Source organism: Rhamphochromis longiceps, linkage group LG22, assembly GCF_057381845.1.
Source record: "Rhamphochromis longiceps isolate RC_006_pf linkage group LG22, R_longiceps_female_GT1.1, whole genome shotgun sequence".
NCBI lineage: Eukaryota > Metazoa > Chordata > Actinopteri > Cichliformes > Cichlidae > Rhamphochromis > Rhamphochromis longiceps.
This window is the reverse complement of record NC_140577.1, coordinates 17,717,622-17,860,566: the sequence shown is the minus strand read 5'-3', so window position 1 is coordinate 17,860,566 and position 142,945 is coordinate 17,717,622. Positions and strand designations below refer to the sequence as shown.

The 142,945-nt window shown below is 40.7% G+C and overlaps 8 protein-coding genes and 1 pseudogene across 20 annotated transcripts in view; 4 read left to right on the top strand and 5 right to left on the bottom strand.

The window, feature by feature from the left end:
- Positions 1-27,529: 27,529 nt before the first annotated feature.
- lratd2a (LRAT domain containing 2a) lies at positions 27,530-29,473 on the bottom strand. The gene has a single exon (XM_085396836.1). It carries the CDS (start codon positions 28,994-28,996, stop codon positions 28,172-28,174), a length of 825 nt encoding a protein of 274 aa, XP_085252962.1. The 5' UTR covers positions 28,997-29,473; the 3' UTR covers positions 27,530-28,171.
- A 2,347-nt stretch (positions 29,474-31,820) lies between these two features.
- Positions 31,821-59,037, bottom strand: fam91a1 (family with sequence similarity 91 member A1). 2 transcript variants are annotated; one of them, XM_085396150.1, is made up of 24 exons: positions 58,617-59,037; positions 57,432-57,516; positions 56,434-56,585; positions 55,018-55,075; positions 52,768-52,835; positions 52,354-52,467; positions 51,703-51,793; positions 51,203-51,265; positions 49,785-49,891; positions 49,606-49,644; positions 47,355-47,467; positions 46,914-47,023; positions 46,344-46,453; positions 45,847-45,933; positions 45,521-45,650; positions 41,854-42,002; positions 41,066-41,200; positions 38,820-38,933; positions 38,528-38,600; positions 36,891-37,037; positions 36,288-36,389; positions 35,957-36,080; positions 35,777-35,846; positions 31,821-34,219 (listed from the first exon to the last, which is right to left on the bottom strand). In XM_085396150.1, exons 1-24 carry the CDS (start codon positions 58,686-58,688, stop codon positions 34,034-34,036), a joined length of 2,499 nt encoding a protein of 832 aa, XP_085252276.1. In that variant the 5' UTR covers positions 58,689-59,037; the 3' UTR covers positions 31,821-34,033. The 2 variants fall into 2 exon arrangements, with proteins under 2 accessions (XP_085252276.1, XP_085252275.1); XM_085396149.1 differs by having other exon boundaries at positions 46,344-46,456; positions 58,617-59,035.
- Positions 59,038-62,584: 3,547 nt separating this feature from the next.
- On the top strand, positions 62,585-68,569 carry klhl38a (kelch-like family member 38a). Its single transcript, XM_085395851.1, has 4 exons — positions 62,585-62,937; positions 65,340-66,696; positions 66,798-66,903; positions 67,099-68,569. Exons 2-4 carry the CDS (start codon positions 65,341-65,343, stop codon positions 67,386-67,388), a joined length of 1,752 nt encoding a protein of 583 aa, XP_085251977.1. The 5' UTR covers positions 62,585-62,937; position 65,340; the 3' UTR covers positions 67,389-68,569.
- Positions 68,570-70,818: 2,249 nt separating this feature from the next.
- Positions 70,819-104,183, bottom strand: spire1a (spire-type actin nucleation factor 1a). Of its 8 annotated transcripts, XM_085396063.1 has the most exons (20): positions 103,675-104,160; positions 98,214-98,245; positions 86,407-86,673; positions 84,586-84,711; positions 81,839-81,913; positions 81,504-81,668; positions 81,284-81,370; positions 79,997-80,126; positions 79,152-79,193; positions 77,764-77,811; positions 77,295-77,449; positions 76,786-76,867; positions 76,556-76,695; positions 75,498-75,521; positions 74,479-74,508; positions 73,695-73,832; positions 73,512-73,582; positions 73,028-73,055; positions 72,766-72,917; positions 70,819-72,676 (listed from the first exon to the last, which is right to left on the bottom strand). In XM_085396063.1, exons 1-20 carry the CDS (start codon positions 104,018-104,020, stop codon positions 72,415-72,417), a joined length of 2,400 nt encoding a protein of 799 aa, XP_085252189.1. In that variant the 5' UTR covers positions 104,021-104,160; the 3' UTR covers positions 70,819-72,414. The 8 variants fall into 8 exon arrangements, with proteins under 8 accessions (XP_085252189.1, XP_085252195.1, XP_085252190.1 ...); XM_085396069.1 differs by lacking the exon at positions 75,498-75,521 and having other exon boundaries at positions 103,675-104,183; XM_085396064.1 differs by lacking the exon at positions 74,479-74,508.
- A 1,376-nt stretch (positions 104,184-105,559) lies between these two features.
- Positions 105,560-109,344, bottom strand: LOC146643867 (uncharacterized). Of its 4 annotated transcripts, none has more exons than XR_014909319.1 (4): positions 109,057-109,344; positions 108,680-108,824; positions 106,949-107,102; positions 105,560-106,856 (listed from the first exon to the last, which is right to left on the bottom strand). XR_014909319.1 is itself a non-coding variant. In XM_085396302.1 (4 exons), the coding sequence occupies exons 1-3, from the start codon at positions 109,193-109,195 to the stop codon at positions 106,977-106,979; spliced, it is 390 nt and encodes a 129-aa protein (XP_085252428.1). In that variant the 5' UTR covers positions 109,196-109,344; the 3' UTR covers positions 105,560-106,856; positions 106,949-106,976. The 4 variants fall into 4 exon arrangements, 3 of the variants coding, with proteins under 3 accessions (XP_085252428.1, XP_085252429.1, XP_085252427.1); XM_085396302.1 differs by having other exon boundaries at positions 108,700-108,824; XM_085396303.1 differs by having other exon boundaries at positions 105,560-107,102.
- A 940-nt stretch (positions 109,345-110,284) lies between these two features.
- On the bottom strand, positions 110,285-120,277 carry atp6v1c1b (ATPase H+ transporting V1 subunit C1b). The gene is made up of 13 exons (XM_085396364.1): positions 120,127-120,277; positions 117,427-117,607; positions 117,236-117,303; positions 116,967-117,052; positions 116,746-116,840; positions 116,461-116,552; positions 115,711-115,809; positions 114,009-114,077; positions 112,852-112,944; positions 112,474-112,567; positions 112,147-112,244; positions 111,926-112,049; positions 110,285-111,190 (listed from the first exon to the last, which is right to left on the bottom strand). The coding sequence occupies exons 2-13, from the start codon at positions 117,556-117,558 to the stop codon at positions 111,092-111,094; spliced, it is 1,149 nt and encodes a 382-aa protein (XP_085252490.1). The 5' UTR covers positions 117,559-117,607; positions 120,127-120,277; the 3' UTR covers positions 110,285-111,091.
- Positions 120,278-121,519: 1,242 nt separating this feature from the next.
- On the top strand, positions 121,520-122,847 carry LOC146643865 (uncharacterized; annotated as a pseudogene).
- Positions 122,848-126,774: 3,927 nt separating this feature from the next.
- azin1b (antizyme inhibitor 1b) lies at positions 126,775-132,015 on the top strand. 2 transcript variants are annotated; one of them, XM_085396099.1, is made up of 11 exons: positions 126,775-126,943; positions 127,732-127,854; positions 128,091-128,288; positions 128,434-128,607; positions 128,862-129,034; positions 129,139-129,352; positions 129,480-129,554; positions 129,738-129,903; positions 130,023-130,132; positions 130,245-130,462; positions 130,544-132,015. In XM_085396099.1, exons 3-11 carry the CDS (start codon positions 128,187-128,189, stop codon positions 130,617-130,619), a joined length of 1,308 nt encoding a protein of 435 aa, XP_085252225.1. In that variant the 5' UTR covers positions 126,775-126,943; positions 127,732-127,854; positions 128,091-128,186; the 3' UTR covers positions 130,620-132,015. The 2 variants fall into 2 exon arrangements, with proteins under 2 accessions (XP_085252225.1, XP_085252224.1); XM_085396098.1 differs by having other exon boundaries at positions 127,711-127,854.
- Positions 132,016-135,842: 3,827 nt separating this feature from the next.
- The window catches only part of adnp2b (ADNP homeobox 2b), a 13,256-nt gene continuing 6,153 nt past the window's right edge, over positions 135,843-142,945 (top strand). The window contains exons 1-2 of the mRNA XM_085395598.1: positions 135,843-136,298; positions 137,107-137,229. Coding sequence (XP_085251724.1) covers positions 137,122-137,229 — 108 coding nt within the window. The 5' untranslated portion in view covers positions 135,843-136,298; positions 137,107-137,121. The remainder of the gene's footprint in view (positions 136,299-137,106; positions 137,230-142,945) is intronic.

The window sequence follows — 142,945 nt, the reverse complement described above, 5'->3', positions numbered from 1 at the left end:
ATTTATTAACCAAAAATAACGAGAGCAATGAAAATTGCCCTAGGAAGCAAAACTAAATACAAGGAAACTTAAACAAAACTTCAGGGAAGCCTAGTCTCACTGCTCTCTCAGTGTCTATATGCATGCCCTAGATGTAAGAATATATATATATGCACTGTGCATCCATATGTTTGCAGAATGTCACATGGTTATGTGCACTTGCTCACTGCTCTGAACCAAATCATGGGGTTTTCCCATGATGCACTGAGTGTTTCTTCCTTTTTCATTCACCTCTTTTCACTCTCTGTGTTTATACACTGTGATTTAGTTATTATTAACCTCTGGCTCTCTTCCAGTGTTTCTTTTGTCTCTCCCACTCCTTTGTGGCAGATGGCTGCCCCTCCCTGAGTGTGGTTCTGCCAGAGGTTTCTTCTTGTGAAAAGGGAGTTTTTCCTTCCCACTGTTGCCAAGTGCTTGCTCATAGAGGGTAATTTGATTGTTGGGGGGGTCAGCATTTTTGTAGGCTCTTTACCTTACACTATAAAACACCTCGTGGTGACTGTTTACCTTGATGCTTTAGAAATAACATTTAATTGAAGTTATTTGAATTAATTAACAGCTGATATTCAGAATCACAGGTGATCCACAAATAACGGACAGAAGTTAAAATATTGAGCACAGTTTAATTAACAGATAAGCTCATACATCAGAATAACTATAAAAAGTCATTAAGTGCCCAGCGATCACTCACTCCACTGATAATATTTGGAAACAACATGTTGTGAGAAGAGGACAGTCAAAATCCTTTTATAATCTTAAAAACCAAATGTGAAACATTATTCACATTAATGCTGTGTCATTACAGTGAAAAGGCAAACATAACGTTAATGTTACATTAAGCATAGTTTACTAGGGATTAGAACCGGTTGGAACATTTCATATGTCAATTACAGTCAAATTCCAGAAGAGGGTGGTGTTTTCATGTATCTGCCACATTGTCCCCTTTGGCTGGAGGAGTGTCAGGTTAGGATTAAGGTAAACAGCAATGTTAATGTTATAAAGAAAAACATTTCATTATGAATGAACATGTAAGTGTGCTGAAATCTACCAAACAGATGCATTTCTAATTTCCCACCACGATCATGAAACATCATGAAACAAGATCCGATCTGTGTTTTAGGGGGTCTTAATGCACAGCAGACCAGAACTGTTTGGTTGCTAAAGTGATCAAGTCTGAATCAGTAACGTTCAATGTGTCATCACATTAGTCATAAGGATGAAAAAACTCTTAAATTATGTACAGTGGCACCTTAAAGGCTTCTTCTCCTGCGCACGCCGCGGTTATTATCTTGAGAGCATCTGCATGTTATTTCGCAGTTTCATTAGCATTTGTTCCTCTTAGCCATAAAGAAGGTTACTAAGTGTCACATGAACCTAATTTATGCTGCAAATACTGGCAGTGTGTGATGAGTTCTTTCCAATAATCTTCTTTGAGTTCACGCCAGAGAAGTGTGCTTGAATTAAAATGGTGGGCAGAGGGTTCAACTTCTAACAGCTGTGGAGTCATTTGGAGTCAGTTTCCATGTTTCATATAAAAGCGCAGCATTCTTTAGGTTCATACAGGCATATATGCTCTCATCCAAGAGGCTGTGAGGCAGTGCCCTTGGAGGTGGTCCTGACTCACATTTATCGTTTGAGTCATCATAAGCCAGGCCACGACAAGGTGTTAAATAGGCATGCCATAGCTGGGGTCAACGAGAGCTATTGAGGTCACCTGAGGCAAGGGCTGTATCCCAATTCAGGGTCTGCAGCCTTAAAGGCCGCATTTCAAGGCCGATTATGTCACAGCGGCGCGCCGAAGGCTGTCCCAATTCAAAGGCTGCTCGAAATGTGGCCCTGAAATGCGTCCTTCATTTCCCTGAATTTTAAGGCTGTGGCAGTGTAGACTTCGTGGCCCAACATATCCCAGAATGCATAGCGCGGCAATGGGTGTGGATAAATTTGCAGAAAAAAACGGCGGATGAGGGGCGGCCGAAGAGTAAACTTTAAGTACTGAATATTATGTCACTTATTTATGAGCAAATGTTTAATAACGAAGAAGATTAAACATTACTGTTGGCCACATGTCGGCAAAGTTATGTGACATTAGTGACGTTTGTACTAACTTGGTTTTAAAGCCTTTACTTTAAAATACACGCCGTTCAATAGCTGAGCTTAATCTTACAGAGAATGATCAAAGCTCATGTGGAAACAAACAAACAAATGAACAAAAGGTTTTCTCCTTCATTTCTGTCAAACAAAGCTGTATGACACGTTTCCAGTGGTTAGTATCATGGTTGCTAGGCAACCTGGGCAGCGCAACGGAGGCTAGACCGTCCCATTTCACAAGCCTCGCACTTCCGGCCTTAGCGGTCTTTGAGTACGCGGCCCTTGAGGATCGTTGAGGCTGCGTACTTTAAGGCTGCAGACCCTGAATTGGTATACAGCCAAGGTGTCAGTAGGGACTGCAACACCTGGGAAGGTCAGACTGCATTATATAGCTGATGTCATAAGCCACCGCCTCTCTTCAGCTGTGGTCATTCACAGTGGATGTTGTTGCCTCATTTACTCCTCTCTCAAACCATCAGTCTTCTTAGGAGAAACCAAACAGTGGCCCCAGTGACAGTAATGACCCACGCCTCATGTAAAGACTGATTAATAATGGGACGAAGACCTTAAAGAACACCTCCAAGGCTCCCACTGTGGGTTTAAATACCTGGAACTCTGAGATTGGTTTTAGAACTACAGAAGAAACTTCTTCACAAACCCAAACAAGTCCAACTGCCTTCTTTCTAAGAACTCAAAAATAGCTGGTGTTGTTTGCCTTAATTAAAGCAACATTCTTCATCTACTGCTATTTTCCTCCAGTTGTGCTGCTCTTTGTCTTTCTTACATCGTGAGACACTGGTGAACCTCCCTTTTCCATTAGACCACATGTGTCTCTTGCAGTGCAGAAAACAGAAAGAAAGAAAGGTTTAATTCAAGCTGGCAAGCATACAGTGCATGTTCTACATCCCACAAACACTCATCATTGTATCCATTTATCTCTAAAAGCTGCAGCACAATAGGAAATAGGCTCTATGTCATTTCAGGCATGGAATCCACTGTATGTTTCCCGTGCAGTTTCCTAGAAATGTGTTATTCCACCGCCAGCTCTGTGCACTCAGGCTGTGGTGTTGACACTAACTCATGCCTGCTGCTAATGGAGACAACAAGATGCACCTGAGCATTCGTGTCATTCATGAAACCCTGCTGACACAAAGCTCTGAATAATTCTTTGTTTTTAATGCTGACATGCTGCACTTACATTTCCAATCCTGATTATTTCTGGTCAAAGTCACGATGGCCTCGGGTTCCCCCAGCGTGTACTGAGTTGAAGACTATTGTTATTTTATGCGCTCTAAAAGACGTTGGAGAAACACAGGTGCAAAACAAAAATCAAAGTGTGGAAAGCAAATTGTCCCTTTATTCTCTGACTCCCTTCGAGATGCATCGCGTTTTTCAAGAGTGACAGGAACTTCAGCAAGAGGCCTCGAAACCTCTACAAATAACAGACAGAAAAGAACAAAACAACAAAGTGAAACAAGATGTTCAGCTACCTCTTTACTCCTCGAGTACAGTGGTGTCTTTGTCTTGTTGGAGATACTGAAATGAAGGGGTGCGCCGCTGTCATCCTGCAGAGTGTTTTTACTCAGAATCGCCCTCTCATGCATGTCACTCATGCTTCAAAGGGCACGTGGTATCTTGTGCTTTCAGGGCTGCCTTGTTCAGAAGCCACAGTGTCGACCACCCAATACATGACTTTTTGTTTTCCCCCTGCAGAGCCGAGAGCTTGAACACGATCACCACCATAGACCCGCATCTGTGAGGAGAATAGAAATTAATCAACTTTGTGTTTTTCATCATTCATGGCATAAAATGTAATCTGGAAGGAGTCGATTATTTCTTATTGAAAGGTACAAAACAGCTTCCAAAATGTGAAAGAATATAAATGAGAAATTAAACACTGAACAGTAAGAAACTTCTCGAGGATTAAAATATGTCCATTAAAATACGTAAGCAGTTCTCCTTGAAGCCCTGATATGTTTTTTTGTGTGTTGCATGACGTTGGGTGTTGGACAAGCTGCTTCATTCCCACCCCCATGTAAAAAGAAAAATCGATAAATCAGCAGTTTCCCAACTAATGTGAGAGGAAAAAACATTTCACCGACCAAAGGAATTAGCTCAAAATGAAACAAAGAGCACAGTGTAGGGGGATTGGCCCGGGCCACACGGCCCCGTGTTAGCTGAATGAGTATACTGTGGCTGTAGCTGCAGCCTTTCAAGTCACTGGGCTTTGTAATAACTCTTGTTCTCTAAAAATGCCCATTAGCCAACTTGCTGCTCATTTCATTTCCAGGATTAGAAGTGGAGCACATAGGTCCCTTTGTACTTTGGAGGAAAAACACAGATCAGCTGTACACAGCAGCGGCATTAACCTCTCCCCTGCTCCTGTACTTACACCCTAAACTGCACGCTTGAGAGGACAGTAGCGAAATAAGAGGTCGGAAGTACATTTAGAGGAACTGGAGTATCTATCAACTTTATACTATTACACTAATAAGCAGCTACATTTCAGAGGATTGCACTGCTGTAATTCCAGAAATATAGAGTTAAATTACCTCTGTGTTGCCATATGGCTAATTTGAATCCAATTTAAATGTAAATGTAAATGTTAATGGGATGATGATCATCAGTTAAAAGAAAAATCCAGTAATAAAATAAATATATTTGTAATTTTTTTAAAAGAGAAAGGGATTCCGAGCATACTACTTTTTTTATAGAAAGTATAAATTACTTATATTTGCACACAATGACAGAATTATTTCAGAAATAAGTTTCAATATTATTAGCCCCATTTTATTGAGCCATAGCACAACCACTGCTGTGCAATGATACATTTTAACTTTGTGATGCCTTGTAAAACAAGTTAAAACGGAGGGTTATCTACCAGTTTACACACAGTATAAAACTTCAGCGAGGGTTTGAGCTGTCACTCAAGAAAGCATCGTGCCGAAAACAAAAGAAGTCAGTTTAGACTTAAGAAAAAGAATTATTGATGCACACAAAGCAGGAGATGGATATACAAAGTTATCGCTGCATTCCCAAGCGTCAACTGGAGTGAGGAGTATCATCAGAGAATACCTCACAATAAACTGGTTAGAGATCCCAGAGACCCCAGAACCACTGCCAAGAATCTACTGGATAACTTGATAGCATCACTGGATCACTGAACAGGATTGGACTGCGAGGTTGCAGACTGAGGAAAACTGCTTCAATCTAGATGGTTGTATGGTAAGGACAACCTGGAGAAAGTTTATGTATACTGTAACTGTTTCTGTTGCCTTTTGCTGTAATCTTGTGTGAAGCACTTTGATGGACACTGTCAAAGAAAACTTCAACCAGCCAGTTGAAAAACTGGGTCTGAGTCATCTCTTTGTCTTCCAGCACGACAGCGATCCAAAACATACGTCACTCCTGGTGAAAAACTACTTCCAGAAAACCAAAGTGAGCGTGAGTTCACATGACATGAGTGGGCTGCATAAGGCCCTGACATGAATACCAATTCAAACCTGTGGGATGAATGAAAACAAAGCTAAATGTCAGATGACCATCAAATCTGGAGAAGCTTGAGAGATCATCAAAGAAGAATAGACGGGGATCAGGAGACGTGTGTAAACGACTTGCATCAATAAATCTACCATGCCTAGAAAAGCTGAGCTAAAAATTCATTTGTCATATCCTTTTTGCGTTATTATGGCAAACAATTGCTTTTTCAATCAGCAGACACATAGCATTTATCATTTACTTGGATATCAATCAAATATTTACTCTCCTTTAGCTTTTTGTGTTTACCAAACCATGCACAACAATGCAGAAAATCTCTCTTCAGATGCTTCGCCAGCTTGTGGCCAGCTGTCTGCCTGTCGTTTGGTGCCAAACAGGTAAGGAACTGCAGGTTTTTAACACTTTTTTTGACTAATTCACTGAAAACACGCTTCTTGCTGCGTATAAAAGCCACAAGAGTCATGAAGGAAGTTGAACTGAGACTTGAGCAACTAAGAATGAAACTTGCAACACTTGAATTTACTGTGCAGAAATGTGGGGCATAAAATCGACCCTTAAAAACAATAATAATAATAAAAAAAACAGTCAGCCATACAAGGATTGTGAAATTAAAAAAGGAGTGATATTTTGTTACACCATGAGTAGCTTTAGGGTTATTAAGCAGGAACTGAAAGCTTGTTGTATAGCAGTTGTAGGCTTTAGTGGTGTGTGAGTGGTGAAGATTACGTTTTTGAGCAGTATGTTAAATGTGAAAAACTGTGGAAAGCTGCATGATAACAGAGTTGTATTAAAAAAAAAGAAGGCATGCACTTTTTACTTCTAATGTTATTATTAATTTAACAAAAATGCAGAAGTGTGTAGCAGTAAGTGCACCTCGTGATTCAGCAGCTTGCAAAACCACCATTAGCAGCAATAACTTTAAGTAATCCTTTTCTGAATAACTTTATCAGTCTTTCAGAACATTGTGAAGAAATTCCTTCAAGCTCAGCTTTCTTAAGGTCCCGCTACAGCATTTCAATCAGGTTGAGGTCTGGACTTTGACTGGCTCGTTGCAATATTTTGAATCTTTTGTTTTTCAGTCATTCTGTAGTACGTTTTCTGCTGCGCTTGGGATTGTTTTTCTGTTTGGGCCAAGCTTTAGCTGTCAAAGAGATGTTATACAGAGGAGTTCTCTCAGTGATTCTAAGACTCTCAGGCCCTGCGTTTACACAGCAAGCCCAAGTATGCTGTGTTTAATTTTCACTAAACGTGGTGCTGTACATTATTACCAGACATATCCACTTTGGTCTTTCTGGCCTAAGGACATTATTCCAGAAGTCATGTGGTTTGTTCTGATGCTGTTCTGCCATTTTCTTCTGAAGACGCTGTCTCTTGGCAACCCTTCAGTCCTTTTTGCAGTTTCTCTGATGCACAGTCTGACTTTAGGGCAAATTTCCTGGGGCATTCAGTCCTGGAAAGAATGGAAACTATTTTCAGTGTTTTCCAATTGCGAATAATCGTTCTCACTGCAGAGTAATGGACTTCTAATTGTTTGGAAAAGGCAATATAACCCTTCCCAAACTTGATAGGCAGCAGCAATTACTTCATTTTACTAAAATCACTGCTGACGTCTTTCCTCCTTGGCATTGTGTTAACACACATTTGAATGCTCCAAACCAGCAAACTGGCAAAACTTCAAGATCCAAGTCTTGCCACTTGGCAGCCATCATGGCAACACTAATGTTTTTTTGGCTGAACCCCCCCCCCCCTTTTTTTTTTTTTTTGTTGACTTTTCTCAGCATCATTAAGTATATTGGTTTGCCAACAGCACAAACAGGCCCAACAATACCGTAGCATGGGCATGCACTGCAGTAATGATTTGGTATGCCTGCCAGCACACAGCTGAAAGTGTTATCAGCCTCAAAGGTTCAATGCGCTTCATCTTTCCAGGTTTCAGTGTTGATGGGTAGAGCGGGGCAGGTGCTATCAAAAGCATTTAGGAATTCTCCTTTATTTTTCTGCTTGGCATTCTTTGAGTGCCACGGCTCTCTCATATAATTTGCCTGATGGGAATTTATTGGAAGGTTAAAATACACACATTTCTTGACCTTTATTCAGGATTGTCCTTTAATCCAGTAGTTGTTCCATAATCAGTGGGTGGATAGCTTGGAGAAAGTGAAAACATTTAATTGAGTAATAATATTATTCACATTCTGTGATTAGTTCCATTGCCGGGGGAGACTGCAGGCCACATACGGTGCCTGAACTGTGCCAAAAAAGGGGGGAGAAGGAGAAGGGATTAACCAATCCACATACTTGCTCGATGGCCTACATCTCCGTTTCTCCATTTATTCTGAGCTCCTCATCGGTGAGCCAGGGGGCTATGAACGGGGGAGCAGTACGCGAGGTAATCTTTCACTCCTTTGCATAGCACAAAGACTTAGCTGGAGATAAGCTGCACGCCACAGCATGAAAATAATATGAAACACTGCGTGCTTGACAAAAAAGTTTGAGAGATTTTAGAAGATGTAGAAGAGCTTATACACATTCAGGTATGCAGGATCGAACATAAAGAGAAAATATGTATGCATACATTACTTTTAAATGTAGCAGCACTACGACTTAGGCTGTAAAATAAAAGCTTAGGGTAAATTCAGCGTTGGAACATGTGGGTGGTACATGGTTGATGGGATCCTGTGGTTCATTTACTCACTTCTTTTTGCACATAACAGGTAGCTGCTACATTCATGAATCAGCAGGTGATGGATGGAGAGGCACTTTAAAGCACTCAAAGGCTGGAGGAATGATGGACACATGAAGAGAAAAGCGAGACAGGAGTCGAGAGGAAGACGGCAGAGCGTTAGGAGGGAGACAAAGGGAAGGAATGGAGCGGCGGGATGTGAGAGAAAATAAAGCAAGACTGAAGATGGAAAAGGAGAGGGAGAATAATAGAACAGCAAGAAGTCAAGAAGGGGTGTTGCAGCAAGCTGGGAGCGCAGTTTGCATGGCTCCACTCTATGGGGGACTTTAATTACTTTTCAGCGTCACTGCTTCTCCTGGTCATGAGCTACATGCTCCGATCACCAGCCTCTGATTATCAAGCCTTTGTGAGGGCCTCCACCCGCTGTCAGGCTGTAATTACGTTTGCGCTGGAGAGCGTCTCAGCATGTCAGAAAGCTTACAAAGCCATTATCCAAGTGCTCTCTTTTTCTGCAGGCGTGAACTCCTCTGTGCCGAGGAACTCAAAGGTGAAGGCCTTTACATACATCGAGTGTGTTAAACGTTATTTGCAGATTTTTCTTTTTTTTTAAGGGGAATTACTTCAGTTTCCATTTGTTAGCACAGTGTTGAGGTTAAAGAAAGTACGTTTTCAAGGCTAACTTTGAAAGAGTAGAGTAAAAATGGGAACTGATTGCGAGAATAAGTGAGATGATTCATAATGAGACTGCATCGTTGTGAAACTCTTAACTATGCTCAGTCACTCTTCTAAAAAAGGGAATTGCTGCCTCACACAACCACCTTTCTTCACTGTGTAGTTTAAAAAATGCCTTAAATATAAGCATAAAGTCATTTCAAACACACCTGTCCCCGTGGTCACGATGTGTGGATCCATTTGCAGAAGGCCTTGATCGGTCCAACACACTACACTGTGATTCACCAACTTTCCTCTCTTATCACCATTTACACATTTTTTAACTTTATTTTTATTTGCGCTCTTAGACTTTTCTCGTTTCTGTCCTCATTCAAGCATGCTGTTTTTCATCCTCCAGCTATACTCAATGAAGTGTAACACCTACTGCACTTAGTAGTGTCTTTAGAGTTTGAAAAAAGCTGTTTTCATTTTGTTGCACCTCTGCAATGCATTTAAAAAAGTCAGCCTTCCTCTACTCCAGGATCATCTGAAACATAAAGTGAGAATTCAGGAAGCGTTTTATGTTTCAATCAGTGAGTTAATGGCATTGTTTTGTTATGTGGCATACCCCAAGTATCAGCAGCAGGTCCTATTTAATTTGCTGTGAAAAGGCATCTAATGCACTGTGATATATTTTAGAACATGCATCTGTAATCTACACTGAAAACGCACAACTATGTTTCTCCTTAAACTGGGGCAGCACATAAACCTCTCTTTTCTTCTCTTTCGTGACCTCATTACTCAAATTGGGGTGTAACCACAGACTGTATATAAAAGATGGATGGGCTTCGGGCCACATCACCTCTTGCTTTGTGGACTCCTCAAACTGAAGTCTCAATGGTAGCGTTAAGGCCACCTAGATGTTGACTTTTTGTAGCCAAATTTTGCCATATTTGAATGTGAAAGTGTTACGTTGAGGTACGGTGAAAAACAAAGCACACGCCTCTTCAGGTCTAAGGTTTTTATATATCAGGACATAATAAAACAATGCATAGCAGGCCTGAAAATTGGGTAAATGCAACCTCAGATAAACAGCAGCATGACATATTATACCATGAAATCATTTTTTAAACAGCAATTAAGGTAAAACGCAGGGGAAGTAACAGCCAGGTGCTGAAACTCAAACCCACTTGGTTAATACATCATCACCAAGTGTGAGCACTTCTATAAAAACAGAAGTTTTGATCATTTGTTGGCCCGGAGCATTCAGGCATGTTAACACAAAGCCAATGAGAAAAGTCATCCACAGTGATCTTAGAGAATCATCTGGGAAAAAGGTCAGTTTAAATTCACTGTGTATCCCTGTCATTTAAACAAACACCATCCAGATGTATGAATATAAAAAACTAAATCCACCCACACACATCCATTTTCTTGACTGATTATCCAATGCAGAGTCATGGGGGTGGCACTGGAGCTGCTCCAGTGGTCACTGGGCTAGTGCTGTGGTAGACCCTGGACAGGTCACCACTCTACAGTAGACATAATATACTCCAATATAAGTTAGAGGTCCTAACTTATTTTGTACCAAGCTGCCTTGAAATGCTATGAAGTTGGGCGAATTCACATGCAAGTCTACTGAGTCTGACTCACTTAAGTAGCGACTGGAGGAACTGCAGGAGGTTTCATTTTTCAACCTAAGAGGTTGATACTTGACTGTAACCCATGGGCCTTCTTCTAATTTCCGACAAAGAGATAAACCTTGCTCGACACCTCACAAGTGTGCTGTTACCTGCACTTGTCTGAAGGGCACACCTCTCAGCCACGTCATAAATCTGCACAGGGTCTCTGAGCCCCGTCCTTACCTTACAGTCCAGGGTCTGCATGCAGAGGAAAATTAAAAGTGCCGGACACTGCGCTCCATCCCACCAGAGTCAAAACGTTTAAGCTTGTTGCTCTTCTCAAGATTAGACAGATATGCATTATTTAAAGTAAAGTTACATCACGTGACTCACTGAACTTACTGTGAAAGGAAAGCACAATGCCACAGTTCACTTTTAATACTTTTATGCCAGTTGTATTCACTTGAGGTCAGATTAAACCAGTTCAGAAACTGATAGACAAATGATGACAGCATCTACATTTAATTCTAAAGGCCGAAAGCCCTTCCTATGTGACAAAGTTGTGACATACCTTTAATTAAACAAGTTATGACACTGGCATGGTTTAGGACAGCGTGTCTTTTAAGGTCAGTCACTGGCACATTATAAATCCCAAATGCCAGTCTCTTTACAGGAGATTTAATGTGGAGAAATGAACTTAAGTCTCACAGCGGACCTTGAGGTAATTTTACCACTGAGCACACACTGCTGTGAGGATTAAAAGGTGCAGGTCTGAGAGCCATACAAGCTAGGCTGTATGCGGAGAACAAAACCTGGCAACCCAGACAAAAACTGTGTCAGTGTTCAAGACGAAACAAAACAATGCAGTAAAACAGCCCACGTCACAAAACTGCAAAACACATTATGACCCTAGAGAATTATTTTAAATAAAATATTTATTTGACGCGTTAGAAATGTCACAGTTGTAGTTACGGCATCCTGCGATGGGGATTACAGCACAGGGTGGGTTCACATTGTTAAGCTGCACATTTTTTATGGATTACATGTGGAAAAAGAAATTAAAGAATTTCTGCAGCAGGTGCAGAGAGGAAATAAGTATCTTAAGGCTCTGTGTCAATACAGCAGGAAGAGGCGCTTTGTTTCCGCAATTGCATATTTGAACAGCGATTCACTAAAACAGACCAGTCTGTAACACATTACATGATGATATTCATCTGAGATTATGTCTACCTAATTTTAATACCTCCTAAGGGCTTGATGATTTTTATTAGGTCCTGACACCTTAGAATTGATAACACGTTGGATACTGACAGAACCTTACTCAGACATTAGACATGGATCTATGCTCTCGCACAGCACACTGACATTAAACTTCTCACATTTGCTTCTTGCCTTATGGTTGGTGAGCTGTATTATCTGCACTTAACAGTTTTTAACCCAGTAACATGTGCGGTGCCTCACCGACAAAGCTTAGTCTGCTTTGCTGACTCACTGTTTTGTTCAAAACGAGCATACAAAATAATACAAATAAGGAAATGACGAAAAACTTCTCTTGTTACCTAGTGTTTCACCATCACTGTCATATTAGACCAAGACCATAATCTAAAAGTTCCTAAAATGCTTAGTAAAAATTAAATAAAGAGGTAGTAGGGGTTACAATTTTCTCTCATTTTGAACCAAGAGATAAAGTAACTGTCTTCGTTAATGCCAGTGTCATCGCCAAGTTTCAGCTCACCACTTATCAAATCTCCTTTGGCCAGTAGTCCAACTTTCAGCTGAGTGTCACTGTCTTCTAAAATATCCTGCTAATCGTGAAGGAAACAGACAAAGGGGGCAGGAACATAGCTTCCTTGGCACAGTTAACACAGGAGATTTAGAAGGAAGACGGTTAACTAGCTCCCTGATTTCCACTACTTGGCTCAGCTGTCTGTTCGTAAAGCCTGACTGGAACTACTGCTTATGTGAAGCTCTGTATCCTGGCAACCATAGAAATGGCCAGGAGATGTGATTGGGACTTATCTCTGGCCTGAAGCTAAAACATCTCCGGGGGTGATTTCTAAGGCACAAATATGTCACATTTCAAACCACCTCTTCGGTCAAACACTTCCATTGTTAAGAGCAGTAAAACTCCAGGCCTGGAGTTCCTTTAAATACGCTTCATTACACCCACAATTTACATAGATAGTAATATCTTCTCTGGGTGGCAGATATACTAAAGACTCCTCGTATGAACTGTTTTCTGGTTTGTTTTTTCTTTTTCCATCAAGAGCGAAGTGTTTCAGCCACCTTTGGTTGCTCTCATGCGTGATAGTGGCCACGTGCCTCTTTGTCGCGTTCAGCTTGTGTGCTTGCGTCTCAGCAAAGGCAACCATCAGAGGAGGCTGCGCTCCCCGATCAAACCTCCCTGACACATGGCAAGATTTTTGTCAAGCTTCTCTTATAAGGCGGCAATGCTACCAATTACCTTCGTCCAGCCAGCCAGCCAGCCAGCCAGCCAGCCATCTCGACAGTCTGACAGATGACTTTGACCTCAGCAAACACAGAAGGCTTCTTGTGGTTGACACATGCAGAGGTTGATGGGTTGCAGCGCGGTTATGGAGGACGTGAAACTTATTCTCACACCGAATCCAGTACAGTACAAGCCTCCAGGCAGGCAGGCAAGGACAGGTGACTTACCTTGATGCCGGTTCCGTTCGACCCCCTAGAACAAATGCACCCCCTATGTAGTCTTTTCACAAACACGCACAAATACACACACAGTGACATATTCCCTCTAATGATAGGGTTCATAACCTTCTTCCTGCTGAGACTTGAGAGCTCAGCCATACTGTTGCAGAGCCGTGAGCCATGAAGTCTCCTGTGGGAACAAGTGTTGAATGTGACGACTGCCTCGAGGTAGAAATGTCAATGTGAGGGCAATATTAACAAAGTTCATTCATAGAGCTACCCTTAGCAAAAACACACTGCAAACCACCTCACATAAAGCTGAAATAAAAACCAAATTGCATCAATAAAATGCTCAACACCAACAAAGAAAACAATAGCAGGACGTTTCCTTCTGACGGACCCAAATCCTGACTCCAAACATTGTTATTAACACTTCCTCCCATGGCACATGCTGTTAAAACACCCTCGTGTTAATCAGAATAAGGCTCTCCAGCGTTACGCTCCCCATGCAAAGACTTTATCCTTTGTTTTTTGTTGCTGATGTTATTATCATAATCAACCCTCTTGCAGCAGTGGAATTTCCTCTCCTTTGGCTGACCCACCACCGGGCAGAGTGATGAAAATGCACCTCATGAGGGTGAGCTCATTATTCTGAGCTTTAACCACATTGTGAATACAAAAACAGAGTGAACTTACCTGGGTAGGAAACATCATGCTCAATAAAAAACAAAAGAGAATTATTTATGAAGAGGAGGGGTGGTTTGGTTTTGTTCTAGCTCTTTCCAGTTAATGACTATGTGTTCACTGCCACACTTCTTAAAATCTGTATCAGACTGGATGCTTAAACATCTAAAATTAGCTAAATATTTTCCTTCAGCAATTAGCAGGATTACTATGTGTTAAATATTTGGCTCTAATTTTCTTTTTTCTTGAGCTGCACAGATTAATAAAGAAAACAATGAAGTCATCGCTCACTAACATTTTACAATGATTGTCTTTAAATACTTCTCACTTGAAGTTGTAGCTCATAAAATATTTTCATAAAATATGTTATATCAGCAGGGACCTGTGGATATCAATTAAAGCCTGATGCTCACTAGTGTTCTCCATCATGCCGGCCTTGGGTTAGTATTGTGTTTCAAGGTTAGAATTTGAAAGTGGCTCTTGCATTTGCCTGGCAACACCTGCAGCACAGGAGGTGGACCACATGGTGAGTACCTGACACACACCTTTTCACTAATATGCTTCAGGAGGCAGAGCAGGTCAGCCATAAATTGGAAGGTCAGCGGTTCAATTCTGCCTCCTCCAGTCAGCATCTCAACGTGTTTTGGGGCAAAATACTGGAGTCCGAAAAGGGATTAAAGTGGTCAAAGAGATACAAAAGCATGCTGTAAATTTTCATTTACCATCTCTTGACTCAGTTTAGATTAGGTTAGGGAAAGTATATACATATTATATTTTGGTGTTTTCCCTGCCGTAGGTTATCGTAAACCTCATGTTTTTAGTTTTTGTGTGCACATTGCTCTCACAGAGCTAGCCGCCATATTTAACGTGATACAACCTCCTCTGAAACTGGATTAAAAGAAAGCACTGCACCAAAAGCAAAAGTCTCCTTCTGCTTTGCCTATAGTTTTTCATGTTTGTCTACAAATACTTGCTAATTACTGGCCAAGCGGTGGCACAACTTGCGACGCAAACAGGAAATGAAGAGAGTTCACTTTCAAAGTTAAAGTTGTGTCTCAGAACTGCAGCCAACGTGTTTCGAAAAGTGAAGCTTTTGTTTTGAAAGCAAATCCCACTTTAACCCTTCAGAGCCAGGCGTATCGTACATGATACATGTTTTTGTGAGTTTTTGAGACGTCTACATCATCGGCGTGACTTTTTTACCCTCAAAAAAATGATATAAATTGCATTTTTAATGACTAAATTGCAAAAATATGGCAAATGTAGAAAATGTGATACAAATTAAAACTCATATATGCAGATTAAAATTTGATATATTTTTTATATATTTTGTCTAAAGGTTCAACAAACACTCCATTGTCAAAAAAATGGCAGTCATGTTAATGACATATGGTTTGTGGTCATGTGTCCGCAAAACGTCAGTAGTGTTTACTTGCATTTCTGTATGCAGCAATAAACAGTTTTCACTTGAGCTCATTCAAGCTCATTCAAGCAAATTCAACATACCAGGATATTTTTGCTTTGCCTGCAATCCAGCTGAGCTGTTACACAAAGGCAGTTATTATCTCAATAAGTGATACAAAGGTTTTCCAACATAACACTAAGTGTGTTCACATGAAAGGGGTCACATTGGTCCATATGGCTAATCACAAAGTTGTACAGACCCACTGGCAACAGAAAAGCTGATTTTGTAATAATAAAACTGTTTTACTAGGAAAACATGAAGAGGGTTAAACAGAAAACCCAGACTGAATGCAACACAGCTGCTGCAGACACATCAGTATAAATATGATCACCCTATAAAAAAAACACTGAATTATTTAAAAATTGCTTGCAGCCTGGAAAAAGCAGGAACAAAGTTGCTTATAATAATTTACATTTGGCACCAAATTATGCTGTTTAGTGGAAGACATAAACTTTAGACCCTCTAAAACTTTAGCTCATCCTATTTCCATGTATTGAGGTCTAGAGATCTTCCAGGAGAGCTGACACTCTGCTCAAGAGTATTGATTAGTTGGTGATTGGTTTCATACATGTTGAGCTCTAAACTTGAATATAGTCTGTTCTAATGAAAGGATTTTACCTTATAATATAAAGTGCCTTCAAGTGATTGTTGTTGTGGCACAATATAAATAAATTGAACTGAACTGAATTGTTAAATGTTTAACATAAGTTACAGTGATGATGTATCTCAGTTAGAATCCAACCACCTTCGTAATACTGTAAAGTGTAGAAGTGAATTCATATGTCATTTGATAAATAGAGATGTGTTATGATGTAATAATATGTACATTTCTATTTATATTTACATCAGGGGTCTCCAACTCCAGGCCTCGACGATCACACCTGATCCAAAGTAAAAAAAAATGGTTCTAGAGACCCAGAATGTAACAACGGACAATAACACAAACTGAACTGTAGTGATTCTTAAAGCCCTTTGATAGACTTATTATCAACAATAATCTTGATTCAGAGAGCTGATGTAGCGCTGTGGTTTTCAAACAAGAACAACAACTAATTTTGAAGCAACTTTTATAACAGCAGAGGTCAGCTGTGGGTTTGACAGCCTGTTGTTAAAAAAAAAAAAATTCAACATTCAAAACATATTAGTAGGTTATGGCCTGGAAATGGAATACGTACAATTATTTAGACTTACATGATTTGCCACCTGCCAGTTATCCAGATTGTTTTTGCTGATGGAGATAAAAAAAAAAAAAAAAAAGGAAACACTGAAGCACCCTTCTTTAGTATTTAGAGAATCTGACCAGCTCTTATTACGGTCGCTTCACTCAGTTAGGAAGCTTTCTAAACAAATCTGACGACACTAACACAGCCTTACTCCAGTCATGTTATTCACCTGTTTGCAGATGAAACTAATTAGTTGTGAGCTGTTCCAACAGGTGTTTATTATTTATTTTTATTCATTTATTTGCCCTTGTTGTGCTTTTCTGAAATCTTTAGTTGGAGTTAAAATCCATATAAACATATTTCAGTTGTTGTCCTTTAATAATTCATTTTTCTTTCCTTTTTTTTCATACCACTGTATCCTGTATTTATTTCCACTTTACATGCTGTCACAAGATTGTAATTTGAAGTATATAAATAAAGTAATAAATATATCCACCTGAAGTAAAATTACTTTCCAAAGTGACATTTCTGAAAAGAGTGACGCAGAATTAGAGCCATGATAAAGGTCAGAGTTCACCCTCACATGTTGGGGAGGTGAGTCAGCCAGCTGTTATCCTTGCATTTGACACTCTTGGCATCTGGAAGCCACAAATTTATGCAAATGAGCAGCAATTAGTTTGTGGATGCTCATTTGGCCTAACGTACTCCCCAGACACGACTAGAGATCAAAGACGAGATAGCCGAGGGGTTTCCAGGATAGGCTAAAATTTCATGAATACTGATATGTCGTGTAACATCCTGGCTGACCTCCCTGCAGTCAGAATTCTGCAGAATTATGTACCATACCAGAGGAGTCAATTTTCTCTTTTGGCAAAGCTGTTAGTGACAGCACCTCAACCGCGTGTGGAATCATTAGCAGAGGAAGCTCACCATACTGACACTATCTGAACAAATAGCCTCTCAGAAGAGACAGGTAAGCCAAAGCCTCAGACCCTGTGGAGAGAAATGTGAGTGGCTACCTCCTGAATACTGATTAAGTCACAGGGGAGGGCATCCAAGTCCCAGCTGAATATCAACGATAAAATTAAAATGTCCCTACTTTCTTCAGTTTTCTCCTCGGTTTCCCTGAACCCCTGCCCTCAGCTGTTGAAGTGAAAAATGAACAACAACCTAAGATCAGATTCTGAGAGTGATCGATTGCTATTCCGCTCCCATTTCACAATGAAAATGATAATGACACGCACTTGGAGCAACACCTTGGTCCCCAGATCTCCAGACAGATGGCATGTGGCAGTTAGAGCATGTCCTCAGCTGCGTGCAGCTGCCCAGCAGAGAGAGGCTGTCGCTCAACCATCTACTCGTCCCCTACACTCCGTCGGCCATCAAAATTATATGACCAATATGCTCCCTTTCAGCGGAGGCTCAGGAGAACATGCCATTATGGCCCGTTTACATGATGTGCTCCATCCAATATAACAAAGTGTGAATGTTTTGAGTTTATTTAGGCCATAAGCCTTAAAAAAAAAAACACCAGATCGAAGTGGAACAGACTCATTAAGAGCGTGTATTTTCCTTCATATTCATAATTTAATCCTTTCATGCAAACTTGCATCTCTGAGAAGGGCCGAAAATCAGCTGATGGAACCGAAAAGATTGAGCAAAGTCGGAAAATTACTTTTTTTTTTCTTTTTGCTTGAAAATAAGTGCAAGCAGATGACAGTCAAGACGCCCATACATTCATAATTAATGTGAAAATTGGCATTTTGGTGCAGTGCAATTTTCTGTGCATTCAAGAGCATCGCACTTTGAACAAGTAATTACTCAGCCAGCTTCGTGAAAGTTGCTGTTAATTTGTTTGTTGAGCGAAAGCTGCAGACACACGAGGAGGAGAGACAGAATTCAAACCAGTTTTGGAGTACCGCTTTACTGCCTTCTTGTGCTTTAAACAGCCTCTCAAGACTTTAAAACAGACTAATTATTTTAGACAGTGGCACTCCTGTGGCCTGGAGGGATCCAGCCCGATGCGGTCTGCATGGAGACTGTCACATAATGAGGGCGCAAATGTCGGGATGCAGGCAGGGGAGCAGACCTGTTAGACACATGCACACCGATGGCAACACAATCTTTTCAGTGTTTGCAGAGCATTTCATGATAACACCTAATCTTTGATTCTATGTAACGTGCTCATCTTTGTTTAGCATTTGTTGAAAATGCATTAGACCCTTACATTAGTTTATCTAATGTTGTGTTTCTCTTGTTTTGCTGGTGCTGGCGGAGCGTCTGTCAACTGCTGAAGTTTCATCATTTCATGGTGTGATGACAGGAAATATTTACTCTGAATTTGAGTTGTTATTTCAGTTTGATTCATTTGATTTGAGTTATTTTGGATGGTGTGACAGCTCAGACAGGCTCCATCCCTCCAACAACCCTGAGCTGGGTGGTTGGATGATGTTAAGTTCAAGCAAGTGTTAAATAAAATGCTTTGTTTCTGCATAGTTAGTTATTTTGTCTGTTTGCTGGTCCCGTGTTCCAGTTCCTCTTTGTGCTCTGTTTGTTTATTCCATTTTCTGGCACTTTAATTTGGTCTTGTTTAAAGATTTGCTGTGTTGCGTTTGTGCGTTACTTTATCATCAGAATCAGAATCAGAATCAGAATCAGAATACTTTATTGATCCCTGGGGGAAATTATTTTTTGTTACAGTGCTCCATTTTAAACCAACATTAAGACAAGACAGACAATACGCTAACTAAGAATAGTACAATATATACATATATATACATACATACATACATAAGTCACTTATAAATAAATATTTGGAAAAGAAACATGTGTAGTTGTAGCAGCAAACAGTGTGTTAAGTGGATGCGTTGTACAGGGAGATGGCCACAGGCAGGAATGATTTCCTGTGTCGTTCAGTGGTGCTTTTCGGTAATCTCAGTCTCTCACTGAACGTGCTCCTGTGACTGACCAACATGTCATGGAGTGGGTGGGAGGTGTTATCCAACATTGTCTTTATCTTGGACAGCATCCAGCCTGATGCAGCTTCTGTTTATTTCACGTCTTATAATCTGCCATTTTTGTACAGTGCCTGTCTTCCTCGCGCCTGATCAGCACACATTCCATGTTCGTATTAGATCTTTGATAAATATAGTCCACTCTCTGGGCTGTTTAAAGCAATGTGGAGTTTGAATCTTCTCTTCATGCTTCCTCCAGTTTCTTTCCACATGCATGCATGTTAGCTGTTTGGTTATCTGCCTTGTTAGCCCTGTGATGGATCAATGATCTGCCCCGTGTCCACTGGGATAGGCTCCAGTACCCACTACTCCCACAGCCCCATTTGGATAGTTGGAAAAAGCAAGACGGAAAATGAATACATGTTTAACTATGAAAAAAAAAAACTGCTAGCTAATGGCAGAATTATTTTTAATGACTTGATTTTTCTAGTTAATGGATACTGAATGGTGACAACAGCAACTGCAAAGCAATTAAACCTTAAATATGGAACTAGTGCCAGATTAAATAAAGTTAGCATCCAGATGTTTAGATATGCCTTCTAATTAAACTTTGTCATCATTCGTAGATGAAATAAAAGCATAAAGTATTCATTTGTGTAATTTGTTGAGGTATGTTTGTTCCTCCCTTTGAAAGCTGCCTGTATATGCAGCTGTTTAAACAGATAAAGGAGCAATAAAGAAGAAATGTTAGGCTACCACGTCCTTTGACTCACAGAGCCCGCCCTTGTGTCCTCCAATTTAGTGGCTTAATGGTGCGTTAACACCACAGAGAAAGGACTGTTTGGTTACAGTGTGCAAATTTGCGTTTGGATTTCCAAACCTCACATCTCACAGTGAAGTGACTTTGAGAACAAAGTATTGTTCTGCAAGGTGAGCTAGTCTTCTGGTGTACAGTAAACTGTAGTGAGACACGACATGCGACACGTCAGGCTGTTAAACACCACGGATCGTTTTACTCAAAGGAGTCAAGCTTTAACGAACCTGTTCGCCGAAAGCTTTCTGTGAACAAGAGTTTAATAATTGTGTTTACTTAGCTGATGCAAATTGTCCTGGCTCCAGTTGGGGGACATTAAAAACAACACAATTAATTTGACTTCAGTACCCCCAGTAAACACAAGGCCCTCTCCTCCCAAAATGACCAGTTCAAAGAGCCACTGCCAGCAAGCGTTGCCATGGGAAAGACCAGTATAACGGCGGCTATAAACAAAGCACACACAGACAATGAAGCCACCTGTCTCTTCTGCATCTTAGCCCGCTCGGCTGAGCCTCTCATGTGTGGATCTCAAGCAAAAGACTTCCGCTTCAGGCAACGCTTTGGGAGAAATGCTCTGGCAGCCTTCCCAGTAAAGGGATGCGTGCAAACTTAGTGAGATAAGCACAAAGTGAGTCCAACAAAGCGTATTCTGTCATGCCATGATTGCAAGACTTTAAATTTTAAACAGAACAATTCTTGGAATGAAATCATGATCCATGAAAAATACAGAACTCTGTGTAGTTTTGCTGCTTCTACGTGACTTTCTTGGTCTCATCCGACCATAAACTGTCTAGATAACAGACGCTGTCATTGTTATGTCATGTGCTGATTAGTTTGCTTAGCCCTCTAGAAGTCTCACGACTCAGCAGTAATCTTGAAAGGCCAGTAGGAAATTATTGTGGCTGGGTGGTTAAGGCTAGAAAAGTTAGCTGACTTTAGCAGTTACACTTGCTGTTGTGAAAATTTCCCATAAATTCCACTTTAAGGTGATGTGAGAGCCAGCCTCTGTTTTATGCCCCCTGTCAGTCATTGCAGACAGGCAGCTGTCTGCTAATTAGTCTGGCCATGCCCTAAATAATGCATAATTTGCAATTAAGTTCTGGAAAAATGGACCTAAATGTTTTTTATACCATTCTATAAGCATATTTCTTTCTTCTTTGCTGTGAAAATTGGTATTTTAACAACTGGAAAGAGCCCCATCCCATGGCAGACTGAGTCTACTCTGCCTCTCGCCACGCGACAGAAACAGTCCAACGGATCTTTTGGGAAAACAAGAAAAACCACATGATAGTGGTTCAAAGACAGCCTAGCAATGGGCAGGCACAAAACAGGAGACTTCAAATCTGATTGGCTAACGGGAACAGGTATAACAGTTTAAACACAGGTGATACTAATAAGTGCAGGGCAGATGTTTAAAAGCAGACAGGTGGACAGGAATAAGGAACAAATTAAAACAGGAAAGTAAGCAAAAAGTATCCTAAAACCCTTTCAAAATAAAATACATCAAATATCGCTGATAAATAGGAACGCATCAGGCTAGACAACACAACAAGTCAAACCACTGATGCTCACCCTGCTTTCTTCTACATTTATGCTACTGTCACTCTCTATGTTAGCTTTTGCTATTATCCACTAATTGCTGCTCCATATTGGCTGCTCTTCAGCAAAGGTCACACAGTCTTGCTTTCAAATGAACGTTGGATCCATCTCAGAATGACCGCCTCATAAAATCCTCATTATTCAACACACCAGTAATCAGTCATTGTGATTTGCTGCATTGCGTTCTAGTTGATTTTACCCTGATTAGTCATTTCTCATTTCGGCCGTCTTTCAACTATGACATCACGGTGTAATCCTTGTCCTGGAGGCACTGGGAAATTTTCCTGGAATGACTCAAAAGACACAGAGAGTGGTGGCTGCGTTGCACCCGTGGCTGTGTTATTCACTATCAAAAAAAGGCAGGCGTAATCAACAAAAGCCTTTCCCAGCATCCCCTCCCGTTTGTCTAGACAGGTCACGCCACAAAAACAACAGGGCTCGAATATTAAAACGTTCACATTCCTTTAGTGCTCACAAACGTTTTAATCAACTTTTTGGGGGGGAAATGAAACCGTGGCGGCCCTCAGTGTGGGGGCAGTTTGTTGATCTTTTTAGTTTATTTTCTCATTTCTAGTAAAAGCTGTGTGTTCGTGCGCCCTTGTAAATCTGTATGTTGCTGTCCTGAAGTGGATTAAACAAGGTTGTTTATTTGAGGGCACTGATCTGCAGATATTTTCACTGCTGTAAAAAGATACATTTTAATGGAATCAAGTGGACTTGTTACTTTTTTGTTGCTTGATAAGAACAAAAAAACACAGAAATTCAAAAAGCTATTATGTGCTGTAGATGATAATTTTGTTATTGTACTCTAGTGTTATCATCATAGAAGTAGTTGAGCGTCACTTTCTTATAAAGACTTGGATGAAAAGATTCTTACTTATGCTACATTAAGCTACATTAAAAAAAGACACGGGGGTGTGGATGGGGGGTTAGATTGGTTCTTCCCAGACCCCAGATGTCAGTCTACTCCTTTAAATGAGATGTTTTGCCTGAAAACAGTGAGCGTAATGAATATTTGCCCTCGGGCCTTTGGTTATAGACTTTAAAGGAGTACATTGCAGTGCCTCATAATCCAAAACCAAGGACAATGATCTTACCAGCCATAACATTAAACAAGTGCTGCGAGTGTCTAACATCGCCATAAAAGTAACGAGCAGCAGTTGCATTGCAAAATGAGATATTTTTTGTGGGAAATGTGAAATATTTTACGATGAGCATTTTACTGATAGATGCTTTTTCAGTATCCAGGTGGTAATTCATGCTTTCCGAAGCATATATGTTGTTGCACAGTGGTCATCCTTGAGTTCAAAGCTTTCTTGGTCTATTTATGAGGAAAATAATCTTGTTAGTAACTCTTTAAGTGTCTTTAAATCAAAGTTAACCATCCCCTGTGACTAATGCAAAGCAACTCTAAAAGAGTTCAAGAATAACATATGGAGCTGGGAATAAGTATAAGATTTGTCTTTTGGGCTGTTAACGTGTTTATGTGAGTTCAACTAATCTCGACAACTCATCAGCATCCTGTGGAAACAAAGCCTACACAGCAGTGGAAGCAGGCAGAGCTGCTAGCGCTGACAGTTCTAATTGGGTTGCCTTGGCAATATCCGAACTTTCACATCCCATCAGGTGAAAGGACGGAGGAGACCGTTAACTCTGGATGACTTCTGCCTCCCAGTAAGAGCAGTCAGACTGTCCTTTCATCTACCATAAGAAGAAGAAGCCAGATGAAAATAACGCACACTTGGTGATAAAAGTAAAGGTTCCACATTGGCTACCAGGAACATCACAGGAACACCGGAGTAACTAGTTTACAATATACTGGCTCACATGTTGCTTAAGAACAGAATTTTTTGAAAATGGAATCTTTATATAACTTTTTGACAATTTTTTTATTAATTAGATATTCATTTGCATATCTGAGTTTGTGTTCTGCTATTTATTTAGGTTTTTCAGGATTTTTCGTGTCCACAGTGAGGCCACAATCTAGGAATTTTCTCCTTTTCAGGGGTCACGAGCTAAAAACCTCAGCCGACTCTAAACGAACCATCTTCAAACCTCAGTGAGGAAACAAGCTAAAAGTACAGATAGATAAAAACAGGGTCTCAACTGTCTCTCAGTCATTTTTGAGTTCATGCCCTGTAATATTGACCTAATCTGTCTGCAGTGCCACTCACATGGAGGCTGTTCCATCATTTTCACATGAGAGGATATTAGCTCTTTGCAGCCACGGCAGTAACATCTGCGCAGATGCACTCCTGTCTTTTTAAACGACTCCTGGCTCACTACAAAAGTGTCTAATATACTCTGGAAAGACTGAGCTCAACAAGACTCCAAGGATGGTTTACCGTGTCATAATTTGATTAGAGTGCTGCAAAGAATGTGAAAGCAACCTCTGGGAAAAGGAAACACAAAGTAGCTTTAAGAGCCCAGATATCTCTCACAGTGGTGAACCACGTGAACCAAACTATTTTAGCATGTTAGTTCCTCTGATAGGTTTGACAGGATGTCACATTTAAGTACAAGTTAAAAACATCAGAAAGCCGTGGTTTCAGTTTTACTGTATACTTGACATGTCAATGCAACCTGCAGTCATTTTGCATTTCAGTTGAAATAAATGAAATGTGAAGGACATGAGGTGTAGGTATTTGTTAGAAGTCCCCCAGTATTCTTAATTTTTGTGGGTGAAGTAAAAATCTATTTATGCGACGCCTTTCTTTTTAGTGCTCAGATTGCAACCTATATATAAGACACTCTGATGAATATTTGCCTTGCAGCAACATCTGAGTTCTTTCACGAATAATAAACTGCACAAATAAATTAATATGTTCAAAATAGTTTGGAGTAATTGTTTGTTATGCACGGGCTTCAAGAGAAAACTGCACAATGCAGACTACTAAAATTCTAACTACTTACGCTTATCACTGCCATCAGTGAGGAACAATGTGCAGTCTTTCTGCCGATGTAAAGCTGTATCATCCCACTGGGGCCTTTAAAAACTCAATAACCATGTTCCATCGTGTTCTTAAGAGCTTCAGTGGAAACGGTTTACTGTCTGGAACACTGCAAAACTGAAAAGTGGGTTTATATGCAAAAACCAATGCAGCTTTTTGTATGATGGTCCTTTTGCCACCTGCTATTTGTTTGGAGTGCTAGTTAAATAGCAAAGTGGACAGATGGTCTAAAAAAACACTGTAAACACTCGTTGTAGTTTGAGGAGGAGGGATTCTTCATTCTGTGAGAAGTTTTTCATCCAAACTTTCCTCCAGTTTGTTCACTGGGCCAAATCTTCACCTTATGACCTGTTGCTTCTGGCTGAATACAGTGCATATCTCACTTCTGCAAGCAGGAACACAGGCATGACGTTAGGGTCCCCAGAACAAATATTGCTTAAGGCGCTTTTTGTTAATTATTAATTCTGATCTACTTCCGGCTCCCTTTCTCTGGCTCCTGGAATCATCTCAGATTGTGGCTCTGTGTTTTTTCAGAGTTCATTAATGCAGGCATTTTACTTTCTGATAGTCTAAACCAGGAGAGAGCAGATTATCCAAGCAGCTTAGGTTACTATGGTGACAGCTCTAATAAAGGTGAGCCCAGATGAAATGCAAAGCTACCTCATAATAACCGGTAAATCATGCACATTTCCACTAAAGAGCACAGATTTCAGCTTGTGCCTTTAAAACCGTGTGGTCAAATCAAAGTTGGAACTTCATGTTGTACTGAATGCCACTTTAAACCAGCAATTTGACCTATAAACCCATCAGGGAACTGTTTCCCAAAATCACAAATCAAGTAGGCAGTACATTTGTTTTCCCCTTCGACTTCTATATAGCTGGGTTTATTTTTACAGTCAGACCATAGACCATCAGTGTAAAAGATGAACATAGCATCCAGGTCTGAAAAATGAAGCCAAAAGTGCCAAAAACCTTCATCAATTTTAGTCAACAGGGATGTTTCATCTGTTTTTTTGTTTGTTTTTTTAAAAAACTTCTGTTCCTGTAGGAAAACGTTGTCCGGCTGAGCCCTCCTGCAATTGAGTCACTCATTTTGAGACATACAAAATAGAACTTTGAGTCCATTAATGGGTTGCAAGATATGTTTTTTACTGGCCAAAACCCAACCTGGTCACTGGTGGTGTGACAGTGATATTGGACAAAAAGGCCTGGCTTACAGTCTCTGGTCTAATTCATCCCAAAGGTGTTCTGTGGGGTTGAGGTCAGGACTCTGTGCAGGCCAGACAGGTTCTTCTATATCAAATTCAATCATCCATGTCTTTATGGACATTGCTTTGTGCACTGGGGTACAGTTATGCTGGAACAGGAACCCCACACCAACAGGATGCCCCCTCCACCAAACTTTACACTTGGCAGAATGCCATCAGACAAATATCGTTCTCATGGCAACTGTCAAACTCAGACTCGTCCATCAGATTGCCAGGAGGAGAAGCATGATTCATCACTCCAGAGAACACGTCTCCACCGCTCTAGAGTCCAGTAGCAATGTGCTTTATACCACTGCACTGGCTTTGCGTCACGCTTGGTAACGTAAGGCTTGGATGCAGCGGCTCGGTCATAGAAACACATTCCATGAAGCTCTCTACACACTGTTGTTGAGCTAATCTGAAAACCACATGGATTTTGGAGGCCTGTAGTAAATGATTCTGCAGAAGGTTGGTGACCTCTGCCCGCTATGCACCTTAGCATCCACTGACCCCAGTCTGTAATTTTACATTAACTACCACTTGTGGCTGAGTTGCTGTCGTTTCCAATCGCTTCGCCTTTGTTGTAATACCACTTATTGTAGTAGCAAGTGTGTAGTTAAAACTGCACTTGTTGCACAGGTGGTATCCTGTTATATTTTTGTCATGCAGCACTAATAAAAGTAATCAACTTCATTTTAAACATATATTTCCACTCTGTGTGCTAGATCACTAGATTGATGTGGCTTTAGTTTCCTGTATTTTTTGCAGCAGTGTTGCATTCCCCTTTTTATGTGATCACAGCGTCACAGCCTGAAACCGAAAGCCTAACTTAAGAGAGAAAGTTAAGAACCACAGATTTTGTCAAACCAGCTAAGGTAAAGAAAGCCTGGCTGTGTACAACTTCCTTTATCTTATACCTCTGGTGATTCTGAGAACAAGAAGAGAGGATTAGCCAGAATATGCTCATTGGTTAATGACTTGTAATTGACAAGTGATTAGCCAGTAAGTGTTCATACTCAGACCTGTCCCTCGCTCTTAACATCAACCTTCAGAACACAAAAGGTGTTGATGACAAAACTCTTCTCCAATGCTTCACAGCAGGACCTCATTAACCAGTGAAGTCCTTCTGGGGTATGTGCATCCATGTTTGTTTTTTAATACTGTCTATGAGCCAGAGTAATCACCCCCTGCTGGCCTTTTTTTTTTTTTTTTTTAAAAACCCACAAGTTTCAGGCACTTCTACGTGGACTTTACTTTTGAGACCCAGCATCTACATCCATCTTTTATGGACAGTCAACAATTAAGAAAATGTATCATATGCAATGATGCACTGAATCCATATTGTGTTTTTCTTACTCTAATAATCAAACATAAGAGCACAGACAACAAGACTCATTTCAAAAAGAGACAAAGATTCATGGTTTACTTAAACTTCAGGTACAGATAACAAAGACAAGCTCCACAACATTTTCTTCAGATGTGCTGGAGTGAGGATTACCCTTAAGGGCAAAACGAACACTGCTTGTATTCAGTGAGCAGCTCTGACACTGCTGTCTGGGTGAAATGAGATGAAGTTGAACCACACAAGGATCGAGTAACAAGACACGCTATAAATAGAGAAAAAAAAAAATCTGCTCTACTTACAGAGTCATGACAGTTTAAGTCAGATGTGTAAAGCTTTTTATAAAACTATACATTCTGTGATTGGAGAGGCTTTTGGGAGGGGATGAAAATCAGGCTATTCAATTTATCTTAGATAGCTGAATTCATGTTTGCTAAGGCCATATGGCAACAGAGGATGTTGAAGATTGTGGCGTTAAGGCAGTAGCGTCGATGTAACTAATAAAAACATGATGGACCAAAAATCCACAGCTGGACTGACAATATTCAGGTAGGAATTATGACATCTGTGCTTAACAGAAAACAAAGATATGGATGTTTGCTACAGGCTGGAGGAGGACAGTGTAACAGATTGTGTTCGGTAAAGGCTACTCTACACTTAAGTTGCAACGCAATTAGCCTATTTTGAAGAGCACGAAAAAGCGGACATCATTCAGCTCCCGGCTCGCTTTTGATCTCCTCCATCCTGCTGTAATGAGCGGCCAGCTCCCGAAGCACGGCTGTCCTGCCCAGGTGATCGTTCCTCCTCTTCTCCATGATCATGTCCTCCAAACTCTGAAACTCCAGCACGTGCGGCTGTTTGCCCGTCATGAATATTTTCAACCTGTAGGGCTGCTTGCCTATGCGTATCTCCCCACCCATTTTGAACTCCCTCTTGCCGAACCTGCACCAGGCTGCAAAACACTCAGAGTTTCTCCAGCTCAGCTCCCGGTCCTTTAATCCCACCTGCTCCATCGCGTTCTGCACCACCATGTCCTGACCCAGAGCTTTGAATTTGTACAGCTCGTTAACAATCCGACACCTCCTCCCTTGACTCGCATCGGTCAGAAAGCGGTTCTTTACCTCGGCTCTGTGCAGGTGCACCACCTGGAAGTCTCCCACATACACCGCCCAGTGCGGGTACTGACCCGTAGCCACAAACTCCACCAGATCACCTGGTTTGCATTTGTTTAGCAGATTCTCTGGGGAGTAAACTTCCAGGTTCACCGACTTTGCGCTCTTCTCGTAAATGCATTCGTCTCTGTTGTAGACGGCGCATTCCACCTCGTCGCGCTGGTCGTACTGTTTCTCTTCCTGATTCGGGTCTTTATCGGAGCCGTCTACCGCGCAGCCGTCCTCCAGCTCGTCGTCGTCGTTGGAAAATATGTAAGAGACGCCGATCCGCGGACCGTCCTCGGCGTCCACGCCGTTGGGGTCCACTGTGGGAACTTCTGCGTAACTTAAATGCGACAGCCTGTCCATCTGGTTCCCCATGCCGCTGCTCACCTGGTAGCAGCTTGTGTAATGTGATCTGATGCCGAAGGCTGTTACCGGTCGCCAAACATCCCAACCATCTGCCACAAAAAGGCTAAAAAAACTTCCTTCGCCCTGCCCTCAGACAGGGTTTTGTCCAAATTACGCATAAGAGTAACTCCGTTTACCGAATGCGCCGATAACCACTCGGTGCCCCATCAACAAGTGGAGTTGGGAGGAAAAGACAAACTGCTTACAGATTCGGCGAGGACAAATATCCCTCAGGTGTAGCCTCACCTCCTGTTTCCCTGCGTAAAGTTACGTCCGCCCTCTGTCGGAAAAGAAACGATGAAAGCAAAATCCTCCACAGACACAACGACAGAGCGACGTGTTTGCCTACATACGCAGATATAAGCAGCTCAGGAACTGAGCAGCGTGCCACACCGGGTGACTCGGCATCAGCAGGGACTCTCTCCAGCCACACGCAGCGCCGCTTTTAAAGCGGAAGTGCGCGTAATTTTCTCCACCGCATCTTTAATATCCGCTCCTGCTCTCTAATGAGCCGTTTCGTTCACTCGGATTCTCAGTTCATGCTCAGACTGACTCATTAAACTGTAAAACAATATACACAAACATTTTATTGTGTTAGTTGTTTGCAGTCATATGGATCTACTTTGAGTCTGTTGGTTATTTTAATTGTAAATATAGTTTTGGAACTGAGGATATATGTATATTTGTGAGAACAAACAGACTAATTTTATGATTACTTTTTAGTGCTCTGGTAATTACTGCAGGCACACTGTCATGGTCTTAACATGTATGTAAGTGTTTGTGATGTTCTTTGATTTGTGGTGTGTACTGGAAAGAAAATCAGTTAGTCAATCAAACTAGATCCTGGAATGATGAATCTATAGATAAGTGACTGATGCCTTGGTACAAATTACCACTGTCCTATAAGGGGACAGTGGAGTGGGGTGTGGGGGCGGGGTTCTAACATCTGGAGATATTTTTACAGTTTTGACCACCTCTCTGTCCTTGAATGAGCTGAAGCTGCCAAGTACTTTGCCTGCTATCTCCTGGAGGGACCATAATATTTCCATTATGTTTGTACTGGCTCGTAGAATGCCTGGAGGTGCTCGGTTATGGACTATTTTCTCACCACTGTATCCCTCCGTCAAAGGGAATATGCTCCCCGAAATGGCACACACTGCTACTGCTGCTGCAGCAACCTCTGTGTGACAGCACCTGTATGTGAAACGGCTTGAGGAACAGGACAGGTGCTGAGGGCTCCGAGCAAACTTGCAGTTTAAAGGAAACAAATGTTACATTATGAAGACGAGAGAGAGAGACAAACTTTGCAGGGTGAATGACCCTGAGTGTGACCTCAGTATAGTTTCAGTGTCATTCTGTCCTTGGTGAAATGCAGAATCACCTATTACAGATTTCTGCAGTTTAAGCAGGTAGAAAGGTCTCATTTAAGAACTCAACAGATTAGGAAGGAGACCTTTTGGCAGCACTCCTCCAGACTATCAGGTTAATTAAGAGACTGACCTGTGGTAGAGCTGCAGAGGATCACATTAAGTTATTTCCCCATAACCCCCGAGTAGTCCAGGATGAATGTTTTTCCAGGTTAGTAAGACTGTGGCAGGGTCACAAAGTGCATCTGTAATGCAGATTTCCAGGTCACAACAGTGCCACTGAGCGTTAGCACTCCAGATATGGATACAGCACTGTATGTAACTGTAATTCCACTTTTAGAGTTACATCAGCACATTTTTTCCTAGTTGAACGAATGTAATTAATCTAATCAGGCACAAGAGTTTGTAGACTTGTGACATTTGTGGCCCCCAGATGCTCTACTGGAGTATGAGGGTGTGCATGTGTGCCATTGTTTGACCCGATACTGATGCAGCTTCATTCAAAGATCATCTACTTCTGATTTCTCTTGAAATGACATAAAAATGACAAAGCAGCAGACTGTGTGTAAGAGGCTGGTGTAATTTCACCATTCACAAGCGTTTCATCCACTTCGGCTCAAGTTTGTGCTCATTGTGTGAATAAGCACAATTTTTTTCTGGGCTTTTGTGTGCGGCTGTGTGCGCGCGTGTTTTACTTTCCTCTTATTTCACTCTGATGCCCTGCAGCAGCCTCAGTCTGACGCTGCATATGATAGGAGTCAAAAATAACATGCAGAATGAATTCAGCAGATGTATTACACCTTTAGAGGATGAGGTTTTATATCAACGCAGGCTGAAGGTGTTGGGAAAGAAATAGACTGTTAGAGTGGTGACATGCAGCCTATTTGACCGCTTCTTGGTGCTTCTTATCCTCCGGTGGCATGACCCAGTTTACGCCCCCGGTGCCCCCTGGTAACACTCTGTAATTTGTGGTGCTGGGAAATTACTGGAGCAGGGAGGCCTGGGAGACACACTCAATTAGACAGGGCTCCACCTGTCCGATGGGGACACAGCCAGCCTCAGACTGACACCTTAATCTCCCCCCACCCCCCATCCCAAAATTGCAGGCTTTTCATAGCTTTTTCAAAGGCTGCACAAGCAGGTATTCAACAATGCGTTTTTCAGCTCAGTGTCCGTTAAAATCTATGAGGATAGTTGAATATGTGTATACTTGAGGCAGATGGACAGAGCATCCGGACCGCTGCGTCTTGCACACCATCTGTTCCACCTGGCTTGGAAAACATCTAATGGCCTACTATGGTGTAATGTGATTGGCCATAAGTCAGAGGCTGTGGGCGGTGGAATCAGTGATTCAAAACCTTCAAAAGTGTACAAGAAATAAAATACACCACTGCAGGATATTATAATGGAGAGGGGGGAGGAGAGAGTTTGATCTTATTACATATTTATTTATATTTTCATATACTTTTTACATATTTATCTGTAATAGTATGTAACCGGAGACGAGGCAAGATGGAGAAAAGGATAAAGGAAGGGCATGGTGAAGGAATGTCACTTTCTTCTTCTTTTTTTGTAACCAATGTAATTACAAGATCATGTTTAAATCTGTCAAATATCCACAGTCCCATTAAACAAGCTACAACAAAGAGTTCCTAAAATACCTGCTGACATATAAAACCAGCATTTTAAACACTGCGGTGGATGTATATCTAGGGGAGGAAGGGGGTAGGGGGGTGTATCTGGGACGACTGAGTAACTGCAAGTAGATAACAAACAGGCAGGACTGGGAGGAGACTCTTACTGTGAAAGGTAGGCGTGTATTAAAACACACCCGTGACGTGTACAATACTCACGCAACATACTCACAATGGTTTCTACAGTCATCATGCTTCAAAAGGTCCTTGTGACAGTTGTTTTTTCCCCTATTTTAGCATCACGTATCAGAAACTACCACAAGTGGGTCAAAAACAGAATGTAGATTCCTTTAAAAAAAAAAAAATGGAGAGAGAGCTCAACAAACTGGGTTTCCATTTAAACGCAATAAAAAAAAAAGTACTCTATATTCTCAGAGCAACACTGAAAAAATTCACGATAGGCTTCAGACACTTTTTGGGCCATCACATCTCTGAGATGCTGGGCAAAGCATTAGCATTTCCATCCCCTGGGTCTGCAACAGCCTTCACAACAAAGTTGCCTTCTCTCTAGACTACAAACCCCCTTATTTTTTTTCAAAACATGGTGTAAACAGAATCCCCTGGAGAGTGAGCAAGGCTGGCCAAGAGTGCACCGCACAAAAGCTGATCCACAGAGAGGCAGAGAGAGATAGCTGGCAAGCGACAGTGGCAACAGCCCTGGGTCAAACACGCAGAGCTAACTGTTCCCATTCTTTTCAGTTTGGTTCAGTTTGATTCATTTTGTCAAATTCTTGATAATGGCTGGCAGGTTTTTTGATCCGACGTTGGTAATTTTTATTAGTTAGACACACTACATCGAATGCATATTAACAATTTAAAAAAAAGAAAGAAACTTGTGAGATTTAAAAAAAACAACCCCCCAAAAAAGGAAATAAAAAAATCAGGAGATATGATCCCAGACCTGGTAGTTTTTGATTGGCTGAAAATAATAAGGCAACACCAAAATAAAAGAACAGAGAAAGGAGTAAAAAGAAAATAAATCATTATAAAGAAATAAGGTCTTTGGTGTTCTCTAATGGATTAAAAAAAAAAAAAAAACGCAGTTTCTCAGATGCCTCGTATGACACTTTCCTTTTGGTGAGCTCTAAAATCACGTGCACACTACAAATGAGCCAACATTTTTTAAAAAAAAAAAATAATTACATGATGTTACTTCATCCACAGGTTTGAAGAAATCCTGCACAGTGCAAATAATAAATGCCCCAAATATTGATTACAAGTAAAGAGGAAAGATTTTTTTGTGCAATAGTATCATGCATTAGATCACTTAACATGAGACAATACAGGGAGGCAGCGGGGTCTTATCAACCTGGTTAAAGTCCAAAGAATTGGTCCTAGAATATGCATATTGTCAAATGATTCCTGAAGAAGTCTGTTCAACACTTTAATGTTTATTTTACAGGTCTTTTTTTCTTTTTTTTTTTAGAACATCTATGCAATATTAACCATTTTACACTCTGCTCTCAAGGGTCACAAAACATCCATCGACTGAAGGGGTGGGGGTGGGGTGGAGTCAGTGGGAAAACAGCGCATTTGTTTCCAGTTAGATGGTCTTCCAGGTTAAATGATGTTTACCTGCATCGCTGTGATATAGTGTGATAATAGCACCACTCCAACAGATAACACTGCCTTGCTACGAATACGAGGAATCACAGAGGGGAGGGAAGGAGGACAGCAAAGAGGGTTGGTACTAGTGTCGATGATTCCTCATACAGTAGGTGAATGACAAAGTTCTGATGGGGCCAATTATCCTATGACTGGATACTGATGGACAAGAAGGCGGGGCTTACGAATAAGGGAGTTTCCTTGTGACTGGATTTAAAGATGCAGGGCTGGAACCACGAACAGGAATTTCCACAGTGAGACGTGACGCTGCGAAAAGACATTAGCCCCCTTTGTTGGGACGCTGCTTCCTCGTTCCTAAATCTGGAAGTTTTGCTGATGCTTTATGTCAGTTGGTCTTTCTGCAGGGCTGAGATGTCTAGAGGAGGAGGGGCGCGCCCGCTCCATTCCTTCAGCTGCCCGTCCTTGAAGAGGAGGTTGAGGGCGGGCAGGGGGACACCGGACTCTGGCGGGGGCTGGCTGAGAGGGTTGGACACGCCGCTGTCCAGGTCAGAGGGCTGGCTGCCATCCTGCCAACACGGGGTCAAAGGTGACAGATCAGAACACCAGGCAGCGATATGAAGGGCAGGGATATATTTTTATAGGAGGAAAAGCCAGCAGAAGGGTTCCTGTGTGATTCATGAAACAGCCCACCATTTCAACCAGTAAATACTGCTGCCACGTCCTTTCGCTTAATCATGTTACCTTCGTGCTGCAACACCCTGATTCAGCTCTGATTACTTCACTTATTTTTTCCTTTGTCTCCAATTTCTGTCTTTTCTTTCTTTCTTGCACTAAATGTTCACCCAGCTCCACTTCCTGTTTTGCATTGTAATGTTCATGTCTTTAATTGATCACTAAAATTAAATAAACACCAACTTAAAGTGGACCCATTATGCAGTTCCTTATTTTCTGTCACATATGTACTATTACGATGTTGGATGCTCCTATTACACTTGGCAAAAGCTTCAACTAATGAGGTCAGCGCATGTGTAAGTAATCGCAGAAGGCTGAAAGCCGAGCTTAGAGACTGCTTAAAACACTCTGATTGAGAGCATTTTTTTCTACTTTTGTCTCTTTATGATTACAAAGAGAACAGATGCCATTAATATAGTCATCCAAGGGCAACCAATCAGAAGAAAGATGCCTTAATGAGACTAAGGGGCCATATCAAGGCCAAATAGAAATAAATAGAGATTGCTATTAAAATGTGAATGAAAATCAGCACAACAGGTCTGTTTGAAGGTTTTTCCCTAAACTAGCTGTGGGTCACAACAGTGTTCATGAAGAGTGTGAACGTGTGTTTAAAGTGGTGAATAAGAATCACTTTAAAGCACTGAGGTTAAAAGTAATAACAGTTGTTAATTATGCATAAAACTGAACCCTTCCTTAGTTGCACTGCAATCAGTCTGCATTCAGTTTCTTCTTCACTCCCTGTGCATTTGGATGCCATTTTTATATGTCATTAACTTTTATCTCCTCTTTTATCGTGTTTGTTTTGTCCTCCTCTCTAAGCTCTGTTCTTTCTCTTTTCTTTCCCCTCTGACCCTCCAACCAATCACAGAAGATGATTGCCACTCCCGGAGCTTGGTTATGCTGGAGGTCTCTTCCTGTTAAAGAGAGTACTTCCTTTCTACTGCTGCCAAGTGCTGCCCATCACCTGATTGTTTGGGGTTTAATGTTGTAGGGTCTTACCACACAATTTAAAGCAACTTGAGGAGGCTGTTCTGAATTGACGATATATAAATAAATTGAAAATGAACAATGCTTAAATAGTAACATTAATTATGCTAAAACAACATATTTATATTTTTACCACATTGTACTTTCCTGTTATTACTATGATATTTCTTTCTGTCTCATAAGGCCCACGTGGCTCGTGTCTTGACTGGACATTTGAATGGATTATCAGTCTGGGACGCTTTTTAGATACAAATTGTGGCGATCTGAATTAGTTTAAACAGTTTATCAAAATAAATGGATAAATTATTGTCAACCTGACATTTGCTCTTTTCACTGGCCAAGACTTTTACTTTTGAGCAGGATTTCTTAAGCGGACACCTGAAGAAACTGCAAAGTGATTTTACCTGGAATGACTGAACGAAGCTCAACACCTTGAGTGACAGTTTTCGGCTCGAGTGGAGTAGCTCTTGAAGGCTGAAACAACAACAAATCTTTAGTCAAGCATCAACACACGTCAAAGCTCCTGTCACAGTTTTTATGTAAAAGTTAAGCTTTAGAGGATGCTGCCTGATTTTGGTTTTTACCTCTCGTTGCTGCAGAGCTTGTGTGAAGCAATCTTTCGACACACTTTGCGGTTGAGCTCAGAGCTGAAGAGGGGCATGCCAAAGCACAGTTCAAGAGGGACCCACTCGTTTTCAGATGAAAGGGCTGAGGGGGGGGAAAGAGATTGGCAAGGGAAAGATGGACACAAATTACAACATAAGACACTGACAAGAGCATTTTGGTGTTGAATTTAGCATGGAGCCTCTGTCACACTTTAGCTTTAGCTCTTAGATTCTTCCCAAACACTTTCAACTAACAAACATCTGATTAAATACTACTGGAGATATCCTAATTAAATTAACACACACTTACTGTCTGTCTTTCCTTTGCCTTCACCGTTGTTCTCCTCTGTCACAAGCTCAAAGGACTCAGTGCTGCCATTAGTGTCCAAGCCTCCACCTAGATGGGTGTCTCCTGGAAGAGAAGTGACAAAATCTAAGTCACAGTTAAGGCTTTTGAGTGTTGTTTGTGGGTAAATGGTGAGAGCTAGAATAAAGCCTATAAGACCTTCAACTGAGAAGCTTTTTTAAAATAATTTCTTGCCATTTGCGGGATTTACATTGGAAATTCATCTGTTAAAAATCAGACCTGCAGTGTTGTATCTTTCACTTGGCGCGTTAAATGAGATTTGTGATCATTTACATCAAGATTCAATCAGCTGATCTGAAGGTAAAGGCTAAAAGTGTTCGATCCGTATGCATTAGCAAAGGCAATCACAATAAAAGAAACTATTCTGCAGACAAACGGCATAATTAAACTGGACTGTGAGCGATATTTATCCAATCTGCACCATTAGTGCTATTATGGCCATCGCAGGTAAATGCACCACTGCTAGTTCAAGCCGGCATGCTTTCCATCCAGCACCCTCACATGCACAGCCGTAAAAAAAAAAGTGCACGTGCGAGCTCTTGTTACCTCTGCACTCAGTGCTGTCGCTGGGCCTGCGGCGGTGCCTGTTGTTGGAGTTGAGCATGGTGATGTAGCCACACTGGTGCTCCAGATCCACATGCTCCTTCAGCTTCTGCAGTGCCTTGTGCACGCACATGTTGGAGTAGGAGAACTCTGCACAGGAGGCACACAACACACACAGTGGGATCATGTTAAACACCAAACGGGGCAAAGCTAACACTCAAAATGACACGATGCAAAGATATGGCCACAATTTATCTGCTGCATGAGGCTGTTATGGACTGTGTTTATTCATTTGGCCTGTTACATTTGTTCAGTAAGCACATTAGGAAGATGAGACTTAAATGGTACTTTTAAGCAAATGCACAAAGAGAGGGATTTTACAGGATTCAAAATCTAACAGTGTTTGATGAGTTAAAACCCTCAAAGCTGAAAACAGTGAATGTTTGAGTCAGCAGAGAAAAGATCACAGTTTGAAGGTATGCTTGTAATTTATGCACACCCTGCCAGTGAAAGTATACCAATGCTGATATATCATTAGTGTATAATACAGTATAACAGTATTATCAGTTAGCAATTTAAGGCTGTAAACCAAGGACACATTGCTACACTTTACCTAATCTCTCTGTAATGTTAGGAAGTACGAACATGCAAATAGAAAGACGTGAATCCGTTTTATTTTTATATAATAATTTAATGTTCATTGACAGCCCTTTTAAGCTACATTCAGAGTCACCTTTAAAGAGGACATCAGTAGTAGAGAGACCATCCTTTACATTTAAGAGTAGCCTTTCAGGGTTGTTCTGATATCTGATTCAGATTCCCTCTATGCATCTTACACCACAGGTTTTCTGGCTATGAGTCACCGAGTCCACCAAAAGCAAACTGAAGACTTTGTACATTTCCTCTTCCTTTGGAACACATGAACCCAAGGTCAGATTAGGAGCACGAAAAATGAGCAGATGGAAAAAGCCATATTTCACAACATCAATAAAAACTTAAAATGGCCTGATATCTGAGGTTTTTATTGTGTTAAAATCTATTTTTGAAATGTTTATATCTTATTGAAATATGCTGAATTGTAGGACGGGGTTCTATTCTGCACCATGAATAGCCATAGGAAATCAAATAAATAGTCTGCGACGCCTCCTAATCTCCAATCTGTGGGTTTGAGTTTTCCGTTTCTGGAGAGAACAGTAGCGTGTCAAGAATACTATTGTGAAGCAAATTCATGGTTTCATATTTTCTTATGAGAAAAACCCCTTTCTCCTGTTATTTCACTATCACCTCTCATTCTTTGACAGCCACAGCTTTCTCTGCATAGGTACACTTATGGTTCGCCGATGTTTAGCAGTGTTTTTAAAACAGTTTGATTTATTCAAAAACTTTAAATCTTTAAATCAAAAATAGAAAAGAAAATGCTTTGATTTCTGTAAAATAAGACAACACAGATTCAGCATGTGAGACAGTCGCGCCTCTGTGCAAAGTCAGTCTCCAAAGGTCCATTTTGAGCCAAGAAAATGTCATTTTTTAACATTTTGTCTGACTCAGTAAAACAGGACTCTTCATTATGGTTAAATGCAGGTTGGCTATTTGAAAGCTGCTATATCAAAACAATAGTTTATGCACAGACAGGTTCTTACCTCCCTTCAGATCCTCCTCATCAAAAGGGAATGGGATGTGCACCGTTTCTCCATGCCCATGCATACCATGACCCTGTGGATTACATGCACATGTAGTTTAAATTACAATCAGTGCACATTTATACACAAACACAGCAAGAGTTGGTAGAAAACGTACAAAAATGTCATCAGACAGCATTAAATTAATATTACGTTAAATAATCTGGTATTAAAGGCAATATTTTATCCTCTCAACTTAAATGAGGTTTAAGACAATGACATAGAAAAATCAGCCTCATCTGAGTGAGTTTACCTGGATGAGAACAGCAGAGTGTGTAAGGGCATCGTTAAGCATTGTCAGCACGTTGGATGTAGGGACCACTCCAGGGTCGTGACCCCAGGAAGTTATCAATAACCTGTCATAGACCTGAAGAGAGAGAATAGGTTCAAGGGATTCAGAAATGAATAACTTCACTCATCATCAGATCTTTCCAAAGCAGCTTTCAACAAACTGGACAAAAAATAATAATATGAAGAAAAACACATTTTATTTAACATAAAGCTTTATAAATCATAACAAATTCTAATAAATGATAGTAGATGTGTAAAAGTGGAGATAGGTTTGCAATTTTACACTTCTTTTTGCCCCAAAATAGCTTTATTGTTTATGTAAATGTAAATACAGGTTTCTACATGTAGGACAGCATCTCAGTTGAACCATCTACCAGTTTTTGTTTAATTTAGAAGATCGAAAAACAAAAAAGAATAAGAGGAAACACGATTTTCTTCTAGTTCAACTGTCATGCCATCTTGTCAACCTCCCACTAGGTCAATATTAGCCGGTTAAATTAATCAAGGTTCCACCCTGCTGCTGATTTCACATGCCAAGGATTTTGTTTGGCTCTCTCAAACTGAGAGAGAGCTTTTAGATGAAATTAAGGTGTTATTCTCATGTCTCTGGTTAATTATTTTCAGTCCATAAGTGACTTATGGACAGGAAGTTACACATTTAAAATTGTTTAAATGTGTAACTTCCTGCACTGCCATGAGAAGGCAGAGCAAACAAACAACCAACTCAGTTCCTCCACCCTTCGCTCTTCAGTGACAATCTCAAGCTGGCCCAGTCTCTCCTTTGATCAACAGACTCACACACAGGGCTCAACACCAAACGGCACTTCAGACTTTGCAGTCTGTGTCACTTCATCAGCTTCTCTTTTCATTACGGAGGAATTTTGCCCGACTCTTCTTTACAACGTTGTTTCAGTTCATTGAGATTTATGGATATTTATTTATGCACAGCTCTTTTAAGGTCCTAAATTTCAATCAGCTTGAGGTCTGGACTTTGACTGGGTCATTGCAGCACATTGGTTATTTTCTTTTTCAGTCATTTTGTTGTAGATTTCCTGCTGCGCTTTGGAACATTGTCCTGTTACATGACCCAATTTCAGCCAAGCTTTAGCTGTCAGACAGATAGTCTCGCATCTGACTCTGGAATAGTTTGCTACAGAGGAGTTTAAATACTGTACTCTCCCCGAAGGGCTGTGGCACTGGAGGATTCAGGTTAACGCACTCCAGAATGCTTCAGACCAGCAAGCTGCCAAAACTTCAGCTTTTATGAATACACTCACACTTGCTGATGATCAGTTAATCAAGTGCATTTGATTAGAAGCACCTGGCTACAACTTACACTCTTATCACCTGTGAAAGCAGTAAGAGTGTACTCAGTTTTTCACAGGACTGTGAGATCGTTTTAAGGCAAAAATCCCTTAAAAAGTTTTCTTATTTACCCCCGCAAGCCTCTACTCCATATGTTATCCCAGCGTAAGATAACCTGGTTCTCCTATGGAAACTCTCTGTCCTTCCACAGTCAATTTGAAATTCCCAAAAAATCAAAAATTGCTTTCACATGATTCTTACTACATGTTAAGTGTTAGCCCTGCAACAGACTGTCAACCTGCTGGCTGGCTGGCTGGCTGGCTGGATGGATGAAGCTGCAGCATTTCTACTTTCTTACCTTTCCTAGTTAGCATTTGCCTTAAAACTAGGTCATTAGTGTTACAATGACCCATTAAAAATATTTTGCATGTTTTCTGAACCTATTGAAACACCAACAAAGTAAGAGACATGTAGATAAAAGGTGCAAAAATACATGCATGCAAGCTATGGTCTAATAGGTCCATTTGCATGACATTACACATCTTCCCCTGAGAATCTACTGTATCAAGTCATCATTAGGTCCTTGTCTCACAATCCCAGAGCTATTAAAACAAATCCCACAACCAGTAGGAAGCCTTTGAAGAGAAAAATGCAGGTTTACAGTGAGATATGACCAAGGTCCACGAGAGCCTTTGTTTAGAAAAGAGCTAGCCAGCGCTCTGATTACCCGTCCTTCCGACTCACTGAAGGTCAAAGATTTGAGAGGGTAGGTTTTAAAAGATGAGTGAAAATGTGACTCAGCCAACTGCTGGTCCAACACAGTACTGCTGTTTTTTAATCTGACTAGACCGTGTCTCTACGCCTCTGACTTACACAGCTGATTAATCATTAGTTTGGACAAACCTGGAAAATGTCCGGCAGCTTGCGGAGCCTGGAGCCTTTGGAGAGCAGCAAAGACGGCGGGCCTTGGCCAGTCACATGATACAGGTACAGCTTGAACCAGATGGAGCTCACCTCAGGGATGGCTGGGCCAATGTGCTACAAGGAGAAACAAAAACACACACGCACTCATACATAAGTTTACAGAAGCAGAACTAACGCATGCACACTGGGCAGTTTTCCCATCTCATTCCTTGTATAAACTCACACTTCACATCAACCTAAAAAAATAACACAGGCGCATGACAATAATTGCGTCCGTGTTGTTCTTCTGTCTGAGGGGAAACTGAAGCTGCTATTAGAGACGTGAGAAGAAAACAAAGACAAGAATTTGGTAAATTCCACTTCACTGAGTCGCAGCAGTGTTAGAATAAGCAGCAGCGTGAACGGCACAACAAGAGTTTAACTTCTTTCCCTCTGTCTCTCTGAGCTCAGCTAGAAAGCTGGAGTGTGGCCAGGCAGAGGAATTACTGGTGAGCCTCGCCTCCTTTCCTTCCCTTTTCTCTATGTGTAGCCTTGTTGTTGGGGCAACTGCAGGCTGAGCACTCGGAGCACACACACAATCACAAATCAATCCCGAGCGCATGAGTGTGTACACTACAAGAGAAGGCAAACACAACCAAACGGACAAACTCATTAACTGTCAGCTAGAACACAAACACACACACACATAAACGCACTCGACATGTACCCAAACATCCCAGCATGCCAAATAGCAGCCCTTCTGCTCTCCTTCCTTCCAGGCATCATACCTGAGGGGTGCAGCTGCTGATGGGTCTGATCTCGTTGCTGAGCGGTGCCATCGAGACCAGCAGCTTGTAGTTCTTGTTGAGGACGCGGCTGCAGGTGGCCTGGTCTAGACCCAGCAGGCTCTCACAGCGCAACATGTCCAAGGGGAAACCTAGTGAGAGGAAAAACATGAGAAAATCCTGACTTACTTCCTAAACAGGCTAATGCAAATGTTTATGCGCATTAAATTTGTAGTGTTGTCTCAGGATAGAGAGACTTAACGCCACAGCAAAAAATTTGCACTCCACCGGACTGTTATGATGAACTGGGAGCTTTGTTCCAACCATGCTCTGTCATCATGCACTGTGGGTAGTGACTAAAATAATGGGATTACAGATATAAATGAGCAAAATAAGAGTTGGCCTTGTAGGGTAGCTGGGCTCAGCTGTATAGATAGGGTGATGAGCTTGGAAAGCATGGAGCAGAGGCCATCTGATTAGGATGCCTCCTGACTGTTCTTCTTTGGAGATTTTCCAGGTGCATCCAGCTGGGCTGAGATCTGGAGTTTTTCAGAACTTCCTCGAGGGATTATATCTCTCATCTGGCCCAGGAATACCTTAGAAACCATAGGCTGAAGGATCTTTTTAGCTAATCTTCAGTGAAAAAACTGGTAATCATGTGTCCTAAAATGTTAACTATTCCTTTGAAAAAAAAAAAAAAAAAAGGGCTTGAATAGTTATTTCTAAGTGTGGATGCTTTAGGCAATAATGTGATGATTGAACAGAGCAAAGTTTTTTTTCTTGCTTAAGTTTTCAAAGGATATTTTTGGCGTCCTTGGATTTAAAATCCTTGTATCTTGCAGTGGAACCTATTGAATCTAAGAGATGTCTATGATATTAAAGGGTGAAAGACAGGAGGGCTGGTTTAGCTGACTAGGTGAGCAGACGATCCATGTGCCATAAGACCAATGCACAAGCCCAGGTTTGCATCCGTCCAAACACCATTTACTGCCGTGCCTTCCCCCTGGTCTTTATCCAAGCTTTACTGCATTCTCTCTACTGTCTGATCAAAAAAAAAAGGCTAGAAATCCCCCAAAATAGATTTTAAAAAGGGGTGAAAGATAAATAATTTCAAAGATACATAAAGTGACTTATATTTAATTAACAAAACGGGGATTAATAATCTACAAGATTTGCAAATGTTCGTTCTGACAGTATCAATTGTTTCTGAGTGTTTTGTTGTAAAAAGTGATTTACCGCCATAATAACTCATCATTAACTACACCTGTAACATGGAAAATGGCACGCACACTTCAACTTTCTATTCTCTTCATTCTAATACAGTTATGAATGGCTGGTCCAATAATTAAAAAAAAAAAAAAAATCTCCTCTGACTTTACCAAATGTGTTTTTTTTCTTTGCTTGACAAATTTCCTTCACTTCCCAAATTAACAATGATCATTAGACTCTTTGGGGGATTAGTTTAGCTTCAGCCAGCAGGCTCTTACTGCTCTCACTCCTCAGCTGAGCAGCAGCAGCATGAGGAGCACACAAAGATAAGACAATCAGAAAGGAGGCACACAGCCAAACCAAACAAACAGCATCTGCTGGCGCAATGGAAGCTACGCAGAAACTCAGAGGCTTGCTTTGTCGATGCTGGAGGACATACTCTCTTCTGCTCCCTCTAGAGACACAAGCTGAACAATAAAGGTTTACTCTGTGTACATAGTATGCCGTTGTCTTCAGTATTTTCTGTGAGCATATTTAAGAGACAGCAGTGAGGGCCAAAAGAGACAATAGTGAGAGATGCCAGCCAAAAGCAGCACAACCAGCACAACCAGCAAAAAAGTAATCATGTATTGATTTCCTGAGATCACAGAACAAGTTGCTGAATGGAAGACATTTACCATTTTCTATAACTGCAGTCAGAGCAGCTCAGAGTACTTTCTTAGGTAACAGAGTCAGGATAAAAACATGAACTCCTGATCAGCTGAAAACAGACCACCAGAACCACTGATGCACTTCAAAGTTACACTGTGTCACATTAAAAGGGAGCTTATTACTTCAAGCTCAGTGCTTTTGTTTTTAGACCCTATTATGACAGCGTAACTTTAATATTTGATATTAAAAATAATCATTGTTTATTTTATAACCGACTTCGGTGCAGCTCAGCTCATTTTATCTGAAAAAAGCTGCTTAGCTCTTCTTCCTGTAAACCATCTTTGTGGCTGACACTTGTAAACAGAAGGTTTGAGAGGATTAGCCAATTACAGCCAGAGCTGTGAGACCTGATCCCTGAGATGACCACATTAGGGCCATCTCGCCCTTCTATCCCATTATTATGATTTAAGAGTAAAGAAAAAAACAAAAGCTGTGTGAAACCAAATATTTAAAGCAGGCTGAATCCTGAGATTCTGGCTCACAATGATAATGAGCATCCACCACTATAATTATAACAGTAATTATATGGATGTAACTGTAGCTGTAGATAAGGTCATCTAATAATCAGAGTTTTGGTGTTTCAGTTCATGCATGCCAAAAGCAAAGATACTGAACAGGTTTCTCTCCATGATACTGAAACAACAAAATCAATATATTACAGTAGGGCTGGGCCATATCATACCGCTCACGGTAATACCGGTGTAATGTTGGGCAATGAGGAGAGCGAAAGTGGATCGTTGAATGAAACGGATGGACCAGAACTGGTTTGTAAAAATGCTGCAACTTCAGTGGTGTGGAACTGGTTTGGCTTTCGTCCGTCAGATACACAACAAAGCACTATTTTTGGTAGAGCATGCTAGCGGGCTGTCGTTACTACCGTGTTTTTTGGAAAATACGGCACACTTAAAATCAATCCTTTGATTTTTCTGAAAATCGGCAGTGCCCCTTATAATCCCGTGTGCCTTATGTATGAATTGTGGTTGTGTTTACTGACCTCGAAACGACTTTATGTGGTACACGGCGCTCGAAAATCTGTCAAATGTATCAGTACGACTTTGCTAAGCTACGAAGCCGCACCGCTTGATGGATTGTTGGAGCTTTACAGCTATCGTAGGCAGGAGTCTCGCGGAGTGATACGTACTGTGCTTCAACATAATATTACCGTATTGTGTGTGTATAACCTCTTTTTAAGTTTTGTGGATATTATACATGGTTATGCTGAGGATATGTCGGCCAATTTCCACTGGAAATGCCTTTTGGTTAAACTGTCAGCGAGGAGTCAGTTAATTTTTTATATAACTTTAATGCACTTAAAAAACAGCGGCTTGTTTAAGTGAAAATACATTGATGGGGTTTTTTGCACTAATAAAGTTGAGGAGTTGTAAAGTAAAGCGTCAATTATATCGTCAGTTATATCGTTATCGCAAATTTTCAAATGTATATCGTGATAAATATTTTTGGTCATATCGCCCTGCTCTATATTATAGATAGTAACTCATTTAGCTCACAATCGACCACAGTTCATAGGTAATTGTCCTTAAAATAACAAAAGTGACCTTGCCTTTGAGCACACTTCTGGATGAAGACCCATTGGATGATCACTGTATACAATTTTTACTAAAATCTGACCAACACTGTAAGAAGGGTAGCCAGTCTTGTAAACTGGGGATGGACGGGTGACTGGTAACAGACCCCGTGTCCTCGTCAAAGTGCTCATTTGAAAATAAAGGCGGTGTAACTGCATAATTACCTATGTTTGGAATATCAGGTCCCTGGTCCTGAGTGAGTTCTTTGTTGTAGCGCAAGAAGAGAATGGTGTTTTTCAGGGTCAGAGCGTGGTCAAAGTAACGCTGAGCCTCGCCCTCTGCTGTGCTCTCCACCTGAGAGAAACAGAAACGAGTGGAGAAGTTCCAACTCAGAGTTTGTGTGACTGTATTCAGATGTCTGCATGTAGTGTTTGATGTCTGTACATACATGTGTATTTGTTGCACCTAGTTAGCATCCTCTCAATTTAAGCTAAGCTTTTGATGAGAGATTTTCTGCAAACAAGAAAGAAATTCTGATTTCTGGTCTCACCTTCTCCAGCTCAGCCAGGAAGCTGTCGAGAGTCTCATCCGACAGTTTGCCCACTTCAAACATGGTCACAGCATGACTCTTCAGGTTCTGATAGCATGACAACAGAAAACAATTAGATCAACAGTAAACATCCAATTTTTTACAAGATAAGTTTTGTTTTTTGTGTTTTTATATGATTAACAGCAGTGATAATGATACAAACATAGTTTGAGGTACCTAATTGCTCCAGATTTTGCTACTCAGAAATTTAGACACAGAGATTTTACTTTTCCAAAATAAAAAGAAAGTACACTCATATTATAGTTCAGACTGAGGCAAACATCCCTCTGCACCATTCAGCGAGCAGCAGAACTCACATGCATGAGCAACACTGCATTGATGAATATTTTCCCTCTGAGAGATCACAGCACAGCCACTATCTTTATCTTATGCTTGTTACCCCACCCTACCCCACTTTCACTGACGCGAAGCCTTCACGTCCACACTCTTTCACTTACCGGCGATAAGTTGCCCATCATCAGGAAGGCTGTAAGGGTCGAGTCAAAAAGGAAGGCGATCCTCTTGGTGGGTGCAGCTGGGATGCTCAGGCTGCTAACGCTACCTGTGTCTGCTACAGAGACATAAAAATATGCTGTACCACTCATGCATACTGCAGCAAGTCTAACAGCACAGCTACATGCGAGTTATTCTTTTAAAACTAGTGTTTTTATGATTAACTGCATTTAGAAGACGAAAACTAAAGCCTCTCTCTATCAAACAGGCCTGATTTACATGGAGATGTGATTGATCAACAGTCACTTATATGACAATATCCACTAACGCAAATTTAACAGTGCCACCTTAACATGTAAAACAAAGTTAAACTCAGTTTAAATATGAGAATGTTTTAGAGAAACACCTATTAATGTGAGAATGAGTTTCAGAAACATGACTGAGCTTTCTTAGGGATTAATTAACACTGCTGCTTCAAACTCAAATCATAAAGTGCTCCATGTGCGCACATCAGCATTTGCATACATTGCAGAATATGCCTGTGTGTGTGTGTGTGTGTGTGTGTGTATACAGACCTTGGTCTTCCAGGCTAGTGGTGTCTGTATCTGTGGCTGAGGAGCCTCCTTCCATTACAGGACTGCCCTGCTCCCAGGACAGCAGCATCTTCTGGGGGTCCATAGTGCTCCTACAACAGTACATAACAGTACACAGTACATAAAGGACACTGTCACCACATCACACACTGTCACCACATCACACACTGTCACCACACCCTAGTAGTTCATCATGTCCTAAAGCTGGGGAAATTAAAACTCATTAAACATTGATGGCATGGAATTTTTATAAGAATAACGTTGGTGTGTGGCGGTTTCTGGAGTCTCAAACGCTCGAAGCTTCCATTAAAATGTTGGTTTTTTGTGTGCTCAACTGTGTAAATGTAAAAATGTATTTCAACAAATTGCTCTACACTGAGGTTTCAGATGGTGTTTCGCTGACTGACCGATGACAACACATACTTGAGCCTGTTAACAGATGGGGCGTTCTTCCAGGTGGGGTGGAGCTGGTCTGAGCTGAACACCTGACCTTTCTTCACGGCGAAGCCGAGGCGACAGTACATGGACACTGCGTTCTGATAAAACACAGGAGAAGCACACGCAAATGATGCTTGATCCGACAAATAACATATCTGAAACCATATGTACACTTATCAGCCACTTTATTAGGTACACCTGTTTAACTGCTCCCAGTCACATGGCAGACACGTAACGCATGTATGGAAAAACGTTTCCTGGTTTAATGAGCCTCGATTTCTGCTGTGACATTCAGATGGTAGGGTGAGAATTTGGTGTAAACAACATGAAAGCATGGATCCATCCTGCTTTGTAAGGGTTCAGGCTGGTGGCGATGATGTAATTGTGTAGGGGAGACTTTGTGGCTTACTTTGGATGCTTTAGACCCACTAAGCCTTATTTAAACACCACACATCTGATTATTGCTGCTAACCATGCAAAACCCTTTACTGCCATTAAGGCTGTTCTGAAAGCAAAAGAAGTCCAACCAAGTGCTGGGAAAGTGTATCTAAAGAAGTGGTTGTTGAGTGTGATAGTGATACAACAGAGAGATGCAATAATAAGGTAAGGAAAGAAGAAAAGTGGGTTACAGATTTTGCTCTAAAATGTCTTGAGACCGTCACCAGAAAATTTGGTATTTTTATCTCTCTCTTCTGGGAAACATTTCTTCCCGCATTGTGCGATGGTGCAATCTCTGATGACAACATCGCCCTTAGCTTTACCGCTGACATTTTTCTGACTAAATTTTCTTTTCTAGTACAGAAATCCACCCTGCAGTAGTAAGAGTAACTCAAAACTACGCTGTCTAGGTTCAGGCAGTTATATCCATACAAATTACAAACTTTTAAAGAGTTTATTAGCAAGATATTTTAATTCAGACCTCATTTAACATTTTAATCTAAATATCAACAGTAAATTAAAAATCCTGAAAAAAACAAATGTATTGTCAAAAAAAGTCAACCGTTTCAGTGCAAAGATGGACAAATGTCATACAAACGTGTAGCCCAAGAAAACCAACCCCCTCAGTTTGAATGGCTTTAAGAGGATTTGAAATTACATTGTCAAATTATACTGTAAACAGAGATACCTTGTGAGAGTCTCAAAGTGACTAAAAGCAATCTGAATAGTCTTTTGGATGATGCTCTTAGGGAGAAAAGAAAGCAATTACTGGCTGCTGACTCAACTGGTCTCAAAAACTGGAGAAAAAAGAAAGGTAGTACAGCTGTACTGTACAGCTGTCTGGCCTTTTCATTATTTCCTCCACTTCTACAGTCATCAACTCGCCATGCTGTTAAGTCTTTTACTCAGACATGAGCACAGTGAGCTTGATTGCTTTTCACACCTTTACACCTGAGAGGTGCAGGCTGAGGTCAACTAGTCATCCTCTTATCATATCAAAAGAGGCCCTGGGAGGAAGTTTCTTTCAAATGACTTAGGCCATGAAGTGGTTATTGCACAGGAGGAAAGTTCAAACTCAAGTCAGGATGGGAAAAGTTTCTGCACAATGGAGACCTCTCAGACATCTCAATCATCTCAGAAGCTACAGGCCTTCTGCTGGAGACTCGCTTTAAATCGCTGCCTTCAACCACTTCTCCTAAGTGCTGCTTTTCAGTTGCACCAATGAGATGGGACCAAGTGATGATGGAGTGCATCTGGAGCAGCAATTCAACAAGAATGATGCCGCTCAGCCCCTCTGGTGGAGTCATGGGTCATGATGGATCTAATCGTGGTACTCAAATACACGTCTGCGTGAGGGTGTATCCAAACCGAAACGGCCAAATTGTGCTGAAATGTCTCCTCACTTGGCTACATATTATCAAAAGCTTTTTCCCCCCTCAGAGTTAGTCTCTGAAATTCCAAGACAACAAAGATCCGATGTGATAGCTGCTTATCAGACAAAATGCCACAACGTCACATCCTTGAAAAGCAAATTCCTATTCCTATGCAGCAAAACATATTTTTCAAAACAAGCTGCTCCCTTTCTTTCATTTAATCTAAACGCTGCTCTGCCATGTGTCTTTGCAGACAAAGAGAAGCAAGAAGTACGTTTAACAAATCTCTTCTAAAGCAACAGTGGAAGCGCAGAAAATCACTTCTGCATTTTTCTGTGAACATTTTGAAAGACATATTTCTCAGATCTACCATTTCCCTTCTGAAAAACTGCACTTCAGTTACAGTAGGATGAACAGATGCCTACCTTCACTAAGTCCAAGTCGATCTCCAACACATTTGCCAGCTGGGAAGCACAGAGGGAGGCAGGATCAGGAGACACAAAAAAAGTGTTTGGTTGAAATGTTGATCGATAAACAAACACACACACTCTCTTACTATGATTGCAGCAGCCAGAGGATAATGAAACACATTTCTAAAGCCTACCTCTGCTACGTTTGTTTGCTCATCGATGGACACAAAGATTTTGTACAGAAGTGTTTCAAAGTAATCACCCTGGACCCGGTTCATGACAAACCCTTCCAGTGGGGGCACTGAAAGACACAAACAGTAACCAACAACTGTTCAGCAACTCTTCAAACACAGAACTGTTTCCGTTCCCTTCTTTTTAAATACACTACAGTACTGTGCAAACGTGTGGACTAACCTCTTCATTTCCCACATTGATCCCACACTGCTTCAACAATGTTGAGATCCGAGCTCTGGGGAGGCCAATCCATGCCTGATTGTGTTTCCCAATGTGTGTTTTTCTATGCAGCTATGAATTTACTTGACTGACAGTGTGTTTGGGGTCACTGTCATACTGAAAAATGAAGCTTTTGTCAATCAGATGTTTTCTAGATGGAATTGCGTGGTGGATCAAAATCTGATTTATAATTCCATCAATTTACCACGACAGAGCCTCCACCGTGTTTTAAGCCCTCGCTGATTTGAGCATCACAGACCTGTTGCCACTGATTTTCAGTCCAGTTCTTGTGTAATTTGGCAAACCTCAGCCTTTCCTCCTATTTGACAGCTATCCTTCCACTGAGACCATTTCTGATGAGGCTTCAGTGAGCAGTAGATTTATCAACTGAAATGCCAACTATCAGGTCCTGTGTCAGGTCTTTGCTGGATTTTTGCTATTTCTTAAAGACATGGCTTGAAGATATTGTTTGTCTCATGCTGGGATATGCCAGGTTTTCAGCTAATAGTTGTTTGGGAATCATCTTGTTGGTGCAAAAACACTATTATGTCTGTCAAACTGTGTCATGTTTGACATTTTTCATTTTTCGACTATAGAAATGGGAACAAAAGAAGTGTTTTTGAGACAGGCTGACAGTAGCAAAATAACAAAAGATACAATTTAAAATTAGCTCTTCGCTCAGCAGCCTGGTACGTGTAGACACATATTTCAGTAAGATGCTTTTTTTGTGCTTGAATGATTCACAGATCAGGTGTTAAGTGGCTTAACAAACAAATGCATTCTGCTGAAAATGGTCAGTTACAAGGACTGGAGTAAAAATAAGTGAAAAAGCTGCCAATGTCCAAAAGAAAAACTTTTGCCAGAGAGCCTCGAGAATTGTTTCTTAAAAATCACTTGAAAAATTATAAGAAAATCTGGTTTCTTTAAGAAAAACATAAAGAAACTCAGGTTAGCTTGAAACGTTTGCACACTACTGTGTCTGTAATACTCTTATAACACGTGATTTCAGATCAGTGCAAATTCATTCCCATAATACTTTTTTAGCTTTTAGCATTTCATTTATGTTCAATATTTCAACAGCAAACTTTCTTAGCCAAAAAAAATAGAATAGGGATGTTTAAACACACACACACACACATACACACGCACACACACGTACCTGAGATGCAGCTGTCATCAGATATGGGAACATCTAAGTAGATGAATCCCCGGTTGTACAAGCCTACAGCAGAGAAAAAACAGTATAAAATACTCTCTTTGTATATTTGCTGTTGCTATTTCCATGTGGAAACTAATATTATGACAGAACCTGTGCAGTTACTGCTTCATCAGAGTAGAATAACCTCAACCCAATAAAAATCTCATCAGAATATCTACACATATTCAGATTGCAAAGCATCTCAGTGCATTTTATTCTATTTGTTGCCACTCAGTTACCAGCACTCCTGTGTAGAGGTTCATCACACTCAAACTGATCTCTAATTAACATCTAAGTTGCAAGAACACAACCTTCATCCCTGTGTTTCACCTCCGAAAATCAGTCCAACACACTGAGGTAAGACTGAATCTGTTCTTACTATAAACAACTAACAAGATTTAAATATTTGCCACCTAATTTATGGTTGAGCACGAGCAAATAGAACTGAGTATTTTGCTCACTTAAGACCACGTTGTACTCCATGGATCCTGCCAGCTGAGGACCAGAATCTATCATCTTATCAATGGCTTTCTTCTCAGCGGGAGAACAGATCTGCAAGTTGATCCAGTAAACAGATGACATTAGCACACACCTGTACCACAGAAATATGCTTCAAAAAAGGGTTTTAAAAAAAAGGACCCGTGATAATCCAACTTTATATTATGTGTTGCTTTCTGTTTCTTTATTTTTCTTGTGGAAAAAAAGAATTGTTAGAAGAATTTGCTCATTTATGTTTTAGGTTGAAAACAAAAACATTACACCAGTAATTCTTCACCGTCTTCACTACACTCATTTCATGTTGTTCCTTCTTCTCTTCATGTGTATGTTATCCTTCCTATGGCACATAAACATCTAAACAGACAGAATTACGCTAAACTTCCAACATGAGGATCCAAGCTTTCTCATCCTCCCTACCTATGTTCACCCAGGTTTCTTTGGCCTGTCTGTACCTTAAACCACATCGCTGTATGTATTCTGTACGGCTGTAAAGAGCTTGAGACAAATATGTGATTTTTGACACTGAGCTTTCTATAAAAAAAAATGACAGGGTCTTATTGTACATTATTTAACTGAAACAAATCAAGAAGAAAAGAGTCAAATTTCTGTCGCACCCTTATGTCGTCCTCGGTGATGTAGCCTGTCTGTGCCACCCACCACGGCTCAACGGAGATCTCGACTGGTTTGGCCGGCAGTAGGTCCCGTGCTGTTTTCCTGCGGAAAAATTTCTAAAGGTGGAGACAAAGATTATTAAAGAGGGCTCAGCAATTAGCAGGTGAAGTGAGAAAAGTTAAAGATATTAATATTCTAACTACAAAGATGGACAAACTAATGGACAAGCAATCAAAGTAAATAAAGGAGAATTTACTTTAATTCAAGTTGCTAGTCCGTACTGACTTTACTAACCATCTATGGTACACTGTTGGGCCCCAGATTGCAAAGTATACCTGGCTTCGTTCAGCTTAAACAGACTAAAAAGAGCACAGGTGTAATAAAACAGATTAAAATACATATTAATGACATCTTACTTTGGAGGACCTGCACTGGTTCATCAGGTCGATGTACTGGTTTCTCCCAATGCCAAGTAGCCTTAGACCTGTGGGATGGTTGGAAACATGAGCCAGTCAACTTATCACAGGTGTATAAAATCAAGTCTGCCTTTACCAAAAATTATGAAGGAATGAGTTTCCCAAAAGAGTTCACTAAATTTAAATGTGGTACTTTTATTATTGGATTTGCAACAAGTCACTTTCTGAAATTTATTCCCCCCTAAATGTTCAACAGTCAGTTATAAGTGGTATTATTGCAACGTGGACGTTTTTAGGAACAAGAGTGCAGAGGCACATGGTGCATAAAAGTCACCAACGCTCTCCTGAATCAGTAACTGCAGTTTTAAACCTCCTCTGACATTAAAATCAGCACAATAACCGTGCACCAGGAGCTTCCTGGCATGGATCTCCATGGCTGAGCAGCTCCTGTCAGTGTAATGTGTAGGAGGCTCAGTACTTTTGTCCAGTCTAACCTGGCTGCAATGATCCTGCAATATTCAGTCTGGCTTCTTGTAATTACAGACGTAAGACCTAAGACGTTCGTCAAGAAGGAAAGTTTGAGAATCAGTTCCTTTTTAGTGTTTTTCCAACTTCTTTCAATAAAAGTTGTTTCAGTAAAAAACCCTCATGAGGTTTGTTCAAAGTTTGTGCAAGTCCAAACAAATCCCAAACAAGTCCCACACACCTTCTCCAATACAATTGCCTGACACACACACACACAAACACACACACAGGCACACACACACACACACACACACAAAATCCATCCCCCAACCGGCAGACAGAGATAACAAGAGTAAGCGTGTGCATGCATATTTATTTCTAATCAAACGAACACATTTTTTCTGAATCTGAGGAAATTCTGGGCCATGTAGCAAAAAGTTTCATGTTACACTAAAATATTCAAATTTGTCTAAAACTCCCCCCTCGTCCCCTCCCCTGTGCTGCGCTGGGTTGCAGGGGGGCAGAGTAAAACGTGCTGGGACAGGTGCCAACGCAAACAGGAACGAGTAAGATCGCAGAATCCTACACTTGCACCCTGCTGCTACACTGAGACACAGACACAACACACAAACATCCACCCACGTAAAACTCTCTCTCACACACTCTCACTGCCTCTCCATCCTCCCACTTCTGCATGACACACTTCCAGACTTCCTCCAGAGAGATTAGTGGAGTGAGGCCCCTCCGAGTACGGCTACGATCGCCTGCTGGCGGCCTTCTGCTTCCACGGCATGAAGGTCCTGCACTGCCAGGACTCAGCCACTCACTAGTCAACACCAAAGCCCATTTCAGCTGACAACTAAAAATCAAAGATCACAACCAGTGCCCGTGACTTTTAACTAATTTTAATCAGGCTCCACAGTCATTTCCCAGAAACGCGGGTCCTCAGAAATGAGGCCATTTTTTAGGGGGAAAAGCAATTTTCATTATAATTAAATGGCATTTACACCAGCCAATTAAAACCCATGGCAATGCTCTGGTTTGGTTATGGAAACACAAAGCAATTATTTAGGTTTATTGAATTTAATAAGCGGGTTACAAAAGCATTCCTGTAATAAAATAACAAAACCACAGCAGGGTTTGGGCTTTGAGAGAACTAACAGCAGTTTTACTAAGAAGCCTTAAACCTCCAATATTCAAGAACCAAAAAACACTAAAACCACTTAGAAAAATGACTCGAGAAAACTGTACAGAGACAAACAACATGTGCTACTCATGCCTAAAAGCCAGGGTGCCAATCTTCATCTTTATCATCAGCTTTTCAAAAGCCAGATTTTCTGAGAAACATTTTTGACACGTTGCTTTAATTTATCTTTCAAATCTGATGTGTTACACAAGCTGTCTCCCCTAAATAGAAAAAAAGAAGTAGAAATTAAGTAAAATAAACTGCCAATTATTTCTCTTGATTAACTGCTTGGTGTGAAAAATGACAGAAAATAAAAATGTATTCAGTTTTTAATTAATAAAAATGGGGGGGGGGGGGGGGGGGGGGGGATCAGGACATGCTGAAATGCCGAAACAAATGAATGTTTGCCAGAAGAAATTACTTAGGGCTCCTGACTCTTGTTCTCACACCTAATCTTCCTAAACTCTGGATCCTTTAACCATTCAATAACAAAAATAAACAATCAGCAAGAAAAAAAATTAAACAAGAACTGGGAAAGTTGGGGAGCCAGAGACAGTCAAGCCATTTTATAAGCGTAGAAGAGAAGAAAAATAACTCACAGTCAGCTGCAGTGAAGTTGGGCAAAGAGTCGTAACTCTTCTCACTGTTCATAATATCCTGGAGGTGGAAAGAAAAAAAGAGGAGAAAGGAGAAAAAAGAAGAATTAAACTAATTTTGTTCTCCCCTTTCTATGTCCCCTGTCTCTGATTAATAACAGGATTAGCAGATCTGAGCAGCCGTGCTAATTTCGACTCCAAGTTTTCATTAAGTGCTTAAGACGGATTATCAGAATATGACATAGCCTTTGGCAATTTAGTGGTCACAATTAAAGCTCAGTCAAGTTTGGTTTAGCGTGCAGCAGAAAGTGGGTGAAACCCCTCTCAGTGAGCTGAAAAATAAATGCTGTTCCTTTATGTGTATTTATAGGTTAGGTAAAAGAACATTAGCCACATCTGTCCTATGAAATGGGAAGTACACTAAATGTGGAACAATCGAATGTGACAGTTGGTATCTGCACACAGAGTTGTGGTAATGGAAATACATCTGAGAGCAGGCTGTATAAAGGAATTACACCAACTATGTAGTCAGCCACAAAATTGAAGTAATTCAATTACAAATGCATTATTTTCCATCTCCAGTCCCGTGAACACAAGAGCTCAGTCTTTGCAATCTAAATGAAAATGCCAAAAGTCAAGGAGAACCCTTCTCCCTGACAGACCGGTTCTCTCTGCTTTATCAGTGAGTTTGAGCTGTCGTGCAGGCAAAGCTCAGACTGACTGCAGAGCAAACAGCAAAGATTTTTCCCGGGTGTGTTTGCCCTGAGCTGGTAGATGAGGCTTTACTAGACGCTGACTGACACCTAGTGCCTGACTGATGACAGATCTGGGGAACATAGGAAACATAGCATATTCCTCCCTAAAGCTACACAATGTCTTATGACGTCCTTAATCTTACCTTTTAGGTTAAAAATGAACCAACACACAATCATTCTAACCAATGACAATACACCCATTTATCCTTTATGCAGGGTGACCATAATAATCCAGCACATCTACTCAGGTGTACCAAACAATGCCGTATACTCGTACTATTCATGCAACAAAAGCACACTGAACTAAACAGCTGGGAGCTGTGAAAAGCTCAGATCCCTCTACTTGTATTGGTCTTTTGGAGTCCTTGTTTTGTCCCTGCAGTTCCTGCATTCATTCCCAGGGATGCCAAAAACTGAAGACATTGTTCATTTTAAATGAACAGAGACTGCATGTTTCCAGTCAATTAGAAAACCTTTGCCGTTGAACAATAAGTATGTCTGCTCTGTTCCTCTGGGTTTACCTGCCCCATCGTTCTAAAACCAACGGGAACTGACAAAACGACAGATGTTCAGGTATACGAGAGGCTGTTCACAGAGATTATGATAATGGGAGCAAAGTTAATGCTCTGGTATTGCACTCTTCAACGCAGCATGAGTTGCTTACCTCCATGATTCCTATGTAATACGAGAACGGGGTGACTCGTAGCCCTTTGACCATGATGTCAGACAGGTGGTAGGGGTACAGCATCAGGTGGTCCCGGCTGTACTTCAGAAGCTCCTCATAATATTTGCGCTCATCCTTCCTCACGTGGCGCACTGCTCAGAAAACAAACAGCAGTCAGAGTGTACATACAGAAACGATCTCTCTACATCAACATCACATCTAAAGTGATTCGATGTAATACATAATGCACTTTATTATACAGGTACATACACATGTTTAGCCACTGTATGATTATTAACAGTACAAGTATTTTCAGTTGTATATTACCTTTTCGGGTCAAATATGAAGGATAATCCTATGATCAACACCAAAAGCAGAACAAAACATGGACAGAGCTAATAAGACATCACCCACAGGTGAGTGGAGTCCCATTTTTAACCCGTGTGCTTCCTGTTTTTGCTGTAACTTTTTTGAAACCTGACATAATGAGTGAAAGTTAGTTCTAAATGGGAACCAGAGGACACTGCATTCTCACTCGCTAACTGACAAGCAGGATCCAATAGCCGTGTCCTGGTTTATCCTCCTAATTATCACCATAATTTACAAAATAAACTTTGTGTTTTGCTGAATTTGCTTTGAAAGCAGAGAGTGGGATTACAGTTCCATCAGAGAAGTGTTTACTGAGGTCACAGAGCCATGAACCTTAGTGCTGTTTTCCCATAGACTTTTATAAAATCAGAAGTCTTACTGCAATGATAAAATAGCACTGGGGTATGTTTCTCTGCAAGGTGATATGGTGAGAAAGTTTTTGCCCATCATCAAGCACTCTCTGGTGGGGTTATATTTATCCTGCTACAAACCACTGTCTGTCTATTAATCTAACACTCAAACATCATGTAGCTCACCCTGTATGTTTACCCCTGCTGTGTGTGTGTGTGTGTGTGTGTGTGTGTGTGTGTGTGTGGGGGGGGGGGGGGGGGGGGGATAATATTGCTCACCTAGGTTATTGCGGAATCGCAGCTGGTTGCGGATGCTGTACAGGAGCACTTGCTTCTCATACTCGCGCTGAGAGTTCCCCAAACTCTGCAGAGAAAGGAAAATGCCCAGGTCAACCACATTAATGTGTCAGGGGATGAAACCAAACAGGGCCTCTTTTAAACCTCCTGTTCTCCAGCTGTCTGTGAAATATTTTTCCATACTGGAATATTTCCTGCTATTAGATGTGATGTCATATGTGTTGAGAAACGTGTGAAACCATATTAACTGCAAAGATGCAATGAGGGATTTGAATTTGACACAGGCTAAGAGGTAGGTAATAAAGCAAGAAGCATCGTCTTGTGCTTGATTTTGGTAGCACATACCTACAGCATACTTCTAGTTACTTACAAGGCCAATACACCAGTTGGTATTGGACCAATAATGACCTTAAGCAGATCAGATATCAGCAATGACCTGTCTGATCCTCAATGGACAGTTTATGTGTCATGATGTAATCCACAGGTTTTAGAGCCACAGTAGCCCCTGGATTCATGATAACTCACACAAAAAATGAGAAGAGATATTTTAAATTAAAGGAAAATTAACAATGGAATTGGGGCATAAGCTTAATATTGTATCTAAAGCTGTTTTGAGCGAGAGAAAACTTGTTATATTGTGCACATCAGGCCAGATGTGTACACCAGGGGCCTCTGGAGTCTCACTGTTTCTGATGAGTAATCCAACTTTTCAGAGGGTGTATGAGGATGCAGCAGCTCAAACTGCTCATCCACCCACCTCCTCTTCACCGAGACATGTTGGCGTAGTGGCACAAGAAGAGAAGGGGGGATCGTGCATTTGACTGACTAACTGTAACAGCACATTTCAATAGCATTAAATGCACCAGGCACAAATACGTAAAAGCCGTATCTGCAGGTGACATACACGCTCTAAAATCATGTGGTGCCCCCACCCCCACCCAATCAAACAAACTGTCATGTGATGCCAGTGTGGCTTCAGTAGCTGGAGTGTAATGATGGTCAGTTATGGCTCCGGCTGGATGGTGAAGCCCTGCAGAGGACGGGGAGCGAGCAGTGCGACACTGACAGCTGCCAGTATGACAGAGAGCAGCCCCGGTGACATTGACAGGTTCCCCTTGCGGTGTCCCCCCTCTCTCCGTGCCCACAGGAAACGTTAAAAGTCGGTACCTGTTTGACGTTAGCTGGGAGCTTGTTCCACGGGTAATTCTGCCTGATGTGAAATTCCACGTCCGTGTTCATCGCTAGCTAGCTAGCTGGCTACAAGTAGAATTCCTCGAGATGATCGGAAACGGGCTCTCGGGAAAGTCCACGGTGACCTCGCCCCCCCCGGACACCCAGCAACCGAGCGAAGGGACCCCCGGTTTGAGGAGAATTTTTTTCTCCAGCGGTTATTTTCCTTCACAATAAACCGTAACTTCCTTGTTGTATTTTCGAAAGAGCCGTTCGTCACGCTCGTGGCTACTTTCGTCACTTCCTGTTGAGGAGTGACCGTGGACCTGAATGGAGCAGGAGAGAGCGGAGTTTCAAATGAGAGATGATGTTAGCGCCGTCCAAATCAATGGTTTATCTTAAAGTGCGATTATTACTGCATTATTTTTAGTATTTTTTAGCACATGTGGAGCATTTTCCACCCCCACGGCAGCCTGTTTTAATCCTAATGAAGACGTGAAGCCAGAAAGTCAGGGCCGGTCTGACTGACTGGATGGGCCACTTTGACTGGGGGGGGCATCCCAATGACATTTTGGGATGGGCCTCCATCTCCCAAAGCCTGTCCATATCACTGATGATGCAGAAAAGATATTCTTTTGTTTGAGGGAAAAGTCTAAGGAATAGTCTAAACCTGCAGGGCTCTGCATGTTTTTGGAATCCTGCTCAAACTGGAGTAAATATTATATATGTCTGTAGGCTATGAGCATATTTTTCACACTCATACTGTGAGTATTTGCATTTAGTGTGGGTCAAAATATTGATACAGCAGTATCTTATTATTGCTTCCACTTTATTAGCTGGGGGGGGTCAAAGGAGGTTATTATTTAACTGAGACATTACTGAAATATAAAATTTATGATAATACACACAAACTTAGATATTTTGATGTAGCATATAATGATACTATTGGTGTTGATAAGTGGTCCAGTACATGTATGTTTATATTATTTCTAACCAATTTCAGTACTCATAACACTTTTTTCTACAAGTCTCCCCTGTGTATCTAACATTCAGATCCACAAACCGTCGGCAAAATGTTGTCATAGTATCATTGTCCCACTTATGAGCAACTCTAGCTTCACAGAAAGACAATACAATAAAACACAGTGCAATACTTGCAGATAAATTTGGTTAAAAACATAAATTATCGCCTCTAATCTCTTGTTCTACATGATTGTCAGGTTTGCATCTGCACAACTCTGGATTGATGTGGATTTAACTACACAGTCATCTTTAACACAGGGCATTATAATTAGCTTAAGTAGCTGGAAATGCTGCCATCGTTTTCCTGTCAGACATAAAAGTGCAAAGCCAAAATGATCTGTTAAAACACTTCTATCACCTGAGATAATTTTTTGGAAAAGAAATTCATTCATTTTTTAGGTCCCCCAATCTGTCTTTCTCTCATTTTCACACCATAAAAAATCCTTTAGTGTGATAATATATCTTCTGTCCCAGTAGGTCTGTTATCATGTCTTTATTCTGGTCAGAAAATATATACAGTATATTTTAATATTTCAGTGAGTGGTTAATGTGATCATTGTTCAGCAGTGGAAACAAAAGCAAAATTCAAGTTTGAAGCCGGTATGATTAACTAAAAATAGAAAATCATAAATCTGTCCCTGCACCCTGACCTGGAGCTTTTATGAGTTGTTTTTTGTTTGATTTGCAGTTTTGTTCTTACAGGAATCCGACGTGTAAGCATGAAACTATCACTTAGTGACTGGTGACTCAGTGTAAGATTTCACTGCAACACCAAAGTGGCTTCTGCTCTTGGGTCATGATATCTGGCTTGCTGACAGCTCACTTTCTTGCAGCTATGTCATTCAATCTGCCTGCATGTAACTTCAGTTCCCTGTCATATGCCGCTAAGCAAACATGACAGTAATTCATCTGCCTGGCAGACAACCGGCATAACTCCATGGAGTGCAGAAAGGGGCTGCAGATTGAGAATCCTCATGACATTATAGCTCACAGATAATATAAGGAAAAGAAGGTTTAAATGTCTCTGTAAAGTCACACAAGACTGATTTGAAAAAATATCACAAGAGGCTCAATCTGATCTCTGAAGGAAAGGAAATCTTTGCACCCTATTTCTGTAACAGTGTTCCCCAGCCTTCTCTGGCGTGTGATCTCTTAAAATAAAGCGTTGTCTACTTGTGAAATACCTCATCTAAGGCTACAGTATGATATAAAAGCTGTGAAAACACACATTGTTTCTAAACTAGAAGCATAGAGGTGGAAGAATAGTGTTTCTTTTTTTGAATTAAATATAAATTTTTTAAAATATACTGTTAAAGTTCTTCATAGTCTCAAGGCTTTAATGTGCAGGGGCTAAAGTGGGATTTAACAGCAAGGGGAAGCCTAAGTATGATCTGCTGTAGCCATGCAACAGCAAACAATGACTCACCTTAAAATAAATACCAAACCTGATTACTACTGTGAGCTGCAGAGGACATTTTTGCTTTGTGAACAGCGATCAGACCTTCTGTAACCCTAAGCTTTTCTCCTCTGCTTGTGTTTAATGTAAATAATAAAAAGGAAAGGAAACAAACTGTCAACTTTATTTACATTTCAAACCATCTCACATGATGTCTTCTCACAGCAGCAGCAGCTTGTTTTATTAAGTAATGTCTAATAATCAATTTTTTAAAATTTCTTACAACAGCTATTCTTTATGTACTGATCATGTAATTCCTCTAGAGACAGTACTTATTATTGTAAGACTCATTCACACTCTGAGTACACACAGGGGAGTCACAAAAAGTGATTAACTAATAAACTGCTTGTAATTTTATGAGCCTCACAGTTAACTCTCCACCTGCTAATGCACTGAGGTCCAGGCCTCAACTTTCAGAGTCACCGATCGCTATCAACAAAACATTTCTCTGTAATGTATTCTGTGCTTTTAAATTTGCATGTATTTTTGAAACTAGTACATGCTCATGCTAGTAGGTTTTGGTCCGTTTGTGTTGTTTTTAAAGTGATGTACTTAATCACAAAGAGAGAAGTTTTTTTAAAAAATAGACTGGCAGATGTTTATGTACTAAAAATGAGTGACTGTAGCCCGTTGCTAGGTGATTGCCAGGCATGTAGTTTAGCTTTTGTGGATGTAAGTGATGTACTGTCGTGAAATAAAAAAGAAAAAAGAATGGTTTCATAAGGTGCTACAGGTGCACAAATGCTACAAAACAGGTAGCCTGCATTTTGTATGCATCATTTTATACATAATTAAACTTTGGGAATAGAAATTAGATGTTACTGATGCAAAATAAAAAATTATATGACACTTTTATAAGCTCTTAGAGATGCATAACTGCTAATAATAGGTCATTTTGGCCAGTTGCTATGTGGTTGTCAGGCAACATAATGACATCATTACACATAATTCAGCCTTTTTGGATAGAAATTAGATGTTACTGATGCAAAATAAAAATTATATGACACTTTTATAAGGTGTTATAGGTGCATAAATGCCAGTAATGGGTCATTTTAGCCATCATGTTGCCAAGCTAAGTGGTTGCTTGGCAACATGATGACCTCATGATATCTGATATAAATGTGGACCTCCACGTTTGGTTGCTCAACTCTTAAAGGTATGGCAAATACTTCTTGATGATTTGACACACACAGTGCAACGAGTTAACTGTCAAACGGGTGATTAATAGCAACAGTGGTCACGTCCAGTTGTGCACGTTCATGGACACTAACAGAAACACCACCACACCTTGAAAACTGAGCCCAGTTCTTACAGCTGTTTCTCCTGATCAAAGTGGCCCATCAGCACCGTTCTATATTTGACTACATCCTGGGTTACACACATGAGGAAGGGGGAAGAGGAGGAGGAGGGATGAACTTGGACAGCACTAGAAGACAGACAAGGGTTAGCAGCTCGGGGACACTTTGATGAAAGACCAGCCTGGGTGGGAACAATGCCTGAGTCAGGACCCTGTGATGGTTCCCCTTCCTGCGGCTATTGTAAACACTCCCTCCACTGGACCCTGGCTGAGTTGTTAAGCTGGCAGCTGGGTACCAAACAGCGCTGTGTCACATGAGAGGCCCGGCTGGAGTCACAGTGGCCCAGGATACTATTCTTAGCTGTAGGAATGTACACAGTGGCCTCATGGCAATCTCCACAGCGCCTAACTGGAAACCCTTCCCTGAGTCACTACCCATTTTCTCTCTGAGTAATGCTTAAACTGTCTTTCATTTGGAATTAATCCTTTTTTTCTGTCAAGACTGACGACTTTGGATAATATTGGTCCTCCGAGGACAGGAGGTAAGGGCTGAGCTAATCACAGATACTGCTGATGAACTGGAATCATCTTGTTCACACAGATGTTTGTCTCAAACTCCTCAGTTTAACTCCAGTTTTATTATTAAATCTTCAAATGTGAAATTTCTTTTGTATTAGCATAACTCTTAGTTAAGAATCTATATTTTCTGGTTAAAACGTTTCCTCTTGTTTATTGGGCATTTAAAGGAGTGAGTCATTGCATTTTATGACATTTCTTTATTTAGACTGGAAATGTTTCTCAAAAATATGATGCCATGCTATAAACTGTCTGTTAAAAGTGTAATAATTTAAGCTGCGTACATGATCAATTCATCACCATCACCACTGTTGACTAAGTGATTAAGGTGCAGATGGATTATTTTTAAATTCAGATGCAGTTTATCATGAGAGGTTCTGCAGCTCCACCAGCAGCTCTTGTTTGAAGTCTGAGTTAAAACTCCCAGTCGTGAAATGCCACTCACAGCTATTGGCATTTAATAATATACAATAATGATTAGTGGTCTAAATATATCAGACAGGCTGGACCATGTAAGTGGGAGTAAATCGGTAGCTGGCACGGAGATGATTTGAAGACTTAATGTTGCTAATAGCCCAATGAAATTCATGCTCTTTAAACAATAGGATCACCACAAACCCTCCAGCCAGAGAGAGACACACTGGGACTAAGAGAGAAAACATGACATATAGAAAAAAATAACAAGAGAGACTGTGAGGCCAGTCCAGAGAGAGATGGGTTGCAGAGACAAACACAGATGGTCCGCTGATACAGTTCTGTTTATGTTAGTGATGATGGGCAGCTTGATTACTGAAATAAGCCCTAATGGCACACGAATCCTGTGAGATCATTTAGACAGGATTTGGAACAGAAATCTGTGTCAGTCATTCACATTAAAGACAGCTGCTACGTGGGAGGTTTAAGAGTTTGAGAGGAGACGAATAAGTGAAAGGCTTTGTTATGAACCAGATCACACGGTTTTCGAAGCATGCATGATTAAGTTGTTGCAAATACAAATTTATTAAAATCACACTTGTGAATCTAATTGGTGCACTTTGTGGAGCTCATGAATAAAGAATATTAGAGAGGAGGATGGATGGAGAACGGTTAGTAAATCAGGAAGGAGAGGATTAGAAAGGAGGAAATGAGGGCAGCTATCACGGTCCTGGAGAGTGAGAGGATGACTGAGCAATGGAGAAGAAGCGTACTGGTACTGATTTTCAAGAACAAGGGTTACAGAGGGATGAAGCTGATGAGACGGACTATGAAGATCGAGGAAAGACTTGTTGGAGCTAGGATAAGAAGAGATGTGAGGATCAGTGAGCAGCAGTATGGCTTCATGCTGAGAAAGAGCTCTACAGATGTGAAGCAGAGGTGTAGAGGTCGGAAGGAGTTGCACCGCGTCTTTGTGGAGCTAAAGAAAGCATATGAAAGGAGCAGCAGACATGTATGAGGTCACCGGTGACATGTATGGTAGGAGTGAATGATGGTTTCAAGGTGGGGGTGGGATGAGGGATTGGTTTTGTGTCCCTTCTCGCTTGCAGTGGTGTTGGACAGGTTGACAGATGAGGTCAGTTCATGAGCTATGATGTTTCCAGATGACATTGTGATGTGTAGTGAGAGGAGGGAGCAGGTGGAAAAGAGCCTGGAGAGGTGGAGGTATGTACTGGAGAGAAGAGGAATGAAAGTCAGGAGGATCAAAACAGAATAATGTGTGTGGCCTCATGACCTTTTACACAGCTTCACTGTGTAAAAGGTCATGAATGTGGATGAGTTTAAAAACCCGGGGTCAGCCATCCAAAGCAACAGACAGTGCTCAAGAGAGGTGAAGAAGAGTGTGAAGGCGGGGTGGAGTGGGTGGAGACGAGTGTCAGGTGTGATTTGTGACAGAAGAGTGAAGTGAAGGTTTACAAGATGGTAGTGAGACCTGCTGTGATGTTTAGTGTGGAAATGGTGGCACAAACAAAGAGACAGGAGGCTGGGCTGAAGGTGGCAGGGTAAAGATGTCAATATTTTCACTGGGACTGACCAGAAATCAGAGGGACAGCTCAGGTAGAGCAGTTTAGAGACAAAGCTAGAGGTGCAAGGCTGAGATGGTTTGGACACGTGCAGAGGAGGGACATTGGATATATTAGGAATACATGAGGAAAAGAGGAAAAACAAAAATGTTTGATGGATGTAGTGAAGGACATGGTTAGTGTGACAGAGGAGGATGGTACACAGAGAGTAAGATGCAAGCAAATTTTAAAAACTGTGGTCGTCACTAATATTTATGTAGATCATCACATCACACATCATCAGCATAGCCGGTCATCCACTTTCTCCCATTGGAAAACAAAAATACGACATCAGTCACAAAATGATTCCTGCTTTGTCATCCCTTGTGCAGAATGGCCACCAGACCACAAGATGTTTTCTCTTTCAAAGATGCTGAACTTCCCTCTCACCTGCTCGCAAAGCTCAACGTCCTCCGGCAGGAGCGCATCCTGACGGACGTCCTGCTCTGCACTGAACACCAGGAGATCCCCTGCCACAGGAACGTCCTGGTGTCCAGCAGCCCGTACTTCCGCGCCATGTTCTGCAGTAACTTTCTGGAGAGCAGCCAGGCCCGCGTGAATCTGAAGGGAATCTCTTCAAATGTGCTCATTGGCATTGTGGACTATGTTTATACGGGCTGCATCACCATCACCATGGACATTGTGCTCCCACTCATGCAGGCAGCTTCCATGCTTCATTACGGAAGCCTCTTTGAAGCCTGCTCTGTGTTCCTCCAGGAGCAGCTGAGCCCGGAAAACTGCCTGAGCATGATCCGACTGTCTGAGATACTTCACTGTGAGAGCTTGAAGGAGAGGGCCAAGGAGATGGCTGTGAGGTCCTTCTCTGACGTGGCCGCTACAGAAGATTTCTGTGAGTTGTCTCTCCCGGAGCTCATGTGTTACCTAGAAGACGACCGACTTTGTGCTGAGGAGGAACAAGTGTTTGAGACCCTGCTGGCATGGATCCACCATGACCCGTTCTCACGAAGGGGCGCAATCCACGATCTCTTCAAGAAAGTCCGTCTGCGCTACATCCACCCAACTTACCTCTTCCAGTTCATTGCCAATGATCCACTGGTGCAGAGCTCCAGCCTTTGCACTGAGATAATCGAGTCAGTCCGTCGCCTTATGCTTACAGTCAGCGCCAAGTGCAGCCGTGAGCTGAAGCCTCTGTGGACCACACCGAGACGTTATACCTGCAGAGAAACGCTGGTGGTAGTTGGAGGACGCAAAAACAACGAACAGACTTCAAGGGAAGCGTTACTCTATGACGAAAGGACTCAGCGTTGGCAGTGGTTGGCCAAGCTCCCCTTGCGCCTCTACAAAGCTGCTTATGTGTGCATTCACAGTATCCTCTACGTCCTCGGCGGGCTCAGCCTCTGCATGGCATCAGGCGACGGCTCGGTCAGCGCTACAGTTTACACACTCTCCCTCAAAACCAACCAGTGGAGGACTGCCGAGCCCATGCTGGAGCCACGATATGCCCACCAAAGCGTCTCATACCTGCACTTTATTTTTGTGTTAGGAGGCATCGGTGTAGATAAGCGCATCTCTCAGTCAGTAGAGAGGTATAACAGTATGTTTAACCAGTGGGAGGCCATGGCACCCATGCCCACAGCCGTGCTTCATCCAGCTGTTGCAGCCAGTGATCAGAAGATCTATGTTTTTGGAGGGGAGGACGCCATGCAGAACCCAGTCAGGCTGATTCAGGTAAGGAAGGCTTCAGTCAAAGTTAGCATTCAGTGAAGAACAGCCTGCGATGCTCAGGAAATCCAAAAAGGCTGATTGATGGTGTTTGTGCTGTTACACAGGTGTATCACATCGCTCGCAATCTGTGGTCCAAATTAGAGACAAGGACTGTGAAAAATGTTTGTGCTCCCGCCGCCGTCATAGACGACAAGATCTATATCATAGGAGGTAAGGACGCATTTTTACTTTTAAGAAACTGAGAAAAAAATGTTGTTCTCAGCAGCTGTTTTACGCTAAAATATGGACTATATATAATATATTGCCTATAATATAGTTTGACTCATATTTCGACCTGCTTGGTCGACTTTGGGATTTGTTTACTATATGTAATTTACTATGACTTACCAACCATCTAATCTCCAGGGTACACCACGCGAATGATTGCCTACGACACCAAAGCCAACAAATTCTTCAAGTGTGAGAACCTGAAGGAGCGACGAATGCATCACAGTGCTACAGTGATCAACGGCAAGATCTACGTCACAGGTGGACGCATCCTGAATGGCCACGACGTCATCGAGGACTCGGACTGCTTCGAGTGCTACGACCCAAAAACAGACGTTTGGACCTCTAAAGGTTCTCTGCCATACAAGCTCTTCGACCACGGCTCTCTCCCACTAGTCTGCGTTTCCAACAGACCAAACCCACCATGACCCACCATCTAATCACGGCTTGCTCCTTTTTATTGTAATCTCCACCTGCCCTTTGCCATTATTTATTGGCTTCTAACAGAAATGGGAAACCATGTCAGAGTGACACCATTCTTTCACGCAGCTCAGTAAAGCGGCATTTAAGGTCGGGCTGACTTTCATCTGCATCAGAGAAGAAGAGCTCAGCTGGCATGCAGAGGTGTCATTTCTAAGCATCTGGGGCGGAAGTGAACCGAGAACCCCAGAAATGATGAGAGGCAGCTACTCGGACACGTATGTAATCCAAACAGCTCTTTAAAAGCTGTTTCCGCAGATGGATACACTTGTATAAAGCAAACTAAATTGTGTTAATACTGTATTTTCCAAGATATTTGAACACAGCCTGTCACTCTGCAGGGCAGCTGCACTTAACTCTTGACAAAACTGAAACTGGTTAAATAATTTGCACTTTATAGGTCAAAAAATAATACATTCCTTCTTGACCCTGATGTGTATCAGAGGGAACTGATTAATGAGAATAAGGGCTACTGCAAAGTTGTACTTGCTCTGATGTTTGGTGAAGTTTTGCAAAGAAGAACTTTTTTTTCTTTATTCCAGTCTTGGGGGGTTGATTTTCAGTTAAAACCCAACAAAGCTTGTTCTGTTTTTAAGATGTCTGCTTAAAACATGGCAGAACCAGTATGCAAAGATGTGACGTTTTGGATCAGTCCAAGATCTGTGAGCAAATATTTCAATGGTGGTTTACATTCATATTTCACTGTGCATGCAAATGTCGTTAGATAAAGACAACCTGTGGCCTGCTGTGAGCGGCCATGAGTAAAAAATGTTGTTAGAGATACTTTTTGTGTGTTTACAGGCTACATCAGACTGCAGGGGCAACCTAAAGGTGATCTGGCACAATCACACCAACTGATCTGGAATTCATTTTTTTATTCATTTGGGAAATCATAGTCATACAAAGAAATCCTTACCTGTCAAGACTTTGATTGCCATTACATCCCTCTGTGTCCTGCAGCCCTCTTGTCCCTCATGGAGCATGCATTCAGTGTTTTGCTCCAGCCCTTGGTAGCTCCATTATTGGACAATTTGTGGTATACATCTTAATGTTTGAGACTTTCTCACGAATCAACTGAACAATGCATTGCTGCTACTTGCACATTAAGAGACTTCCTCTTTATTTTTGTATGCGGTATTACTTGTACGATGTGCATAAATGTTGTGTTTATGTACTAAAGAGAGAGTCAAACTTCTTATTTGTTGCATTGATTCTTTCTGCGCATAAAAACAGATCAGCTGTGGCAAAATCGCATCTTAGTTCAGCTTCTCGGTCTTCATTTTGAGCAGGCTCGTAATTTGCCTGCAGACTAGCTGAGTCACGACCCCCTCGTGCATGAGGGAACACCATCAATGCAGAAACATGTTCCGGTTGTCAGGTGACACATTTTCTCTCCGTACATCATTAAACACCAGTGCAAAACCCATTAAAATATTGGGATGTTCCTGGAATGTAGTGAATGCATTTCTTTATGTGAGTGTCAACCTCTTGACCCTTCAGGGCACATTCTCCTCATGCAGAGCGTCTGGTATGAAGGCTTCATATCCGGTTACCACTGCCCCCCTGAGAGGCTCACTGTTTGCAAGGTATATGGCCTACTTAAAACTAGCCCTCCAGCAAAGCTGACCTTAGGGGAAGAGATTTGGGATCAGATTTCACTCTTACGCTTTAATGCTTGTCCATTAGTGTTAGTGGAAATGCTGAAACTTGCCTACAAGCACTAACCAAATGGAAATTTCATCACTGTCTCTGAGTTAAATGGCTCCTTGTTAGCCTGGTCCCTCTAAATGCCTCTCTGTAACCCTGTGTGAATGCATTCAACAACTCGTGCTTGCAAAATGAGCTTAATGTCTAAACTCAAAATGCTGAATCCACCAACGCAGTGACTTTTCTGATTATGTCACCGGCAGTCACGTGCTCGGCTCAGTCAAACAGAGCAGAATGTAAGAAAGCCCAGTGAAACCTTCCACTGAGCTGCTGCTCACACAGCCTTCTCAGATTGTTTACAGACTCTGTGTTTGCTCAATACCTTTCCATAGATACCAGTGTGTGAGGGTCACCCTTAAGGGAGGCTGTGGCCTGGGCAGGTTATTTTCAGTATCTGTTACTAACCCATTAAGGGGTAGCATATCATTGCCTATTCTGTGTGTCTCCATAAACACACACAGTGACTGCAGCAAGAAGAATTATATACATTTATATATATGACTGACATGCTTCATAAAATCCATCATTGAAGTCACTGAAGTGCAGACTTTCAGCTTTAGTTTATTGGGTTTAACAAATGTATTGTATTAACATTTTCAGAGTCTCAGAATTAATAGATTAAACTAACATAATTTTAATTATAAGGATTGTTTTAAATATTTAGTATCCGTAAACTCCACCAGATGTGCTGCATTTCTTGCCTTGACATCCTCTGCCTCTTTACTTTAGCATTCAGTCACTAAAAAGCTGCTTTCCTGAGAGGAGCTCCGGTGAGTGATTTGGCCATTGAAGAACATGTTGTGGTTTGCCATTTACTTTGGGTTGCTATTAATTTGTGAAGCTTTGTCCAGTTAGTTTTGCGGCATTTGTCTAAATCTGTACACTTCATAATTCGTCCAGCTGCTTCAATCAGCAGTCATATTATGTATACACAGTGGCGGTCGCAGCGGTAGCCCATGCCATAAAATTACCTCGACCAGGTGTAGTATGCATGAGCGGTTTCTCTCCTTCTCCATACTTTTCTCTTCCCATTATCCAGCTTCATCTTGGTGTCACCGGAACAAAGAATGTTTCTTGGACTGTGCAGGATGTTTTCTAGCAAATCTGGACTTCCTGTTCTTGAGTGTAATCAGTGGTTTGCTCCTCAAGAGTGTTCTTGACTCGGTCAGAGGTTATTTGCGTTTCTTAACCATGAAAATAATTCTGTCATCATCTACTTCAGTGTTCTTACATGGTCTTTTAATATTGAATGCATTCCTTTTTTATTTGGCCAATTCAGAAATTTTGCCATCACTTTGATGCGTCCCAGCATCTCATTAGACTTCATTTTTCAGTTAAATATTCAAAGTGAGTTCAACATTTGTTATCGGTCAATTGTTCAATTAATTTTAAGCTTCTGAAAATGGATGATGATACAAATGGTACAGAAAAACTTGTGGATCTGTCTGCAATACAGATCCTTTACCACCTGATGTCCTGGTGTCTGCAGGCTGATGGAGAGGAAACCAGTTTCATTTTTATTTTGTCTCTATCGCCCTCTGCTGCCCAACACAGGTTTGCACAGTGCTCTGTAAGCCTGCAGGCATATAAGGCTGAATTCTGTAACAGGGCAACAGAGTCAGACTTAAGAATCATGATGATTTTATTAGAATTTCCTTGATAAACAAAAAAAACAACAAAAAAAAAAAGAACAAAAAAAAAAACCACACAGTACAGCATGCACACGTTCCTTTACAGATCTCTAAAATAAAACTTATCAGATGGACTATTTCATTGGAACATGGCATCATCGTCGAACAGCCTGGTTAAGATTTGTGTTCATTTTGTAACAACTTTTTTTACCCCCAAAACACACACTTTGAACACGTGTGAGACTGTGTGATTTGAAAAGGCTAAAATATTGGTAAAGGATGACAGTCCTATACTTAAAGTGCCTACATTCAATTCAGTGGTGTGTTTCTAGTGGATTCAGTAATTAGTCCTTCCTGTGAAGCAGCCAGAAGTCGCTCAAACACATTTTCATTCATGAACTGTGGGGAAAATGGCACTATGAACCCCCAAGAGGTGAAACAAAACATTATAAATCATAATCATTTAAGACAAATGAACAAAAATAAACAATAAATTGATCCAGTAAAAGTGCTATTTGTGATTTAGAAGGGTATAACACTGAGAAGTTTATAAACTATACAAGAACAGAAATAAAACTTTATTATATTGACAGAAACATAATAACATTAATAATAATAGTAATAATAATAATAATAAACAACTTTTTCCAATAAAGAAACTCTTGAGGCAGAAATCCTAAAACGTGGTAAAATTATACTTTGTTACAGATTTATATTAAATCAAATTTTGGAACAGTTAAGATATACAACATGTACACACTCACGAACCCAACACGTCCGTGCTTCTATTGCCAGCCTGAATGGTGAGAAACCAAACCTTATGCACAGTAGGTCCGTAACTACAAAAGGCATTCAGAGAAAGAAATTACATTTTGGCACCAGGCACAGAATTGATTATACATTTAATTAAATACTAAAACCCACCCAGAAAAATAACCAGGCTATTTTTAACCCCTCAACGTGCTGTATCAGCCACATGAGATCATAGCAAATATACATTTAAACTGGCTTTTAAAAAAAAAAAAAGAAAAAAAAAAAAAAGAAGAGATGTAACTTAACTTTTGGCATAAGTGTTGCTGGAAGAATCAGAGGGGCAGGGGGACTGGCAGACATCTACCCCAGCAGACCTGACGGGAAGATCTACAGTGCATTTCTGTCAAAAGACAATCGTTTGTTCTTCCTGAGTGCTAGACGTAAACAGGAACTGGAAAACCTACTATGATTGGGCCTTTGAACTATTTACACGATACCACTGCACCTTTTGGCTTTCTGTGTCATTCGCTCCCACTCATCCTTACCCCGGTTCATGATGGTGACATCAGCAGCTCGATAACATCACCCACATGCAGAAGCTCGGCTGCTCTCTGTGACCCACATTGCATCCCTCCTCTCAGCCAATCTGAGAGGAGGATGAAGTATCAGAAACTTTACTAGCTTTAGCTTGGAATGGACCGGCCACATGGTCACTTCTTACTTCTTTGCGAAACTCCACTTTATGTACACACATCACTGTGGGAGGGGTTTTTTTTGTTTGTTTTGGAGTTTTTTGTTGGTTTTTTTGTTGTTGTTTTATTTGTTTGTTTTTTTTAATTGAATGACAAAGCTTAACTTAAAGTGCACCGACCAGTCCGATGTTCTACAACTCATTGATGGTTCGCTCTGAAGGCCTGAAGTTGACAGAGCTGGACGACGACATGTAGAACGACTGGGTTCTGCGATTGAGGCGGGCCCGCTTGGTGGCCACGCACAGGCTGCGCCTGCTGGAGGTGATGATCTCTGTGATGAACTTCTTGCAGTCCACACAGACCTCCATGGTGACCCAGTCCTCAGTGAGCTCCTTGGGCAGCTCTAGCTCATCCTGCGACCGCCCGTCTTTGCTGATGCTGTGCTTGGACAACCTAAACAGAGACAACTGAGTGAATATCTGTGCACACACAGGAAAGCAGTCGCAGCCACAACACGATGATGCTGCCGATTATTAAGTCACCTTCTGCGCAGACTGTGCCGGGTGTGCGCAGACCCAAACGGCTGCTTGTCTGGCTCAGCTGGGGCAGATGTGCCTGTGTCTTCTTTAACCACAGCACTGGGACCCAGAGAGTAGATAGGCAGTGTGGAATAGGGCTTAGACGGCAGCCGCATCTGAGGCAAAGAGATACAAAACAACTGAACTAAAAAGGCTCATGTAGGTCTTAAAGAATGAGTGTCAAATACTAAACTGATGTTTCAAGTAGCAGTTGACAGTCTCGTACCTTTTTCGAGCACTGGGAACACACAGGTCTGAAAAAAATTAAAAAAAACTGATAAGCTGGAAATTCGTGAAAACCACTTCACTGATTTTGTACTGCACTCCTGTCAAACTGTCACTTAAAGCTTAAAACAGAAACTAATGCAGCAGAGCCAGAGAGACGAGCTCCTACAGTAGATAGTTTGGTTTCTTTAGTCTCGACTCAGACTTCTGCAGTGCAGAAAGCACTTTAAATAACGTACGCGTTTGAAGAAAAACAATGAAAAATGTAGAACTACTCATATGCATCCAGTAGATTTATCGACTAATGAAATACCAGCCAGGATGTGCTGGGCATGTGGCTGTTTGATATGAGGCCAATTGGGTATGTTTGGTACGTAAACAGGAAAACTATAAATTTGGGAATCAGTGTCAAATACAGACTTTGTTTAAATGTTGGAGTCTCCCTCTTTAAGTCGAGCTGTCCTTTTAACAGCGATTCAAATTACCTTTTGCAGAACTGGCAGGTGTAGGACCAGGTGAAGATGGAGAACCTTTTAATCCTGCAAGAAAAGCAAAGCTGGACAGGGGAGGACAAAAATTGAGGTGAGGAAGGTGCACTAGCGTTTCAAAATCAATGTGACAAATTATCAGTTTAAGAGAAAACCATAAGTTTACAGGTGGTTTTGTACCTTTCCTTTCTTGAGAGCGTTGTAGACTTCTTTGTATTGCTGAAACTTCTCCAGCTCGGCCTTGACGAGGACCTGCCTGATGTGCATCACCTCTTCCACCGTCAGAGCCAAACACTCCGCCGGATAACAGAACTCCTCCTGCGGGGGAAACATGCATCACATCATCAAACCATGCTCACAAACACACAGACAGTGATGTGTTTGACAAACCCAAACAAAAATGCCCCACTGCACACCACATCACCTAAACATGCAACGAGATGTGAGAATGGCAGTTTCACACCGCCGCTGTGAAAATAAATGCAGAACCTCCATGTGATGCAACACAACACCTCCCATGCTGGAACCACAACTCTAGGATTTCTTTACTTTAATCCAGATTTGCTTTATTCTCTGTCAAAAACACGTTTTGAGCTCCTGTTATTCACCAGATGTTTCCAAGGAAACAATCTGTAAGAGAATCCCCCATCATGGTGCCAGCTGAGCTCTCATCTGGAGTTTTACAAAAGAAGTCCACAGGGGGGAAAATGTCTCAGGGAGCACATCTACTGATCATCATCATTTACTGGGATTGAGTGCTTGTATAAGATCTGGCCTCATATATAATCTTCCCTGAGTTATTTTCAGTACGCCACAGATGTTGCATTCACTCAAGCAGTTACAACACAAGGTCCCATTCATCTAAAAAAAACAAGCCGATTGAATTAGACGCCATTCAGGATGGTTCCCCCACACAGTGCTTGGAGGTGATACAATTTGATATTTTGCAGTAGTGGCGACATACCGAGCCCTGAGCACCACTGCCGGCATCCACCTGACCAGCAGACAGAGGGAACAGGATATTTAAACAGAAGCAAGACCTTATATTCCAACGAGCTAATCACACAGTACGCTCAGTAAAATTTAATACAAGAACTGCATGAACCCATTAGGTGGTCTGTCATCAGCTTACAGCCAACGTTGTAACCAAGCATAAAATCTAATAAAAAGATATACAAAAAAAACTTCTGGATTACATCATCACATTCAAACATGCATGAGCACATAGGATTACTTAATTTTTAACAAATATATCTGGCTTGACATTTCATTTTTGATCTCAATGTACCCCTCAAAAGGAAGGCTGTTCACTGACATTGCAGCTTTCCTTTCAGTCCATTAAAATCCTTTCACACATCCGCTCCCCACCTGAACTTCACCCAATCAGGTGTCCTCACATAGACCTCGGTCTCTGCCAAATCCTAGTACAAAGCTTGTGTGCTGCCTCTTGCGCACACTATACGGCCAGCTCCCTCAACTAAACCACACAGAGTACATCTAGCAATAAAAAACAGCTTTGAAGAAGCCGGATACAGTGATAGGCTTTAGGCTGCATCTTCCAACCTTGATAAGATAAGATAACCTTTATTAGTCCCACACGTGGGAAATTTGTTTTGTCACAGCAGGAAGTGGACAGTGCAAAAGTTATGAGGCAAAAATTAGAATACAATAAGAATAAATACAGTACACAACTGTACAGAATAGAATAAAATAAAATAAAATACTATATACAGTAGAATAAAATAAATATACAATAAGATAAAAATAGAATACAAATACTATATACAACTGAGTAAAAATACAACGATGACAGAAAGGATTATTGCACTTAGTATTATGGCATTCCTGCCATAATACTTGGCATGGCATTCCTTTAAATCACTTTCTCCCTTGCGTGCATTCCTTAGTACTAATTGTTAGGATTAGTGGACATTGCAAATAAATAAATAAATAAATCGATAAACAGGAAATTGACCTAGTTACCTTGCCACTGGGATCCGTCATTAGCTGTAGCATTTGAAAATAAGAAATAATTTAAAGTGAGTCTTTGGAAGAAGATGGCTAATCAGAGTAAACATGTAAATGAGATATAACAGGAGTACGAGAAAGGGAGGGGATGCAACAAAGACCTGACTGTTCTACATTAACTAAAGAGCTTCAGCTTCTTATATGAATGAAGTTTGAGAGGGTGTTTTAAACCAGGGAAAAGCTGCACAGGCAGAAATCCCTCCCACCAACTTCTGATGCACACTCAATCATTTTGTTCTGGAAACAGGTCTGAAATAAGACAAACTGCTTAACTCAGAAAGAGAAACGAGGGTTACCCGTAGCAGGAATCTGAGGGAGAAAGAGTTAACATCCTAGTATTAATGAACAGTAACTTTTTATTCCAACTTTTAAAAGTGACTCATCAAAGATGTCTTAGATTAATCTCGTCACTGTTTGTTGTTTCTACTGTCAACTGGACAGATTTTAATGGAAACAACAGAATCAGCAACATTTGTCACTAATTATGAAAGATTCTGGAAAGGATTAGGGATCAAAGATTTAAAATATGAAGTTCTCTCTGTGAAAGCCTTCTAATTCTTGACATGCATCACTGCAGACTTTTAAAAGTTGAGTCTGGCTTAATTAGAAGATCTGGGTTTGGCAGTGTTGGGGGGGGGGGGGAAGGAAAAGGAAAAGAAATACATAAATAGTGAGAATAAACCAACTTGACCTAAATCCTTTTCGTACAGCGCTGTCCTGTGCTTTCAATTAGATCCATCAACTTCACTAGAATCATAGGACCACGCTCAGAGTCAGAGAAAACCAGTGACCTCACTGCAAACCAATGGCCGGTCACAGAACAGGAGTAAATTCAACAGACGTATTGTACGTCTGGTGCTGTTAATCGATGTAACTGGTGGGTCATGAACTGCATTCAGAAATGCTTCCGAGTATCTGCTTTTATATTTACTTTTTTTTTTAAAAATCATTTAGATGATAAAGATCTGTCATAAACAGAGTCCAATAGAAATAGCCTCCACAAGGTAACGTACCAAAGACTTTGAGCTCTGTCTGGATGGTGGTAAGAAAGGCCTGACGCTGGTAGGGGACTCCTTCTCGATAGAGTGCCGCCTCTGTGAAGATTGTCGCTTGTCTGGCTGTGGAGTGGCGGAGACAGGCAGGAACTTTGGAGCTGGAGACATGGGACACAAATATGCATGAAAAAGTCTGCCAGAGAGGGAACATTTAATTTGTGTAATACACTATGTTCAAAAGTTAATACCCTTCGTGGCTGCGACGGAGTCAGGAGACGTGTCTTCTATCAAAGACGTGGACATGCTGGAGCTGCTCCGTGTGGTTTCCTCCTGTCATCCAGAAAACGACATATTAGCAATTCATCGAAAATTCATAACTACCACAATCAAGTTTGTGTGCCTATTATTAACGTGTCATTAATAATTGTGAGAGCTTAGCTACTAAATCAGAACGTCACTTTAACCATATTATAGCAATGTTGTGGAATAAGATTCTTTTAGACATAATGATGCTCTGAGCTCAAGAAGCCATCACATACATATCTATTTTTTTAAAATATTTGTTTTATACTGCTTATTAGAAATTCTCCTTTTTAATTTTGTGCATGAAAAAGTTAAGATGGTTTGTTTTCTTTCTTTGCACCAAATAGGACTGTGTATAATTTTGTTGCTCTTTTGGCATAATAACCAAGATTCTGATGAAGTCACATGACACGCATGATCATTTGCAATCAATCATACGAGTCAGACATCTTACATCGGAATCTGAGCCGTCCAGTTCCGCCAGCGTGGGCGCTTTGAGCACCCTCTTTCTCTGGCTAAGCGCCTGCCCGCCGCCCTGATTTGGTCCTGCTGTGCTGCTGGACAGTGAATGGGTGCTGCAGGTCAACTTCCTCCGAGCATCAGGAGTGTCTGTGGGTCAAACACAGTCAATTAAAGCGGGAAGATACAGCGTCCAACATAATAAACAGAGACACTGTTACAGATGTCACATGTACACATGAACCACACATCACGAGTCAACTCCTTCAGTAGCTGGTATTAAAGACTTCTTTACAGTGTTATGACAGGACACCACAGAGGCAGAATTGAGGAAGATAAACCTCAGCCACATGCCAACGGTTCAGATTTTCTCATCAATTTCCCCTCACTCATTTTCACGACACTCCTGCTTTGTCACACAGACTCCAAAGTTGCCACGACACGCCGGTCCGTGTGTGCTTTACCTGAGCTGCGGAACAAGTCCTGAGGAGTGCTGATGCTTTTCCCTGCACCTGCAGATGAATTAAGGGAATATAACCTTCAGTCGAAGCTCACACAGACGTTAACAAACACCAGACTAGAACCACGGGGAGGACTCGACAGCGACAAGCATCTGTCAGAGCAGAGGGCCTGTACAATGAAGCAGCATTTGCGGGCTTAGCGAGGTAACTCGGGGGGGGGGGGGGGGGGTCCGAGAAGATCTGGAAGGCTGCCCTGTAGTTTTAATAAATATGTATTCTTTACTTGAGCCTTTAACACCACCTGGGTTGCAGTTGGAAAAATAAACTTAAGACAGCCTTACCCAAGAGTAAATCTCAGGGACACATTAATCCAGTGGGTCTCAGAGTGTGGGCCATAAAGAATAAGGAGGTTGAGATTCACAATTTATATATATCCACATGTATGTGTCTATCTATCCATCCATCCTTGCGAGAAGTATGCAGCTCTATGTAAATTAAACCACCTCTAGCTGGAATCAGAAAACCTGGGTTGACTTGGAGATGTGAAAACCTGCGACTGACAGCGCTTTGCGCAATCACAATTGTAGCCCGCTTCATAGTACAGACCCCGGGTGTGAATTAACAGGACGCTGTGCGATAGTGGTCTATATTAAAGCTTAAACACATTGTGCGTAAACTAGAAAGCACAGAGGGAGAGGCGTACGAAGGGAAGTGCGGGGGAGGAAGCAGGGAAAGACAATGAGTGCAGCCACAGTGCTAAAAGTTATTCTCGTACATAATTTGGATTGTGGTCACCTCGTGAACTGTAACGCTACATTCGAACAGTCATCTCCCATTCCCAACCATTTATCTAAGGGGTTAGGCTGCTGACAGCAGCGTTACATAATTCTTTCACTTTTCACATTGAGAGGGAGGATTAGGATGACCAGCACGGGAGGCAAGCTGTAGAGAGAGTGATGATTTGTAATCTCACTTTACTGGCTCTGGCCCAATTGCCATCTCATAACAGCTATACCACAGACAGCCTCTGTGACTAGCATCTCCCCTAAAATATATCCCCTCCCTCTCTGGAGTTTGTACGTTTATTGTGTCCACAGGCTGCCCCAAAAATCACCCCAGCAACAGAACATTACCAACACAGTTTCACGCATCCTAAGATTAAGGTGCACTGTGCTGACCCATCTTTCCTCTCACCTTCAGAAAGTGTCTTTATAATAAACAGCCAGTAAGTGACAGTAGTGTGTCATAAATGCACTTGTACAACACAAGCGTGAAGTATGTGGGGTGTGTTTAAATCAGGGAGAAGCAAGAATCTAAATCCTAAAAAATAGCCTAGAATAAAACACGGGCACAACAATAGGATAGAACATAACAGGTGACATGAACTTTACCTGATGAGTCAAAGCTGTGAGACATGCTAAGGGGTCGCATGACTGACAGATATGCCCATATTTGGGAGGAAAAAAAGGAAAGAAAGGAAGCAAAATAGAAAACAAAGAAAATGTTATGTTATAATGGACGATGATGTCAGAATCATCCCAGTTTAACACGTCCATGCGTTCACAACGGCTCCATAATCTCAGATTTTCATAAACAGTTTAACAGAATTGCCCCATATGTACGATTATGCAACAACTGAACATTAGTTTACTGAAGTCACTTACAAAGGGATTGGTCTATGAACTGCACAGAACACTGGATGGTAAAGACTGCTGCTTTTTTAGCTTTAATTGAAACCATGTTCAGTCCATGTATAACCATTATATACTAAAAGAGGATTACGACCTATGTACTGCTCACTTCAAAAGGCACTGCATTACATAATGAGTAATGTCACTTAAGGTCACACGCAGAGACCTGGGCATCTTTGGGCAACTGCAGTAACAGCTATACTAAAGACATGAAGGCTCACAGCTGCAGTCAGCATGATCCTTGTTTAAACACTGACACCTTTAATAAAGCGAGGAGATCGATGCAGGAAGCAGGCTGTTCGAGTACTCGTGATGGCTGCAGTTAAGAATGATTAATTCATGGATAATGTTTTATGTCCTGAGTGGATGGGTTAGGTTCACTGAAAGCTGTCATGCAGAAAGTTAAGAACAACGCTCCCCCAGAGAGATTTCTTCTAAAGATCAATACATTTGCATGTGAGTCAGAGCAGTGCAAGTTCGTGCTTATATGTCAGGCCATAAGTAGAATCATTTCTGAGCGTGGGTTTGTGTAATCGTCATCTCACCCAGGCGGTTTCTGCGGATCATGTCGGGTGAAACCGGCCTCAGCTTCCTTTCTGCTTTTATGTCCTCCAGCAGTCGCTCGTGAAGGCTCCGGGGACGCGGAGGGTGTGGTTTGAGTTTGCGAGCAGAGACCTGTCGTGACAATCAGGAGTGCGTATTTGATTACCAAGATTTTCCTCTCACACCTCTGCTCTGAAAGAGTGCGTGATGACGTCGTTCAGCTATTTTCTCAGTCAAAATTAATCATTTAGCTAAAAGTAATGATAGACTTGCATGTGTCAACATTCACACTCAGCCATCTGGCATCTGCAGCATCGTGTATGGCAGGGTACTGGTATCATAAGTGACAACTAAATATTGATGTCACGGACTTCAGTGTTTTCACAGCTGTGCTGAATATAGACGACAATTGTCACGTCACTGTCCAAGTTCAATTTTACTGTACTGAAAGTGGAGTACATGAGGTATACTTAAATACTATACCAATTACATACATGACACATGCTACAAAGGACCAAGCTTTTTTTTTTTAAAGTAAATTTAGGATTCAATAATTAAACTGATGTCATTAAAATGTCAAATCTAGTGTATAACAGAAGATTTGTTTGCTTTTTTTTTTTTTTTTTATAAATGCAATATTATATGTCTGCTTTATTTTGCTTCTATATCTGTCATTTTATTTATTTACTTGTTTATTTTGCTCACAAAAGTTTTTTTTCCCTAAACAAAGCTATATATCCATTAAAAAAAAAAAAAATTACTTTATCACGGATGCAGCTTAAACGAGCTATAATTTAAAGTGTGTTTTGAGCATACTACAATTGGTACTATTGTACTATTGGTTGACTGGCTAATGGCTAAAGCCCATTAAGGGTTCACTAGAGAACTAAGATCAAATCCAACTTAAGAGACAGGCAGTGGGCGCCCTGGCAACCAGGACCACTAAAATGGGAAAACTGCAGAAAAATGAGCTTTATGGCTTTGCAACCAATTTTCCCTAGCGACCGTGAACAACCACTCACCAACTGCTTTCCTGTTGACCAGTGGTTGCCTGGTTACTGACTGGTTTCAAGTTTTGTGTGACCGAGAGCTAATCAAGCAACAAATAAACAGGACATATTTTTAGATTAATGCCAAAATTTGTTTGAGGTAATACATTTAAAAGTGTGTATATATATATTTATCAAATACAATATTATTGTGTGTAATTGCAAATTAATAAATTCATGTATTTTTATTGATTTTGAGCCTCCATACTAATTACTGACACCGTGTTCTGCACGACTCACAGGGTTGAGAGGAGGTCGTGACCTGATGAACTCCAGAATGACCTCATGTGCGCTCTTCTTTAACCGTGGAGGAATGTCCCCATTCACCTGGGAGAAGACATTAAAAGTAACATGAAGACGTGATAAAAAAAAAAATGGAAGGTCACGCTACAGAACAAAACCATCGCTTGTCTTTGAACTACACAGAGGACGAAAACAAAAAAACTCCAAACACCCTCACCATGACTTTCCGCAGCTTGTAACGTTTTGAACGGATGTCGTCCATCAACATCTCGTAGGGTGTGAGCTGGTACTCTATGGGTAGTGGGTTGTACTGGCGCTCCTGGACCTTCTTCAACTTTACACCGTGTCTTAGATCTCTCATCACCTGTACCCAGAACCGTGCCTGATTGGAATACAAGCGGCACGGTTAGTGATGCACTTATGCATTTGCAATGCCTTTCACTGGTCTGGCCCACTCAAGATCAAAGTAGACTGCATGTGGCTCATGATGTACAATGAGTTTGACATTCCTGCCTTAAAGTGATAATTGATGTACCAAGTAGATCTTCTTACCCAGTCTGCATTTTGCAGCTCATTGAGGTCTTTAACAGGTTCTTCCTGAGTCTCCCCTTCCATCTTCCGAAGGTTCTAGGCAAGATAGCAAAATGGGATAACATGGAATGTTAGCAAGGAAAAAATGAGACAGAAAATGAGCAAAGTGATGGTAGTGAACTTGTGCCCAACTCTCTCCCAGACAAATATTAGGTTAAGGTCCTAGGCATATTGCCCATAATGTCATGGCAGCCTGTTTAATTAAACAAATGTGGATTCACATGACCAGGTGGATCCTTCTCATCTTGAAATCGAATTTATGCCAGAGGGGAAAACAAAAAACAAAACAAAACAAAACAAAAAAAAAAAAAAAAAAAAAACAATGACCCAAAAAAAAAAAAAAAAAAAAAAAAAAAAAAAAAGGGTCAATGAACAACTAATGACTGCCATTAATATGCGACTGCTGAATCTGTTATGCAGAACTGTTCTGGGTGACCTACTTCAGTTGTGATACTGCTCAAGATCAACCTCATTCCTGACATGTCCAATACTTTCAATCTTTTTTCTGTGCTGGTTAATCTCAATTTTAAAATGACAAATTACCATAACACCAGGGTTTTAGATCAAAGAAAGAAGTCCCTAAGGGGGAAAAAATAAAAAAATAAATAAAAAAATAAAAATTGTTATGTAATATTTTAACTTCCGACTCCCACTGTTCCGACCTCTGTCTTTCAGTGAAAGTGATATGAAAGTTGCATATGCATCTCCCACCTTCACTTCCCTGGGGTCATTCCTGTTTTGAACGATGATAACAGAGTCAGTGATGCCGTTTTCAATACATTTACATTGGTTTCTAGTCTGGCTGGCTCCCAAGAGAAGAATGCTGTTCACAATCTTGTTAGAGAAAAGTCCGAAACGGTGAGAGAAACTAAGAAAAACTGATCATTTCCTAATTTGGAAGCATGTGTGATGTGTGAGGTACAGTGTATGGTTGCTTATTAGCAATCATCCAGAGGCCTTTAAGGCTACAGCCAGTCCCCTATACAGCAGTGGTCTGATGCAATCCTGTGAGCTCTTTAAATTGCTGTAATAAAGTTAAACTTGATTCTATAACCACACCGTCTTACATAAGACTGTTTGCATGAATCATGCCTGCTACAGAAGCTAGTGTTTACAGTACATATTGTACAGCAAACCTACCATTTCTGGCTTTGCTACATGGTCTCCTTAAACTTATTTCTCTCTTAAGATCCCACCACGGCCTTTCAATCTGGTCTGTGCCACTGCAGCATCTTGACTCTTTTTCAGCCATTTTATTTTATTTTTTTAGATTTGCTGATTTTCTTGGGATCACTGTCCAGTTTCAGCAAAGCTTTAGCTGCCAGGCAGATGGCCTCACATTTGACTCCAGAATACTTTGGTACACAGAGGAGTTCATGGTCAACTCAATCTCTGCAAAGTGCCCAGGTGGCTGCAAAACAAGCCCAAACTGTCACCCTTCCACTTCAGTGCTTTATCGTTGGTATTAGTCGTTTGCGCTCATATGCTGTTTTATATTTATAAAGCTGCATCTAAACAAAACACAAGACTTTTTGAACAACATACTTTCAGACAGATGAGACAAAGTGGGTAAGTTTGTCTACATTTGGAGAAAAGCTGTGCAGACATGATCTTTTTAGAGCGCAGAGGCTTTCTGTGACAACCCTTCCAAACAGGCCATACTTGTTCAGTCTTTTTCTAATTGCACTGCACTAAGGTTTAAGGTTGAACATACCACCTGAGGCCTGTAAACTGAGACATAGCTCTTGGGTCTTTTGCATTTTTTCTGAGCAATGCACTCTGAACTTGGAGTGAATTTGTTGAGACATCCACTCCTGGGAAGATCATGCCATTGTATTAACACTCATACCAGAAACTGGCAAAACCTCTTTTTTCCCCCCCCTTTTCTTTTTTTTTAATATATAGGGCTGCTAAGACTTGCTGATGATCAGTTAATCAAAAGCATTTGATTAGCAGCACCTGCCTCCTGCTACTTAACCTCTTAATATGGAAGCAGTAAGGGCATATTTAGTTATTCAACTGAGAATCGTTTTTCCCCTCATGACTGTAAAAAATAATTTATATTGCTCTAAATAAAATAAATAAAATTTTTTAAAAAAAAAGGAAAAACAGCACAAGTGGGTATTCCACCCTAATAACTCTCAGCTACTCCAGTAAAAACATCCCGCTTACACAACCGTTCCTGTTAGGTTGAGCACAGCTACTTGAGAGAGGATGCCAGAACATGCCCATTCAGAATTAAGTTATGCCAAGCACTCGAGCTCATGGCTGGCCTAACAAGAGGGTCATCCAGGGACACCCACCGTCTCAGTCAATCTGTACTATAATCACTTCGTGGACTGTTGTTTCTGCTTCTGGGCACCACTCTGGGATTTTCTTTCCCCAGCAATAAGTCCGTTGGCCGAATAGATCCCTATTCCAGCAGTTTAAGCAAACATATGTACCAAACCAGAGTGGTAAAACCGTTAGAAAAGAGTTTGGTCCTTTCTCACAGTCTGTTCTGTCCATCAGTTTTTCTTAGCACTCATGTTTATAATATGAGAAATTTGTGACGTGCCCTCTTAGTTCTTGAGTGACTTACAGAAAAGTTCACCCAACTTTGGAAATGTAGCGATAACATTTAAAATAGGTAAGTGCAGAAGACTGTCGCACTCATCTGCACTTCAATTAGCAATAACGTCATAATGTCACACATCAAAAGTTCATACCTCCTTGGCACTCCTGATCTTCTCCAAGAAAGTGCGCAGTTCTCTGCTCTCGGCGTACAGAGCCCGGCACACAGCCTGGTAATGGTTGGGGGCATCTGATGGACTGGGTAGGTGGGAAGAACATAGCTGTAGAGGCAAAGAATGCAATGTATTACATATACTGGTGCTTATGGAATAAACAATCAATAAAGCTGCTTTATATCTGTGTGTGGATTGAAGCACACATTTGTCAGTACTCCAAATTACACACAAACCTTTATGTACATTTGTAAATCGTCTTTATGCTTGTGGATCATACACTTTGTACACTTTTGTAACCCTATTGAGACTAATTTAACTCCAATCTGGACCAAAGTGGGCATTTTAATTCTCAGTCATGCCTCATGCGTGGCTAAAGGCTCGTGTGATGTTGGGGAACTTGACAAAAATAACACTAAACCTGCTTGTCCAGCTGGAACAACACTGCTTGACAATCACTGGTTGCGCACCATTTAAAGCTCCGACCTGCGTGGTATCCGAGTCCAATTGTTGTGACAATAAGAGTTACCTGAAGGAGTTATGCATGCGCTGTCAAATAAACTCCAAAAAAAACAATACCGAACCAGATGGATGGCATATTTTCATTTTCAGGTAAAGGGCTTGGCAAGCTGAAAAAATGTCTGACTCTGCAAACAGACGCCTTCTTGTCACGATGGGAAAATAACAGGTGATATGACACCTGAGAAGTGAGAGTTAAAACGTTCTTAAAATATCACAGCAGCTGTCATTTCCATTGTTTCTACTGATAACAATTCTCTGTGGAAACATGCAAAAAAAGTGTTTATATGGAAAAACCAAGTGAAACTGCAAAATAACAGCACGACTTCTGGAAATCAAGTGTGCAAACATAAGAATATGGAGTTAAATTTGATGTTAAACTCAGGGCTTCATTTGATGAGCCATAATTGGCATAAATGTGGCTGGATCCAAACCCCTAACTCACTTTCAGTAGAACAATACCAGCTCATGTAGCCTCCGTTCACTCCATTGTACAAGAGCAATGAGCAAACCCATTCGGCACTTTAACATTTAAATATTCCTGTCTAAGTAGGATGCCAGCTAGCAGGTCCTGTCATACTGTACCAGCTTCACGTTTCGCTGGAACTTCAAAGTGACATACCTCTGTTTGTCAGAAGAGAATAAGACTGGATGTAGATGTGCCAGATCTGTCCGCAGCCATGCCATAATGACTTTACACTGAACAGAGTGATTGCTGGAGGAGTAAGAGCTTAGGGAAGATGCACACAGGCAGCAAACAGACCTGAAATTTGTGTTCCACATCAGTTTTATAAGGCTTTATAACACAGGCTGTGAAACCTTCTAACCCCATTCCCTTAATACCAGTGTGTTTACAGGGCTATAATTACCTGTCTTATTCAGAAGCTACTTGGGGAATTTACAGTGTGACAGCTTCTATCAGGGGAAAACGTTTGTGCTGGGGTGATTACATGCGGCTGCACTGCTTTCTTAATAAGCCAGCTGTAAAAATGTGGCAAGCACACAAACTATACGGCAGTTTATTCCACACAAAACAGAAAGCCACACATTTCATATGCCTGCGATAGCTTTGCTTTATTTCAATTTGCTCTGCCATTTCAATCCATTATGGACCAAGTGATCAGACTGATGAAGCTCTACAGCAGGAACACTGTAGTTAATTATTAGAGTTAATAGAAGCAGCATGTGTTGAGAACAGATTTATGTACTCAAGGAATCTGGCAGACAAACTAAGCTCTCATTGCAAACCGATTATATGTGTATCTTAATAAAATTAAACCCTACCATGATGATGTCTCGATAGCTCCGGATGCTACTGATTGTACTGCTGGAGCCATCAGACACGAGGTCCCCTTCCTCCTCTTCTTCGCATTCATCCTCTTCTTCTGTGGCCTCGTAGCCCTCGTCGGGACAGGGGTCACTCTCCGTTTCCTCCGTGTTGGTCATCATGTCGATGAGGCGCTCCAGCGGCGGGCTGAGCTCGCGCTCTTCGTTTTCTTTGAGGCCATAGTCTAGAGCTTTGTAGATCATGACACCCAGTGAGTCAATAACCTAAAAAGAAGAGGTTGTAGGTTATTATTTTGTACAGGCCACCAAGTTGATTTTACATTTTGTAGCTTTAGGCACTCAGGGGCTTGAACAACAGATAAATTCTGAAACAAACAGTTGTACTTGCAAGTGTTGACTTTAATTATTGTGAGGATCACTTCTAAAGGTGCACACACTGACAACTTTCATCATCTCCTAAACTGGAACACCAAAAAGAATATCAGTCTTTAGCACATAGGTTTGCTTACTTTTTCTAGCACGCAATGTGAGTGATTACTCATTGTGTTAAAGGCATGAACAGTACAACGTTTATGCATTCGATAAGTCGAATTGTGTTTTGAATAGTTATGATGAAAAGGATTTCCACACATGAATGCTTCATAATGTCACGCGAGTCTCAGTCGGACATGTTTCCTGACAATAGAAAATGTTCTGCAGAGCATCAAGGAGGCAACAACCATGACTTCTGCTCACTGTGCGAATTCTCTGGATAAACACCTCCTTTATTCTTACATGGCTCAATCGGATGTTACGCCGCCGTGAGTGAATAGCAGCTCATGCGTCTCACAATCATCACAATTCACATGTAATGTGTGAACTACAGAAAGAAAAGGATACGTTTTCTTGTCACTAGTTAGCGGGATTGTGCACACTAATAATTAAAATCCACTGAGACCAACAACAATGACCTTGACTGTGACTATGATCACAATTTGGGTGATCATTGCAAGTTTGGTTAAATTCTGACCAATACTGCAGAAGCGAACTATGGCCAGACAACTTCAGCTTGATGAAATCAGACCACGTTTAATGAGTAATCACGTCGGTCACTCCACAAACTTCCTTTATACTGTATTCAATGTCATATGTCCTCAGTATCGTATTTGCAGAAAGCAAATGCAGTAATACTCTGCTGTAAGTCTTCACTGTATTGGTTCAAATCGGTGGCTCTTCTTAGCTCGAGGGGTAAAAACATTTCTTTCCCATCTGCTGAAATCTGTTTACTCCAAGTTAACTATGCCAACATTATGTTCTTTCCAGCTGACAGACGACATTCAGCTTTTTGTCTCCTCCTGCTCCGCTATAATTAAAAGCACACCAGCACATCCTCATGGAACAAGCCTCATTTCATAGTACCCTTGCCTTACTCAGATAAACAACCGTATCTACAACAAACCTCAGTTCACCTGAACGGAGGACAGTTCACGTCTTCAAAGTGAATGAGTAAAAAGGCCAGTGTATCCGATAGAAACTTAATAATTACCATAATCCAGGAGATGATTTCATTTCATCACTGCCTTCTCTCATTAATTAGTAGGACATGACCTTCATTTTTTTTTTTCTTTCCTGATGTTTCAAACAACTATCAGATCACACAAAACTGCTAGTTTTACATCAGCGCACTTAGTTCACTGATCTAACCCTCGGTCTGAGGTCAACAAGTGTCGGAAGTATTGGCCAGTCAACCTGAAACAACCTTGGAAACGTCAGATATCGTTATGACCGGGCCAAATGATTTCAGAGCGCGGTGGGAGTGAAGACATTTAGCAAAGTACCCACAAAAATTAAAATACTATTCCGCACGTGGACATCCTTTGATACTCAAAGGCTAAGGATACAGAGCACTTCACCTGAAGTTTCAGCAGCAAACACAAAAATTGACTTCAGTAAATTTTGCCATAACTTCTGTGTTTATTTTGTTTGCCACTTGTCACCAGAGCCATTAAATAAATGCTCTGTCATTACTGCACTGCATATTCTATTTCCAGATGTGTATTGTTGAAAGAGGGAGGCGTCCCAAACAAACCAGACCGTTGCTGTGAGTGAAGCTAGTTCTGATGGGCATGGCTGGATATGCGCTGGTTTGGTGCCAAAAACAGCACTGCACTCGTCTTTGGAGTCTGGGAGTGTACTACATGGAAGAGAAGGGTGTGGAGTGCACACGTTTAGGTATGTTAAGGTCAACAAGGCGAAAAGAAACTCATTTAATCAGACTGACTACTAAAATAACTGACACAAACCACGCAGTTCTAGAGTGTGGGATTTTACTTGGATACTGTACGATCCATTTTCACAGTTGTGACAATGTATTTGATGTCCTGGTACATCAAGGTGCAGCACATTGTAGCTTAAATGTTGTTGTTTTTTGTGTTGTTTGTTTTGTTTGTATAGTCCAAAAGCCAAAACGGGTCTGGTAACATATCTGAGGAATCACAGGGTCAGACAAAAAAATTCTGAACCCATGATCATGGTGAAAGAGAGTTCTGAATGGGCATCAGTTTCAGTTAATTCAACGCATTGGGATTTTAGAAACTGTATATAATTAAGTTCCAATTTTATTAAACAAAAACTAACCTCTGCCCAACAATGCCCGGCCCAGCCATCTTATCTTCACAGCCAGCTATGCGTGCCGTTGCAGCACCCAGAGGAGCAGCAGCATGGCTCTGACCTGCTTTTATTAGCGACAGCCAGGTAACGACCGTGTTTGCACTAGCTTCGTCCACGTTTGTCAGCATTATGAAGTTGAGATACGATTACAGCCGGACGAACATAAGCAGTAACAGCCCACTTATAAAAAGCAAGCTATTCTGCTTTAAAATCACCTGAGCTCTGTTGGACCCCATGTGTGACAACAGAAAGAACCATGTGATCATAATGTCATGAGCATTAGTCCTCAACATATCTTTGTGGAGTCACAACACATCACTGTAAATTTTATCGATTTTTCATCATTTTCATTACTTAAGTGTATGATATTTTGGAACATTATGAAATTGAATAAGATCACCGACTCTTTATGAAAATATTTTCATAGATATAAATAAATCGGTAAGTACGCAAGCAAGGAAAGCGTCTGCTACTGTGTGCAACTCAATATTTTCTTATTATTTTATAATGGCTTTTTCTGACGTGAGCACCTGCTCTTCAAAGTCTGTGCACAGATATGCATATTGGATTATAACCAATAATACAATTTGTTTGCCTATTAAACATCAAAAGATTTAAAAAATGCCCCCCAGAAAGAAAAAAAAAAAAAAAAAAAAAAAAAAAAGCAGGAATAGATTCTCTCAATTTCCAAAAATCAACCCACCTATTCTCACTGGGAAAAGATTGCTTTCATAGTGTTACATCGTTATCATTCCTCAATCATCTCTGTGTGCAGTTGATAATCCTGTTCCCAGGCTAAAACAAATATCCTATTCCTTAGTGTCTTATTATGCAACCTTTTAATCCATCTGTAGTACAACATGCACTGTAGTGGGCAGGGAAACTAGGAAATTCAGGAGTGACCGTCTGCACATGGGGATCTCATTCACAGGCAAAAAGGATCATCAGCTTTATACTGCACCACGTATACATAAGAAACTTCGTGTTTTCATGTCCAGGCTAAGCAGTCTCACTATACTACATGTCCAGTTAAGGACATTTTCTGTAGTGGTGGGTCAAGAGTACGTTTAGCCAACAGTTACTGTTTGAATCAAATTTTCTAATCAAACACAAAATTAGTTTCAGTGATTGTCCAGTGGTTCAACAGCAACTAGCACAGTAAGGATCACTGTTTAATACAATAATTAAGCACCAAGTACAATATTCCCGATAATTTGGATGAATTTTGCCACATATGGTCCATAGGGTTAGGTGAACAGGATTTATCTCGCCTCTCACCCTATGACGGCTCACAGACTCCGACTGGAGTTAAGGTTACCAGACCCCAACTGGTAACCTTAACTCAAAGGGAGCTGAAGGATGGAAGAATCAGTGTTTAGTGGGAACGGGCCACAGGTCAACCAACACAGCAGCTAAATAATTCTGTTCAGCGACATATGGAGAAAGTTCCTTTGAGTTCAAGTCAGAAGGAATGGGGAAGAGGCATCTTAAGTATCAAAAGCCAGACTTATTGAAAAGAAAACAGGAGAGGAAATAAGGAAAATATAGATTGTGGTGAGTAACTGAAAACAGTCACATCTGAAGACTTGTGATTCAGAGGATTGAGGCAGTGAGGTGGAGGAAGAGGAAGCATGTGGGTAAACAGCTGTGAAAGGCAGCCAGGAAAACCACTGCTGGGGTTTAAGCTACGGGATAAGTGTGGTAGCAAACTATTAGGTGAATAAGGCTCCAAGTAAATTCCCCAGGCAGCCACAGCAGGTAACACGGGATATGACCAGTGTTTAAAAATGCCTAGTAGGAAATGCAGCAGGATGAGTCATCTGGGTGCCAAAGAAAAAGAAAATCGTAACACAGAATGAATTCAGCTTGAGCTCCGTGACAGGCTTTCTCAGAAAGTTTACAAGCATCCTCAAGATTGTGAATCACCAATCCACTCAAAATAGAGTGCACTTTCCCTCAACCTCCACAAAGAAAGATAATAACCAGCTGCATTACATCACTGCATGGGGAAAGTTTTTAACAATGAGGGATTTTACATAGAGAATCTACTTCCCTGTGCCAGAGGCATTATCTTAAGAATCTGTGACAAAATACAAAAAGAATTCCTCATTCATGAATAACCTTTGTCCACCTCACAGATTTCATGTTCACTCTTGAACCAAAAAGGCAGATCACAATTCACAATAATTGGAACATATATTTTTAGTGTATGAAACTATTTAAAAAAAAAAAAAAAAAAAAAAAAAAAAAGTTAGATTTAGATGCAGCTTTCCTTTTCCCTTCCAAAGAAGCAGATCAGCAAATTTGGGAGTATTTCCACAGTTAATTAGTTAAAACAGGTCTGTACTAGGTGCACACTCAGACAGTAGTTGTCTGACAATAAAATAAAGAACTCATAAGTAAGCACATTTTTTTGTCTCAACAGCTAGGGAGGAGTGTGTGCGTGCATGTATTTGCTTGGAAAAGTCATTAATCTGTCATACAACTAACCTTGGTTGTCTGATGGTTAAATAAACCACAGAGCAAATATAAATATAAGCATTTTTGGTGAGGTTTTGTCATTTTTACTTACTCAAATTCACCAAAATTAGCCTGGAAAATACACAGCCTATTGTTAGGCAAGCAAATACAGACTTTTTGTTTAACTTTATGTGGACCAATAGAGTTTATGCATATAATGAGCCTCCAAAGGACTATTTTAAGCCAGGAAACACCATGACTATGTAACCAGCTTTGCCATATTTTCATTGAACCAGCTAAGCAGACTAGGTTTAGGATGTTAAAGAAGGAGTTTTAAATGTGCTCCAGCAGTCTACAGCGTGAGGAAAAACAGTGTTTTACCAACATTAAAGCACAGAAACCTATTCTGCAAAGTGCAGTTCAATGTGGGTTTTTGAGCGAAACAGAACTCTTCCTACTACAGTATGTTTTATGTGTAGCCAATTCAAATTTTCACTATTTTAAATAGATCGCAAAAAACTCAACTGTTTACATTCTCTTGTATAGTTGTAGTTCTTGTAGTTGTATAAGCTGAAAAGCAGTACAAGGAGCAACCAAGATGGAGGGAAAAACCATCGGTGAGTCAGCGCTTACGCAGATGTGCAAAGAATGAGTCGTTTGTGCTGAAGAGCAGCACATCCTCACACGAGCAAAGCAGAAAGAAGTCAGGCTCCTGTGCTGCTGAGACCTCTACCCAATTTATGCAGAATTTACAACTAGTCTGATCATTAAACATAGTACTAGTCAAATAATCCTCAAGGTATGGTTCAAGGTACAGGTGAGTAAACTCAAAGTTTCACTAGTGATTAAGAGGGTGCTGAGCTTGCTGAGCTTAAAAACATTTCAACTATAGCAAAAGCTCAAGTCTAATATTGTCGTCATCATTTCCACATCACACAAGAGGAAATGTCCAAGTCACAGAGGCCAATTTGAGGTTTTTGGTTCATCTTTAAACTGAAAATGTAGATTTTATCATGGCTAATTTCAGCACCAGGCTCTGATGCACGTGAACTACATGATCTTTTTGACACAGCCATAAGTTCGGATCTATGAAACGTGTTAGGTGATACTTGTAGAAGCATGTGCGAGAACAGCTTTCTGTGGACAGAACTGCCTGTACGAAGCCTCTATGTGACCTCCAACATTTCTTTTTATAAGAAAATTAAATTAAAGCATATCAATAAACTGCATATCTGGCCCTTGATGTGGCCATTAATGAAATGAAATTTGCTTATTGAGGTTTTTGCAGACACGTAACCACATGATGTTAACTTGTCCACCATCTCGGACAAATGACAATCACGATGACAATGTAAGATCGGGCAAATAAAGTCCCATCTGGCAGCCACTGGGCTTGAGGAGAGAAATTAGGATTTCCTGACCAGTTGAAAGCAGTTGCATGATTTTTAATGACCAGTCACGCAGTCCTATGAAGGTCAGTTCATGACCATCTGTCAGCCACCTGTCGTGAGGGAAGAACGTGCATTACTGATTTGGAGAAAAGAAAAATCCCTCCTTGTGATTGCTTAGGTCACTACTATAGTCAGTAATGCAGTTGGAATTTGCATGAAAGTGATGGACGTGTCTACAAACACTGTCCAGCTACTCTCCAAGCTGTAGTGGAACCGGAAATGGAGACAGTTTCCCTTTTGCAGACTACACCAACTACCCGAACAGATTCCTGGAGCAGAGGTAACACAATCGCACAGCCCTGGGTATCACTGCGGCCTGTAGATTTCACAAAGACATCAGATAAGCCGCCTTCAGCATTTGCTGCAGCAGTAGAGTGAAGCCACCGCAACACAGACAGTTACATAACCAAAGTTAAACCGTGAGGTCTTCCACTGCAGGAGCGGATGCTCAGCCTCCTCCGGTCTGAAGCATCACCTTCCCACTTCAGAGTGGGACAGAAGACGGAGCTTCTTTACGTCTTCAGGTCAAACTCAGCTGAGTTTGCATTCATCAGTGAAGTCAACTGGAAAACGCTGAGCCCTGAGAACAGTCAGCTCTGATGTTACATATGATCATTTCCACTTCAATAGGAAACTGGCATAAAAGCAGACACTGAAAATGCAGGATAACATTTTTGAAAGAAAAAAGGCACATACAGATAAAAACTACACATGAGCTGAGACTGAATACATCACACAAAGAATCAGCTTTTAATCAAACAGCTTCAAGCCAATGGCAGTGTGTGGATTTAAAAAAAAAAAAAAAAAAAAAAAAAAAACATGCTCTGAAAAGCACAAACCTACAGAGTTTAAAGGCTGCAGTGAAATACACTAATCACCAGCTGGAAAAGTCCTCCCACTGAGTTTGACCTAAATGCTGTCAGAATCCCTAAAGTAGCTCTAAACACCACAAATCTGACAGACAGCTTCTATGGCACAGCAGAAAAACAGCTCCTCTTGTTCCAAAAACCACAAAGAGCTAAAGATCTGATAACTTTATAGACTTGACAGACCAAGCAGGAGAAAAATATTAATCTCTCAAGCCTGGCTGGACCACATAAAAAAAGAAACAATAAAAATAAATACTGAGCAAGAGCTTCTTCAGTGTTAGATATAAATAGAAAACCTTGACCAGAATAGCACTAAATGCTAAACAGATCCCTGCGGTTTAGTTTCTGTGTGAATTTTCTTGTACAGGCAGAAATGTAACCTCAGGGACTGTAATGCCAGCCGCTTTAAAAGAAAAGCAGTCAGCATCCCCCCAAAAAAATCAATTGATCAATTTGAATAAAAGCAGGGTGCAACATAATGGGCGATCGTGGCTCAAGAGTTGGGAGTTCGCCTTGTAATCGGAAGGTTGCCGGTTCGAGCCCCGGCTCGGACAGTCTCGGTTGTGTCCTTGGGCAAGACACTTCACCCGTTGCCTACTGGTGGTGGTCAGAGGGCCCGGTGGCGCCAGTGTCCGGCAGCCTCGCCTCTGTCAGTGCGCCCCAGGGTGGCTGTGGCTACAATGTAGCTTGCCATCACCAATGTGTGAATGTGTGTGTGAATGGGTGGATGACTGGATATGTAAAGCGCTTTGGGGTCCTTAGGGACTAGTAAAGTGCTATATAAATACAGGCCATAATGAGGTCACTGGTACATGTTGGGCATACAGGGATCCAACTGAGACTCACCCCGGGGGACTGCGACTGAATTCAAAAGCTGCGTCTACAAACAAGCATGCAGAAAACAGATCAGAACAATCCTCGGCCGTGCCTGAGATCTACATAAAGAAAACCCTGTTTCTTCCACAAATGTGCACTCTTTCGTCAAAGCTGACACAACTGAAGGGCAGTCTCTGCAGGGACAAGGCTTATAACCTCCAGTGACATACATAAGGGTGAAGGGAGAAACATCCAGCCCCTGCGCTTACAGAACCCTCATAGCAGCACCTGCTTAACCCGCTACAGAGCGGAAGTCACAACTGCACGATGCTGAAATGCAAATATATGCAATTTCTACCCAATCTGAGAAGCTTAATCTACAAAACACAACATGATGGTCCCCACATGGACTTTAAACTGATCTTTAAGGGTATAATGTTTTAAGCAGTAGAAAAACAGACCTAAAGACAGGTTGCATTAACTCCAATTTTCTGAGAATCCCTAAAGCTAAACCTCAGCCCACTACAATCTATATTAATTCCAAGGGTTTACTTCAAACATTATACTGGAAAACTAATCATTTTGGCCCCAAAGTGCAGATCTGGCAACCTCTGGACCTTGTAATAGGATACTAGCAGTAATCTCACCTTAATCTTCAGATGAGGACAAACTAGGTTAAGCTTGTCCTGTAGGCTACAACAGAAGGTGCACAGTACAACTCAAACATTTTTTCCTAAAAGATGACCGAGCACTAGAAGAGAAAGCCAAATATGCCACCGTTTTTAATGTCAGGAAAAGATTATTTTTTTTCTCTAGCATTACTGATTACCCATTACACCCATTTTTACTGGTTGTAAAGCAGGTGTTAACAAGCTAGTGATTTGCTCCAAAAACTAGAAGCAGAGGTAAGAGAGAGGGGTAGTGGCTGACTCACTTCCACAAGCGACTAAGACACAACAAAAACATGTAAAGTCAAGAATTAGGAGCACAGGAATTGGGCCATAAATACCTTTGCACCTTTTGTGTGCAAGGGATATAAATCAATTTTCCCAAATTATCCGAAGGCAGATTGGTCAGGAGAAAACAATGGGATGAATTTACAGTTCTAATTAATGTCAGAAGACTTTACATTATTAAATTAAGCTGAAACGCAGTTACCAGCTCTTAGAGGCAGGCAGTTACAGCAGTGATCGGATCACTAGTTGAGCATGCCAGCCCGTCCAGACAGACAATGCTAACATGCTTATGCTCAGCAGGTTTAATTTAAAGCATTTTACATGTATTGGCTATACTGAGGTATTGGCTATACTGGCTATACTGAGGTATTGGCTATACTGAGGTATTGGCTATACTGAGGTATTGGCTATACTGAGGTATTGGCTATACTGAAATTAAATGTCTTTATAAAGTTTTCTGACAACACTATTATCATTCCCAGTTAAAATGAAATTCAATTCACTTTAACTCTATTTTACTTTTGTGTTTTCACCCTTTTAGTGTCTGGCATTGGCTATTTCTGCAAGAGCTAGGTTCTCATGCAAATCGCCAATTAAAAAGAAATTACAAAAATACAATTTCTAAACTTAGATTTGAAAATATTTAAACTTCAGAGTGCTTCTAAAGGAAAAGTCAGATGATTGGTCCATATAAAAGCAGTGATTTTAAAAAATAAATTCCAGCTCTAATAAAACACATCAACGCTGTCACCATCACGTGGGAAAACTGCTCTGCCCAGGTGACAGGTAATTCCTCCAAAGCGCAAAACCCAGGGTGGAGACATGTTTTCAGTCTGTCAGCAGGATTACACAAAAACCAACAACTGGAGTTTCATGAAACCTGGTGGGGAAGTGGAGCATATCCACAGACACAACAAACGAAACTTGGGCGTCAATTTCCTTGATGGGTTGGATAGAAGAATTAATTTCCACTTGCAAGATGCAGACGGGAATTTTTTTAAAGAGCAAAACCAATTTGCGTGATACCCGAGCCGAAATCTTTCCCTCCTTTTTCCCCCCTAAAGAGATCGCTATCACTCTTTAAAAAATAAATAAATAAATAAAATTTAAAAAAAAATTAAAAAAAAAAATCAGACAAGAGCCTTTGGGATTTGCAGAAGATTCTCTCTGAGTGCTCTTTTGGTTACATTTGTGCATAAGCTGATAAATACAGTTTTTAAAGCCTTAAACCACACTTCCCTCAGTGGAACTTTCACGCTTTGAAAAACTTGATAACAATAACCATTATGAAAGATATTATCACCACCAAAAAAAAACAAAAGACAAAAAAAAAAAAAAAAAAAAAAAAAAAAAAAAAAAACCACACCCTCTTCCCAGCTTATTTGTAGAAACCAATCATGCAATGGCAGATGCATGAACTTGCAAAGAAAACCAACCCAAGTTAAGCATTTTCACTTCTAACCAAGCTGCCACAGGTCGGCTTCAGCCCTGAGATAATCAGTGTTGACCATCAGCTGACGAAGAGAAATTCTATTTCAAACTTAGCCATGCAGGGACAGCTGCATACTGTGCATGCCTGAGATCACGTGAACAAAGACAAACATAAACTGCTCAGACCTGATGGACCAATTACACAAAGTATCCTCTCTGTACACATAATGAAGACTTCTCCTCCCAACATTATACAGCACATAGTGCTGGACAAACACACACTGGGCACATGTCCTTTTAACGTGGTTTTGGCGATGAGGTTTGACGCGATGAGAGCTAAAAATAAACCGATGAACAACAACAGTCGGTGAACAACAACAGAGCTGCTCTTTTTAAGTGCAGCACAAACAATAACTGCAGAACAAACTGAAGAGCGCTACTTGTATTGCGCTCTTACCCACTTGCTCAGGTTTAAGCGCATCACAGGTCTGGCTGGGATGTGCTCCCCACCCCATATTTCTCCTAGTCTGTAAAGTGAAAATGGGCTAATGCTTAATATCTGCTTGCACTCACAAGACATGAGGGAATGTTTTTTGCAGGGCCAGAGTGAACAACGCTGCACCACAGCTGCCACGCCACCCCATTTGTAGCGTTCCTTCTAGGTAATGGGAGCAGTGACGGTCAGACTAATGGCAACAGATTGTGAAATTGTTTTGTCTGCGTTGAAGCAAATTAGTCTTCCTGTGAAATGAAAAGACTGTAAACATTTAATTCAAACGTTTAAGTAACGTCCACATGTTCTACTGGGATCACTGAAAGGAAAAAAAAAAAAAAAAAAAAAAAAATGTGTTCAAAACTGATTACTGGCTTTCTCTACCACAGTGTGTCTTTTGTCCCATCTTCCCCTCCTCACCCCACCAACTGGTCAAAGCAGATGACTGACCCTCCCTGCCTCCCTGAGCCTGGCTCAGCTGGAGGTTTCGTCCTGCTAAAACGGAGTTTTTCCTTCCCACTGTTGCCAAGTCCTTGCTTACTGGGGGTCGTGTGATTGTTGGGGTTTACCGTAGGGTCTTTACCTTTCAGTATAAAGCGCCTTAAAGTGATTGCTGTTATGAGTCGGTGCTGCTGCTTTACCCATAAATTGAATTAAATTGAATTGAATGTGAACTCACCTCTAATGACGTAGGGGCCGACTGGTATTTATCTGTAATGACAGCAGAAAGGAGAGTTATTCACTCATACAATGAGGATGTCACTTATTGTGCAAGTAGCTGCCTGTAACAATCACCAAGTCAAACACACCCTCTTAATCATTAATGGGAACGCACTGTACAAATCATCCAAAGGCGCCTCGAAGCGAGGAAAACTTCACACGGTGTTACAAACCAAAATGGAGGTTAGAAGACGCGAGCAAAATTACTCAACGGCACTGAAGATGATTGTAAAAAGAGCAAGTTAATAAATTATTATGTTTTCCTCTCAAGTCACGGCACACTGCTCGCACATCGCCTGAGGAAGACAGAGATGTCAAAACCAGCCACTGGGGGCTGCTTGTAGTAGTATTTTCATTCAAACATCGAAACGTTGCTCTCATTCTCTCGCTCTTGTTTCCATGGATACATTGCTTAAAATGGAAAGAAAAATAAAAGAAATCAATACCTAAAGTTTATGACCTTTCAATAAATACCTGCATAAAAGGTGAAATGTTACCAATTATTGTTTTTTGTTTTTTTTAATAAATTTTTAAAAAAATGACTACACATTATCTTTCATGTTTTGGGGGAAAAAAAGAAAAAAAAAAGACTAAGCAAATCAGGGTCTCCACATCTCTTCAGGCAATTATTTTTCCACCCAGCACTGCTGCAAGATGTCCACAAAGCATCCTAAAAATCAATAGAAATAAGCAGTTCCTTTGTATCCAGAAGAAAAATATAACAATAATGCCAACAGCATAAAAATTACTTTAAGTTTAGAAAAAGACTGCAGTTTGTGTTCAAACACGTCTGTTCACAATATCCATCTTACATGATGGAAAAATAATGCTCGAAATATCCAGTGTATTAAAATATATCTCCAAAACATCCTGACCCAACATCTAAATTTTTCCTTTTCAATACAATTTCATATATTTCATATTCCCATAGCTTTGCGATGTGGAAAATAACAGCCAATGTGGGAGAGTTCGGGATTAGGATGTGGTTTGGGTTACAGTTATGGGGTCAGGGTTCGGTGTGTGTCGGGATGGTGTTTCTACATCGCAAAACTATGACATCACGATAATGTGACATTAATTATGATGATCTGGGAACAACACCAACACAGGGATGTTGATACAGGGGTTATTTTCAGCCTGTGCAACAACTCTGTTGAGGGTACTACTGCTCCAAATGACTTCAAATTAGGGCTGCTCAATTAATCGAATTTTAATCACGATTACGATCTGGGCTTTCAACGATCATTAAAAATGACTGAGCCGATTATTAGCCCCTCCCTCATTTATCCGCGACACCTTAAAGGCCGTCTGTGAAAATATTGTCGGGCATAAACCGTCCGTGGCGCAAAAAAGGGTGGAGACCGCTGATTAAGAGGACCCGAGGGAAGCTCGGAAAGCTAAGCAGAAGTTATTTGGAGAGTGACTGCCGTTGGTTGAAAAGAGAGTTTAAAAAAAAAAAAAAAACTTCAGTGGTGTTGCACACTATTTTATTTTTTTTTTTTAAAGTCATTGTTAACCCTTTAAAGCCGGTCAGAGCTGCACGCTCCGTTTTGCGTAACTATTTTTAAATCCCTGTAGAACCTGAACCGTGTAAGCTAGCGCAATAATTTGTTTTGCATATGAAACCGGAGGAGTTGTACTTACATCTGATGCCATCAGCTTGTCCTCGGTCACGGTTTCGTTCCACATATAGCTTTGCAAAAATTGCATAAAAAGCGCTTGCAGGAACAAAAACATAATATTGCAGAAACACGCTTTGCCGTTCCTATCAGCTGTTCGTAACACTTCCCACAGTGAAATGATGCACATGCTGTTTTCTTTGCAAATTTGCATCATAGGATTGTTTTTTGTTTTTCCTGCAGTATATAAAAATTGCTGTATCTCCAAAATAAAACTATGAAGACACTCAAAATAAATTTCCTGTGGTGGGAAACTATTTTTTGCAACTTTATTGTATTTAAAGTTTTGAGGGATAAACCTCTTAAATTTCTCCAAGTAGAAATATATGTAAACAAAACAAAAGCGATTTTCAATTTTTTTGTAGTTTTTGTAGTTTATTACACTTTTTTGCAATTTATGTAATTATGATGCATACATATTATTAAAATATGGGCTATAACAGTTGTATTGATGTATAGCAACTTGAAATGCTCCCACAAATGGCACTACAGCATGTAAAAAAATAATATAAGCTCTGGTGGACTTGGTTCTATGGTAGGTCTTAAAGGGTTAAATAAATATCGTCAAATAATCGTGATCTCAATTTCAGTGAAAATAATCGTGATTATCATTTTTGCCATAATCGAGCAGCCCTACTTCAAATCATTACAAAGTTTTTTCACCCATAAACAACATGAAAGAAAGAAAACGAGGAACTTTTAAAATTCCAGGTGCTGCGAGGACTAGGAATTTTTAACTATTGGTTAAAGTTAAAATTATGAACTTCAGCCCTAATTAAGTTACCTGAGGCAGCGAGTTGAGCTACCTATAACCACCGGTAAGAATGAGGCAACAGTTTAAAGTACAGAATGAAAGAGCAACAATCCAGACTGTAAAATTAGGTCATCGCATATAAATGAGAAACTTTGGCCAGAGATGCAATCATTCTGCGTACTAACACTGGTGCCATTTAGGCTTCAACTCATAAACTATTCAAATAAAATTAGACTTCCTGCTCAAGGACACATCCATGAAAAACATTTGTTTCATAGTGTGCAACAACTCTGTTGCAGGCCACTAAATAACAGCCAAGAATTACTCATGAATACTCATTCGGGAAACACTGGATCCTCTGTTTGTCCCAGCAGAGGAGCGGTGGCTCAGCCAGGACCCTTGCAGGCCAAGTAAATCTCAGCGGACATATTTAGAGGAGTGTAGTGTCAGCCTGACTATTCTGTCCATTCAAATAGCCTCTGTGCTGCTGAAAGGCATTCGCGGCTTTCACAGAGAGACACGATAATTAAGTCTTTAACCATCACTACCCGCAAGTCAAATAAATTTAGAAGGAAAAGAAGCTCCTGCTGGTATGGATCACTGAAATCAGGGTAAACGTCTCGTCTGATGCAGCATTCAGGAGAGGAGGCAAAGGTATTCTTTCCCATGCTCCATGTGAACCGATCTGACTGCAGCATGTTCATCACGCCTCGATTCACCGCAAAATAAGCCAAGACTTGGTGCTGCTTATTAGTCAGATTCTGTTTGCTGTGCGTCACGAAAATAAACACTTCTTCGCTTGCTGAGATTTCTTGATAACCACCCACAGCAGCAGTCAAAATCTTAATATAGGCCAATATCACTAGAGGGGTTGAGGAGCTTATTGTTGGTGGTCTGGGAGCTGGCCAAATCATGCCACCTTGTCACTGACTCATGCAGGCCATATGCAGGTTGCATAAGCCCTGATTTTATGCCGGTGTGGTACACTAGCCACTCAGCTGCTGGATGCTTAATAGGTCTCACATCTCTCTCATCACCAGGCCTAATAGGAATCAGGACAGGGCCAAGCTGTCCCAAAAATACTCCAGCCACCAGCGAGGAGGAGCAGCAGAGGACTCTCCCCATAATCTCGAACTGATGTGCACTCTGAAAATCAGTGCATCTAATCAACACATTTGTTCCATTTTTGGTGGTGCAAAGATGCTAAGCAGCACCAAGTGAATCTGTTTATTCTGAGAGCCGGAGTCACAGGAAGACAATATTACTGGTTAGTCTAGACAAGGCAGAGCTGGACAGAGGGGTCAACTCAAGACAGGGGGACGGAAAAAATAAGAAAGGTTCAAATAGGTTCCCCACATAATGTGGCTGCGCAGAAAGACACACCCAATCTCATCTCTGAAATATTAATGGAATGCAGTTAAAGGCATTACACACCTTTCTCCACACCTGAGCTGTTGTACAAGACTAAGCCTTTCTCCTGTGTATAGAGATACACTACAGTTTCATCTGTAGTTTCAGTACACAGAGACCTGCTGGCTTCTAATACGTTTTTCTGGTGTGGGTCTTATAGAAGTCGAGCGTTTTCATCTTAGACATCTACTCTCACTTTAGATCCAGCTTATCTTAAAGACATCATTGTACCGTATCAACCAAACAGATCGTGTCACTCCCAGACTGCTGGTTTACTTATTATTCCTAGGATATTTAAAAGTACAATTTTGACGATCCTCCCTTAGTTACACTGCAATAGGCCTAGATTGCTGGGGGCTTCCCATGATGCACTGAGTGTTTCTTTTTTACCATGTTTATACACCTCTCTGCATTACTTATTATTAACCTCTGACTCTCTTACAGTGTCTTCCTCCCTTCACCCCAAACCAGTCGTGGCAGATATCTGCCATCCCGCCTGGTTCTCGCAAAGGTTTCTTCCTGTTAAACGTTTGGGTGTTCCCCCCCCCCCACTTTTGCCAAGCACTTGCTCATAGTGGGGGGTCATCTGACTGGTGGGGTTTTCTCTGTATTATTTTAAGGTCTTCACCCTACAATGTGAAGCATCTTGAGGCGATTACTGCTGTGATTTGGTGCCATATAAAAAAATCTGAATTGAATTAAACATAACTTGCTTTCCTATCTGTACAGCCAAGCACAGAACAAAAGTCTATTTACTACCCAAAAATATCTGTATAGAAAATGAGCCTGTATTAAAGAGTTCAAGGATCCTCTAAATCGCATGACGGAAACAAAAACAGAGTGGATATAGAGGATGTATACAGTCAACGTGCGTACACAAACTTCCATCCAGCTAGATTTAAATTGCGTGGAACCTCTCAGCCTACACCTGGCACCTTGCTGTTGAATGGATTCTGCCTCCTGGCCCCAAATTTGTCCCCAATTCACCCCCAAAATGTCACAACAAAGAGCAGCTATGACTCATCTGTCTCCGGCCTCGTGCTTGTAGGGAGTGTTTTGTTTCACCGCAGTCTGGCACCCAAAAAGGTGCTCTGCAATTTGAACAGATCACGTGATTTGTGTTTGCTGACTAACTGACCGCTGTACTCCAGGGGAGAGTGGCTGTGAGGCAGCCCTGTTCACAAACCAGTCTAAACAGAGCTTTAATATGAATCATGTTTGTGATGTAAATATCAGCCGCTGTTATGAGAACAAACCCGCAACGTAAATAATTCATCACATAAGCTTTCGTGGTCTCCCCCCCAGCAGCTATGCGGTGATCTATGATGTATTATTAATAGGCGCCTGTAAACAAAATCGCCACATGGCTAAAAGCAGGCAGCTACAACAACATGGCCTCTTCGTAGGGATGCTCCATTCGTTTGGCCTGTCAGGGATGTGGAGGAAAATGCTTTTTGTTGTCGTTGTTGACGGCTGCCTGTTCAAAGCCAGTCTCCCTCGTTTAACCTGTGCAGTTACTCATAGCACACAAAGCTAAAGCGGACACCTGCCCGGTCTTGGTCGGTTGTTTTAGTTACCTGCGTTGTCTTCAAAGTGCAGTTTGACAGTCCCGTCTCTCCCGAGCCTCACATTCCCGGGTCCCTCAATCCTTCTCGGGTGCTCGGCTGATGAGACAACAGCAGACTTGGAGCTTCTCCTCCGGTGTTTCTGCGCTAAAGTCCGACAACACTGGTAACACACTGCCCATGCCTGCTCCTCGTTTATCGGCTGGCTGTACAAAGCCAGGATTTCTTCTAAAGAGAGCTCCTCGGCTCCGTCGCTGCAGTCCATGTTCACGTCTCCGATGCTCAAATCGGCGGCGAAATTCCGGAGAACGGTGGGCGAAGTCACCATCCCATCCTCAGTCCCCGGTCGTTTGGCCATCCTCAAATCATTTTTGTCCGCATAACGTAAAGGGGAAAACGAACAGGTTTGTCGGGTAACGTCCCAGAGCTGCCCAGCTACATGATAAGATGTAGCCTCGTCCGTCAGCCAGGTGTTATCTGTACCGTGGCCGTGGAGCACCAACGGTTCACACCGAGCCACAGCCAACCGAGAACGTGATCCGCGCGGTCCTAAAGCCTGAACGTTTAATTACCAATCAACATCAGCAACATGCCAAAACTCCTGTCTTTTATAACTCACAGAACTTCCGGTGTGTAATCAAGGGTCATATTTTTTTGATCAAAAATATAAATCAATAAATTATCATTTTAAATTATATAAAATAAAACTATCAAATATATTTTATTAAAAAAATACTAAGCATACAGTATGAGTCGACACACCTGATTTGGGCTTTTGTTTTAAAAAGGTGTGTCACAAAGGTCAACAAATCATGTGGTGGACTGTACCGTACTTACTCCTATAACTATTTTTCAAGGAAATGGGAATTGGGCGCAGATATTTCTTGAAACATTTGCAAACATACTTGGAAGTACAGGATTTCAGTCAAAAACAGAGTTTGTGCAATTCTAACCAGCTTCAAAGTCAATATTCAGTATGGCTGCCTTTAGTCTTCAACACAGCTTGAACTTGACTGATGGTGTGCTATTGTGTGTTTTTCTATCCATGTGTTTGGGGTCATTGTCATGCAGAAAAATGAAGCCACTGTCAATTAGATTCTTTCTAGCTGGTACTGCAAAGTAGATCAAAATCTCAGTGTTTTACCCCTGTCCTGACCTCCTCCATATATACTGACAATCTTAACCAAAATTTCAAATTTGGATTCATCACTCCACAAGACCTTTTGTCACTGATTTTGAGTTCAGTTCTTATGTAGTTTGGCATGCCTCAGCCTTCCGTTCCTGTTTCCCTTCCTTATGAAGAACTTATTTCTTTACCATTACCAATGATGGACCAGCTGACACAGGACCTGACAAGTGGCCTTAGTGGCCTAACAGACTGCTTAACAGGCACAAAAAGGCCACCAAAAAAAAGAAGAAGAAAAAGAAACAACAGCAAAAAAACCCCACATTCCTCTGAAAATGGTCAAGTACAAGGACTGGATTAAAAATAATCGAATAAGCACCCAATGTCAAAAGAAAACATTTGAAAGACCTTCAGATCACCTAGAGAAGAACTATTGCTCATGACCACTTTAAAAATAAAATTAAAATGAAGTCTGTTTTCTTGGAAGCAAAGTACAAAGAAACTCATGACAGAAAACAGTTTTATAAAATGATTTGCTCACTCATCAGAGATTGTCAGAGTTGGCTACATAATGCTTGGGCAAAACTAATGAATTACTCTCTTAAAGGTAAAGAGACCATTACACATAATTACAATTAAGCCAATTTTACATTGGGAAATGTAGTCAGTAACGCTTTTGAAACTTTATCTTATAATTGAAACAGTTTATAGCTCAGTGCAAAACGGATGCTTTTCCAGTCTAATCACAATAGGAAACAGAAAAGGTTGATTTCTTTTAATTCGTGTAATGAGAAATAAATGCTCAGATCACTTGTTTTCCCCCTGGATTTCATACATTACAAAGCCAGCAAATATTTTAATGCAAAGAAGAAAAAAGTAATTTTGAAACATACACGTTGAGGTTTGTTTTGCCATCACAAATATGGCACGGTCTGTACACATTTCATCACATCATCTAAGTAAAGTCATTAAAAACTCTTGACAAGCGATCATTATCACATGCACACCATTTTAATTCAGATTCTTAAATTTATTTATATGACCAACAGATTGTCCTTCATACAATCATGTAAAGCCGACAGCCTCCGGTAAGTCAGAGCTTTTCTTAATGTGGTTGTTACCACTTTCAAACCTCTTTGTGTTTAGATATTAAGACCTCAGCTGGTCAACTACGCCATCTGCTGGTCATATGATCTAATTTGCCAGATGCCCCATCCTGAAAATCCTCCTGAGTATGCTTGTATTTACATATGTTGGATAGGCTTTTTTTAATTGATTTTTTAATGGCTTGCTATTGATCAAGTTTGGGCAGAGACTTTGATTAAATTAACATAGCACCGATCTATACATGCAGACCGGTATTAAGCCAAAAAAATTTACATGTTACAATACTAAATATAAAGTGTGCATTTTACAACGTAACAGAGAGTAAAGTAGAAGTATTGAACACAACAGTATAAAGCAAACTTTAAAAATCAAACTCTGAAAGAGAACACAACAGCACTTTGAATCAAGATTAATTGTAGGCACATGCGGATGTGTTTGTATGTCTTGCGAAAGGCTGGAAAAGGCCGTCTTTAGCCTTCGAGCTTCACGCCTCCAAGTCTCAGCTTCTAAACAGCACTTCTGGTTCTTTTAAATTAAAATTACTTACAGAATTGACTGAGGTTAAACAGCATCGGTATTAGTTCCCATACTACTGATAATCATTCACAACAAAAGGAGTATACTTGCACAAAGAACTGAAGCAAATTCTTAGGAAGGCCTCACACAGAACACACTGCTTGTAATTATCATGTGCATATGGGACAATCTGCTCTTTTTTCTTTTCTTCTTCTTTGTTTTGTTTTTTTTCTTCACACTGGCTGAAAACAGTGACACATTCCCTGACTGGCACCATAAGCATGGGAGAGAAGCATGGTGTAAAGTGTGAACATTGCTCGCTACCCACTCTCTTCTTTGCACATGCATTTGCAATGGCACAACAAAGATGCAGCATCCACAGGTCTTTGGATGGAGACGTTTGCAGGTGCTTGTGTCGTAAATCACTGCAAACAACAGCCAGGATCTTGCAAAAAAATAGAAAATAAAAATAAATAAATAAAATCAGCCACGCACGTCTTCAAATCTCCATCTTGTTCTCTGGAGAGGCACTCGCACCTACAGCCGTCTTCCTCCTCGTGGAGGTTCATCTTTCGTCAGAGGCGTTTTCAGGTTCTGGATCGTCACTGCTGTTGGCGCTTACCGGCTGCCCATCCTTAGACAAAGCGCTGGCCTCCTTTGATGACCTCCTTTTGGAGTCACGAGTAGATTGCTGTGAAAAGATTTGGAATCCCACTTCATTTAAATGTCACCGCACTAGACAAACAGCGAGTGGGCAAAGATGGCCAATTGAGAGGTGAGTCACTGAGGTTCTTCCATGTGTGGAAGGTTAAATTATTAATACATATTTTTAACTGTCATTTAGAAAAACTGAAATATAATTGGTAAGATAAAATAATTTTTCAGATCTTTTTTTTAAAGCTTATTTCAGTTTTGAGAACAACAAAAATATTTTCAATTTAAACCTCACAAAAAAGAGAGTTTCTGTTATTACTTTTCCTTTTTAAAAAGATAAACTCACCAATCACTTTATTAGGTACACTTTGCTAGTGCCCCGTTCAGAACTGTCGTAATTCTTCAAGGCACAGATTCAACAAGGTGCTGAAAACATTCCTCGGAGGATTTTGGTCGATACTGACACGACAGCATCACGCAGCTGCTGCAGATTTGTCTGTTTCACATCCATGATGTGAATATCTAGTTCCACCACATCCCAAAGGTGCTCTATTGGATTAAAATCTGCCGACTCTGGAGGTCATTTGAATACACTGAACTCATTGTCTTCTTCAAGAAACCAGTTTGAGATCATCTGAGCTTTGTGACGTGATATGTTATAAGAAGCCATCAGAAGATGGGTAAACTGTGGTCATAAAAAGATGGGCATGGTCAGCAACAATACTTGGGTGGGCTATGACATTTAAACAATGGTCTGTTGGTACTGTGGGTTCACAGTGTGCCAAGAAAATATCCCCCACACCATGGTGCCTAAACTTTTGATACAAGGCAAGATGGATCCATACCTTCATGTTGACAACAATGACGTCACAATCGATGTCGCCTATATCACCTTGCTTCTCCATTCTGGTGCTCAGTTTGAACTTTAGCAGGCCGCCTTGACTGTCTACATGTCTGAATTCATTAAGTTACTGCCATGTGATTGGCTGATTGCATTAATGAGCAGCTGAACAGGTGTGCTTAATAAAGTGGCCAGTGAGTGTACAAATGATAATGGAGGGATGTTAATTTTATACCTGACGAAGGTCAGATGAACTGACATTTTGTAATATAATGAATGAGCAGTAAGTGAGACAGTATGTGTGAACTATATTTAAGTGTCTTTACAAAATTTCCCACAGCAAAAACAAAACAATTAGCTCAAAGAGTTTCTGGTATGTACGATAAACTAATGCAAAAAATCTCACTAGAATAAGTTAAATCAGAAATATTAGGAATATCTTACATTTTTGTATTACTGTTTAATTATTTTCTTATAGCTGTCTTGTAAATCATCTATGAACATTATTGTTATGTAAAATTGCAAACAAAGCTTTTATGACATTTTAAATGCTGTGAGGCCCTTGCATAAATGGCATGTGGATGGCTCGAGCTGATTAAGCTTCTCTAGCTGCACTCTATGTAAACATGTTAAAAGCTAATGATGAATATAGTTACACTTTAATGACGATGACGGTGATTTTGCAGGTTTGGTGTGTGGCATTACTGGTGGTGCTCAAATCCTGCTCATGACCATGTGTGCAAAGATGTTTTAGGACTCACACATGCCAGTACCTGCTACCAGTGACACCTACATCACTAAAAGAGCGTCTGGGTCTCCTCTGGTGGTTGGAGCTGCTGGTGGTGAGGGCCTGCTTCCCACACTGGGTGCCCGTGTTCACCATCCTCTTCTCCCTTATGTTGGCTTCCAGAGGTTTACCTACAGGACAGTGGTTAGTGTTTGAAATGTGGCACTCTTTCAAACGTGAAAACAAGATAGTAGAGATGGCTGCGATGGCTGTGTCAGCTCGGTCAAGTTGTGGTGTGAGTGGTTTGTTTAGCTTGTGGCTGCACCCTGTCAGCATATATGGCACCTAAAGAGAATGCATTTGGATTTGCATCTTAATGGAAGATCTTTCTCTTCATTATTTTAGAGATGACGAGGCTCTTACTGTTTGCTACTGGAAGAGGGGTCTCTACATCCGTGTTAGTAAGCCATGTCGATTCTGTTTCTCTTGTCCAGCTTTCATGGTACCTCGGCTCGATGATCGCGTCCGCCCGACTCCCTCCACAACCCATCGAGATAATCATCCACGGCAGGTGTAGCTGAGGCTGACGCGGGCTTAAACACGGCTCGCTTTGTCTCACAGCATCCGCAGCATCTCCTCCCTGGCTCTCTACTAAAGCTCCATCCGTGTTTCCATCATCAGTCGGCGGCTCTGAAGCTGCTGCTCTCCTCAAACAGCAGAGCCAGCTGACCAGCACGAGCTACCTGCGTCACCCGGAGAGGGCGGAGCTTAAAGTGGCTGCTGATTGGCCACAAGGGAAATCAACAGCTGCTATTGTCAGCATCATCACTACGGCCAGCATCCTCATCATCAACATGGAAACGTGTGTGCCAAACGAAACTGCTCTTTCTGTGTTTAATGAAATTTATCGAGTTAAATCTTCACAATCAACAACAAAACGTGGATGCCAGTTTTCATATTTAATAAGGCGCCAATAAATAACTTTTTATAGGGGATCTGCATTTGATAATAATGAAGCTTTAAATGGCTTAAAATACTTTATGATCAGAGTAAACATGCCCACAAATGCGTGTGTGGATGGATAGCTGTGTTTGGTAACAGAAAATGAATAATATGCTCCTTCTTATTAAGAAACACTGAATATGTAGAGTAGGTATTTTGTAAAAGACACAAAAAGCCAAATAATGAGAAAAAACAAACATGTGAATCATTATGAGCTTGATGTGCATCTTTGTGTAAAAACACATGCATATACATGGACAAAGAGAAAAATAAGATGAACTTTGGAATAAGATATAAGACAAAACCTCACACCCTCCTGATATCCCTCAGCATTGTCACTGGAATCAATTTGCATTCATTTATCTTTGTTTTGCATCTCTTTGAAGAGTCTGGTCATTTTGCACATGGTTGTTTTTGTCTAACTGATTAGTGTATGTTTTATCTTTAAGATACGCTTTTTGTTAGTGTATCTTGTATCAACAGTAACCTTAAAATGGTCATTGTAGTACCTAAAACCACACCTTTATTTCAGAGAGATGTTATTTCCTCATAAATCGTCACACCCCTTAACAACTTAGCCTTTATCTTTTTTTCCCCCATTACTTTATTGAGCAGGTTTACACAGCATAAAAAGCCAAAGTCAAGGATCTTTCATAGAGTATTTAATTTCACATTTATTTAAATATGTTTTAATTTATAGATATACTGACAATACAGTATTTGCACATATACACATTATTCATTGTTCTCAAACGGCTTGATATACAGAAATCACAGGAGCATAAGATCAGCGAACATATTGCTTCTTTGTACCGTAAAATGACCAGTTTCAGTGTTTCACAGGTTTTAGCTTGAGAAGCAGAAACAACTGTCAACATCTACTTACAAACAGGCATTCCTTACAGGGAGCTATAAACACGTCACTTTTAAAAAACTGAACAAACATATTCACTGATTTTGGAGGCTTGAAATAAATACTGTAGTTAACACGCACACTGATTTATTTATTTATTTTTATTCCCACTTACCCCACATATACCTTTCATGTTAATTTTAACAAGTAGGGTATGGAAGTAGTGACAGTAAAAACACTGTATTTTACATAGCATTTGAAGCAATGAGGGAATACCAACTATTGAGATGGAGGAAGCTGTTTACTTAAGTAGTGTGGCACAAACAGAAAAAGACAACAAAAAAGTTAGCTCTCATTTAAGTATGTTGGAACAGAAGTTGTGATTAGAGACCAGTTTACCTCTAAAACAGATCCTAAGTACAGTCGCTAATCAGCACTCTGATTCCTAACAACTTATAAGGGAGGAGACCCAGGAATGTACTAGGAACATAAAACACAGGAAAAGAAGGAAGAACACAAAAAAAGTCTAGAGTAAAAATAATTTAAGGTTTGTGGATGTGAAAGTGTCACATCAGAACACTCCTGCACGTGATGATAATGTATCTAGACCTTGAAATCCAGCAGGTTGCAGTCGATCTTGTAGTAAACATAGGGGTAGTACTCTTGCTGGCTCAAGTTCAGCCCCGGGATGTCCATGGAGGCCTGAAGGCAGAGAACAGTAATTATACAAGAGAATATGACAATACATTATCGTTCTCTTTGGAAAAATATTTTTTCCTCACTTAAATAAAGACCAATCAGCAACTCTTTTTCCCTTGGCCAGTTGTTGCTGGCATTTACTTTGAAACCAGTTAACTAGTACTAATGAATGCATCATGCAGGCCTAGAAACCGGTCAGTGATCAGTCAGTTATCTCTCCTCCACCACGCAACCGAAGGCCGCTGGGAAAAATGTGCATTCCCCAACCAGTTGGCAAGTGGTTGCTGCAGTCACCTGCAGCTAGCATGGAAGCATGGATGCTCTTTTCTACTCTACGTGAGCACTCAAAAGTGCTTTACGCAACACATCTCATTTACCTACTCACACACACATTCACTCTGGGATGAATGAATTGAGTTTTAGTACCTTACCCAATGTTATTTTGGCATGTAGACTGGAGTAGCCCGGGATCAAACTACCAACCTTAAGATTAGTAGCTGACCTGCTCTACCTCCTGTAGCCACTCCAAAAACAACTGTGACGCAAACTGGAAACCAGCATTCATCCTTTATCCAGTTTGTGTTTTTAGTATAAAGGTCATTTAGACTCGAGGTCATAATCTGTGGTGGATTCTTACTTTACTGTATAACACAGTCCTCAGATTACTTCATTTAACACTGCCAAAAAAAAAAACAAACAAACAGGTAAGTAATGAACAAATGTGCTGCTGAGACTCACGTCAATGATTGCAGCACTGCTGTCCAGGTGCTTGTACAGGTCGTACAGCACCTCTCTGAGTTTCTTCATGTTCTTCTTGTTGGGCTGAAGCAGCATAGCCTGGAAGTTGACTGGCAGCCCATATCTATGAAATACAAGGTAACCATGAATTCGAGAGCCTGATGGTAAAGGATGCACATCTGTACATTAATAAATTCATAATCTCCTGCAAGACAACTCACCTGAGCACCGACTCCACAAACACGCGTAGAGCTTTTATGTGAATCCACGCGATGAAGGCCTCACTGAAATTCACCTTCAGCCATCGTACCAAAGGGCCCTAGATTAAATGCAACAACATATCATCAATTTTTACCATTCTTAAAAGTAAGGGTGATAAATACCACAGCAATATGAAAATGAAACGGCATGCTTACTTTCTGATTACTAGTTAACTATAAACAGCAGCTGCAAAAGGATGTACAGATGTACTACAAAAGCAATTCTTTCTGTACAGCGCGAGCTCCACTAACTACACACATTGTTACTGAAGTAAGCAGCAGGCATACAAACTGTTTCTTCTTGTCGGTGGACAAGCGTGTCATCTCTTCTTTGTCTGCCTTCATCTCCTCCTCATTGTACTGGAAGTCCCGCACTGTAAACCTGAGCCAGGACACACAGCAGAGAGATGGCTATCAGCTTTCACAGAGATGAGTATAATCAAGCACCTACCCCCCACACACACACACACACACACCCTACTTAAATCCTCATGAGCCACTTATCTATTTATGGAGCATTTATAACTAAAGGAAACATTTGTCATTCAGAGAAAACACAAAGCTGGATTGGCTGGAGTGTATCAAGTGCAACACGCAACATAAGCTTTAGACATTACTCAAAAGAATATGAGCTTTTCAGAGTTAAACAGAAGTGGAAGAGTTTACTTGTTTTCTCTAGCCTTGTGTTTGAAGTCATCTACAGCTTTCCTGAAGAGGGTGACACTGAACAGACCGCTGTCGCTGTCTTCAAACAGCAGCCTGGAGATGAGGACAGAATGCACAAGAGGTGTGGGAAAATATATCAATACAGCAGAGTATTTGTATTTGTGGAGCAACAATGCAACCACACAGAGATGCAATACATTTATATTTAAATGTAAATTTAATGTTTAAAATAAACATTATGTAATATAATAAAAATACATTTCAAATGCAAATCAAACTTTTTAGTATAAAAATAATAAATTTCAATAAAACAAAATTTTTACGTTTATTTTATTTAACAGTAATTTACTTTCTTCAGCTGCTGACCTTTGCAACGTTGCAAATTGGACTGTTTAAAATAGTAATAGTACAACAGTCCACACATGTTTCCACACATGTTTGCACTCACTTAAGTTGGACTACACTTTAATAAAAACAGTTCAGTTTGTCAGAAAATAAAAATGACTGAAGTGAGAAAAATACAGAAATTCATGTTAAACCAGACACTGAGAAGGTTGGAAAAACTGATACACTTTGGCTTGTCTTACCACCATGCCAGTTTAGAGGAGTTTTAAAAAAAGGAAAAGAACTGTTGATACCTGTTAAGTTGGATTTACTATAACTATAATTATACTATAAAGTGAAACATCCCTCACTGGTGACCATAGAAATCAACACTGGAGAATATTTTCAGCTAAGAATAAACTCTGTTTAATCAAACTATGCAAACTGTCTTCCTGCTGAGACAGCTCCAGATTTGGATCATCAGGATGTTGAGGTCACATTTGCCCAGAAAGTCTAAACACAATGTCCTAAATCACCTGGCCATGTTGACACAGGGTCAATTGCCTTCTACAGGTCAACCACGTAACGTCTTCTATTCTAATACGGGTCAAATAATTTTTTACAGTTCACACGTGAGATGGTTCCAGTTTTAATCAGAGTCAAGCGCAAAGTTAAACTCAGAAGAAGACACAGGAAGTAAAAATTCTGGTCTACCTCAACTGTTATCATAATAACATGGAACAGCCATGTGCAATTCATGACATGCACAAATATATTTAAAAGCAGACCTTTCTTGTACCTTTTGTATTTAGCAGCGTCTAGGGAGGACTTACTTGGTGGAGCGTGGTACGACCATTTCAGCCAGCGTTTCGTATGTCTTCTGCCAGTCAGCGTAGCTCGTCCTGATGAGGGTGGAAATTAGAAAATAACATCTTTGACTTTTATTTTATTTTGATAAAAACCATTCTCAGACCAAAATTAAAAATTTAACCTTTACCACAGCCAAATTCTGTACAGTTATGAAATTACTTGCTCATAAATTAATGATCACAAAACGTCTTCGCACTGTCTACAACTCAGATTCCAAAAACATTGGAGCCCTGTGTAAAATATTAAAAACCTTATGCAATTATCATGCAAATCTCATAAACCCCACAATTTACAGTAGGACATGCAAAACATCAAATGTTTACAATGACAAAATGGACAATTTAATTAAAATCTGAGCTAATTTTCAGGTTGATGGCATCAAAGCATCTCAAAAAAAAAAAAAAAAAAAAAAAAAAAAAAAAAAAGGCAACAAACGGCTGGAAAATTAAATGTAAGTGGTGGTTAAAAGAAACTGTTTTCTCAACATACAATTGTGAGGACTTTCTTTAAACATATCACCTGCAATACATAATATCAACAATGACTGAAAGAAGATAAATCTCTGTGCGCAAAAAGGTTGAAAATCATTATTGGATGCACGTGATCTTCAGTGTCTCAGGCAGCACTGCATTAAAAACATGCGATTCTGTCATTAAAATCACTGCGTGGGCTCAGGAACACTTCCAGAAATCACCATCTGTGAAAACAGTTTATTGCGCCATCTACAAATGCAAAGACTCCACACGTGAACGTGGTTAGTGTTGTTTCTCGGCACTGCTTTATATATAGGAGAGTGACCTCTCAACCTCTGAGGACCTTTGAGCCTCTCTATGCAGGTTTCCGCCTGATTGGCTGAATCCATGGCTGGGCCAGGTGACATGCCAGCTGCTGATTGGTCCCTATCAACATCTGGTATTTGAAAAAATAAAATAACATAAAAATCCTACTCCCAGCAGCACTTTCCTAACAGAAATGACAGCAGCAGCGTTCTGGTCCTGCCCTCGGCCTCCAAACCTTTGATAGTTTTGTGCATGTTTTTTGTGGAGACACATTAGTTCTGCTAGACCCTGTGACTGTTAGCTGGTGTTTATATTTTTTACATACCTTAACTCACTCACTGTGTGAGTGTATCACTAAAGCAGAAGGGCTGAACTCCCTCTTCGTTTCTGGCTTGTGAGTTTAGCACACTTTTTGTTTGGTTTTGCTTCACGTAAGGATTAGGTAGCAGTGTTCCTTAAAAGTTTTTATTTGTTGTTTTGGCCTCAGTTCACCTTGAACTTTTTTTGCTCTGAGTTATGGGTATATTGGCCTTGCAAAACATGGACGCAATATCCTTTGACATGCCTCCTTGTCAAGGTCATGCGACACAGTAGTTTTTTTAGACATGGCCTTGTTTTTGACACTTGTTAGCATCAAATTCAAAATGACTTATTTTATATTAAAATGGTACATTTTCATAGTTTAAACATTTGATGTTTTCTGTGTTCTACTGTGAATAAAATGTGGGAATTATGAGATTTACAAATCATTGCATTCTGTTTTTATTCACATTTTACACAGCGTCCCAACATTTTCGGAACTGGGATTGCACCATGAATAGAAGCGCTCAAAAAATAAGTATTCACAAGACACACACACTGCATACAATGATGCTGGTGCACTTACTTTGGGACGACCACCAGCATGGTAATCAGGTACTCTGAGTCCAGCACAAAGTCCTCTTTCTTCACTATGTCAGCCAGACTTCTGGTCATCAAGCTCCCCCTAGAAGAAAGACACATGCATATACACAGAGCACAAGAAAACAGACGTTGAATAAAGTTACATACTAACAGTATTGTTAACATTATTAAAGCTAAGATGTTTTCACATTATGCTCAGGCAACAACCTAAAATATTGTTTTACTCTACAGTGATGAGAAAAACATCCTATACATGTGACAAAAATGCACATAACATACAAATTTTCAGTGCAACTCTAAATCCAGCTTTTTTTTAAAAAATTAAAAAATAAATATATAGTGTCCATGTGTGAAAGCTTGTAATGCAGAGCACCCAATTCCACAATATCAATGAAACACAATGAATGGAAAAAAAAAAGCATGGTTTTTGTTTTTGTTGTTAACTTTCACTTAACCAAAAGTAACTCTTGTGAGATGAATAATTTCTTTTGCATGAGCGCTCTGGGCCAACATAGGCCCATATTTATGCAAGGGTGCGCTGTAGTCTGAGGGACACACATTTCATTACGAGGCTCAGCACAGATGACTATGTGCCCTTTAAATTCCTTGTAATCACACACAACTCTTCAACCATGCACAGATGGACTCCAAGCAGACTTGAAACAAGTACAACAACAGCTACTCGTCCACTGTGTCCACAAACGTCTGTGCTAGTGACGGCTGTTTTACTCACGCATTCTTCCTCTCCAGATTCTGCAGGTTTCCCTTTAGATTGTTGTAAGCCGAAGCTCTGGCCTTCAGGTCGTTGTCTATCTGAGTCACTTGCTAGAAAACCAAGCAGGTATGGGTGAATACATCATCGCTGATCAGTGCAGCTGGAAAAATCCGATATAGTCAGTGTACTCTGGGACAATTTATGTCTTAATACAATAGATGAAATCTCAACTCATCAACCAGGACTTCAGCAATATACAACACAATGCATTAATAATTAATTTACAAAGAGAGTTGATTTTACCTTGGAAATGATCTCCGAGATGTTTTTCAGAGACTGTTTGATCGGATATTTCGCCATATCCCACTGAAATCTGGTGACATAGGTGACCAGGTCAACTGTATCAAGTAGAAACAAGATCAAAGACATCAGCATCAATCTCCATTTCCATATACTTTAATAGCTGTAAAGCAAATAGACTTGTTTTTTCTAAGAAGCTGCCTGATTACGTAAGCAGAGGTTACCTCCATTGGCCAACAGGTTCTCCTGGACTTTGTCTCGGCTGTCCTCCAGAACATCGGCCATGTACTGAGCAACCTTCTTTACCACACTGCATCCGATTTCAGGATGAGTAGTGAATAGAAAACGAGCAGAGAGAACAGAAAAACGAAACAGCAATTAGCATGATTCTATCTAAAGGTTTCTTTCACTCTTTATAAAACTGAGCTCACAACTCTTCCGCTGCCTGACAAACACATTACACAAAACTCTGTCATGTTTCAGTAAACTTTACCTTTCCACAAAAGTGTCTAGTTTAGCCAGCTCATCTGACAGGCCAACTAAGACATCCAGAGTCCCAACCTGTTAGAGGTAGACCAGAAAACATAAGCAAAAAGGCAAATAATGGCCACGCTGGTGTCCACCTATGCATTCATCACTGAGGCCTTAGCCACAGAGGACTGCTGTGTTTTGGGGTTTTTTCACCTTGAGGTCAGGGATGTTGAACTTGTTGTTAGTGGAGAGGTTGTTGGTGCGCGTAGTGGCCACCATCAGCTTGTCCCAGGTCTGCTGGCAGGTCTTCTCCCCGGGAGCCGAGATCAACCAGAATTCTGTCATGGCTGCTGGCAGGAATTTTGTCCCCCGTGCCGCTGATGTAAGGAAGTTACTGAAGGTGAAAAAACAAGATTTAATTTTTTCATGTTATGTTTTCGATTTAGTGAATGGGCAGCACTACCTGAAATGCTACAGTAAAATCCTAATCTGATAATATAATAATACTTATCTAATGCTTTGGAGGCAGGTTATTCATTTTGCATCTTTACTTAATTAACATATGAATGCATGGCTTTTACCTTTTACTTTTACCTTTAGACCAGACCTGGGCCCAATGTACGGCCATATCCAAGCCATTGGTTTTTCCTGATTGGCCCATTTTAGGTTGGTGGGAAATTGGAATTAAAATGTAAATAAGTATACATCATGCAGCTTGTCCTGTTTTCAGTCTCAAAACATTCTTTGATAAATTCCTCACCATAAGCTGTAATGAGATAATAGCTTACAATTTTTTCTGATTTTGTGGAGATACGCAATACAAATTTGCTGTCTTTATTTTCTTTTTTAATGTACATAGGTATGCTTATGCAAGCATGACTGTAAATGTTCCTTTGGAACCAACATTTATGAGAAATGTGAGTTTGCTAGTCCTGAAAGCTGAGTGTAGAGTTTTTAATAAGACATGGACTGAAGTCAGAGGTAAAGCTGTGTGTTTGTTTGTGGAGAGCAAATTGTTGTTTAAGGATTACAGTCTAAATCGCAATTATGAGACTAAACACACTGAAAAATACAAGAACTTGACTGATGCATAGCAGGGACGGACGTCTGACATTTAGCCAACAAAGCTGCAAAAGCAACAAGGACTTTCTTAACCAAGCTCATCCAGGAAGTGAAGACCAGCTGTGTGATTTCCCACAAAAATCGCCAAAACACAAGTTATCCAGCTTCTGATGGAGTTTACTAGAGCAGCGGTCCCCAACCTTTTTTGCGCCACGGACCGGTTTATGCCCGACAATATTTTCAAGGACTGGCCTTTAAGGTGTCGCGGATAAATACAACAAAATAAAACTAGTACCGGTAATGAAAAAAAGAAAATTTATTCATAACACACGTGAAGAGACCAAGGAAAACAGAGTAAACGATAAAAACGATAACAAAATAACGCTGAAAACCAATAAAAACCCTGAAAACTATACATTTCACACCTGAGCCTCAACTCTCGTGGCCCGGTACCAAACGACTCACGGACCGGTACCAGTCCGAGGCTCGGGGGTTGGGGACCGCTGTACTAGAGTGTGTGGAAGACAGCTGAACTAATGTGCCTTGAGAAAAAGAAAGATTTGAGAATATAACCCTCTCCAGGTGAACCAGACCAAGATAATTCGAGCATATTGCTGGAAATCTGGAGCCTCAGTTAAAAATACGAAGCGGACAATTTTAACTTTTTGTCCACAACACAGGATAGCCAAAGGGTTTGAGATTACAAAGGAGTTAGCAGCTATGTGCTCAATGAAAAGTAAATGTATTGGCTTTTATATAGTGCTTTCCTACTTTACTTGAGCGCTCTATACATGCCTCATTCACACAAGCCCTTTTTCCAACCTAAATGGTTCCTATCTGACATTCACACTCTGATGGATGCATCAGAGAGAAGCTTGGGGTTCAGTATCTTGCTAAGGCATGCAGACTGGAGCAGTCAGAGCTCAAACATCCAGCTTTCTGATTATTAGAACACCTGGTCTACCTCCTGAGCTACAGCCACCTAGTGTTGTGCAGTCTTTGCTAAAAATGAACCATGTTGTTGATGTTGTAACTAAGATTGTTAAAATGCATTCTCAATAATCCAGGTAAGAAAATCCCAAAAAGTTGATTCTGTTTCTCTGGACGTACAGTTAGCTTCTTGATTCATTACAGGCAGAGAACTTTAAGTCAGTATCACTGCTAGATTTGTATTCTTCTCTAAAAGTTAAGGAGGCACGCTCAGAAGATGTGAGCAAACATTATCGGTACAAAGTTTAAGAAATACAGATCAAATACAAAAGATCAAATTAATATTGAACAGAACTGAGTTCAGTTCAATGGTGTGGCTATCCACAACAGACCCTGCTTTAAACTGTGTTCTCACATCTTTTGATTAAGAAAAATCTCAGTGCTTTCCGATCACTTTGCATTAGACAGACACACACGTCAAACTAACACTGAATGAGTCATGTAAAAATCCTCTTTCTTCCTCTTTTGATTCTTATTTGGTTCTGAATCTTGAACTTCCTCATTATTTCCCACTGGTTTTAAAGAGTCCCACAGACATACAGAAGTGGCTGATTTCATCACAGCTACACAGGAGAGACAGACAAGTCTCCATGTCTGCTGACTGACTGTCATATGATCAACTTCTTGTTGATGCAGACCGCTAAATAGCGACCCTCCTCTTGATTAAACACACAGAATGCCACATGAATAGAAACCGCCGCTCTTTGATTCGGTATCAGGGAAAGGAAAGAAGAAAAAATCAGTGACAGCAGAATAAACCCGTTTCATGCAGTGTTAGCTTACTGCTGCTACCAGCAGCTTGTTTATCAATGTAGCCTCACGGTGTCACGACGTCACTAACCGAAGCACCGCGGTACTCACCGACGCGTTTAACGGCTTCAGCGCGCAGTCCACTCGGTATATTTCAGCCAAACACACGCAGTTTCCTGCACATAGCGCAGACAACAGCGGGTTTTAGACACACGGGGCTCCTTCAACAGAGCAGCTCACTCAAAGTCAGCTGATCAGAGGAGGAAATCTGCGCGTGCGCAAACGGCTGTCACGTGATCAACTCCTCGTGAGATTGAGTGGAACATGTCTTAAGCAGGTTGTACTAGGAACAAGGAGACTTAAGCATAAAGTATAGTTCATTAAAAGTAAAATTTACCTTATATTTAAAAAATACTTATCAAACTAACACTGAGCAAATAGTTGATGGTAATAAATAAATAGTAAAAGAGATCAACCTAATGGGGAAGTGGGAGAAAATTGCTAAAGTAACAGATACATTATACTAAGCTACTTAAAATAATAAGAGGTGAGAGTGCGAGTCATAAATGTTTTTCGTGTGTGTGCGTGTGTGTGTGCGTGTGTGTGTGTGTGTGTGTGTGTGTGTGTGTGTGTGTGTGTGTGTGTGTGTGTGTGTGTAAGATATTAAAAACAAAAACGGAAAGAAAACAGCTGAAGGTCAAAAACTCTACTGGGAACTTTTGGTTGGAAAAGAGGGTAAAGCTTATATTTATTTTTATTCACATATTACACAAACTGTGTACTCACCTAGCAGCCGTGCGCCTGGGCTATTTTCGACTATCATTAAAGTTACAGTATGTAAAATCTCACCATTAGATGTCAGTAAATTGGAGTCAGTTGAATTCACTTTTCTTGTCCCTCCTAATTCAAGTCCATGAACTGAGCTACAGTGGGTAAGTAGCTCTGCTAAATCAGGTAATTCCAAAATGCCTTCAAAATATCTTTGTTTAATCTCTTTAATTGCTTTTTGGAAAAGTTTTTATGTTGGTCAACAGAAAAGAAACCCATTGTACACCGTTTGGGCTAACTTTTCATAATGTGGGACATCAGTACTGAATTTTGAAAACGGAATTTTATGCTTTTAGTTGTTTTTAGCAACCCAAAATATTCTGACAATATAATTATTATGATACTGAGAAGACAAATCGTCAAAGATGTGTTGTCAGATAAAGGTGGAGGTGTTGCTGTCCTTGTTTCCTTTCTGTAGCAGAACTTCAGAAAGCTGACTCAATTCATCTGACCAGCTCTTGTCTGAGGTTTAGACCAGAAAGAATATAATTATGATCATGAACCTGAAGTAAGATCCTCCAAGACACCATGGAACCACTCCCAGCTGTGGGTTCACCTCCTCCTGCTGAACTCAAAGAGCAGCAAACAACCAGTCCGGAGACATTTTACATTACACAATTTTTGGAGTGTATTTGACAGTTTTTATTCCCGACTGTGATATAACAACAACATTTCAATGGAAGCAAGTAGAAGAATCTACAAACCCATCAGGGTATTTGACAGTTTTTGCTTGTTCTGCATTTCAACAAATTGAAGAATTTGATGTGGTTTTTAAGCTGACAAACTGAGAATCGACTTAAGTAGCAATAAGGAACTTCTTATTTCTTTGACAGGTGTTGTTCAATACACCCATTTACAACATGGCTGTGAAGATCTGCTGGCATCTTCCACACTACAGGGCTCAGGTAAGACCCACAGTTGACATAAAATATCAGGTAATATCTGAGGACCTGAGAGTGGTGTTGATGAAATGGCTCCTTTTATTTTTAGATTCCAACGATGATGGAGTTCCTTAGACTTCAGCAGGGGAATCAAATCCCATCACACATCACTATTGAAAATCTGAGAGATCTGTTGGTGGAGAAGAGCAAAGAGAGCAGAGCAGAGAGCAGTGAGTTACACTGATACCTACAGACCATCCCCGTCACACCTGACAGTCTGTTTGTGTTAAAGTGTAAATGCAGAGAGAAAACCTCTGTTTTGTTTTCTTTTTAAGGCTTTGGGAGTTTGAACTTGAGGGGTTTGACTAAAAAGAAGCCAAAACTCTACTGAAACTGGTGAGAGAAAACTCACAAGACTTGTAGTAATTTGGAGATTTGTTTTTTTCATTATGTTCACATAATATCTAAACAAAACTGCACTGTTAATGTGTTTCCTGTTTCAGGGTAGTGAGCATTATTAATAAAATGAGGGACATAGAGTTTCAAGCCTGGATGCTCCTTAAATTTCCAGAGGCCATACCTCCTAAATTTCAGTGAGTTACATCTGACATACGTTTGTTAACGGTCCAGCTACAGTGTTTCAATATTTCTGTGATGCTTTAAATATGTTGAAAAGATCATTCTTTTAACTTTTTAACTTGAACTTATTCTACAGAACACCTAAACTCCTCAACATGGTCAGAAATTACATTGAAATCCTTAAAGGGAAGAAGCAGGAGCATTGCTCCAAACTGCTCACCGCACAGGAAGTGGTAATAGGGGTAGTTCCCTGCATCCTGCACGGCTTCTGGGAGCGTCCTCCTCCCCCTCCTTGATCCCTTTGGATCGAGTCTCCAAAACTATCACATCAATAGAAACCCAGGCCATCTTCTCCCGTGGCATCAGAGATGACATGGTCCAGACAATCCTGACAGAAATCAAAAAGAAAAATCCTTTAAAAGTTCTACTCAACAACATTGCAAACTTTGTACCAGTTCTGCTCACTACAACTGCTAATGTAGCGAAGAACCACATCATCATCATCACCTTTATTTATAAAGTACTTTTAAAAAAACACAGCTGACACAAAGTGCTGTACATAGGAACTATATAATAAAATGCATAAGATATAAATAAAAGCCAAATAAAAGAAAAAGTAAAATAATTAATTAAATAACTAATTTCATTACAAGAGAAACTAAGTCTCGCTGAGGTTAAAAGGCAAAGAATAAAAGTGGGTTTTAAGACGCGATTTAAAAGTGGACAGTGAAGGGGCCTCGCTAACGTGCACTTGCAAATTATTCCAGCACAGATCTAGAGCGAGAGAGTGGGCTGGAAAGCCTGCAGTGAAATGCTGTATAAAGTGCTTGTACAAATAAACGTTGTGCAGGAAACTGTCTGCTAGAACAAAGCTGTTGCACGGGGATATACTAACAAAACAACAGCTTTGTTCTAGTCTCTCTAAATCAAGCATAACTATGTCTTATTTATTCTTTACACCTGACACTTGATCTTTAGTCTGTACAGCTGAGCTATGACATACTGCCACAGATCTCTTTTAAAGCCATTTTGATAAGAAATTGTGTTTGAATAAAAGTGTTTCCTGTAGCCTTATGATGGCACTGTACCTGAATAAAAGTAACAGTTTTCTCATAGGGTTAATAACATGTCTACCAACTATTTCATGTCCAAATAACTGCTGAGAGTTACTTCAAAAGGGTTATTTAGTAGCAGGTTATTTAGATTTTCATGTAAACAAATAAACAATTTTTTTTTTGTTTACATAAAAATCAGTCACTGTGTATATTTAACACTTAAAATTCGATGTGATGCCATTATCCTGCCTATATGCCTAGCAACATAAAAAGGTCCAAAAAGGTTAAGTATGCAGTGTACTGTATAGAGATAGAGGTTGCTGACACATTACCAATACCTGAAGATTGCTGTCTCATAGACATTCAGTGCCACCTAAAGGCAGTAACTGACAAGTAAGACAGCACAGCAGTTCCATGATTACATCTTACCACAAGAGGTCGGTACAGAAAGGAAGAAACTGAACTTTTGAATCACAAATACATTAATGTAGTGGACACAAATTATGCAGGTTAAGGCATAAAAAGGTACCGCGTAAAAAGGTAAGCGAGGTAAACAGGTTGAAATTTGTTTTTTCTTTTTCTGCACACAGTCCAGTAAAGACTCAATACTTTTCCTCTGCTCTAAATGTGTGTTTTTCAGGCTTGATGCTTCTTTTTTTGTTCTGCACTTACAGAGATTGTTGCATTGGAAAATCCCAGTAGAGTTTCTGAAATACTCAGATCAGCCCATTTTACACCCGCAGCAATGCCACGTTCAAAGTCACTTAAATCACCTTTTCTTCCCACCATTGTGATGCTCAATTTAAACTTCGGTGGGTCATCTTGACCTAAATGCACTGATTTCCAGCCATGTGACTGGCTGATTAGATATTTGTTTTAATGAGCAGTTGAGCAAGTGTACCTAACACAGTGGCCAGTGAGTGCATTTTAGTCATCGGGCCCTTTAAAATGTGATACTGCCATTTCTGTCTTAATATTTCTAGTAACACTACTTAAACTGCAGTGAGCACATGAAACATCCCTGCAGATTTCTTACTGCAGTCTTCACACAATGGAAAGTGTGTTAACTTTGAAAATATTTGTTAGTTATGGTGGCAAATTGAATTTATTTGCTACAAACAGTGACTAAATCTAATTTACTCCTGACCCCATGGGCCCCGATATGAAACTTGAAGCACATACTTTTATACTTCAGTTGATGGTTTTCTTGTCCAAATTGCCCAAATAGACTTTGAAGTTTTAGAGTAAGCTTTAGAGTAATTTTTCAGAAGTACAGTCATTTGTTTAGCTGTTTCTGCAATATGTGCAAAACAGTTTCCATGTTGTTTGGTTAAGCATTTCTGGGTCATGCTGTTTTGTGAACATTGTGTCTACTGCAGTGTCATAAAGCAAAGATAAGCGCTCTAGGACCTCTACGCTGTTTACAAACACACGGGTGAAGACGTGCAACACGTTGGTTGGGTGCAACAGAAAGTCATACGACTAAAGTGCCTGCAGGCTGTGTTTCCGCACTTATCTTTGCAGTGTTCCAGTGCTTTAGCGTCATACTGAACTGTGTGTTTGTTGAAATTAATTTTACATCCCTTTTAAGCTGAAATTATCGCAGCTAAAATAAGGCTATGATGACCGTGACAGATCTTGAGGATCAAAGAACAGAACATTCTGAAGAACTCTCACATCTTATTTCATCACGTGACGAAAGCACCAATACCAAAACGTGTACAACTGAAACGGGGAGCGTGTTTTGTTTGCATGTTTTGTGTTCTCAGTGTCATAAAAGTGTGAGTGACCAAGCAAAGCTTTAGGAAAAGACTCAGGTGGCTACCTAAAGACAGGGCAGGTTGAGTGGGTATGACTTAATTAGATACCCTTTTAATCAAGTTTAACAAGTGCGGGCCTTATTCCCATGCATACATTCTCTGATGTTTGGCCTCAGGTTCACGTTCAGCTTCAGGTAACCCATAGTTAGATTTATTCTGAAGTGGGGATGCATCCATCTTTACATGCACACTGTCAATACAGCCACAACAGACAACAATTAATACAAAATAATACAAAATACTGAAAAAAACTGACTAAACATAACTTGGACTTGATAATATATTATTCAGCTGTGGTTCACCATTCAGCCTGTTAGTTTCTTTTCTTTACAGATAAGTATTTAAACCACTACACCAAAGAAAAAGATCAAACAAATTGAAATTGGTTACAGGCAGAAATGCTGCAATTAACAGAAATCCAAAGCACACTATTTTACTATTATACTATTGTAAATTTAATGTGCTTTGTTTTGTCACCATTGACTTTCATAAAGATAGCAAATAATCTGAAGGTATTTGCCAACAGGTGCAAAGAATCCACAGTGATGGCATATTTATTGCATATTGTTTTTTAATGTACTTTGGAAATTGACCAGCATGGCTATAAGTATAATTTATATTTGCATTAATATGTTTAGAAATAATTCCATTTTGGAATTCTATAACTAATAGTCGGACATCTCCTGCCTTGTCCATGTGATTTTTATATGCAAAGACGGTTGCTTACATTTTACAGCGCATTTGTGTTTAGTCGTAATGCTAATAAGACCAGAAGTTTTCTCTTTGGCTAAACAGAATACTGGAAGATAATCAGTAAATGAAAACCATAGATATAAAAGTATACACTCCGCACAGATAGCTATTTTCATCTGGTCTGTGTGTTTTTTCCACTAATGTGATAAAAACTTGCTGTGGTAATGTTCAGGTATTTTCTTCCTTTTTCCCACAAGTTTGATGCAGACAGCAGACCCTTACTGGCACACTCACAGAGCGTTTAAATACTGCATTCAACAGAAATCAAGAAAATATGTTATTTTAATCTGTTGTGTTCGTTGTTCATTCACAGCGAACTGCTGAACTAAACACAAAGCAGGTGCAAAGTTTCAGCCACGCCTGAGCAATACTATTTATCTCTGGAAATTAGACAGATGCTGATTGCTGATATCTTTTGACAAATGTGACATTTAAAAACAATTACTGCTTTCTAGAAAATATTGTTTTGACATTCTGTTTATTATTTTACATAGCGTTTATGCCCTATACATAGTATTTTCCTATACATATTTTCCTAAATATAAAATATAGCAGCTATAGCTCTGTAGCAACCACAAAAGTGCGTGTGAGTTGTTCCCTGACAAACGGAGCAGTTGTATTCTTGAGCTCATTTACTGGGTGGCCTTGTTTGGAAAGTTTATGGTTATGCAACCTGAAAAAACATCACAGATGTACTGCAGCCTGTATAATTTTCGGAAATGCGTATTTGGTATGCGCTCACGAATGCAGAGCGTTAATTGGTCAAACTGAACGTTCAAGCCACGCCCACGAGCCGTTGATTACCTTTTCCTCTTCCCCAGCCTCCTTTTCCAGTCTATCTCCACCCCACTCTCAGGCAGAGAAGACACTACTCGAGCGACGCGCGTTCTTCGCCTAGACATATGGCAAAAACAGCCGTCTTTCTTTCTTATATCATTGTGCCCACTACTCTTTAAAAATTCCGCCGAAAAAGAGAAGACGATTTTCCAAAACCTTCTGGCCGTTATCTCACGTAAGTACAGCGAAGTACTTCGATTGAGTTCTTTGGGTTCAGCGGGCGGACGTAACATGGCGGGCTCGTCTTTCTGCCTTCTTGCTGCACATGACCGAGCCACATATTGAAATATGTGTTTTCCGGGTGTTTTCGTGTTCAACTCAATGTATTAAGAAATTGTGACGCAGTCACGGCACCACTATGTAGCTTTTATTCGTTTATTGTGTCATTTAGCGGCTTGTTATTGAAATTTTAAGGACACCCAGCTCTAACGTAAGCTCCTTCCGTCGTCAGTTAGCGGTTCTGTCGTTTCCATGAACCTTTCAGCAGTGTGTTTTGTCACAATGGCGTTTCCTTTGAGCAATACAAATATCTTTTAACTAGTCAAATGTAACGTATTACATCAGTTTGCTCTAGTTAGGGGTTATGCTTTGTCTGCGCATTGAAATAATACTCAATTTGTCAAGTTGTGACACTGTTGTGAGTACTACAGCGCATGCGCGTGTTTTATTTGGACGTCTATCGCGTAAGGAGTACCAGCAGCCATAAAAACACTAACGACAGGGGTAGTAGTTCAGTTACAGGCATTAAGTCGGGTGTAACTGAACCGATAGGGGTGTTGTGTCATTCAGGTTTTGACCCATGACAAATATTCAATAGATAAGACCTAAACATCAAAAGCAACAATCAGGATTGTTGAGCCTCCTTAAGAACGCTGTGCTACATGTTTCCTGAAAGTGTCTTTCCTCTGGATCTATATCTAATACTGAGTGCTTGTACTTCAGGGCTCCCCTGTCTCTGCACAGGTGTATGAACGCTACCCAGAGGGCCTAGGGGCGGCTCTTTACCGGGAGCACTTTAACTTCAACGCTGAGCCACCTTGGGATCCTAGCTGATAAAGGGACAGGTCCATCTCCTGACTTGTCCATGTGAGTAGCTATGTGTGTCTTATACACAAAGATGCATGCATTTTTATAGTGAAGGTGTGTGTGGGAGAAGGACTCAATTCTGCACACAAAGCTGTTTTGTTTGGGGGTTTTTTTAAAGGCCATAGTCATATATTCCTTTCTTCTTCTGTGTGTGTGTGTGTTTTGTTTTGTTTTTGTTTGTTTTTTTTGTTTGTTTGTTTGTTTGGTTTTTTTGGTCTCTTCCCTCTTCTCTCCAGTTTGTTGCATACCGGCAGGACCCATTGGCTCAGTCGTGACCCCCTGACTTGTTTATCTGCTCTTTATGATTGTCGGATTAACGGAATACGGTTGAGATGAAAGGACTCACTGACCAACCCAGCTACATCATTGAACTACTGGAGGGAGGAGTGACTCTGGAAGATGTCATTGATGCACACATCTGTGAACAGGCTCTGGTCAGTTCAGCTTCTATAACACTCTCTTGAGGCTATCCCTGAATTCTATTTTGCATCAGTGAGTTACTTAATCTGATGGGATTTGTAGTTATACATGTTTGATAAATTTGTTTACCTGCACCCTACCTTCTTTCTGATTTCTCAGGTGGAGAAAAGTGCTTTTGTGGTGGGTGATCTCGGTGCACTGATGCGACAGCATTTGTGCTGGCAGAGCCTGGTGCCACATGTGCAGCCCTACTACCCAGTCAAGTGCAACAGCAGCCCTGCAGTCATTGAATTGCTGGCATCCTTGGGCCTGGGCTTCATTTGCGCCAACAAGGTAAGCTTTTTCATGTAGTTTTGACTCAGTCAGTAATTATTTTTAAGCTGCAAAGTGCTTCATCCTCTTATGTAAGCACTTCATTTTTTTTTAAGGGAAATTACATTACAAGCATCATTGATTGGTAGTCAGCTGATGACTGTTATCCTTTCAACTTATGCAACGCATTTAGTACTGCTTTTGATTGTTTTAATGAGTGTGTGGTTTTATTTATTTATTTTATTTATTATTTTTGTGCATCCTATTACCTGCAGGCTGAAATGAGCCTGGTGCTGGATCATGGTGTACCACCGGAAAGCATCATCCTCTCAAGTGTGTTCAAGCAACTGGCACACATCAAGTATGCTGCCAAGAACAACATCCAGCATCTTGTGTGTGAAAATGAGGCAGAGTTGTCCAAGATTGCCCGTCTGCATCCTAATGCAAAGTAAATGAGCAAACTTTTTTTTTTTTTTTAATAAACGCAAAGTCCAAAAGAAGATCCATGGTCTAATTTAAAATGCATCTGACCCCCCCTCCCACCCCTTCCAGGTTGCTGCTGCAGTTGACCACAGAGGCCCACGCGGCTGAGACCAGCATGACCTTCGGCTCCTCTCTCAAGAGCTGCCGGCACCTGCTGGAAGCAGCCAAGGAGCTGGGAGTCGAGGTGGTGGGGGTAACCTTCCACATCCCCAGCTCCTGCCAGGACCTGCAACAGGCCTACACCCATGCACTGTCAGATGCCCGCTGTGTGTTTGACATGGGGGTGAGTGCTGTCCTAATTATGAAATCATAACTCTAGTAGTAGACATATATTAACTTGATTCCCCACCCCCCAGTATTCTGTCTTGAAATGACTTTATCTGATATGACAACTGTCTGTATCTACTCAGGTGGAAGTGGGGTTTAACATGAACATCCTTGACATTGGTGGTGGATTTACTGGCTCGGAGTTTCAGCTGAAACAGGCAAGTAGTGAACTGAAGTGACTCATTTAGAAATGCTTCAATCTTCTTTTTAACTGCTTTATTAGCAAGAAGCTTATTATTAGCTAATAAGCAAAAGCATTTATTCCTATGATCCAGTCCTTTATTTTTGTCTTTTTGTTTTTTAATCTGAAAATATCTGATCTGTCTGTTCACTGTATGCAGGTTGAAACTGCAGTCAGGCCACTGCTGGATGCCTACTTCCCCCAGCTTTCTGGTGTGCAGGTCTTGGCCCAGCCGGGCAGCTTCTACGTGGCCTCCGCCTTCAGCCTGGCTGTCAACATTATGGGCAAGAAGGTGGTGACTCGCCACTGGGACAGCCTAGCTCAAGGTGAGTTACTTTACTCTCTGAGGTTGTGATTATTTAACTTTTCATACAATCAGAACCAAACTAGTTGAAGTAACTCTTGTTTTAGATTTCTAAAATGGTTATCTAATGTATTCACTCAGGTGAGAACAATGAGGATACTGAGTTCCTGTACTACATGAATGAGGGTGTTTATGGTCCATTTGGCCGCAAGCTGCTGGGAAACTCCATCCCTGCCCCGTCAGTACACAAGGTTAGTAGAGGAGACTAAACTCAATTCATGACTGAATAGATCATGTGATAGCACGCACATGGTTACTGTTGTCTGTTTTTTGCCTGTTTTGATGGGTTTTGTTGCCCCCCAGCGTGCGTTGTGTGCTGAGGAGGCAATGTATGCCAGCAGCCTTTGGGGGCCCTCACTGGACCCCTTAGACCAGGTGGTGGAGCGCTGCCTACTACCAGAGCTCAGTGTGGGAGACTGGCTTCTGTTCTCCAACATGGGGGTGTGCGGCCTAGAGGACCTAAGCTGCCTCTCCACTGCCCCCCCACTGCCAATCTACTACACAGTCTCCACCTCTGACTGGTGAGTGCGTTGGTGTCTGCCACTCATGAAAATGTAGCAACAAGACATTAAGAGAATTGATCGTCACACTGTTGTCCTCAGGTACGAAATGCAGGAGGCCGGCGTGACACTGGGTGGCGCCATGAAGAACTTCTCGTTTCTCCTGTACAGTCCCTAAGTACCCTCGGCCTCTGTCCCATATTTTATTGCACAGATCTGCCTTACCTCTGCTTTCACTGTGTGAGAGGAGAGGTCAGTGTGGTGTTTGGGATGAGGGGTTAAATGTGGTCAACATTCCAGCCGCTTTGGAAAACAGCAGTGTCCTGTAATTTCTTCCAGAATTTCACTTTTGTACCTCCAGCAATGACACACGGTTGGTTATTTGATACCTCAGTTCAAATTTTTTCCTGGAAGATGACCCTAGTTTTGACTCTTTGCGACTTTAATCTGTTTGCTAAAAGAACTCTTGCCCAAGCTTTTATGACATTATGCAACAAAATGGATGACTCTTTGGAGATGGGACCCCCCCCCCCCCCCCCATATGTTTGGGGTGGTTTTGTTTCCTAATTAAAATTCAGTTTACAAAATGTACAATTGATTTAGATCCATTGAATCACATGCTTTGTATTGATTACCTATCAATAGTTGTGTAGCTCCTGTGTCTGAGAACAGTACATTTGGTCTGTAGGCAATTTTTGAAGTGTTTAAAAGAATCACTGCCACGTGAGGACTCTGCACCTCGGACTCCGCACCTCGGACTCCTCACTTGGCGCTGCTTAAATGAAATAATGACAATGATGTATTTTTCTGTATTGCAATTCACTCAATGCATCTTGTTTTTGTTTTTAATATTTATTGGATTCAGATATAATTTGGGCAAATTTAAAGCTCCATCCTTGTGTGTTTATTGCCCAGGTATTATTGCAATGGCCCATTTAAGTGTTTTTGTGATAAGTTATTGGGTTTTTGTTTGTTTTTTTGTTTTCTAAATGATACATGGATTACGTGTGCTGTGATTTCCATTTGTGACCTCAGTGGTTTCCTTTTACTCGAAAGCCCTGATGGAATTACTGTAGGAGATTCCCTCTGTGCTGAGCTGTAGCTTGGATACAGGGACACTGTATTCAGTGCACTCCTTTCTCTCAGAGGTTAATCTGGTTTAAAAGGCACAAAATCTTATGTGGGTTAAAGGAAAAATACTGTGACACTTGTCGAGGGGATTTGGACCTTGTTCACTAGCTCCTTTGCTGGCTCTGAAAACCAACAAAGGAAGGAGGGGGGTTTCTCTCTCTCTCAATTTTTATTTTTTATTTTTTTTCTTCTTTTGACACATGCTCAAACACAAATGATTTGTATGTGTCAGATATGGATGTACATGTCTGTATCTTTAAAGTGAGAGATGCTAGTTGTACACAGACCTCTCTGGGGCAGTGCAAATGCTAAATAACATGGACAGACCTTTCATGCCTCTGAAGTCGAGGGACTTCCTGCACAGTCTCCTCTACAGCTACATGTTCACTCATGTTAAAGATGACCTGAAGCATCAGGTTTTTGTTTTTTTTTTTTTTTTTGTTTGTTTTTTAAATCAACTCTCGCCCCTGTGTGTCATGAGTGACTAATGTATTAATTTGCTTGTCTAAGGCACTAATGGACCATAGCCTGTTCTTTGACTGTACATTGTGCTCGTTAAAGTAATAAGTGATTAATTTAATATACATTTCTGACTGAAATCATTTCATCTGGTGTTTGTGTGGTTTTTGGCATTGGTGGGTGGAGGGACTGGAAATACAACATTGTTCCTGTAAGCCAGCATAATTTGGAGCTTTAGCAATTTGCTGCATCCCACAGCTAGGGTTATTTTGAAGACAATAACTTTACTTGGATATACAGACTCTTTAAATCTGAAGAAAACTACTACAACAGCCTAGTTATAGAGAAACCCGGCCTTTAAGTGATTCACAGATCTAGTGACATCACCTCATTTTTACTCTGTAAAAACTACAAACACCTAACACGAATCTTGTGGTTAATAAAGTTAACAAAAATTGAATGCTAGTTAACAAAAGTAGACTTGAACTAAAAACTGAAATAAGTTGATGTGTTAAACGGCCAAGAATGTGCTGCACCAACCAGTATTATTCTTACATTTATTTTTTTAGTTATTGGTGTTTTTAAAAAAAAAAAAAAAAAAAAAGTTTGTGGGGTTTTTTTTTGTTTTGTTTTTGTTTTGTTTTTTTTAAGCTAAAATAATATGTGGACTATTTGTCCAGTGCAAGATGTGGGAAGTTGCAAATATTCCTACGTCGTCACCTGGGTCTCAGTCCAAGCCTTCCCTTGCTCATGTTGATCAAATACTTTATTACTTTTTTGGTTAGTTTTTTTTTTTTCCCTGGTGTTACTTCAGTTTGTTTGCTTGTTAATTAAAATTTAGGTTAAAATGGCATTAGTTTTGCAGTATTTACCAAATTAAAATGGGGTGATGTCATTGGACCTCCGCATCAATTAAAAGGCTCTCAAAAAGGAAAAAAGCTAAAATTTTGGCTGTTAATACTCATGGACCATGCCTAGTTAGATTTTGTCCAACTAGAATTAACAGTTTTATTCATATTTTTTAGTGGTCTGCGTATCCTAATAGTATGCTGGTAAAGTAATTTAGGTCTATTGAAGTTAGTTATGGATCCTAGCTTTCCCATTGGAGAAATGCTATCTTTTCAGCACTAAACTGACAGTGCAAATATATTTGAGGGGAAGGGTAATAACCATTTGCTGGCTGTCCACTAGAAGCACTCCAGCAGTTTATCACACTGCATTGCATCTTTAGACAGAAAGGAGCTTTTAATCACTTGCTGCTGTGGGTCCTGTTATAATGAAAACTGACCCGCTTGCGGGATTTCATCCTAAACATTACAAAAATTACAGTTGAGTTCAACCTGTACAGTGTTGTGTTTCCACCATACATTGCAACATTTGCGTATGTGTTCAAGCAGTGTGGTTCATTTTCAGCACTTAGATCAAATTAAGAGCTGATCCTTCAGATCAGAATGCCAGTGCGGCCACAGCTGCGCTGAGAGTACACTGGATAAAATGGATAAACCCCTGCCCTCACTGTTTGTAAATTACCTTGCATGCCCTGTCAGTGAATGAGACACCCAGCTCGGACCTCTTAGTGTTCTCTGAAGCTTCCAGTAAGATCCATGACAATATACAAAACAGGGTGTAATTTTGATAATTACATATTTATAAGAAAGATGTTTTAAGTGCAGACCATAAGAAGCACTGGGGCACGAAGGAAATATTGATGTGTTTTGTGCAAAGTTATTTCCTCAGAATAAATACACTTCAGAGTGAATTAAAGATGCTGAATTATTTCCTCGATGTTGCACGTCAGAATCGAGTTAATCTGAGGGATGTATTTGTCTAACGGGGATCATTACAGCTCCTATCAAGTGTCTCATGTGCCTCAAGTGTTCATTAGAGAAGTGTTGCTTGCATTTTAATTGGTTTAAAAGATGAATAGATCAGCAGATGGATCATGCACAGTGCTTTCCATTGTGTTTGGAGTGTGTATTGATGAATTGGGCATTGTGCTTGACAGCAGTGGATCTGATTGTAATAAAAAATAAATGAATAAAATCTTGCACCTAAATGGTCTGCAAGGGGAAAATACACACAGCAATGCAGAGAAAATAGCTTAAATTCAAGGTTACCACAGACTCGATCGATCTGAAATTATATGCTTGAGCGATTCACATCATCCACTCTGACTGCACAAATAGAGCAACTCTGATTGGACCATTGCTAATTGGTCTAAAGTGAACACCCTTTTGTTGGTATGAGCAAAGGAAATCGCAAAGAAAAAGAATGGAAATCTTTGTCTTCGCTAACTTTGGGTTGGAGACAATGCTAATCTAACTTAGCTGTTAGCCTTAGAGATACATATTGGAGTACAGTCATTATATGTGTAAGTATGGCACTTCGTGTGTCCATTCTGTTTGCAGTATCTGACTTGGGTGTGAGCCTAAATCAGGCAATGCAAGTGTTGGTTATCAGGCCATTACAAAGAAGAGACTGTTGAAGAGATTCAAAGGAGCTTGCAAAGAAAAGCGTCTGGACTTCTTTTCTTGGCTGTACAGTGCAGCGAGGAATGCCCAGACCTCTACATCGGAGAGACCAAACAGCCACTTCACAAGCGCATGGCACAACACAGAAGAGCCACCTCCACAGGACAAGACTCAGCAGTCCATCTGCATCTTAAGGATAAAGGACACTCTTTCGAGGATGCCAATGTTCACATTTTGGAAAGAGAGGACAGATGGTTTGAAAGAGGAGTGAAAGAAGCCATCTATGTCCACTGTGAGCGACCATCTTTGAACAGAGGCGGTGGTTTACGACACCAACTGTCTGCCATCTATAATCCAGTTTTGAGATCCCTTCCCAGACGCCTTAACGCCCACTCACATCCTGGGCCATCTGATCTCAGGAATTCGCATGATAAGGTGGGGCCAGGTTTCACAATGAACTCACCCGAAACTCTGGCTGATTGGGACCCACACCCAGTTTCACACCTTGGCTCAGGCGATTAGAGGATCATCAGGGAGTCCTTTTGTCCCTCTGTGGGGGGTTACTCCCACTAGGTTTATATCTGGGACTCTCCACCATTTGACCTTAGAACTGAAGAAGCTTCTCGGATGAGAGGTGAAACGTCTTCAAGTAACTTAAAGAAGTCCAGATGCTTTTCTTTGTAAGCTCCTTTGACTACGATGACCTGGATGACTGAGAACCTTCACAGACATGTTGAAGAGATTATTGATTTGTTTATATTTCATCCAGTTTTTGCCTAAACTGACCTTGGTTGTTAAGGTTAGCATGCAGGCGACAGTCAGATAGGTGGTTAACGCAGCGCTCAAGCTGTGCTTGAATTACCTGTAGGCGGGAAAAGCTGAAGGTAAAATTGTTAACCTGGAAATTGCTCTAATCAACTTTTACAGTTAGCTACAACTATCTATAAAATATATGTAACAAGATTTCGCAGTTGGTATAAATTACCACATGATGGTAACTAGCCATTTTGTCAAGTTGTAACTGTAAAACACAATAAAAAATCCTAACACTTAATCTTTTGCTAGCCTAAAGACATCTAACCTACTCATTTCGCTTTCTCCCTCAATCAAAATGGTGGCTCAAAGTAATTGGGTACGGAAAGTAGCATGATATGACATCACACGTCAAAGACCACCCATTTAGCTCATTTTCTCGACACCTCATTGGTTGGGCTTGAGCATGTATCACGTGACTTGCTGCTGTGGGGGGGGGGTCGCAGGAGCCACGCCCCCTACCTAGCTATTAGATGGGAATGGTAAATGTGGGCTCACCAGGTCAGATGTGGCATGAAATTCAGAAAGTGAACCACAGAGTGCGTCACCTGGGCAACCTGGAGCCGGGCTGAGGGTTCCAGTGAGAGAATAAAAAGTTATTCGGGTTTTAGCAGGCGAGCGCTCCCATTGGTCAGTTTGTGCTGTATGCAAATGAGGCAGCTACGTCAGATCCTGAACTTAAGCGCCATTTTTTCCTCAATAGGGGGGAAGAAAGGGACAAAAGCTGGACCAAAAAAGAAAAAAGATAACTTGTCTCCGGAGTGGTTTCGCAAACATCACGTTTCATATTTAAGCAGGGTGTTCGTAGAGCGGTGTGCACGGACAGCGAATGCCGCTCGGGGGAGCGTCTGCGCGCAGCACCGCCAGTAGACGCAGCTCACTGACACACACAGTTGCGGGCCGGTGGAAGTGGGAAAACCCTTAGCTCTGTCGGTGGTGGCACAGCGACAACTAACGTTAATCTACGCTGAAAATTGGACGAGGTAAATATGTGCGAGGAGGCTGTGGGCATCCTCGTGTAGGCGGATGCGCCCTCGCCGTCTTAGTCACCGGCTTGTTGTCAGCGTGCCTCCCCGGGCTTTTTTAGGACTTCAGTACGGCCAGCAGACACATTGTAGTGTTAGCATGGATGGCATGTGTGAGGGGGACAGGCTTTTAGTTTACAGGTGATCTAAATCTCGCACTTTTAACTGACTGAAAATAACTTTTTTTGTAGTGCTCACTGGCGAACGGCTGGTGTTTTTGCACAGATGCTGAGAGTGATATCAGCTGATGCACACTAACTGTTACGGCTTTTATTTGTGTTACCACAGAGCCTGTGCAGACATTATACCCATATTCAGCCATGCTGTGATTCTCATCAATCAGTACTAAATACAGGCAGGTTGTCACTATGCTGCAGTGGATTATTTAACTACATCATTATTACCCCGTCCGTTATTCCATCTTCATTTACTGTTTATGTGTTTTATTTATTGGCATAATAGGGTTATAAATTATTGATGTAATACTGCATACATTACCTGACCTCAGCTAACCTTTGTTATTCTGCCCAGTGTGTGCCATGTTCACCTTTTCACCATACTATTCACTTGTTTTGGGGCTACAGAAAATATTTTTACTAATTTAATGATGCTACAATTAAAAAACAATGGTAATTTTGTAGGCTGAGAAATATGATGTATGTTTGCACTATAAATGCAATAAAAGCATATTTTGATAATTATTTTATAATTAATAGAAGAGCGCGAATGCTTTGTAACCAGTTGAAAACTTATTTTCCTTTATAAGGGCTTGTGAGGAATCATGTATCAGGTCCCAGTTGGAAATATCGAAAAGATCCGCAAAGCGAGGAAGGCAGTGAAGAGCATCTTGAGTGAGATCGGCCTGGAAGACTGTCAGAACCTGCTGAAGGTAGGTTTCTGTCGTGGAGAATAATCTGACAGATCTCTGGGCTTGAGTGTTGTTTACTCTGTTGTGCTCTAGTAACAGCAACTCAAGTAGAAAGAAAGCAGAACATGCTGATTTTCAGAAATGCGTTAGCCCATGTTTGTTTGAAAATAACATAAAAGCATAACATACCTAATTAGTTTAATTGGTGACCGTTCAGCAACATGGCTGGGTATAAGAAGAAGTCTCTTCAAAAAGAATAGTGGCCCTCAGTGTAAAAACCGCAGCATTTGGGTGTTTCATCATCTACATTGTCGTAAAAATGTGGCGTCTTAAGGGTTTTGCGCTGGTTGTGGCTGCGATAGTTGCCCTAAGGAGGCCCGGGATCAGAGAGGACGGAGTGCTCAGTGGATTTTCTTCACTCATTGATTTATTAGAAATGCCAGAGACACAGGGGGTTGGCTCACAGCTGTTAGTGCCCTGCCTAGGCTTTGAGCCGAGGTTGGCAAACGTGTGGCTCCCTCTCCCTGCAGCTAAGACAAAAGAAAGAGAGAGGAGGAAAAAAATGACTTTATTATGGAGTAGTTATTTTTCATTTTTAGTTCTTGTATTTGTGAGTAATGTTTTACATTTTCCAGTTGTAAAAATGTTCTGCCTTTTAAAAAACAAAAAAATGAATCAGTTAAATCAGAGCCTGCACCACCTTACGTTTTGCTGGACCTGGCATGGATGTAGAAAAATAAATGGGTTCAAAGTCCCTTCCCACTGTTTGTTATGGACTCCAACCCAAAAGAGGAAACATTTGATTGATTGATTGATTGATTGAATCTTTATTTTGAACATGTTGAAAAAGTATAAAAAAATAGAATTAAAAGAGACAAATGAACAAAGCAAACAAAAGGAAAACGAGCAACCACAACTCCAAATAACGTCCATGTTCAAAAAGGAGCAGGAAGAAGCATAAGCTTATTTAATCCCACCCCTTTTCCACTATCTAGTATCAATAGACTACAGAAATACCTCCTTGCAATTACATTATATGTTATGTGTAAATTTTTTTTTTTAATATATACACATATGTTTCTATCTATCCATACATGCGTATATACGCACATATACACATTTTCAATAACCCCATTAACACCTCAAGGATACACAACCTACAATTATTATATATATATATATATATATATATATATATATATATATATATATTACCCATACCAACAAACCCGTGCATGCGCACACACATGAAAATATTAGACAAGAACACCCTATCAAATCTCTACCTGTACCCTGTAAAAACCATATCCTTAAACCGCTTTTTAAACTGTGCCATGCTCGGACATTGCTTCATATCTATACTTAGTCTGTTCCACAGCTTCACTCCACACACAGAGATGCAAAAACTTTTTAATGTTGTACGGATACGAGGATGTTTTAAATTTAATTCCCCCCTCAAATTGTATCCCCGTTCCCTTTTAGAAAACATTTTTAGAATATTGTCAGGAAGCAGGTTATTTATTGCTTTATATATAATTTGTGCTGTGAGAAAATGAACCAGATCTGTGAATTTTAGAATTTTTGATTTTAAGAATAGTGGATTTGTATGATCTCTGTAACCAGTTTTATGGATTATCCTTATGGCCCTTTTTTGTAATATAAAGATTGATGATAGCGAACATTTGTAAGTATTGCCCCAAACCTCTGCACAGTAATTCAAATACGGTGCAATCAGAGGAAAGTGGAGAGTCTTACACTGTATTAGCAGATTCGGTGAGCTTGATCTGGATGACAAACTAGCAAAAAGAAAAATAAAACAAACAAGCACGTAGCATTGCTGTTATATTTAGGGAGGGTCAAAAATGTTTCTTTTGATGGTAAGGGTTGCCCACCTCTGCTGTGTGAAGCTGGTCACCTCTGAATGTTGAGAGCTGAATCTTGCATTTTTCTGTTGTCGATATTTTAATGGAAGTTAAGGTGGAGTGTTGGTGGGACAGGCTCTGTTGTTGCTCATTACATGACACACACACAGGACACACACACAGGACACAAACTGATAATAAACAGTAGTTTGTGCACAGAGATTGGTGCACACAGCTGTCAAATTCCGCTTTCACATATTTTGTTTATTTTCATTCTCTGTCAGTGATGGATAATACTTACATAATATACTGACGTCTCTGAAACAATACAGCTGTTAAAGTCGAGTAGATCTACGATGTGTCTGAATCTCAGTCTTATGTTGTCCTGATGTCTCTGAACTAGGGCTGCCACGATTAGTCGACTAGTCACGATTACGTCGACTATCAAAATCGTAGACGACTGATTTAATAGTCGACGCGTCGTTTGAAGCTTTGTAAGATCCCAAAAGCAGGAATAAGTAGCAGGATTTAAGAGTGTAATAACGGACTGAAACAGAAGATGGCAGCACTGCATGTACAAGGATGCCAGCTGCCGTTAAACCCCGAAGAAGAAGAAACTGTGTCCCAGAATTCATAGCGCGGCCCAGCGCAGTTGTCAACAATGGCGGCAGCTAGTTAGTTTTAATATTACTCTTATTATTCTTTCTGGGTCACAAAATAAACGTTTAACATATTTTCAGGCGAGAATGTAGCTGTGTAAACCTCAAATATCTGCTCAGTTTATCAAGACACCACATATTTTCAAAAGCGCTCCGACGTTTTCGGAGGCGTCTGTTACCCACTAGCTCGATAGCTAGCCGGGGGCCATGAGAGCACCGGACTCCCGGCAGATCGTTTTCAAACCCACCGCCCTACTCAGGTTAAACATATACAAGTCACTTAGATAACTTAAAAATGTTATTGTTTGGCTTTTTTCAGTATTTTATTTGTTCCTGAGTAAATCGGCTGAGTTTATTAAACTCCACCGAAACAATCTGCACATTTAATTAGAATTCAATTAACTATCATCTTGTCTTTATTTTTAGTTAGCACAGACCTTAAACACTTAAAGCTGTAAGCTAATGATAGTTATATAAGAGCAGATGCTGCTGGTGCAATAAGCTGTATTTTTACGTCCAATGGATGATGATCTGATTAGTCGACTAATCGCAAAAATAATCGGTGACTAGTCGACTATCAAAATAATCGTTTGTGGCAGCCCTACTCTGAACTAGGGCTGCCACAAACGATTATTTTGATAGTCGACGTAATCGTGACTAGTCGACTAATCGTGGCAGCCCTACTCTGAACGTGACTTGGGATTTTTCAGACCAAAAGAAGTCTAAGCATCTGCCTACTGCTGATTGTGTGTCATAGCACCTCCTTCACTTGTTATAAATTCTTGCAGCATCACATCAGCAGAGTTTGTGAGAGTTTCTTTAAACTGAGACTGATGTGCACATTTTTACGTGTGATACAGCTTCGATAAACAATGATTTGTGGGTTTAATCAGACATCAGATTTGCAGCTAGTTTGGCGAGCATGCGTAGTTCGTGCATTTCAATGTAAATTCAGTGAGGTTACAGAAAACGGCCAGGTGTGCAGTCATCCACTCGGACCCTCACACTAAATTTACATCATTGGGACCCGAGCGGACTTACAGTTGCAGAAAATATAGTCCCAGCTTTAGCTAGTACGCCCAGCTTGTTGTCTCGAATGTGCCCACATTGGTATTGCAGTTCTACTTTGGAAAATCTGAATGTACCATATTCAAGTCTGTATACTTCACAAAAATGTGCAGAAAACCAACATGTTTGCAAGTGATCAAGAATATGAACAGTTGTTATTTTGTTTCCAGTGTTGTGGAAATTTGTCTGAATTAATAATATGTTAAAATATAGATTTATCAATGACAGAGCATCACTTTAGTGGGGACACGTACGTTACAGCTATAGTTTCATATCCTCTTCACATAAGGAAGTACTGTCAACACGCAACTAGGCTGACCTTGTTGCTTATCAGAGAGCCAAAACAAACAGCAGACAGTACAGAAGGTTTGGGTTACAGCATTTTTCAGAGAAGTTCTTGCTTATTTCACTAAGATGATGCCAACCTACATTAGGTATATATTCCAACAGCATGACTCTGCAGTATGAGTTCAGGAGCTAAAATGGCCTGCCTGCGCTCCAGAAATGTCACCCACTGCAGAGATCTTGTACTCGTCGTTGAAAAAGAGGTGGTAATATTGCATCAAGCAAGAATGAGGAAAATATGAAGCTGTTTGCCTCCTAAGTTCTCACATGTTTACAGGGTGTTGTTTAGTCCCAACTTCTCAAAATATTTTGCAAATGGGGTTTTTAATCCCAAACACTCATCCCATTCTGCTGCATCCACACAAACTCATCACTGATTCTGCTTTACAGCTTTACACTGTAAAGTAGGGCTGGGCCATGTTATACCGTTCACGGTAATACCGGTATAATGTTAGGCAACGATAGGAAAATGAAATATCGCGATAGAATATGAGTAAACGCGCATGCGCAGTGCCTTTGTGTTCATGCGCACATGGCCGATTGTTGAGTGAAACAGATGAACCAGAATTGGTTTGTAAAAATGGTGCAACTTCAGTGATGTGGAACTGGTTTGGTGTTTGTCCGTCAGATACACGACAAAGCACATTTTTTTTACAGAACATGCAAGCGGCCGTTGTTATTGTCGTATTTGTCGGACTAAGATGCTCTTAAATCTGGGAGTAATCTGGGTCCTAAACTCCGTATACTTCAGGTCAAACGAACACTGCAGCATCACTTAGAGTTAAAAACTGTCTAAATTCTTTCATCTTTAATAAAACGATCAGCATTGCTGCTTTACCAGGTGTAACTATGAAGTTTAACTTCCAGGCATCCATGAAAACAAAAGTTATTACATTTAACGGAGTTAGAAGTTAGCAGGAAGCTAGCGGAAGTTAGCTCGCTAGTTTCGCTAGTTACCTAAGCATGATATTGCATGTTCTGACTGAGAGATTTCTGAAAAAAATCAAACGTACAGCTCTGCTATCACTTCCAACATAAATGAAGACAGGAAACTAAACAGCAGTGACGTTTGTAGGGTTACTGAAGTTGGGCTAGCTGGTATATAATGATGTGCTACGTGACCGCTAGCGACAAAGCTATGTTAGCATAACATAAACAGTGAAGCTGGAGGACGAACACTAACACTTTTCCACTTATAAAAGTTAACGTTAAAGTTCCTGATAGTTAGAGACAAATGCAATCGCATGGTAGGATGCTGTAAACGGACCAAACTTCAGTCAGGAGAACAACTGAGATAATCCATCCACAATACAAGGTTAGTCATTAATATACTGCAACGACATGGGAATAGAGCAGCTGCCAGAGAATTCAACATTAATGAATCAATGGTACAGAAGTGGAGGAAGCAAGAAGAATGAGTTTAATAAAGTTTGATTTATCTGACTGCTTTGTTTCGCTTAATGTCCCTTATAATCCCGTGCACCTTATGGTCCGAAAAATACGTACTGCACACTGCAGTTTAATGTTGCAAAGCACCTCTTTTTAACCATATAACCATATTATACGTGGTTATGCTCATGATATGTCAGCCCATTTCTACTGGAAATGCCTTTTGGTTAAACTTTCAGCAAGGAATTTGCATTTGCACTGTTACATTTTTCTAAAGCTTTAATGTACATAAAAACCAGCTTCCTGTTTAAGTGAAAATAAATGGAAGGTTGTCTTTTTGCGCTAGTAATGTTGTGGAGTTGTATTTTGTCTCGCATCAATTATATCGTCAATTATATCGTTATCGCAAATTTT

Bases quoted from the DNA above. Each gene is read 5' to 3' on its own strand.
- lratd2a (XM_085396836.1), bottom strand. From the start codon at position 28,996: ATGGGGAACCAGATGGACAGGCTGTCGCATTTAAGTTACGCAGAAGTT.
- fam91a1 (XM_085396149.1), bottom strand. From the start codon at position 58,688: ATGAACACGGACGTGGAATTTCACATCAGGCAGAATTACCCGTGGAAC. The intron at 56,586-57,431 runs GTGAGCAATATT...TTTTCTGAGCAG, and splicing joins GCGATTCCGCAATAACCTAG to TGCGCCACGTGAGGAAGGAT. The intron at 42,003-45,520 runs GTAATTATGCAG...TCCTCTCACTAG, and splicing joins ACCTGATATTCCAAACATAG to GTTTCCCCTTGGACATGTTG.
- klhl38a (XM_085395851.1), top strand. From the start codon at position 65,341: ATGGCCACCAGACCACAAGATGTTTTCTCTTTCAAAGATGCTGAACTT. The intron at 66,697-66,797 runs GTAAGGAAGGCT...GCTGTTACACAG, and splicing joins ACCCAGTCAGGCTGATTCAG to GTGTATCACATCGCTCGCAA. The intron at 66,904-67,098 runs GTAAGGACGCAT...TCTAATCTCCAG, and splicing joins CAAGATCTATATCATAGGAG to GGTACACCACGCGAATGATT.
- spire1a (XM_085396063.1), bottom strand. From the start codon at position 104,020: ATGGCCAAACGACCGGGGACTGAGGATGGGATGGTGACTTCGCCCACC. The intron at 75,522-76,555 runs GTACGTTACCTT...CAAATGCTACAG, and splicing joins GACAGAGCTCAAAGTCTTTG to CTAATGACGGATCCCAGTGG. The intron at 72,918-73,027 runs GTACGAGACTGT...TCTTTGCCTCAG, and splicing joins GTTCCCAGTGCTCGAAAAAG to ATGCGGCTGCCGTCTAAGCC.
- LOC146643867 (XM_085396301.1), bottom strand. From the start codon at position 109,195: ATGATTATCTCGATGGGTTGTGGAGGGAGTCGGGCGGACGCGATCATC. The intron at 108,825-109,056 runs GTAAGAGCCTCG...ACTGTCCTGTAG, and splicing joins CCCTCTTCCAGTAGCAAACA to GTAAACCTCTGGAAGCCAAC. The intron at 107,103-108,699 runs GTAGGTGTCACT...ATCTTTTCACAG, and splicing joins CCAGACGCTCTTTTAGTGAT to CAATCTACTCGTGACTCCAA.
- atp6v1c1b (XM_085396364.1), bottom strand. From the start codon at position 117,558: ATGACAGAATTCTGGTTGATCTCGGCTCCCGGGGAGAAGACCTGCCAG. The intron at 112,945-114,008 runs GTAAGTCCTCCC...CCTCATCTCCAG, and splicing joins GTCGTACCACGCTCCACCAA to GCTGCTGTTTGAAGACAGCG. The intron at 112,050-112,146 runs GTGAGTTGTCTT...TGTATTTCATAG, and splicing joins TTTGTGGAGTCGGTGCTCAG to ATATGGGCTGCCAGTCAACT.
- azin1b (XM_085396099.1), top strand. From the start codon at position 128,187: ATGAAAGGACTCACTGACCAACCCAGCTACATCATTGAACTACTGGAG. The intron at 128,289-128,433 runs GTCAGTTCAGCT...CTGATTTCTCAG, and splicing joins ACATCTGTGAACAGGCTCTG to GTGGAGAAAAGTGCTTTTGT. The intron at 129,353-129,479 runs GTGAGTGCTGTC...GTATCTACTCAG, and splicing joins GCTGTGTGTTTGACATGGGG to GTGGAAGTGGGGTTTAACAT.